This window comes from Polypterus senegalus, chromosome 12 (assembly GCF_016835505.1).
Source record: "Polypterus senegalus isolate Bchr_013 chromosome 12, ASM1683550v1, whole genome shotgun sequence".
Lineage (NCBI taxonomy): Eukaryota > Metazoa > Chordata > Cladistia > Polypteriformes > Polypteridae > Polypterus > Polypterus senegalus.
This window is the reverse complement of record NC_053165.1, coordinates 140541612-140685790: the sequence shown is the minus strand read 5'-3', so window position 1 is coordinate 140685790 and position 144179 is coordinate 140541612. Positions and strand designations below refer to the sequence as shown.

At 39.4% G+C, this 144179-nt stretch overlaps 1 protein-coding gene across 2 annotated transcripts; it reads right to left on the bottom strand.

Moving 5' to 3' along the window:
* Nucleotides 1-24632: 24632 nt before the first annotated feature.
* Nucleotides 24633-135610, bottom strand: hpn (hepsin). 2 transcript variants are annotated; one of them, XM_039773621.1, is made up of 13 exons: nt 135453-135610; nt 134018-134104; nt 79060-79161; nt 67090-67131; nt 64174-64321; nt 63941-64063; nt 53448-53488; nt 49548-49713; nt 48328-48515; nt 43741-43836; nt 41319-41461; nt 32436-32600; nt 24633-29760 (listed from the first exon to the last, which is right to left on the bottom strand). In XM_039773621.1, exons 2-13 carry the CDS (start codon nt 134031-134033, stop codon nt 29722-29724), a joined length of 1269 nt encoding a protein of 422 aa, XP_039629555.1. In that variant the 5' UTR covers nt 134034-134104; nt 135453-135610; the 3' UTR covers nt 24633-29721. The 2 variants fall into 2 exon arrangements, with proteins under 2 accessions (XP_039629555.1, XP_039629556.1); XM_039773622.1 differs by having other exon boundaries at nt 64174-64303.
* Between the last annotated feature and the right edge of the window lie 8569 nt (nt 135611-144179).

Genomic DNA, 144179 nt, shown 5'->3' with positions numbered 1-144179 from the left:
TGGAAATAAATCAATTTGGATTCTACAACATAAAAATAAATGGATTTATTCATCAAAAGAAAATTAAGTTAATAGTGACTTAAAAGCTTTATTGAAGAAACAAGAAAAAGAAGAGACATTATTTTTAAAGAAATCTGCTGATTCAAGCTTCCTAGGTCTATTAATGACTTTACTCACCATTAACAGTGAGTTGAGCCATCACTTCTTGCAAGCCAGTCCCTTTACAAAACACAGTGGTGCCATTATCCGTTAGCAGCAATACGGGGATCGTCCAGGTGGCCGTCAGCTTCCCTGTATTTTGAGAACACGTGCCCTCAAAGCGCACAGCTACAGTAGTAGAGGAACTGCCAGGGCAGGTGAAGGTCCCATTGATTTTCTGTGCTTGGTTGATGATTGTAAAGGTCAGGGTTGTGTTCTTCTGGTAAAAGGCAATTGCACAGGTGAAGGAAACTGAACTGCCACTGTCTTGTGTCGCATTCTGTGGGACCTGCAGGTAGCCGCTGTCTGCGACGAAACAAAACAAAACATCTCAGCTAACACACACGGTATAATCCGGACACAAAAGGTTAACTGCTTGTGTTCACTAAACTAACAAGATGTATTTTCAAGAGTAACATCCAAACAAGTGTCCACCTGCATTACTGTAAAAAATGATTATCAATTAATTAAGTATTGATTTACAAATGTTTCTAAAGACTGTAACATTCAGTTAGTGCCGTCGGAGCCCATTTGGAGCCCTACGCAGGGATTACGGACCTCAACCCTCATTGTTCAAATCGGGTTGTCAGTATTATTAGACTTGGACGATTTGGGATGCCCTCAGGTGTCCTTTCAACAGCACAAACTGCGCCCCTTTGTTCATATACCACGGACATTAAGGAGCGCTCGCGCGCGCGTGCGCACTTTTACTTTCATAAACGACGCCCGCTCATTATCAGCAGTGTTTAACGACTATGTGGGTGGAGTAGGAGGGTTCTTGCCCTCGGTGTCCTAAATTCGCACCCCTTACATAAATGTTGTCCCTCAGATGATGGAGCTGTACGTGGCCGCCTATGTCGCCTAAGGGATTGGCTACATCTGACATTCAGCCTCATTTTGAAAATAAAGCTTGATATTGTGTTTTTCATGTTGAGTGTGCAGATGTTATTGAAGGGGAAAATGTATATCACACCAGATGAAATCTAAAAGACGGTGCATACACAACGAGAAGAAGATCAGTTGATCTGGAAAAAACGAAACAATCCAATACACAAACAGTGTCATGATCAGAGTCAGCCGCATCATCTGAGGGGCACCATTTATGAAGGCTACGGAGTGCGCTCTCCGGGATCGTAGAAGTATGATAATAATGTCCGCGGTATGGTACACAAATTGCTTTGGACACCGAGGGGGAAAACACAGGTCGTCTAAGTCTAAAAATACTGACTGTCTACTATGGACAATGAAGGGCGACGTCCCTCCACCCCGCCTAGGGCTACAAATGAGGTTCGAGGGGCGCTGTCCATGATATATGAAACAGATGAGCTAAAAACAAAATGAATGGGTTGTGCTGGGCTTCAAAGAATATACCAACGCAAAGTTGAATTGCTTAGGATTCAGAGAACAGTAACAATATGAACGTTAGCCCTTACAAAAATAAACCGTATAATTACAGAAGTTAAGCTTCTTCAAAATGCCCAGCTAAGTGAAGTGAGCTGGAGTGTGGGTGGGGGAACCAACCTTGTCCACGTCTAGATCCTGCTCTGTGTCTGATGCTACCAGGATAGGCTTTGCCCCAAGTGGTCCTGGAGTGGATTAAGTAGGTTTAGGAATGCTGCAGTGCCTAGAATAAAGAATTCAACCCATTTGGAATTTTTCACATTTTATTTTTACACAACATTGAATCACAGTGGATGTAATTTGCCTTTTTTGAAATTGATCAACAGAATAACACCTCTTAATGTCAACGGAAAGCATATTTCTGTAATATAGTCTAAATTAATTAGAAATATAAAAAAACAAAATAATTGATCACATCAGTATTCAAACCCTTCAACTCTGTACAACCCCTTGGCAGCCATTGCAGCCTCGAGTCTGTGTGCACAGGGATGTCTGCCATTTTACCCCATTCTTCCTTACAATATTGAAAGCCTTTTTCAAGTCCAGCCACATATTCTCAACTGGACTGATCGCTGAACCTTGACTGCTTCACTCCAGGACATTCATATTGTTGTTTTTAAGCCATTCCTACGTAACTTTGACTTGATCCTTCGGTCGTTTTCATGCTGAAACACAGAACTTTCCCCAAGCAGGTTTCTTACAGCCTGCATCAGGGTTTCCTCTAATATTTCCTGTAATTTTGCTGCACTCATTTTACCCTCACAAACCTTCCAGACACTGCTGCAGAGAAGCATCCCCACAATATGATAATACCACCACCATGCTTCATGGCAGAGATGGTGCTTTTTGATAATGTGCATTGCTTGGCTTACACCAAACATGGTGGCCAAAAAGCTCAATTTTGGTTTCATCAGACAATAGAACCTACCTTCATTTGATCTTAGACTCTCCCATGTGCCTGCTGCCAAACTCTAGCTGATATGTTATGTGTAATTCTCCAACAGTTGATTTCTTTTTGCCACTCTCCCATAAAGCTGTGACAGTTGAAGAACCCAGGCACAATTGTTGTCTGCACAGTCACTCCAGATTGTAACTTCTGTATCTTGTAACTCCTTCAGAGTTATCATTGGTCACTTGGAGGCCTCCCTCACTTGTGTTTTTCTTGTATGATCACTCATTTTTTTGTGGACAGCCTGTTCTAGCACAGTTGTGCCCTACTCTTTCCACTTCTTAATAAGAAGTCAAGCAAAATGACGCCTTTTATTAGCTAACTAAATAGATTACAATATGGAAGCTTTCAAGGCAGCTAAGGCCCCTTTTTCAGGCAAGATGTAATCAGGAGCTGCCTTTAGAGTGTGCATATTGTATCTTTTTAGTTAGCCAATAAAAGGTGTCATTTTGCTTGACTTATCATATCATCTAACCCTACCCCTAAACCTAATTGCATCCATAACGGCTAACACGGTACAACACCCCACTACTACACTTGTTAATGACTAATTTAACTGGCTATTCAGTGACTTGGATATTTTCTTGTCTCAATCCCCTGCCTTGTACTTTTCAACCACCTTTTCATGGGACTAATTGGAGTGTTCTGATGTTTTCATTGTGTAGGTTAGGCCACCATACTGACAAACCAAAAATTAAATCCTCCTGATAAGGTGCATTTATACTAAAATCAATTGCAACCCAAACAGATGGTCTCCATTGAACTAAAGATATAATAATCTAGGCGTGTCATATTAAAGAGGATGAATACTTCATTATTTCATGTTTTATATTTGTAGTTAATTTAGAACATTTCTGTTTTCACTTTGAAATTAAAAAGTATTTTTTTCTTGATAATAACCAATAAATATAAATTAAATCCACTTTGATACAATGTTGTATAACAATTAAATGTGAAAACTTCCAAGGGTGTCAATACTTTTTATAAGCACTGTATGTTGTATTATTTAAAAAAATACAAGTCTATCTAGTCACATATTCACAACATGAATGATTCTGATTGCAAGATACTCTGGGAAAATAATTTGATTTTTATGTCATTATGGGGTCTGTTTCCATGCACCAGAATCAGATGGACTGATTATATGAAAGCACAGACCATAATCACAGGAAGTTGTAAAGGTCTCCGTCTGTGTGCACAGCGTTCAGCTTTGACAAAGCGGCCCTGAAGATACAACTCGGCTCTGTTTTATATTTTCAAGGTTGAATCCAAATCTGCTAACTCTCTGTGTAGAGTTTATATGTTGAGCCAGTATGCACAAGGGTTTATCTTGAGGAGGTTTTCCATTTCTCTCGTTTTCTAGTGCTGTAAAAGCTTCATTAATTTTATCACTTTAAATCAGCCTGATACGTGGGTGACGGGTGCATACATGAGTGCACCCTGCATTGGATTGCCATCCCATAAACTGTTTGTTCTTGCCAAGTGACCAGTGCTGCCAGACCAGGATCCTGCTATCAGTAATGGTTAGTGTAAAAAAAAACAAAGAAATTAATTTTTAGAGAAAACAAGAGGAGAACATTTTTAAAGATAATCTTACATCTCAAACACACATGTGTTAGGGTTAGTTGACTTTATATTCAATTATGAGTGCAGTGGACATGAATGTGTTGGACATGTAAAAAAAAAAATGTTTTCTTTTTTGAAGAGCTGAATGGATTGGGACCTGTTTGGATCTTATTTTTCCTTCTTTAACTTAAATGTGGTTCTGAAATGTTTGTGGAAGATTATACTGACACATACCGAATCTTATTTAATATACTGCCCAGTGGGAGATATAGTATTTGCAAACAGCATAGCATGGCATTCTCAAGCCCACTTCATCCCGTTCAGGTTTGCAGGGAGCCAGAGCTGATACTAGTGACAATGAGGAACAAGGTAGCAATGCAGTTGTGAATGTAGCATCAGTCCATCCAGCGCCTTCCCACACATTCACTTTCACAGAGGATTGATTTCCATCCATCCATTATCCAACCTGCTACATCAGGGGTGCCCAATGTGTCGATAGCGATCGACCAGTAGATCGCAAAGGTAGTGCAGGTAGATCATGTTGCATTCAAAAAAATTTTTTTTTAAACATTAGTCTATCATATATCCTCGCTATGGCATTTGCCACTTGATTGACATACAGGGCGGCCAGTCTGAGATCTCTTTTCTTCTAACACAATGGTCATCCCGCAAGCACGATCAAATGCGCGAGCTACTGCAAAACTCTGGCTGTCTAAGTGATCTAGGTAGCTTTCCTATTTATATCGACTAAAGAAGGGAAATAAAAAAAAATGTTTGGGAAGGGTATAGGCTGGATGTGGAATTGGAAGAGGATTTTTTTTCTCACAATGTCACAATCGAAGTGCGTTTGTCTGATCTGTCAATCTATCATTGCTATTCCAAAGAAGGAAAATGAAGTCTGGGGCTCATTGACAGTTTTGGAACTTACTCACAGAGGAAAAGTATCCAAACATGTGAAAATGTACTACTTCTTTGACTGTATTATTCGGCTCCACTTATCTATGCAAGTCAGCCTTTTCCCACATGAAGATTATTAAATCCAAATACTGTAGTGACCATAAATGTATTGAATTCTTATTGTGCCATAAGGGTTATTCAGTTATGCAAGGTACAAGAACATATATTTTATGTATAAAGTATACTCAGTATATATATATATATATATATATATATATATATATATATATATATATATATATATATATATATATATATATATATATATATATATATATATATATAATTTTTATATAGTAGATCATTTCGACCTGGTCATTTAAAAAGTAGCTCGCAAGCCAAAAAAAGTATGGGCACTCCTGCGCTACATCCTAACTACAGGGTCACGGGGGTCTGCTGGAGCCAATCCTAGCCAACACAGGGCACAAGGCAGGAAACAAACCCCAGGCAGGGTGCCAGTCCACCACAGGGTGTGCGCACATACATACACACAGCAAGCACACACTAGGAAGCGAACTTGGGTCTCCTAACTGCAAGGCAGCAGCGCTACCCACTGTGCCATCATGCCGCCATCAGGATCGATTTCAAATCGCCAATTAATAAAACCTGGAGGAAAGTCCATAATGCCAAGACTATGGTGGCCGGATGTCGCTATATGATTGGGATAACCACAATGTCAGGCTATGCATTCTGTTTTGGCTGACCAAACATTCTGCATTTTCTAAGACAGTCCCAATTTACAAGTTGCATTCTGGAATTAAACAAAATGCCCCATTTGGTACATTTTTAAGCAACTGTGACCCTCTCACTCTTCAGACTTTTATTTCAGTTTTACAAGGCGCTCAATATACCTCACCAGGTCTTCAGTTATATTTGCATCTAATGCACTCATGGGATTAATGAGTTGTCAGCTAAGCCAAGACTGAGGTATTATAGAGAATTGAACAGTATTATACTACAGTGGTGGAAATAATCATTTGATCCTCTGCTGAATTTGTTAGTTTGCTCACTTACAAAGAAATGAGCAGTCTCTTATTTTTATGGTAGTTTCATTTTAATAGAGACAGAATATCAACCAAAAATCCAGAAAGCACACATTACATAACATTATAAATTGGTTTTCATGTAATTGAGTGAAATAAGTATTTGATCCCCTACAACCCAGCCAGAATTCTGGCTCCCACTGATTGGCTGTGACACAATCAATCAATCAATCAATTACAGATACTCCTGATCTCAACTCGTTATGTGTATAAAGCACTCCTTTCCACAGAATCAGTTTCTTCCACCACCATAGAAAAGACCAAAGAGCTGTCCAAGGACATCAGGGACAAGACTGTAGACCTGCACACTGCTGGAATGGGTTACAAGACCATCAGCAAGAAGCTAGGTGAGAAGGTGACAACTGTTGGTGCGATTATTCAGAAATGGAAGAAATATAAAATGACCAGGTCCGTGATGATTCAGAGGTTCACTGACAAACTTAGGATGGGCCTTTATATGTGCCTTCTTGAGCAGGGGGACATTGTGGTGGCTGCAAGATTTCAATCCATTATGACATATAGTGTTCTTGGTGACAGTGGTCCCAACTGCCTTCAGATCATTAATAAGTTCCTCTTGTATAGTTTCGGGCTGATCCCTCACCTTTGTCATGATCATCTTCACCAAATGAGGCAAGATCTTGCATGTAGCTCCAGACCGAGGGTGATTGATTGTCATTTTATACTTCTTCCATTTCCGAATAATCTCACCAACAGTTGTCACCTTGCAAAGGCCGACCCCTTACCCAGCCGGCAGCTACATTACCAAGACCTGTGGCCTGGATGAATTACTGAGGCTAACCTACATATAACAAGCCGTACCTCTAACAAATAATATTTTCCCCTCAATCGACAGTTTAAACACAAGCACACAAAAGCAGATATGTAAAATAAGTGTATAAATACAGTATATAAATGAAACACATAACAAAAAATGCAAATTCCACATGTAGAATACATATATATATAGATATGTATATCCCACCAAAGCAGCAATGTGAAAACACCATATATACAATAACAAACCCTCCCTTGCCCCTGTAACATATAACAAACACAAAACACAAATAACAATAATGAATGAATACTGAAATGACAATGATCGTGAACTTGAGTCCAGGTATGTCCTGAATATGGATGACTGATCAACAAAGAATGGATATATTTAAATCTCCCAGAAAAATGGAACAATCTCACCGTGTTTCCTCGGCGTATGGTGGATAATGAAGTCCAACCCCGGGGTTTTTGGCGATGATTGAGCTGAAGTGAATCCAGCGGAATGAAAAACAAACTGGATACAAAGCGTGATGTGAAAAATAGCAGGAAATGGTGGTTCGTTGTTGTTAAATTAAATCTCCATCTTTCTCCTTCCTCCTGTCTTCTTCTTTCCCTCCTGATTGTTTACATAGTAAAGAGCCGGATGTAACTGAATGTGAACAGGTGCTTTCTATCCTGGGGCTGCGGTCTCTCTCCCTCATCCATCTCCTCTGTACTTAATGAGGACAACATTCACTGACGTACACATAACGAACAGTAAAAGGGACGATGGAAGTAACACGCCCTCAGCACACACATCGAATACATTATTACTATGTAGCCCCGCTACAACCTTCTCACCAAGCTTCTTGCTGCTGTTATGCATCTAAAATCTGGAATAGCCTGCCAATATGAATTTGCCAGGCTGATACGGTGAAGCACTTTAGAAAACTGCTAAAAACACATTACTTTAAAATGGCTTTCTCATAACTTCATTTTAATTTATTCCTGATGCTCTGCATAATTAATTAATTAATTATCATTACTATTCATGGTGGCTACAAAATCCGTACTAACCCCTACTCTCTCTTCTGTTCTTTTTCCAGTTTTCTGTGGTGGTGATCTGTGCCACCACCACCTAATCAAAGCACCATGATGTCCCTACATTGATGGATTAAAGGCCAGAAGTCCATGTGACCGTCATCATCAAGTCCTTCCATGAGAACCGTGAATACAATCAGGACTGATCATTTATGTTAGGTAGAATGCCCAGAGGGGGCTGAGCGGTCTCATGAACTGGAACCCCTGCAGATTTTTTTTTCTCCAGCCGTCTGGAGCTTAACTACACCCATAATCCACAAGCATCATGCCCAATTCCACCCGCTGGTAGGGACAGTTGTCAGGGTTACACCTGGTTACACAATGATTAAGATTAGAGTTGTGAAAGGGTTATTTGATTCAAATAATGACAACTGTCAAGTAATCCAATATAAATGTGCCATTGTCATCATTCATGCACAAATCACATTTTTTCTGTCTAGTGTGGAACTCATCAGGACCCAATCACGTGACGTCTATGAATTACGGGCAGAATAAAACATTTAACCCTGCCCAGGTTTAGGCACACCCCAAGCTGCTGTGAAGACCATCTCAACCTCTGCAGCTGTGTGATTCAGGAGCTCCGCTGAACTGTCAATTGGATTGTATGGTTATGTTGCTGAATTTACTCAACAATTGCCTCTATTTGAGTCAGATAATCCTCCTACAACCCTGAACTAAACCACAGAGTGAACGAGCGTATCAAGTAACACCACTGGCTTATAATGCAAACCTCCTTCTAAAAATGGAGAGGCCGAAAGTTAGGCTCTTCTTGAGAAGTTTGGGCCAAGGTCAGAAGAAATATGTGTATGTTATGGCTTTTTTCTTGAAAAATCACTTGTAATAAATTTTGCAGATAAAATGAACTTTGCATAATGAGGTTTTTTAAACACTACTTCTTTACAAAATTAGAAGGGACCAAAAAAAAAAAGAATTGAACCGGGGATATATACAGAAATATAATTGTTTATAGCAGTGCTTATTACATTTTTAGGCTGCAGAGTCCTATACAAAAAATATCTGATCTTCCAAAACCCTATGAAGATGTAAAAAAATTAAACTGCAATATATTTATCTGAAAACATTTTAATTAAGAAAATATTCATAAACATATTCATATACAGTATATATTTATGCAAAACATTTAATTGTAAACTGTATCACGTTTGTGCTTCCTTTGTATGACACAAGCCATTAATATTTGGTGAATGTTTTATTAAAGATAGCTTCAGTGGTCAGTAGGTCATGTTTGCCTATTTTTCTATCTTGTTTTGATTGTGGTGACAGTCGAAAATCTGCTTTCACATAAGCGTGTAGAAGCAACCTGGAGTAGGAACCTAAATGCTTGTTCAATTAAAAATCCATATGCTATGATTTTTTAAGTAAAATCTATCAGTTTATTTAGCCTTCAAAATGTTTAATATACTATACTGCAACATATGAGGTAAGATCAGCCAACATATCTTATTCATTCACAGATAGGCCATTCTTTATTTGTTCATTAAGATTAAAATGGATCCAGAACACTGCAGAACTCTACAGTGCATCTCCAACCTTAGCCTGGAACAGGGGAGAGTCCTGAGGCTTTGAAAAACATCTTGCATCACCCCAGTCCCAAAGGTATCACGTCCTGGTGAGCTGAATGACTTCAGGCCTGTCGCACTGACATCACATGTGATGAAGACCATGGAACGGCAACTGCTTCACCAACTGAGGCCACAGGTCCGCCACGCTCTCGACCCTCTGCAGTTTGCATACCAGGGAGAAGGTGGGAGCAGAGAATGCCATCATCTATATGCTACACCGATCCCTGTCACACTTGGACAGAGGCAGTGGTGCAGTAAAAATTATATTTCTGGAATTCTCTAGCGCCTTCAACACCATCCAACCTCTGCTCCTTAGGGAAAAGCTGACAGAGACGGGATGAGATTTATACCTGGTGGCATGGATCGTGGACTATCTTACAGACAAACCTCCGTATGTGCGTCTCGGGAACTGCAGGTCTGACATTGTGGTCAGGGAACTGTACTTTCTCTGGTCCTGTTCAGCCTATATACATCAGACTTCCAATACAACTCAGAGTCCTGCCACGTGCAAAAGTTTGCTGAAAACACTGTTATCATGGGCAGCATCAGGAGTGGGAAGGAGGAGGAGTATAGGAACCTAATCAAGGACTTTGTTAAATGGTGCGACTCAAATCACCTACAACTGAACACCAGCAAGACCAAGAAGCTCGCAGTGGATTTTAGAAGGCCCAGGCCCCTCATGGACCCCGTGATCATCAGAGGTGACTGTGTGCAGAGTGCAGACCTATAAATAACTGGGAGTGCAGCTGGATGATAAATTGGACTGCCAACACTGATGCTCTGTACAAGATAGGACAGAGCCGACTATACTTCAGAGAAGGCTGGTGTTCTTCAACATCTGCAATAAGATGCTGCAGATGTTCTATCAGACGGTTGTGGCGAGCGCCCTCTTCTACACGGTGGTGTGCTGGGGAGGCAGCATAAAGAAGAGGGACGCCTCACGCCTGGACAAACTGGTGAGGAAGGCAGGCTCTATTGTAGACACGGAGCTGAACAGTTTGACATCTGTGGCAGAGCGACGGGCGCTGAGCAGGTGCCTGTCAATCATGGAGAATCCACTGCATCCACTGAACAGGATCATCTCCAGACAGAGGAGCAGCTTCAGCGACAGACTGCTGTCCCCACACTATGCGACTCTTCAGTTCCACCCGGGGGGTAAACATTAACACTATACAAGATTATAGACTGTTACACCTGCCTCTCACTCTCCACCTTGCATTTTTTAACTTGCACTGCTTTTTTTTTAATTGCTCTTTAATTAATATTGTTTTTATCAGTATGCTGCTGCTGGAGTGTGTGAATTTTCCCTTGAGGATTAATAAAGTATCTATCTATCTATCTATCTATCTATCTATCTATCTATCTATCTATCTATCTATCTATCTATCTATCTATCTATCTATCTATCTATCTATCTATCTATCTAAACCTCCTAAGTTCTGACTTTTAGAAAAATAGACTTCAAATTCAACTAATGACATTTTTTAAATGATTGGTCACAATAAGCTTTAGTTGGTGAAAGCTGTAATTTTCATTTCTCTTTTCTGTCTCATTCCTTTGTCAGCTAAGTTTAGAAGTTATCAAAGCAGTTGTTCTCTATTCTTTGTATCCAAAGATTACTTTTCTTCTTTGGGCATTCTGTTTTATTACAACTGTCAACTATTGGTCTAGTGTTTCCTAAAGTAATAAGTTAAAACATTTCCAAAACATGAAATATATCTGCAAGGTAGAAAAATGTCATGCTCCAATCTGAATTAAGAATTTCAAAAATTCAGTTTTTGTTTGATAGGAATACGAGGTGTCACACACGTGCGCATGGGAGGCAGCTAAAGGGCTTGAGTGATGGCAGTTCTGAGACAGGCCGGGCTGTGGCAGAGTGCACTGACTCTTTTTCTCACTTCCCTGTAGACCATCCCTGGGAGACTCCACCTGGCTCTCGTGACATCACTTCCGGGACCGAACCAATGGAGACAGAACCAACAGACGCCGGCCCCCCTGATGTCACGTCCGGGCCTGATCCAATGAGTGACGAACACGTGCCCGATTCCCATGACCTCACTTCCTGTCTTCCCCTTTAAAAGCCTGCCCTTTTCCCCTTACCCTCAGTCTTGTCTTGGACTCATTTGTATGCACATCAGTGCTGTTGTTGGTGAAAGAAACGATTTTGCAGCCAGGATACCAAATATACGGGTGGCTGCCCCAAAACTTCTTCGAGTATGTCTCAGTTTTGTGACAGAGGGTAAATCAAAAAGTAAAGGCAATCTGAAAATTACGCAGTAACTGCAACAGATAGAAGCTGACCCAATTAAACATGTTCACTGAGGTTTATGAGTATTTTGAACACACATCACGCAGTGCTCTGCTATTAGTCTAGTTGACGCCGATGTCAAATGAATGCTCCATTGGAGAATTTCACCATTGTTGAACAATATGCTACAGTGAGATTTCTTTGGGCACCTGCTGCAACTCACCGAAAGTTGTTGGCTCAGTACAGGAAATGAAAACAGCAGGACTCAATGAAAAGTTTATGAATGGGAAGCAAGGTTTAAAGCGGGAAGAAAAAGTGTAAGTGAAAAGGTTCAATCTGATCGATAATTGTCATCATACACTCAAGCGGATATTAGCATGCCGAATGCCTTCATCAAATGAGACCACTGGATAACATTGTCTGCTGTTGATATTTGGGTGCGCACCTGAACAGCTTTCTGACCTGCACAAGATGTGTGAATTTTCATAACAGCTTTTATTCTGAGAATTGTAAATGTAAATAACCTCGGAAAAGTAAGTAAGGGCTTGAATTTTTATGGAATCTACTGATCTAGTTAGAATTTAGTGTACTTTTTAAAAGTGCCTCATGTCAGTTTCTTGATGCACCTTAATTGCCTACAAAACAAGAGTACAATAAAATAGAATGCATCTTACATTATGTGCCTCTCTGTATTTAGATTGCGTGCATTTTTTGGGCACTATGATAATATCACAATTCCATTTAGGGCTACCAATTAATATTTTAGCCATTTAAATTATTTTCATCAAATAACAGATTGTGAGGACTTGTATTTTGCTTGCAAATGTTTCACATAGCAGATATTGCAGTAGAGGATATTTTTGCATAATTATAATGAAACTTCTGCGGTGGGCTGGTGCCCTGTCCAGGGTTTGTTTCCTGCCTTGCGCTCTGTGTTGGCTGGGATTGGCTCCAGCAGACCCCTGTGACCCTGTAGTCAGGATATAGCGGGTTGGCTAATGGATGGATGGATGGATGGATAATGAAACTTGTTTCTTTGTTAAATGTTAACTATTGCTTAAAAGTGCATCTGTTGCTAATATGACGTGACTTATTTGAATTTCAATAAAAGGTTGAAATTTGCTTTGACCAAGTAATGGCAGTCTATCCCAGAAACAATTACCTATCAAAGCTAAATGTCCATTAAAGGTAGTAAGGTAATAAATCATGTCTCTAATGGTCCTAAATTGGATTAAGCAAATATGAGAAAGTGTCAATGCTGTTTTAACTCACTATTGAGCCAATTTATTTCCAATGTTAACATCATAGGGAACTGCACAAAAGCAGAAAATGATTCTATTCATGTTATTTAAAAAAATTACATTATTGTTTTTTTCCCCCAAGGCTGAGCAGCTTTGTGGTGCTCATCATAATTATTTATTTATTTGTCTGATAATCACAAATATCTTTAAAAATTTTTCAGGGACAAAAGACAGATATTTTGAGGTAAGCATTCTACTCACTGATCATGGCATCAGTGAATGGTGATATGCTTTAAGCTGATTAGCACATAAAAGTAATCTGTATACATATACAATAATGACCTTATATATCCATCCATCTATTATCCAACCCGCTATATCCTAACTACAGGGTCACGGGGGTCTGCAGGAGCCAATCCCAGCCAACACAGGGTGCAAGGCAGAAAACAAACCGCAGGCAGGGTGCCAGCCCACCGCAAGGCGCGCACACACACACACACACACACCAAGAACACATTAGGGACAATTTAGGATAGCCAATGCACCTAACCTGCATGTCATTGGACTGTAGGAGGAAACCGGAGTACCCGGAGGAAACCCACGCAGACACGGGGAGAACATGCAAACTCCACGCAGGGAGGACCTGGGAAGCAAACCCGGGTCTCCTAACTGCGAGGCTCACCCTATACATCTTTAAAGAAAATGAGAGAAACAAAATGTGTCCTTTTGTGCTTTATTATTGCTGTGTGAACTTTTTTTGGGTTTGCCTGTTCTGTCCATGTAAGATATTATGTACCCATCGTTTCATGTATAGTCAGAAAAAATTAACAATGAAATAATGACCCTTTTATTTTGTTCTCAGTAAGAATATACAGTATATATATAAAAAAATCCTATTTAGATATTATTATATACTAAAGACTTAAAATGTGTTTAACTACATTGTGACCTTTAAATATACAAAAATAAAAGTTTTTTAAAGATTATATCATTTATCGGTATGCTGATTGGTGCAAACTGATGTGAAACTTAACTGTATTGTGTAAGTGAACCTAATTTACTTAGGATCTTTGCTTTGCTGTATTTTCCCATCCTGTCATGGTGTACCGGCCTGTACACATGACAAGTTCCCGCAGCCTTGTTGTAATAAAGCACATCTGTCTTGGAGACATTTGTAACAGAGATCTTGACTACTCTTTATTTAAGGTAGCGATTTCCATGATACACATGGTAACAATAAAAATAACTTTACCAAAAACTAAAAGTAATAAACAGTAACAGTAATAAAAGTAAAGTTAGTATACCGAACACTGACATATACAGTTTAGCTGAGCATTGGCCCATGCATTTGTGACAGATATTTCCAATCTTAAAAGAAAGGAAGTTTTGAAGATATCTACAAGAGGACATGTTCATCATTACAGAAGAGCCAATGTCATTAAATAAATTAACTGTGTTAGAGAGGTTTAGATGACGTAAACCTATCACTGTGCTTTGCTGGATAGTGTAACATGGATTGCTTAGTAAGCCTACAGTTGTTGTGAGTCCAGTAAGAGTTAATCACATCTTAATATCCTGTACAGAATAAAATATCAATATTTACTTATAGATGATGGTGGAGATTTAGAAGGAATCTTGGGAATAGTGGAGTTTGGGACTTTAGCATGTGAGGCTCATTTTTGTCTTTCCCATAACTCTCCTTTGAGTAGGACGGTATGGCTATGATAGGGGCCTTGCTGGACTGGACTTGTGGCCTTGTTTTTTTAGGTTAAAAAGGCTCACATGTTTGGATTTTTACTGACATGAACATGTACAATGCACTTAATACAGCAGGGAGCACCTGCTATTTAAAACAAAGAATAAAAACGCATACTTGAACTTATGGCTGTTTACCAACAACTGAGTAAGCTGATTGTAAAAGAAGCAACTTTGAGGACTTTTGATTGCTTAGTAGGCCTAATATTTAGGACAAGGCCAAAGGTGGCCTGTTAGAATGGAGAAAGGAAACTGGCTGAATGTCTGTAAGGTCATGTGCGCTGCTTGACACTCTGTTGTCTTTAATGATGAAGTGTATGGCCTCAACTTATGCCTCTGAGTTCTTTATACCACATTCTTCCTGGTCAATTTCATGTTAATTGAGCTCACTATTCTGATTTGATTATCTCTCTATTATAAAAAAAAATCTTGGAAGGAGACAAGACATGATTTTCTTCACTTACACGTCCCACGAGACGAGTCTTTGTGCCAAGAGATTTAGCCACTCCCGGGGGCCGGAAATAAAAGAAAAAGAGTAGATGACAAAGTAGAACGTTGTAAAAAATTCAGAAATTGAGGCGCAATACACATGCAGAGCAGGTTAGAGATAATGAAAGTACAAAAATTCGAAAGTCTCAAAAAAAGGATAGGAAAGTTTGTGTTAGCACAAACAAACAGAAATTATTACTCGGTGAAATAACGGCAGAGCGAAAAGAGTTTGAATATATTTTCGGATTTAAACTTTAACTTTAAGTCGAAAACTTGTAGATCGTCTAATTCGTGATGCCATCAGGAAAAAAAAAGTAGTGTTTCTTCCCAATGAAGAGGCGTATCTGTGAGAATTAAAGATTCCAAAAACGTTGGTGCGGTACACATGTAGAGCAGGTTAGAGATAATAAAAGTACGAAAACTCTAACGTTTCAAAAAAAGGATAGTAAAGATCGCATTATAGCAAACAAACAGAAATTATTGCTCTGTGAAATAACAAAACAGCGAAAAGAGATTGAATAATTTTCGGATTTAAACTTTAACTCGGAGATTTGTCTAATTCGTGTTACCAGCGAGAATTAAAAGATTCCAAAAACGTTGGCACGGTATGAAGTCCTGTGAGATGGAGACTTTTAACATGAGATTCTTTCAAGTTATGCCCTACTTACAGCTATTTTCAAACAAGACCATGGTCATTTAACCTCAGTCGTGTGAATGTTTTTGTGAGACACAGTTCCTGTGCTCTTAGCTCTTAGTCGTGCGAATGCTTTTGGCAGACACATTTCCTGCACTCGCAGCACTTATAAATTTTATATGTTCTAGATGACACATCAATGACTAAACAAAGAAGAAAGAGCATGAGCAAACATTTGAAAAAGTCATTTTATTTATTAGAGAGAAAGAAACGATATTCACTCACAGGCAATTATACGTTGCGTTGTCATGATGTAAGCCCAAACACAGAATCAAAATTCAAAGTGTCTTGAAGAAAAGTTAATTCCAAATATTGTTTTTACTAAAGTTTTAAAGTAAAAGTGAAAATAATGCATATGTAACAATTCCCATGAAAAATTTAAATTGTATATCCGGCACAGCCCCCTAGTAATTTAACAAAATAATACATTTTCAAATCTTCCTCATTATTCCTTTTAGAAGTGAAGATCGTTAGTTGTGATTTGTTTAGATGCTTCATGTAAAGAACCATTTGCATGGCCATGGTTATAAGCTGTTTAAACTGTAAACTTGCCAGACTACCTGTAGGTGTCAAACAGAGGTCACTGTTAGTAACTGCAGTTGAGGTGCTGCTCAATACTTTTGAAATGTTATTTATTGGAAACAGAAATCGCTGTGCATTTTAATGTTCCCAAAACAATATTTGTACAATTATCTGACATGTCTGATAACCAGAATTATTGTCTGTCTCTAAGCTAACTGATTAGTGTGCTTCAGTTTCAGTTGATTTCCTATCCAGGTTTGCTGCTGTAACATCAGGAACCTGAGGCTAAATCCAGGCCTGGGCACTATCCATTATCCCTGTGCCTGTCTATATACAGTTTATATATCCATTTTTCTAGGTCATGTGAAGCATGGCATATTATTTAGGTGTAGGTTTAGAACAGGGGAAACTGCATGTCTTAAAAACAGGACATTTATCTTATTATTTAAATGTGGTCTGTGAGTTAAGGCACTGGTTGCAGGTGTAGCCTCCCGCATTGATCACTGTGTGTAATCCTGACCAAGTATCTTCCTTGGCTTCTGTAGTGAAAGTATATCTAGTACATGCTACTCTAGAAGGTCACTTAAATTATGACCATAAACAGAAACACATTTTTAACACTATTCTTTACACAAAGCACACATATCAACTTGGAAACAGTATGCCTTACCTGATGAATTAGAGCTCTGAAGAGTATGGAATAAGTATAGAAGAAAACAAAATCTCCAGAAAGGCATCCCACAACTTCCCAAATTCTCAAACCTCATGCAATGAACGTTCTGTGGTGTTATCACAGTCTTCAGATTCTCAGAATAGATGTGACTCAGGTAGAGGTCCACAACAGATGTATCTACAGCACCTTTGACTTTTGACAATATCTAGAAAATAGAACAAGATAAGCAGATATCGAGAAGAAAGTAGCTTCACAGTGGACGACCTCTATAGATTGAGTAACATTCAGAAGCAATGGTAAGGTTCTCTTTGCACCTGCTCTTTTTTGGATTTGTTTTTTTTTTTTTTTTGCAAATAGGTTTAAATGAGTTCAAACATTTCCCTTTCAAACCAGCACAGCACTGTTGACATTAAACTGAAACAAGAGCAGGGAGTTTGCAACACTAAAATGCTATGCACAGCTTGAACACCATGTTAAGAGAAAAGAGCAGAGTCTAGCCAAAGTGTGTCAAGAGCTATTCTGGGAGTATTTGGCAAGATGCAATTATACATTCACCCATTGCTAGCATTTAATTGTTGAACATATTCAAACATAATCGCAACTGAGAAGTTCAATGGCTACTGCAATGGACAATCACGCTGCCTCTACAAATTAAGTGCCAATGAATTTAGGACCTAAAGCAAGATTAAGGTAAAGATCATAAAGAATATGTGGATATGGAGCAACAAATTTATGGAATAAACTCAGCAATGAGGGATACGCTGATTGTGGTGAAGAGCTTGATGAACAGATGCTGTTAAAATTTGAACATGTGCAATCGGGGACTTGGACACTGAAACCATAGGGAGCAGTACAGTCTTTGAGAGGTAAAAATTCATAATTCAGCAAAGGATAAGTAAATTGGAAAAAATAGAAAAGAGAGTAGGTAGAATAATTCATTTTTGGAAAAAGTATATTTGTTAAAGATTGTGTGACCAATAAGGGGGATTGCAGCACCCCAGCCTCCAAACAGAACCACAGCAACACAGTCCCAGGTTCAAACACCAAGTTTATTAACCAAAGTACCTTATAAAAAGGCATCTCACACATAGTACAATCACAAATGTTCTTTTTCTCTCTTTCTTTTTATTTTTTTCTTCCAGGCGAGTGTTGTCAAGCTCCTCTCCTGATACTAATTCATCTGAATGAGGTGAACGGGCTGCTTTTATCTATGACTCGGGAGCATTTCCGTCCCAGCGTGATCTGAAGGTGTTCATGTAGTCATTCTTAACCAGGGATGCTGCCGTTTAGCATATTCGGGGAGCAGTGCAGTGTGCGATAAATCTATCAACAGTGTCTTAATATCACAGAGCAAAAAGATTCTTGATATGCAGGAGGCAAGTTAGATACATGTTACAGGCTGAAGATGTGCCTCTCAAATAGGTCTTCCAAAGTTAAAGCAAATTGTTTGCAAATTTGGTGTACTGAAGCATGCAAATGATGGACGCTAGCTTTCTCTGTTCTACATTAAGAGTATCATTTTTTGGGTTTTAGTGAGCAACACAATCATTCAGATATATCCTGAAAATCATTTTCCTGCATGCTGAAACTACATAGATAGAAAGTTTGGTGGATGGTCAGGGTCCCATGCCCGGCCGGGATGCCCCTTTACTATATATTCAGGGGGAGCAGCCCTGGATGCTGGATGGCTTCCCCCCTGGGTTGGAGTGGTGCCTCAGCCTCCCACAGGGCTCCATGGGGGATGGAGTTCTCCACAGCCCAATTGGGGGGCTGCAATAGCAGGAGCTGCTGGACCCTTCTGGGCATTAGTTTCGCCACACCTGGAAGTGCAGCCGGATGTCGGCAATCAAACACCGGGAGCACTTCCGGGTGCCCAATAAAAGGGGTCAGCAACCACCATTCAGCGGCCAGAGCTGGGTGGAGGAGGACAAGGTTGCCTGGGAGGAGTGGTGGTGAAAAGGAACAGTGCTTTGTGTTTGTTGGTGCTGTGTTTGGAGCTGTGTTGTGCCTGTGGGGATTATGGGAAAAATGTGCCCCACAGGTGAAGAGAAATAAAAAGTCTGTTTATTTTACACGTGCCTCCATGTTCAGTCTGTGTCGGGTCGGGTGGAATATAGTGCCTTTGTTACAATAGATAGACAGACAGACAGATAGATAGATAGATAGTGTGAACGCTGGCCCCGGCACAGACAGACGGACAACATTTTTGCACCCAACACACCGTTTATTTACAATTATTTACAATATCAAGTCCAAATCACGTGTACTCACAACCCCAGCGCCCTTGGCACTGAATCCCCCAAAGTCCAGGGCCCACAGTCACTTGTGCCTTTGTCCTGGCCGCCTCCTGTCCTCTCTCCAGTTCTGTCCGCTTCCTCCCGACATCCACTAAATGACTGGAGGGAGGCGGCCCCTTAAATAATGCCCCGGATGAGCCCCAGGTGTTTCCGGCCTCTTCTCCTTAGCCACGCCCCAGCGTGGCGGAAGTGTCGGCTGCTTTCCTGGCGGCTCTCCGGGCGCCACACAAAGTCTTCCCCCCGGCACTTCCTGGTGTGGCGGAAGTGCCGGGCTCCTGGGATAATTAGGCACCGGCGCCGCCTGGCGGTGGCCACGGGTCCCTACAGGGCTGGGCTTCCAAGCCCTGTACCCGAGGCCCCTGCCTAACCAGGACGGACGCCCCCACTCAGTCTGGAGGAGGTACACGCCCTCCTCCGGTCTTCCAAGGCGTCCAGGCTGGGCTCCATCCCCGGCCAAAGACCACACAGGGTAAACCGGCACCGGGGCGCCGCCTGGCGGTGGCCACGGGTCCCTACAGGGCTGGGCTTCCAAGCCCTGTACCCGTGATCCCCAATACAACCAGAACGGACGCCCCCTCGTGGTCTGGAGGAGGCACAAGCCCTCCTCTCCTCCTCCTGGGCATCCCGGCCGGGGACCACAATAGATAGATAGATAGATAGATAGAACTGATGAGTACTATATAATAGATAGATAGATTTTACTTTTGCAGAAGCTCTTTAAATAAATGTGGCACTTGGTACCACTGCCCACCTGGGGTTCTTTCATTGGATTGGCTGGCACAGCGCTGACTCAGCAGTGGAATGGCCTACAGGGGAAGGCAGCTTGATGGCCAAGGTCTCCAGAACTTTGAACAAATCCAAATTGTATTATGTGATATCATCTACTGTTGAATTCTGCTCTGTACTTGTAATATTTCTGTTGCACTATTATATTTCATTGAGCATTACTTGTGTTCTGTTCTGTGTGCTGTGTTGTATTTACTCCTTTTTTTGACACTCACTGCACACCCAACCTACCTGGAAAGGGGTCTCTCTTTGAACTGCCTTTCCCAAGGTTTCTTCCATTTTTGGGAGTTTTTCCTTGTCTTCTTAGAGAGTCAAAGCTGGGTTTCCCTCTAAAGGCAGGGCCTATTAAAGCACTTCTTGTGTGATTTTGGGCTATATAAAAATAAATTGTATTGTATTGTATTGTAAATAAATACATAAATAGATATATATAATCTGCGGTGGGTTGGCACCCTGCCCAGGATTGTTTCCTGCCTTGTGCCCTGTGTTGGCTGGGATTGGCTCCAGCAGACCCCCGTGACCCTATTCGGATTCAGCGGGTTAGAAAATGGATGGATGGATGGATATATATAATATATAAACACACACACTATGGTCACACTATGGTCATGAACACATACCAGAATGACTAATAAGGCAGAAAATTGAAAAAGAAAGAAAACTTCTGACTTGCCAGTCCCAGTTGCAGTGCGGCGCTTTACAGACATATTATAATGTTTTGTTTTACCTCTCCTTTCCATCAGTCTCCAGGCGGTCCAGAGTACATCCCATAACAGAGCCTGCCCATTTAATTTGCTTGTTGGTTTGGTAGGCCTCTCTTGAAATGATTTTAAAAGCCCAGCATACCACAGCATTGAAAACTGCACTGGCCATCACAGAGATGGGAAGGATGTTAAAACCCAAATTAAAGGAACACAGTCTCTTTAGGAAAAACAGCCTGCTCTTCCTCTTTTATATAGTTTCTCTGTGTTCTGAGGCCAGTTCAACCTTTTATTAATGTGGACCATCTCTACACCCACTCCTTGAATGGCGACCGGATATAAAGGCTCTTTGCTACAGTGAAAGTCAATAACCAGTTACTTGGTTTTGATGAGGTTAAGATGCAGACAATTCTCTTTGCACCAAGAAGCAAAGTTCTTCATCTGACTCCTACCCGGTCTCACCCCCTTATCGATGCACCCCATAAATGCAGAGTCATCTGAGAATTTCTTTAGAGTGGTATGACCTGATGTTATATTTATAGTCAAAAGTGTACAGAGTGACAGGAAAAGGAGACATGACTGTCCCTTGTGGTGCTCAAGTGTTGCTCACATTCATATCTGTAACATATTCTGCATTTTAGAAGGTTTGTCGGCTCTTCCTGCATGATTAAATTCTAGTGGCAGCATCAAATGTGCGGACAGTGTTACTTAAAATGAGAAAGAAAGGACCATTAAATGATGTGCGTTCATGGGTGAAATAAACTTTTATGAAGCAATGAAAAGTGCATGGGAATAAGAACCGGCCATACCAGCATTGCTCTATCAGGAACAGAAACTCTAATGGATTTCACCTTTGTGATAGTGTCACAGATGTATCAAATATGGGCTCCTCAAAAATAAATTCCAGCAAATCATGTGCCTATAGAAGCAAAGACTGAGTACAATGTGGGCAGCAAAAAAAAGTATATAAAACCCATCATGCCTTTTTACTGATGTGAGGTATGGCATCTGAAGACCCATATGAGTTCTTTTAGCAGCTTCAGTGGGTTAAGATACAGAAAAGCTCTGGGAAATCATCACCTGGCTTGATGAATCCAAGTTCCTTCTGATTCACAATGGAGGATCAGGATATGGTGAACACTTCATTGGCCCATGGATCCACTCAGCTTGACATCAATAATATAAACTGCTCAAAAAAATTAAAGGAACACTTTGAAAACACATCGGATCTCAATGGGAAAAAGAAATCCTCCTGGATATCTATGCTGATATAGACTGGGTAATGTGTTAGGAACGGAAGGATGCCACATCGTTTGATGGAAATGAAAATGATCAACCTACAGAGCCCTGAATTCAAAGACGCCCCAAAAATCAAAGTGAAAAAATTATGTGGCAGGCTAGTCCATTTTGCCAAAATTTAATTGCTGCAATTCAAAATTGTACGCAGCACTTTGTATGGCCCCTGTGTTCTTGTATACATGCCTGACAACATCGGTGCATGCTTCTAATGAGATGACAGATGGTGTTGTGGTGGATCTCCTCCCAGATCTGGACCAGGGCATCACTGAGCTCCTGGACAGTCTGAGGTGCAACCTGGTGGCATTGGATGGACCAAAACATAATGTCCCAGAGGTGTTCTATTGGATTTAGGTCAGGAAAGTGTGGTGGCCAGTCAATGGTATCAATTCCTTCATCCTCCAGGAACTGCCTGCATACTCTCACCACATGAGGCCAGGAATTGTCGTGCACCAGGAGCCACTGTACCAGCATAGGGTCTGACAATGGGTCCAAGGATTTCATCCTGATACCTAATGGCAGCCAAGGTGACTTTGTCAAGCCTATAGCGGTCTGTGTGACCCTCCATGGATATGCCTCCCCAGACAATCATTAACCCACCAGCAAACTGCTCATGCTGAATGATGTTACAGGCAGTATAATGTTCTCCATGGCTTCTCCAGACCCTTTCACTTCTGTCACGTGCTCAGGGTGAACCTGCTCTCATCTGTAAAAAGCACAGGGCACCAGTGGTGCATCTGCCAATTCTGGTATTCTATGGCGAATGCCAATTGAGCTGCATGCTGCTGGGCAGTGAGCTCAGGGCCCATTAGAGGACATGGGGCCCTTGGGTCACCCTCATGAAGTCTTTCTGGTTGTTTGGTCAGAGATATTCACACCAGTGGCCTGCTGGAGGACATTTTGTAGGGCTCTGGCAGTGCTCATCCTGTTCCTCCTTGCCCAAAGGAGCAGATACTGGTCCTGCTGATGGGTTATGAACCTTCTATGTCCCTCTCGAGCTCTCCTAGAGTAACTGCTTGTCTCCTAGAATCTCCTCCATGCCCTTGAGACTGTGCAGGGAGACATAGCAAACCTTCTGGCAATGACACGTATTGATGTGCCATCCTGGAGAAGTTGGACTACCTGTGCAACCTCTGTAGGGTCCAGGTATCGCCTCATGCTACCAGTAGTGACACAGACTGTAGCCAAATGCAAAACTAGTGAAGAAACAGTCAGAAAAGATGAGGAGGGAAAAATGTCAGTGGCCTCCACCTGTTAAACCATTCCTGTTTTGGGGGTCATCTCATTGTTGCCCCTCTAGTGCATCTGTTGTTAATTTCATTAACACCACAGCAGCTGAAACTGATTAACAACCCCCTCTGCTACTTAACTGACCAGATTAATATCCCATAAGTTTTATTGACTTTATGCTATACTCTGATTAAAAAGTGTTCCTTTAATTCTTTTGAGCAGTATAGAATAGTGCTGTAGGCGTAGTTTTGAGGGTTGTATTCACATGGTCCCTGGTTATGGGTAGAGTAATTTTTGAGTGGCCAAGGATATCTGAATATCATTACTACTTAAGGCACTATCCTTAATGGCAGGAGTACACCCCCTGAATCTCATAATCTCGATACAATTAGACAAATATGAGATGAGATGGAGCAAGTATGTGGAGTGGAGATGCATCACACCACAGGATAGGAAGCCAGCAACTCTGAGACACACCAATTTGTTATAAGAAATTAAGCACAAACTCTTTCTGTCTTTTTTCTTTGTTGTATTTGAGATCAGGGTGGCATGGCGGCACAGTGGGTAACACTGCTGCCTCGCAGTTAGGAGACCCAGGTTCGCTTCCCGGGTCCTCCCTACGTGGAGTTTGTATGTTCTCCCCATGTCTGGGTGGGTTTCCTCTGGGTACTCTCACAGTCCGAAGACATGCCAGTTAGGTGCATTGGCGATCCTAAATTGTCCCTAGTGTGTGCTTGGTGTGTGGGTATGTGTGTGCGTGCATCTGCAGAGGGCTGGCGCCCTGCCCGGGGTTTGTTTCCTGCCTTATGCCCTGTGTTGGCTAGGATTGGCTCCTGCAGACCCCTGCGACCCTGTAGTTATGATATAGCGGGTTGATGAATGGATGTATTTGAGATCTCCACATTTATACTTCTCTCGTATAACTTATTTTGGGTATCAAGCACACCATTTTTTATCATCTCAGTTTCCTTAATAGCCCTGTAGGTATGAGGAGTCATCGAAAGGGTGCTTTAATTTCCTATTTAACTTTCCAGATATAGTTTTGATGTGATTGCCTTTAAAACAGAGAGTGCAACCTACAAAATGCAGGAGGCTTTGGCACAGACGATTAGATGATACCCTGTAAATAATCACACATTGACACATCAAAATTAATAACGGAGATTTTATGAATTTCAAAATAATACAAAAAATAGCAATGAAAATGGTATTAACAATTAAAAATCATTACCTGCAATCAAAATGTTATATGGTTTAGACCAAAAAAATGCAATAAAATAAACAGCTGCATGAAATATCAAGCAAAAAGAATATTTACAGAAAAACAAAACAAACAAAAAACTCCGGGTCCACTGACCAGGTATCCAGTGTGCAAAATATGCTGTGTAATACAATTAAATTCCTTTTTAGAATTAAAAATAATTAAGAAAAGTCATTGCATTGTAGACTTCATTGCAGTTAATATTTGGTCATAATCAGTCAAAGGCTACACACATTCATAGGCCAGAAAAAGGCACTTTTGTATCAAACACATGGATAATAAGCCGAGCTCAATTTTAACGTAAAATAAAAAGACCAAGTTAAGAAAATAAAAGCACCCTAGGAGTAATTACTTAAGCTGAAACCTAAAAAGTATTTATTATTTTATTATTTACACTGAAACAGATTGAAGATCTTATATGAGATATAGCTTAATATCAACAAAAAGCTATTAAAACAACTACTGCTTCCATTTTTAAAATGTACTAAACAAACACTGTAGATGGACAAAAAAATGGCAAATGTTTATTTTTTGGCTTTCCTGCAGTAATGACCTCAGATTTCAGACTTGGCAACCACGACTGCAGAAATCCACCATAGTGTAAGTTACAAGTAAAACCAATCCAATTGTTTTCATCATTATCTAGCAAATATAGTCTCCTCTTGCTATGATTCAACAAACTGCTGATGAGATGGTTTAGTGTATGATAAGGCAGACTAGAAAACCTGCATAACATACGTGGTAATAATGTCCACCTTAATAAACAAACAAGTGTCTTTGTTATATGCCATTTGGTATGGTATTTGTAAATTCGTAAAGGCAGTGATAATGTTTGTAATGTGCCATTGGTTAGAATGAAAAATGCAATGTATTTTATTACTAAATGTATTACAAAATACATGCCATTTGATGGTGCACTGCAGTCATTAACAGAGAGTGACTGTTGAACAGACAGAAATCAGCTTATCGTCCAACTTCATAAAAGGATAAATGTCTGTGCGTCACTCTGGTTGCTCTGGCCATTTGGTATGGGACTCATAAAAGCAGTGCTGATGTAAGCCATTTCTTGGAATGAAAAATGCAATGCAGTTTATTACTACATGCATATCAAAATGCATTTCATTCCATTAATACATTATGTAATATATTCTAGGAAACATTAATGCTGAATACACTGAGGTCTACAATGATTATGCAGACTTGAACCCATCTTAGATGATATGCCACATGCTTTGGGATGCCCTTCACTTTATTATGTATATATATATATATATATATATATATATATAGTGGTGGACTGCCAGGGCCCTTACACATGGGAAGGACTGGGGGGGAGAGTTTATTCAGGTTATTATCTCCCCCGGAACACTACAGGGCAGCACCTTTGGCTTGTAGCAAGGCCATGGGTTTGGAGCAAGGAAGCTCAATACTGCTGGGGCCTGTGGCCCATGGTCATTTCCTGTGTCCTATTAGCAGCACTTCCGCCGCACCCGGAAGTGTTACCGGAAGAAGCTCATTGGACACCTGGAGTCCTTCTGGAGCCTGCCACCACTACTCGGGGAGCCAGAGTCGGACGAGGTGGATGAAGCTTGCTGGGAGAGGAATGGAGATGGAGAAACAGAGAAGAAAAGGACTGGGCTTTGGTGTTGTTTATTTGTGTTGTGATGCTGTGGGGAGCAAGAAAAGCGCTTCCACCATGAATAAACATGTGTTGTGTGGCAAACTCATGTCTCTGCCTGGCTTTGTCGGGGTATATAAAATAAAGAATTATGCAATTATACACTAAGAACCCATATACAACCATGAACCAGAACATGTACTTTATTTAATAATAATGTCATTAAACTTTTAATAGTTAATAATATTTGGTGGTAAACGTTTAGAAGGCTATTATTTATTGTGTTATTAAGATTATTATTTCATATCATTTATTATGTTTACTACAACACCTTTTTGGGCTGCTTCTGCATTTCCGTGGCTATTTTCTTTTTAACATGGGCCTGTTGCTCGGCTCATGAACAGCAGACTTTATCATACCAGGTGTATTAAAGATGGTGGCAAACATGCATCAGTATCCAAGATTCTGGATAAAATTCACAACTTTGTGAAGAATCGTGTGATTATTAAATGTAAGGTAAAGATTATTAGTCAGCGTTGAGATTTACTTTGGATTTTTTTTTCTAATAATAAATGTTGCTTAGTGTTTTGGCTGTTGCTCTTTTTGATCTTTTTTTTCCACCGCACTTTCACATAGTCCATTAAAAGTGCATTTCTGAGCTGACTATTTCTACCCTGATCATAAAAATATCTACTTCTGTAACTTGAGTCTTCAGCTGGCATTTAAATAAGCAAAATGCAAACGTGAGATTTGCATAAACTAGCAATGACCTGAAGTTGATAAGTTTCTCCTCATATTAATAGTTAATCGTATTTGTAATATTTAAATATTTAATGATGAGATGTATTTACTTATTCATTTTAAAATTCTACAATTTTAATTAAGAAAAATATCACATCCTCAAAAGCATACATGTAACATTAATTGGTGACTCTTAATTGGCACAATGTGATTGTGTGTGCCCTGCAATGGTCTGTCACCAAGACAAAGGCTGGTTTTTGCTGTGTGACCAGCTGGAATAAGCCTGAGGCCCAGGCAACCCTAAACTGGATCAGAATGTCATGTTATAAATATACTCAGATTTACGAGAAACATTAGGTTATGACTTTTTAAACTTAACCTGAAATATTAAAGCTACATTAAAGATGTTCTTCCTGATTAGTAGAGTACATCGCCATTACTAAAATAAATCATCATTAAATAGTGACAGTATATTTAATCATAATCATTAACGGCTAAGAGAAACTATTATGGAAAACCTTAAGCTGTTTTTCTTGCTAAACTGGTAACCATTTTAATAGATTTTCAGCAACATTCAAAGGGATGGAAAGGTGACAGACATTTGTGATGAGAGGCAAAAGGCAAAAAACCAACAAATGATGAGTGACGATTAGTACAAGACCAGAACATGGCCAGTATTAAACACTAACATAATGAGGGGGCAACGACAACGAAGAAATGTAGGGCAGATACAAGGAATCACAAAATATTGTAGTAAAGACCCCAGAAAAGACTGAACAAGTGAACATTGTGACAATGGCAGAGCTTTCTTAAATATTAAAGCAACAGTTACCTCCTCACAGTTACAGAAAATAAAAGACTTTCACCATAAAAAACAAAAAGATGTGTCAGGGAAATGAGAGTTTATGCTTCTTGTTTTAGAGGCCTGGACTACTTTTGTTTTGGGAAATGTTTGGTTTTGTGAAAAATTAAGTTGCTTTTACACTGGAGCACAGCTTGCTATATGATTGGCTGGTGACAGTGCTGAGGATTGGAATAAATGTATATATGTGCGCGGTCATGCATGAGCATCTGAGGATCACCCTCAGGTCTCCTCTAAGATATGTGATACCATCCCGGGTTGAGAGGGGGTGCTGTCGCTAATCATGGCCTCTCTTATTTCTTCCACAGCACAGAGAAGACACCCAGTGAGGGCATGTGACTCCACCCCTTCTGGCCTCCTGCCTATAAGTCACGAGATTGGCGGAAGGGGGTGGCACTCTGTGAACAGAGCATGGCACAGGACAGCCACTGCGTGATTGACCAGCTGTAAGGCAACAAAGCGACCTGAAGCCTGATTTTTGGCTAATTTCTTTTTATGTTTGTTTTCATTGTCTTAGAAGGAAACATGGATGACCAGGCTGACACCTTAACAATTCTCCTCACTCAATCATAATGCATAAATATTAAAAGAAGCTGGAAAAAGGGAACTGTATAAAACTGTGCCAACAAAAATATGAAACAGTAGAAAAACAATTACCATATATCATTTGTGTGAGTATGTAAATATTGACTGCTTATATTTAAAGTAATAAACATATAAGTGACTACTCTGGATAGGTTCTTGTCTTTACTGGAAAAACACATAGAATCTGGCCATTAGCTTAGTTCTGCTTTTTAGTTCTAGTTTCTTGTTGTTCCTTTCTGAGGTTAGGTGAAAAATGGCATAGAAAAAGACAAACTAGGATCACACAGAAGGTAGGTGTTTCCTCAATCTAGGATTTTTAATGTACACTGAGTTTGTTCCGATTCAAATACATGCTCGCTCACAATGGGAAAATTCAGAGTCGCCAATGAACCTTACACATAAATTTTTTTTCTGATGGAACTACCTGAAGAAAACCCCTTGCAGCCTCAGATTAATTTCTCTTTATAAATTAATTTGTATGTCAGGAAAAATAAAAATAATAAGAACAACTTGAAGTAAAACGGAAAAGGCTGAGTTGTGAACCTGAAAGCAGCACTTTTGGAAATATCTCCAAAGACTGGGTCAACAAAAAATAATTTTTTCATTAGGCTTATCTTAGATATTAGCTTAGAAAGTGAAGTCTCATATTCTAATAAGTGTCCATTTTCTCCTTTATGTACTGTACATCCCCAAAGTATATCAGGAGAAAATGTACTATAATACACACAACTGGGGGTTTAAAAAAGGATGGATGGATGTTCTACCATAAACCTAGGTTGTATTTTAAAACATTTGTGCTACATCCTTTTTGAATGCTCTCCTGCAGTGACGAAGAAGATATATTCTGCACATTCAGTATAATAGATATAAAAATAAATCAGACAATTTCAAAATGAAAATGTCTGTGAGCTAATTACATCATTTGAACCATTGCTGTTAGGGCTAATACCCTGTCATTATGTGGTCTTGTTCCTGCTCACAAAAGCAAGCAACAGTATTACCTGGCTCAAGAAACCAAAACAATACAGTAAAAGAGAAGATACAGGCATCCACCCAATTTCCCCTGAAATATACAGTCAAAGTCATAGAAAGTCCTTCATCTAAACTTGCATGAGATTCACATTTTCAGTTCAAAATATCCTTCAACAGGTGTCCACAGCTGCTTACACTGCTAGCCTGAGCTAAAAACTCCAGCCTTTTGAGAATATGTCTGTAAAGAGAAACAAATAAAGATTAAAAGAGAAATTCAAAGACTGGAAACAAAGAAATACATTGGCAGAGAATGAGGTATAGATGGATATTAAAACTGATGTTGATTGTTTAATTGATTAATATTTGTATTGTAATGAATGTTCAAGAAAATAAATTAATAAACCAATTGTTTACGATGAACTGGTGCACCATTTATGGTTGGCTTCTGCCTTGATGTCATTTCAGTACTGCCAGATGAGGCTCAATACCTCATGGCCTTGAATTGAGTTGTAGTATTTTATAGTGTAAAGCATTGGATTAGAACTCAATTTAATTTTAGTTTTTAATTTATAACTGGAATTCATGCTAAAAATGACTGAAATATCTATAAAATACAAATGTTTCCAGCACCTGTTTATGGACTTCCATTCCCCATAATTGTATCGATGACTTCCTTCTTTGCATTGGCTGCACTTTAACTCCTACCATTATAATTAATGGAGTTACTGTATCGACTTTTACTGTTTTTAGGTTATCCCAGTGTTACAGAGTAGACAATCATCACTTTGAAACTGCAGGTACTACAGTATATTAAAAGCAAGCTACACTCTGCTTTATTTATATCTGTGCTCAGACGCACTGTGATGGCCTGTGAATGAACACTCTGGACTCAGAGCAATAGATCCCTGTGAGGAGCAATGCTGTGAGTATTTTTGCCAACCATTCCTTATTTAATGGAATTGTTTCATGTGTGAAACTGACATTCTTCTATAACAGAATGCTAATTATTCAGTTTTTTTATATACCATTGTACTTATGAAGCACTTTTTAATAGTGTTTAGTGTAGGAAGATGCCATATAAAATAAAGTGTATGAGTGTGTGTTTCTGTAATAAAGATGCCCAAAGGCAAAGTTCTCAAACTCCAGTCCTGGAGGGCCGCAGTGTCTGCAGGTTTTCATTCTAACCTTTTTCTTTGGAATCTTTTTGAAGAGAATGAGAGAGATAGAAGGCTGGATGATGGGGAGACAGTGAATCAGGAAGAGCAATGGATTAGCAAGGAGGAAGTAAGGACAGCTATGAAAAGGATGAAGAATGGAAAGGCCATTGGTACAGATGACATACCTGTAGAAGCATGGAGGTGTTTAGGAGAGATGGTAGTGGAGTTTTTAACTAGATTGCTTAATGCAATCTTGGAAAGTGAGAGGATCCCTGAAGAGTGGAGAAGTAGTGTACTGGTACCAATTTTGAAGAATTAGGCAGATGTGTAGAACTGTTGTAACTACAAAGGGATAAAATTGATGAATCACAGCATGACGTTATGGGAAAGAGTAGTGGAGCTAGGTTAAGAAGGGAAATGATGATTAGCGAACAGCAGTATGGTTTCACATCAAATGTGATGTTCGCTATGAGGGTGTTGATGGAGAAGTATAGAGAAGGACAGAAAGGGTCAGATTGTGTCTTTGTTGACCTGGAGAAAGCATATGACAGGGTGCTTCGAGAGGAGTTGTGGTACTGTATGAGGAAGTTGGGAGTGGCAGAGAAGTACAGTATGTAAGAGTGGTATAGGATATCTATGAGGGATGTGTGACAGTGGTGAGGTCTGCAGTAGGAGTGACGGATGCACTCAAGGTAGAGGTGGGATTACATCAGAGATCAATTCTGAGCCCTTCCTTATTTGCAATAGACAGGAGTACCCGTGGACTATAATGTTTGAGGATAACATTGTGATCTGTAGCGAGAGTAGGGAGCAGGTCGAGGGGTCCCTTGAGAGGAGAGGAGATTGATGAAGGTCAGTAGGACAATACAGAATACATGTGTGTGTGAGGGAGGTCAGAGGAATAGGTGAGGATGCAGGAAGTAGACTTGGCAAAGATGGGTGAGTTTAAATACTTGGGATCAAAAGTACAGAGTAACGAGGAGTGTGGAAGAGAGATGAAGAAGAGAGTTCAGGCAGGAGGGAGGGGTGAGTGGAAAAGGGTGGTAAGGAGTGATTTGTGACAGACGGGTACCAACAAGAGTGAGAAGGAAGGTCTACAAGATGGTAGTGAGACCAGCTATGTTATAAGGGTTAAAGACGTTGGCACTTACCAAAAAAACAGGAGACAGAAATGGAGGTGGCAGAGTTAAAGATGTTAAGATTTGCATTTGGTGTGACAAGGATAAACAGGATTAGAAATGAGTACAACAGAGGGTCAGCTCAGGTTAGAAGGTTGGGAGACAAAGTCAGACAGGCGAGATTGAGTTGGTTTGGACATGTGCAGAGGAGAGATGCTGGGTATATTAGGAGAAGGAGGTTAAGGATAGAGCTGCCAGATAAGAGGGAAACAGAAAAGCCTAACAGAAGGTTTATGGATGTGGTGAGAGAGGACATAAATGTGGTATAAAGGTGGGTATAACAGAGCAAGATGTAGAGGACGGGAAGATTTGAAAAAAGATGATCCGCTGTGGTGACCCTTAACAGGAGCAGCTAAAAGAAGAAGAAGTATTTGTTTTGAATGTCAGCTGAGTTCTGGTACCACAAAAGGATGGACCATTTATTTGGTATATTACTCAAAAAAGGAGTTAAGTGCACATCTTTGTCTTATATGTAAATCACAGATAAAAGTGCCATAATAATAAAGCTCAGTATGCCAAGAAGGACTGAAATATGGAAAGCCCAGTGGGGGGAAGGAAGAGTGGCTTCTACTACTTACCCTCATTGCATTGTAGATCCATTCATGGAACTGGCTCACCTTGGTGTAGACCCCTGGTTTTTGTGGCAGAGCACAGCCTGTTCCCCAGCTCACCACACCACAAAGTCGCCAGCGACTAGTTTTAGAGATACTGTCTTCACATACAAAGGGACCACCACTGTCTCCCTAAAAACACAAAGGAAAACTGCAGATATTACCATCCATCTATTCATTCTTGCAGCATCCTTAGCATTATATGTACCCCCAGAAAAACAAACCAAAAAAAATGTTATGACGTGCAACCTAAACAAGTAAATAGCATAATGTCAACATAATCACAGTGGGAAACATACGTTTAGTGTCCACTGCTGTACTGATGAAGAGTTACTACATGTCCTTCGTGTGATCTGTTTTGGAAGAATCACCACTGTACAGCCCGACATTGCAATCAGGACAGTAGAAGCGTGTTTCTTTTTTCCTATAGTTATTTTTCTGTTGCTTGCGCTTACAAAGGTAGAATTGCCCATTGTGTTATTGTAGGCTTCTTCAGCACAAGGTTTGGTAACTTCCACATTTCCCATGACATGGACATTGACAGTTGCTGCACTGTGAACTGTTTAGGAGGCTAATGTCTTTCTTGTCCTTCCACTAGATCAAATTAATTTTGTCTTTTTGTCATGTAGATACTTCACCCGGCTGCAGCATTGCACAACTGAAATTACCAGGCATATCACGGTGGTGATAACTATTGCTTGATTTAACTAGTGGTTCAGTTTTAATTTGTTCTACAGCTTCACATTTAAACACCATTGTGTGTTTTGGTTGAAGGCTTTGCCCAATTCATACTGTAAATACTGTACAGTATCTATGAGTTAGCATAGATTAGCAAAACCCATGATTTTCATGTTTTTTGGTAGCATGTGCTATTTTATCCACAAGATGGCAGCAGAATACTGTCCCAAGCGTTATTCAGGCGTAATGCTGTACATTTCATCATAATGGCTATATGCTGAGGGAAATCCTGTCTTTACATAGAATTCTGACCCCAAGAATGCTCAAGGATAACATCAAGGTGGTTAATGGCTGTCTAAATTATCTTATTCCAAAGTATTTTTACAGAAGTCAGTTACATTGAAAATATTTTATTTCTGTTAGTTTTTTTCCTTTTATTAGGTGTTTAAGAAATATCTGGGATAAGTGTGGAAGAGAAAAATCAAGCATGCAATAAGTAAAGCAAATCAGTTCCTAGGTAGTTTTCATCTTTTATTGTTGTACAACATTGCATCACTGTGGATTTATCTTGTCTTTTTTACAATAAAAAACAAAAGAAAAATATTTAATGTTAAAGCGAAAACAGAACTCTGCACAGTGATCTGAATTAATTACAAAAATAAAATAATGTATTGCATAAATATTTTGGCAGATGTGGCAGCTTTGAATCTGTGTGCACAGGCTTCTATCGGCTCTGTCAGATTGCATGGGGATTGTCAGTGAATAACCTTTATCACGTCCAGGCACAAATTCTCAGGTGGATTGAGATCTGGGCTCTGACTCGGCCACTTCAGGATGTTAACATTGTTGTTTTGAAGCCATATGTGTTCAGACTTCTAATGTTTATGAGAATGTATGTAATTAATAATATCTGTCCTTCTTTAGCAAGACATGCAAGTTCAAGCTCCTTCCACAAACAAAAAACCACAAAAACAAAAAAAAAGCAAAAAATAAAGGATTCTGGTACCTGGTTTGCCTTAATGGACATTGCATCATTGTGATACCATTAACAATGTCATCATCTGACAAAATGCAACAATTTGGATTTAATTAAGTGAAATGAGAAGCTTGCACCCACCAGCTGCTCAGAAGACTCTGTTAGCTATCCATCCATCCATTTTCCAACCTGCTGAATCCGAACACAGGGTCACGGGGATCTGCTGGAGCCAATCCCAGGCAACAAAGGGCACAAAGGGTGCCAACCCACCGCAGGACACACACAAACTCACACTAGGGCCAATTTAGAATTGCCAATCCTCCTAACCTGCATGTCTTTGGACTGTGGGAGGAAATCCACGCAGACACGGGGAGATCATGCAAACTCCACGCAGGGAGGACCTGGGAAGCGAACCCAGGTCTCCTAACTGTGAGGCAGCAGCAATACCACTGCGCCACCATGCCACCCCCTCTGTTAGCTATGAACCACCTAAACTAAAACAGCAATACCTGAAGTTCACAAATGAATAACTTTGTGGTAAAAAAGGGACAAGCCACCACAATAAGGGGTACGAAGACTAAACACACACTGCACGACTCAAACTGCACACTGCACATCCGGCCATGTTGGCAGGTGTTTGCTGATCAGTGTGAGGCCAGCAAACAAGTGAAAAAAAAAACAATTTTCTATAAACTGTACATACCTGTTCCTTTTTAAAATGTAGCTTGGTCCACTTCAGTGGTTAATGAAAATCAAGAAGTAGCCTAAAGTCTTATGAACAAAGTGTTCCTAAAATTGATCTCCTCTTTTTTCAGATAGAACTGGACTTTTCAAACCTCTTCATTTACACATTCGACATATTCTTAAATAGGAAACGCTCATACCGAAATAAAAATGCATAATTAAAAAAAGAAACAAAAAAAAAAACACACAAAAAATCAGGGGGCCCTCATTTTAATGCAGTTTAATGATACACCTGTTCTTGCCATATGATCCTCATTTTTTTAATAATTTCGTCCATTAAGTTAGACATAATGAATTTTAAGTTTACTGGTCTGTAGTCACTTGGATAAGCTCAGTCACAGTTTTTCTACATAGTGGACAACTGCTAGTTTCCAATCTGTAGGAATTTTCCTAATGGGGAATAATACAAGTCAAAGTTTTGTATATGTACTCCTTAACCTGCTTAAGCACTCAAGGATAAGTGTTACCTAGTCCCAGCTGTTAGATTTCTTATGTAACCCCAGCAGTACATCTCTCTCTATAATTTCCAAATCACTAAATACGTCCCTGCAGTCACTGCAACTGTTGGGTGGTTAGGAACTTCTTCACGTGTGTAAATTTCACAAATATGGTAAAGCCTTAGAGCACAGGAGTGAAACTCCAAGCCTGGAGGGCTGCAGTTTTCATTCTAACCCTTTTCCTAATCAGTGACCAGTTTTCACTGCTAATTAACTTATTTTCCCTCCATTTTAATAGCCCTGTTTTTAAAGATTCAGTGCTCTGAATTGATTCTTTTCTTCGTTAAATGGTAGCAAAACAGAAATGAGATGTGAAACGAGCCAACAAAGGACCAGCTAAAGTGGGGCTTTAAACTCCAGTCAATTTCACTCCAATCATTTCCTTAGAGAGAAGCCAATTCTTGCTGTTAATTAAACCAATTACTTAATTCAGCCTGTTGCTGTTCTCATTCTGCTACAGCAGACATTTCCAAAACTGTTGATTTTCTGTTTTTTTCTGAGAACACCGTAGAGATGTTTTGGTGACCTCGGAGATCAACCTTACAGAGGCCCTCACCTTTCTTTATATTCAGGTATGTGACAGCTTGTTTTGTGTCTCATTATTGTTTGGTTCCTCGTTAAGGAAAAAGAAAGAACTAAGGCAGGAGTGGCGAACTCGAGGCCTGGGGCCTCATGCATAATGCCTTGCGTAAAATTCGCACTATAACATGATGTAAGAACAAAAGCAGAAATGTACTTACGCACAAAAAAATCCAGATGCATAAATCTGTGCGAACGCCAGCTTTCACGATCCTCCGCTACATAAATCCCAGTCAGCGTGAAAATTAACGCACTTGCATGCGCCTGCTGCCCCACCCCAACTCCTCCAATGGCAATGGCAAAAGCACAAGGGAAAATAGAAGAATTTCAGCCAATACCAAGTAGAGGCAAGAAAAAACGTACTATTTTTTTGGTTTAAACAGTGGTATAAACAAGAAAAGGAAGTTGATCGAGTGACATAACATGTCGGGGAAACTCGAAAGTTCAAGTTCACAAAGTCGCACAGTGCCCGAAATAAAAAAGAAGTTGTCAGATATCAAAGTCGCTGTGAAAAGGCGAGTTGTAGTTCACCGTCTGAGTGTCATATGAAAGCTTATTAGGGTACAGAGAAAAAATAAAAGCACACAGTGGGGGAAAAAAGCACGAAATGTTAATTGTAATCTCAAAATTTCCACTTTAATCACGTAGTTTATTTTGTCATTAAAGGAGAACATCATAAACTTCATCTTAAAATTGTTTAATTTACTAATTTCTCAAATTCCATTGTAACTAAAGTAGCACGTTAAATGCTTTGTTTTGTATTTGATCTTCTGTGTGCTCTATGTGTATGAATCACTACGTGCTTCTTAAACTGGCTTTCTCTTCCTCTGACAGGACACAGAATCCATTACATTCATAATATTACAGCTCTCTGAATAATTAAAAGACTTAGATGTATACGTGATATCATTTTCATGATGATAGGAGTTAAAGCGCGTTATTAAACATGGGAACACGGTGGGGCAGTGATTGTTCATGTCTCATGCAAGATGCTTGCTGCGCCGTGTGCTACCTTCGATTAAATAATTTATTGCAGCAGTACTGTCTCTTTCAAACGTACTAACCTCCAATTCCTGTCCTTACTTTTCTTTCTCCAAATACCCAATCGCCACACAATCAGCTCTGTAATAGACGATAAGCAATTTGTAAGCTTACAACGACGATTCTTCAAAACTTTTAAGGAACATTGAAATATCTTCATAGCACGTGTTTAATTATTCTATCCATCTATCCTTCCAGTGTTCCAGCAAGAATACAGCGCAAGGCAGGAACAATCTGTGATCGGAGCACCAGCGCCTCGCTATTGCTGTGGCACCGTGTCCTCACATGCTTAATTATTAACAATATAGATTTTTTAAATTAAGTTAAAGTTTTATCAGTGTAATGTAATAAACATATATTGCTGCATTTCATATTAAAAATTATATCATCATCATATGTAAATACGCACTTTATAAAGTGGAGCAGGTTGTGCAATATTATAACTGTATCGCAAGTTTACAGTGAGGTAATTGAACTTATAAGTACAAAGCATTCTACAAGGAGCACTTGATGGACTGATTGAGTGCATTTAGAGTTCTTGGGATGAAATTGTTTCTGAACCGTGAGGTCCGTACCATAAAGGCTCTGAAGCGTTTGCCGTATGAGAGCAGTTCAATAGACAGCATGGCTGAGACAGCGTGTGCTTGATGCTGTATACCGATAATTCTCTTTCTGACCAGCTGCTGGAGATCTGTGATTCCCAACTCAGATACAGTGATATAAATACTCTGAGTGGTGCAGTGAGAGTAATATGGAAAAAGATGATCTGTCGTGGCAGCCCCTAATGGGAGCAGCTGAAAGAAGAAGAAGAAGGTGCAGTGAGAGTAACAACACTAAAGCAGCTATTGTATTTAGAATAGTTTGGCCATTCTGTGGACCATTATATTGTTACAGGTTAATTACAATCAGATGCATTAAACTAATAAACAATATGCGGTTAATTTAAGTGTATTTATAAAGCCGTGTCAGGGATGTGGACCTATAAAAGAAAGGGTAACCACACAGGAACAGTAGCACTGCTTTGACGCTGGGTGCCGCTAGTCTGCAAAACCGAGCACAGAACTTGCGTATTCCAGGGTATGATCTACCGTGGAAATGTGTGTGGCTTTACGGCAAGTTTAGGTTTTAAGCATCGCGATTTCCATGTGTAAAAGTTCTTATGCAACATTTTTGTGGGTACGCACAGTTTATACATGAGGCCCCAGGAGTGCTGCAATGGCTACTGGTTTTCATTCTAACCCTTTTCCTAATCAGTGACCAGTTTTCACTGCTAAGTAACTTTTTCCCCATCACTCTAATAGCCCTATTGGAAGAGTTCAGCCCTCTGAATTGATTCCTTTCTTCATTAAATGACAGCCAAGCAGAAATGAGACGTGAAACGAGCTAACTGACCAGCTAAACTGGGGCTTCAAACTCCAACCAATTTCATTCCAATCACTTTCTTAATGAGAAGCCAATTCTTGCTGTTAATTAAACCCGTTATTTAATTCCATGACTTGTTGCTGCTCTCATTTCTGCCACAGCAGACTGTTGTTTTTCTGTTCTTTCTAAAAGCACCGTCAAAATGTTTTGGTGACCTGAGAGATCAACCTTACTGAGACCCTCACCTCTCTTTAATTGTAGATATCGTGTAATGGGCACAGGGGAGCTGGTCATGTGGTGGCTTGTTTTGTGTCTCATTATTGTTTGGCAGCTAATTAAAGTAAAAGATCTCAGTCAAGTTAATTAAAAGAAGTAATCAGCAGCAAAATCTAGTCACTAATTAAGACGATGGTGAGAATAAAAACCTGCAGCCACTGCGGCACTTGAGGCCTGGAGTTCGCCACCCCTGAACTAAGGGGTCTGAGTCAAGTTAATTAAAACAAAGGCAAAAGAAGTTAATTAGCAGCAAAAACTGGCCACTAATGAAGAAGATGGTTAGCGTGAAAACCTGCAGCCATTGCGGCCATCCAGGACTGGAGTTCGGCACCCCTACCTTAGAGCACAGGTGTCAAACTCCAGGCCTGGAGGGCCGCAGTGGGTGCAGGTTTTCTTTCTAACCCTTTTCCTAATCAGTGTCCCATTTTCACTGCTAATTAACTTCTTTTCCCTCTATTTTAATAGCCCTGTTTTTAAGGACTAAGTCTTCTGAATTGATTCTTTTCTTCATTAAATGACAGCCAAACAGAAATGAGAGATGAAACGAGCCAACAGATGACCAGCTAAACTGGGGCTTCAAACTCCAACCGGTTCTTTAATGAGAAGCTGATGCTTGCTGTTAATTAAACCCGTTATTCAATTCCATGGCTTGTTGCTGCTCTCTTTTTGCCACAGCAGACATTTCCAAAACTGTTTATATTCTGTTTTTTTCTAAGAACTCCTAAAATGTTTTGGTAACCTGAGGGATCAACCTTACGGAGACCTTCATCTTTATTTTCAGATTTTGTTTGATGGGTACAGGTGAGCTGGTCATGTCCTGCTTGTTTTGTGTCTCATTGCTGTCCGGCTGCTAATTAAGGAAAAAACAACTAAGGGTCAAGCTAATTAAAGCTAAGGCTAAAGAAGTTCATTAGCATCAAAAACTGGTTACTAATTAAGAAGATGGTTAGAATGAAAACCTGCAGCCATTGTGGCCCTCCAGGACTGGAGTTTGACACCCCTGCCTTAGAGCATTCACTATTTCACCATCTGTGTTGATTAGCGACATCTTCCCTTTCCTTACACACATCACTCCTTCCTTGGCCATTCTTTTTCTATGGAAATAATTTCTTTGGGTAATTTTTACAAATTTTCTCTCTAAATGACGTTAGGCTTTCCTTCTATTCTTTTTAACATGTTTCCCATACACACACACATTGTTTGTTTTGGATGTATTACACAGCTGTTTTCTTTACAATTTACTACCAAGTTCTCTTTCATTTTTTACTACAGTACTTCGAAATTTTACAGTGAATGTTTCTTCTGACGTACAGGAAATGTTAAAATTTAAGAAAACTGTATTTCAGTTTATGGTTTTAAGACTCTGCCGTGGGCTGGTGCCCTGCCCGGGGTTTTTTTTCCTGCTTTGCACCTTGTGTTGGCTGGGATTGGATTGGGACCCTGTAGTTAGGATATAGCGGGTTGAATAATGGATGGATGGATGGATGGATTTTAAGACTGACACACCTCCTCAAAATTAGCCTTACAGTAATAACATTCAATGTAACAGCTTTACTTTAAATAGCTGTCCTGCCAAAATGCGGTGTTAAATTAGTTCATAAGGACTCAGTCATTTCTACCCATTGAAATCCATCATGATTCGAAAAGAATAGCAAATGTAGAAAGGCGTTTAAACAAACTGTTTTAATAAACAATCACTATGCTAAGCTATTTGCAAGGCTATTCCAGTTCATTTTTGGTCTCCAATTACCACAACAAGCTGTCAAATTTTTTTTCACATAAACAAATTTTTGATTTTGCCCGTGTTTCCTGAAAAATATGTAGTCAATAATGTTATAGTCATCTTCATGTCTCCGATTTAGACAAATTTCTTGTATAGTAATGTCATAATTATGTGCAGCTACATACAGCTTCAACTGACTTATATAATTCTTGATACTACTTAGCAGTTAGGAAATTGATTTTTAATACTTTACTAATTTTATTTTTGCCTATTAACTGTGGACTACAAGTTTCAAACTTACCTGATATATTTTTATTATTACTATTGTCCATTCATAAACTTCCTGTTCCTCTCATTCCCTTGGTTACACAATCCTTGACTAACCTGCTTCTATGCATTGGTGCACCTCTGGTTCAAATAAAACCTGTCACATCAGGGTAGATCTGTCCTAGGAAACATCCCAATGTCCCATAAACCTATTACCCTGTATTCTATACCAAGATTTGTGACACACATTAAATCTTCTAACGCCTTCGGTTTTACCTGGATGGATGAATGGCACAGGCAAAACTTAGGAGAAGGCCGCCTTGTCAGTTCTGCTCTTCAGCTTAGCACCTAACTCTTTAAATATGGGTGGTGGAAATGACAACATGCCCTTAACTGTGTCATTTGTTCCAGTGTGAAAAATGACAACTACATCCACTCCATCACGGACAAGAAGCCTGTTGAGCCACCAACAGAATTCTTCTACCTGCCCACATGGAATGCAACACACCATAAGAGACTGTCTCAGGGAAAAAAAACTGAAAATCAATAACTCAATATGCCAGTCTTAACTTTCTTTATAATATCTTGAAAATTCAATATCCTTTTTCCAAAGCTACTTTCTTTTGTCATACATTATTCTACAATAATACTAAGTGAAAAAATGTCAACAGTCTTAGGGACGTTTGAAGTTTCTGTGATAAACGTACCTGGCAGGCATCAATGCCTCCTTCTGCATAACCAGCACAGAACATTGTGTTGGTGATTTGGTTCCAATAAAAATTCTCTCCATTACAAACATTGTTACTAATTACGGGCACATTGGCTTCCTGTAGGACATCTGATGGCTGACCTGAAGATAAACAAGAAAAGAAAGAGGAGTACATTAGGAGGCATTTTGGATCACCACCAGAGTGGATTCTTCCTCTAGAACAAGGATGTGAATAGAATGGAAGCAAACTTTCAGATACTGAAGATGAGAGGGGAAATGGACCGTACTTCAGTAAGTGAGAAAAATGTCAGAAAGCAATGCACAACATTCATAATTACAGGATTGTTGAGCCACACCAATGTCACAATGTTAAGATGAAAATTCTGGAAGTATAAATGTTTCAGCCATCAAGGTCTCCACTACAGCTTACAGCTGTTACACTGCCGAATATCACTTATATTTTTAATAATTCACCTTTTCAAAGGGTAGAAGAATCCTTTGAATAATAAAATTCTTGCTCATTTTTGCAACAACACTTAAAGCACTTTAAACCAATGTTAATTAGAGTTTTGGTCAGATATGCTGTGTTTAATGCATTATGGTTTGTTTGCAATCATTTTGAAGCTCTGTCACTACTGATTGTTTTGTATTTATTCTTTTTCAGTTAAATAAACACAGCAACATAGTTCCCAACCCTTCGAAAGATATTATTATAATCATTGTAACTTGCAGGAACTGTGGCAAAATCATTTTAAACAGACACTACAGGTTAATTTGACAGATTCACTTAGATTCGCACCTGTGTCCAGCTGACAATTTTTGATTTTTTATTTTATTGGTATTATTTGAAGAAAACAACATTCCATACAATCCTGTCAAACTTAACAAACCATAATTCACCCCCGCCAGACAGAACTAGAGGAGAGACAACAATAAGAGCAAATCTATAAAAAGAAAAAATAAATCAAAAACAAGAAAAGACAGAAAAATATGCTTGTCCCCCGATATAAATGATTTTATAAGATTTGATTAATTAGATCTTGCCATATTTTTGAAAGTTTTGAACAGATCCTCTAAGTGAGAATTCATTTTTTTCTATTTGAAATACAGTAGTAACAGAACACTAGTTACCCACTGTCTTCCAGTTGAACAAGATAAGTCTACATTATAGTAGTGTGGTATAAGCAATTGCAATCAATTTGTCCATCTCAACTTTAAGCCTATATTTAAAAAAAAAAATCATAAAATTAATTTTAATTTATTTAGGAAATGGTTTGTAATGAATAGTTTACAGCTGCTATTTAAATCTTAGCCTCTGGTGTAGTAGCACTAATAACCACTAGATGGCAGGATAAAACCCAACAGAAGTGTGCTGGCAGGATTTTGTTCGCATTGTGTGGCGCGTGTTTACAGTCCACCACTTTAATAAAGGAATTTACTAATCAAATAGACCACAATAGGTAGATTTTAGTCAGAAAAGGGCAAGCAAAAAACTTAACAAAGTTACACCAAAAGGAATAAAGGTTTAGGCAACATCTGAATAACTTTATGGTGAAGGACCTCGTGTCATATTAGGACTGTCTCCTATTATGATAATGTTTGGGCAGTAACTGTTATTTTAAAGTATAAGAGCAAAATAGACAATGTTTGAAAAACAAATTTCAAAAAGGTCAGGCACGTTTGAAAAGGATAGGTACAAGTCTAAAATATAGAAAAATCAAAAATCTATTTTTAAATTTATAACTCTGTGGAGTGAAATTTTATAAAGGCTCATTCAGGCTGTGGTGACATTACACTCACAGATAGGATGCAATTTGTGTCATAATGCACAGTTGATAAGTTTGCATTCTAAGCATAATTGATATGCACACTGCCTTTAAACACTGATTTAGTAGTTTGAAATTATTTATTCAAAATAAAGGCAAACTTTAAAGTGTTTAAAATGTATTATAGAATTTAAAGTGACCTGGAAACTTTGACAAGTACTGAGGCACAGTGTGGGATATGGTGGCTGTAGCTGGTTGTTTGTGCATGGGTACTTTGCACATGGCATCACTCTGGCCTCTTTCTAAAAGGGCAGACTTTTTATTCAAATCTTGTCTGAAATTTACTAAATAAATAATTTTCTTAATATATAAAAGAAAATTTCCTTTAAAATCGCAGGTACCTGATTTTAAGTTTAGTGCTGTTCATTGAATTACAAATGTTCAAGAGACCCTGAATTTGCCGAAGAAACAATAAATAAAGATCTCCCTCACTCACAAATAAACACTACTTAGGCAGACTGTTAAGATTTATAGACACATTTATCTGAGATCAACAACTCCACTATCTTGGAGTGTAAAAAATATAAAAATACAAAGTCACTGTATGAGAAATTTGAGGATATCTGACTTTCCATTCAATGAAGCCCTACATACCATAATATTTCGTGTTACCCCATCCTGTTACTGTGCAGATTTTTCCATCAGGAAGTTGTTGACTTAGTGCAGGAAGACACACTGGTTGAATATACTCTGAATGGAAAAAAAAGACAATGTTACTATAATGTCAGAAACATGAAAAATTCAAAATATATGCATATATGAGATACTGGTTAGTGTGGTCAACCATTAGATAGATAGATAGATATGAAAGACACTATATATGTGAATGGTTGAATGATGTATTCAATATTTACATGAACAATTCTACAATGTATGTGATATTATAAAAGATTATGTTTGTTCATTATTGTAACTTAGATTAGACCCTATTTTAAGACAATTGTATATATCTTCTTCTTCTATTCCCTTTTTTACATGGGATGGCTATTTTTAACTAGACTTTATAAGTGCTGTTATTTCCAAGGGGTTCACATACTTCTTCTTGCCACTGTAGTGCTGCCAGAATAAGCATTGGCTCCCTGAAACCTTAAACTGGATAAACTGGCCAGAAAAAGGATAGATGAATTGATGGGTTGGGATAACTGGTGACATTTTGTTTTCCAGTTGTGTTATACCTTAAAACTGAATCTTAGGTTACTTAATCTTAGGTTACTGTATTTAGTTTATTATAACAAAAATCCATGTATTCATTGTTCCCAATATTAGATGGAGTTTGGCTAGACACTTCCAATGTCACATTTGTCAACTCTTGCTATTCTCAGTCAGTCAGTCACAGGGGTCTGCTGGAGCCAATCCCAGCCAGCACTGGGTGCAAGGCAGGAACAAACTCCGGGCACGGCACACACACACACACACACACACATAAGGGACATTTTCGGATTGCCAATGCACCTATATATATATATATATATATATATATATATATATATATATATATATATATATATATATATATATATATATATATATATATATATATATATATATATTGTGGCAGTAGGGGGGTGCTAGTGCTCCCTTGAACCCTCAGGTACAACTCCAGACACCAGGTAAAAGTCCAAGACTCTTTATTGTTTTCTAACAATGTGCACAAAGCACCCTCCACACTACTCATTCAATCACTACAATACTACACTACAATAAACCAAATATTCTCTCCTCCTCGCCCAGACACTTGCTCCTCTACCTCCCAGCTCAGCTGTGTCTGGACTGAGGCATCGTCCTTTTATAGCCCCTGACCCGGAGGTGTTCCTGTCCCAGCAGTCCACAGTTCCTTATTCCTTCCGGGTCAGGGCAATCAGTCTTTTACTTCAACCCGAGCACGCCGCTCCTTCCCGTCACATGACCGTGACGTACTCCCGGTCATAAGGCACAAAAGAGCCCATAAGCCCTCTCACAGCGACTCCTGGTGGCCCCCAAAGTATCCAGCAGGGCTGTGTAAAAACATTACGTAGTCCATAAGGCCCTGCTGGAACTCGGGGCACGATCCTGCTGTCGGGAGAGCTCCTCCCAGCGGCCTGGGGGTGAGGGCTGGAGCATGAAGCCGGCAGTCCTCCACAATATATATATATATATATATATATATATATTTGTGAATTTCCCCTTGGGATTAATAAAGCATCTATCTATCTATCAATCTATCTATCTATATTTATTTGGTAAACCCTAGCTATCCACAGATTTTGTTCCCTACGTTTCGCTTATCTGCTATTATAAAAGTGTAACATGGTATAATCATGCCTATTCATAAATAAAGTCCTCACTGCGGGCTGAGGGATGGGGTGGGGATGGACATTAGGGGTTTTTATTCATGGTCATGCACAGCAGCCGAAAAACATTTCAAGAGGCCTATCTTGCAGCAGATGTCCAGGGCTGCTACATTGAATGGATTAACATGTGTTGTTTATGAGTAAGCTACTAAACCCCATTCTTGATTGGAACCAGGCTTACAATTATTCCCCATAAACAAGGAACTCCCAATAAATGTGGGTCACAAGGTCACTCTAATTAAAGTCCCTGCCCTTTGTACATTCTGACCGATGATGCTACTGATTAGATGGTTTAGTAAGGTCCTTAGATTGGCCCCACTGAAGCGGCCACTTGCAACCTTGGGCAAAGCACCCTGAAGACAACTGAACTTGACTGTATGGGAAGTAATAGATGTAACAAGGTTTTGGTAGGTCAACCTGTGGTAGGATTGAAATTGAGCCTCAAGGAGCCGGGCACCGTCTTCCTCTGTGCCAGTGTCCTGCCAGAACCTAACCCTATTTTTCGAATAGGATAAATGCTTTAGTATTTGGGTGTTCCATATTGTCTGTGTATATATAGATGCACACATTTATATGGAGGGTTTCCTTGATTATCATATTCACTTCCCTCTTGTGAATGACATTGAACATTAATATGGAATAACAGATGACCCAAATCTGAACAATTTTTTTAAATAAATCAAAAATATAAAAAATAAAAAAAACACTTGAAAATAGGAATCTCAAGTTCATAAAATGGTTGCACCCAAATACAAAATGAAGTGGCCTCAAAAACGGTGCAAAATAAAATTAAAAAAGCCAAAAAACTTAATTTCTGGAAAAAAAAACTAAGGCTATAATTAGAATATTTGTCTTTGAAACCCCTAATTGGATATTATTAAAATCCATCAAAATTATACCAAGAAGCAAAAATGAATACCAGAATAAGTTAATAGTTTTGGTACCAACAGAGGTCTTGCGAATTTAGCTATTCTGGATTTAGGCTTTTGTTTAGGTGATTTTGATTTGTAGCTATTGTATTGGACGATGATTATTTGATTATTTTGTTATCTTTTGGTACAAATCCCAGCCAAGTTTTTCCCACAACGTTTCTATCATTCTCTAGTTCTGTTAAACTTTGCTTTCAAGTTTGCATTTCTATTGCAGGCATAACATGAATTTCCAATAAAAACAATGTAATTACTTATCCCTTACTTTTAACAGCTCTTTGAATTGACTAATGTATCGCTAAATAATTCACAAGGATCAAGGGGTAAACTTCAAGTACCTTTCTTTATATGGTCTTGTGAAGATGAAAGGTCAAATCTGCCAGATTGAGTATAAAGCATGTATTTAATCTCAAAGGCAAAAGGAATATCATTTGTAGAAGATATGGAGACTCCAGAATTAGAGGACTGAGTAGAAGAATATATTACCCTCTACTGAATCCTGTGGATTTGGTTACCATCACTAAATTCTGGACTCAGTCATTGTATTTCTGGCCAGATTTATTTTTCCACTGAATTAGATCTCAAACTGCCAACATGGGCGAGATATGTGTTTCATTTTACAATGGACCATGCAGGTCCATGGGGATGTGTCTCTAAGGTCAGGAGTGCAATTTATCACTGAATTCAGGAAGATATAAGCCACCAACTAATGCTGTCGGAACTTTGTGTAAATGTAAGTAACTGAGTGGAGCACTTTGGCTGAGCTGATAGAGCATTGCATAAGTCATTATAAACATCAATCAACACTAAGTCTTTGTTCCTTTTTCAAACAGGAAATTGGTCCTTTGGCCATTTTGTGCTAATGATTCTGAAGAAATCCTGGTGCATGAAGATTGACCAGATAGCCTAAAGCCATGTCCACACAACTCCACTTTCATTTAAAAACAGTGTTTATGAATAACAGTAGAGTTTTGACGTCTCTGTCCACACTAAAATAACCAAAAACACAGATGTATATGCCTACACTGAGCATGCGGAAAAATCCTTGAAGGGATGATGAAACTGCCAGCCACAGGACTTATAAAAAACTACAGTGATTGTTCAAGTATGGTATGTGGGATTCAAACTGTACAAAATTTAATTTAGCTCATACATGCAGGTAAGCTATAAAATAAGCACCACGAAAAGCAACTCCTGTATATCCATTATGCTGAAATATGTTGGGTTTTTTTTACCTGGTAATGAGACATTGTAATGAGCAGGATTCACTCAGAGAAGGACCCATTAATAATCACAAACCAATCAGAGTGCAATTAGAGTCTGCATTTTCAAAACTCTGAGTCTGTGTTGTCAGAAGCATATGGCTCTGAGGAGGGTTTCAAATTCGTTTTTCTGGCATAGTGTGGACAAAAGGTAAAAACGGGTACTCATGTCTGAATTTTTAAATAAAAAAGTAGAAGTGTGGACAGGGTCTAAAACATCAAAACTGTGTCCCACTGATTTTTACTTTCCTGTCCACAATAGGTAACAGGGAAGATTTTAGCTTATGTCCAGGGAATTTACATTGGCATGACTTTTGTTACATTTAACCATTTAATTGTGTGTGTGTGTGTAAGTGGGAATGTGTGTTAAAGATATAGGTGTAATATTTCATTGTTTTCATAGTTATATATTTATGTAAGAAATACAAAAACACGATCAAGTCATGTGACTGGCTAAGTTCACACTGGAAGCTTTTCACATGCTGGAGAAACTTAATGCATTCATGGTTGGCAATTCATCTAACAAAATTGCAAACTACTAACCCAGAAAACTATTTAAACCACATTATGTACTGTATTTAATACTTTAGTGACATCAGACAACTTCCTATAAAAATGTTCTGCAGTGATACAGATGATGCAGATGTGTTATGAAGATACCTGAAAAGGTGAGTGGGGTGGCCAGGAAAATTACAGCAATATCATTGCTGTTGTCATCAATGTTTGAATCCACAAATGGCTGATATCCAGAATGGTAGATGACAGCCTGAATTGGAAGGTAATTACCAGGGGACGTTTGGGAGATGGAACCGGTAAAAACATGCCATCGGCTGAGAACTCGGTTTCTCCTGGGGAGGAACAAAACAGATAACACATACTTATAACATAACATAATGAAAACTTACAAAAAACATATTCTCAAAGATAATATTTTCAAATTCGCTCAGTTGAATTCAGGAGGGTAATCAGGAGGATAAAGCAAATGATAACAGCAATAGGAATAAGGCAATAGCCAGTCCTAAATGGGCTACCAGTTCAACCTTGGCCCCACTCAACAAACAACTATGCCAACACAGAACCAATGTGAAATTGACAATTCACAAAAACAAGAGCATCTTTGGGATATGGTAGGAAAAACTCTGCAAAAAAGGAAACAACCCCTGTAAAGGATTTAGGAGTTTATGTTGATATGACATTATCATCATCTAAGCAATGTGAATAAGCTATTAAAAAGGCAAATAAAATGCTAGGTTATATCTTGTAAACTGTTGAATACTGAGATGTTATATCCAGACTATATAATACACTAGTGAGACCACATCTGGAGTATTGTGTGCAGTTCTGGTCACCACGCTACATGAAAGACATAGCAGCACTTGAAGTTGTGCAGAGGAGAATGACCAAGAGCATCATGGGACATGAGGACATGTCCTACCGTGACAGATTCAGAGAATTAAACCTGTTTAGTCTCAAGCAGAGGAGACTGCATGGGAGCCTAATCCAGGTTTTCAAAATTCCCTAAGGCAATGATAAAGTAGACCCAGCAAAAGTCTTTCAAGTTAACAGTGAATTACATACTTGAGAGCATCACTGGAAATTAAGGGGAAGTGCAATTAGGACTGAAGCCAGCAAGAACTTCTTATTTGAACCAAAACACCTAAAGAAAAAAAAACCCACACAAATACTGGAAGTGTAAGCAAACTCCAAAGAAGGCAAGAGATTAGAATCCAAAACACTCGATCAGCAAATGTTAGCCACAGCACTACCATCACATACTTTAAGCAAAATCTTTTTTGAAAATTGGTAAAATAAACACTAAGCATTACCAAATTCATAATATAAAACAAAACAATCCAATTTGACTGAACTATATTACATACTCAGGAAAGCAATGGGCAGCAGTGATGATCCAGCGGTCAGAAATAATTGAGCCTCCACAGAGATGACTGCCATCATAACGTAGGCTGACCTGCCATGGCCACTTCCCTAGGCTGGCATCTTGGCCACCCACAATGCGATCCACAGGCAACTTTCGTCTCCCGCAGTCTAGAAGACAACAAGATCAAGTAGTAAAAAATAGACTGAAGTGAAGTGGTTTTTGATCTCATTGAAGAGAAATGTCCATTATCTAAATTAAAGGAATTCTCCATCAAAAAATTAGGTGTTTTTAATTTGTTACTTATCCCATGTATTTTGTAACGGTAACAGAGAAAAGTATTTAATCTCATGTTTTCATGGAGAATGGTGATAAAAAAGTTTCTGATAGAACTGGACACGATAGTGAATAACACTGGACAACAGCAAACAACATCAAAAAATCAATGAAAAAATCTGATGTTACTTGTATTCGATAATTCACACTTCATTCATTTGAATGCTTAAAATGGACAAAACCATGCATTTTTGGCTAAAATATCTTTAAATAAATAATTCAGGAAAAATAAGAGAAATTCACAAATAGAAAGCAACTCCACACGGGGTCAGGCTTTAAAACTGAAGATCTGCCTTTCCCCTTCATTCATTTGTCAAGAGTCCTGTCTTCAATTCAAAAGTGTTACCTGGTGTGAAGGGACTTCCTGTCGGTGGACAGCGTTAGTTTTCTGGATTTATTAATTTACTAATATTTTAACAAAAAATGCATGACTTTGCCCGTTGTCAGCATACGACGGAGCACCTTGACATGTAAATTATGTAGCACAACTAACATGAGATTTGTTTCATAGACATTTTTGGTATTGTTGGCTTTTATCCAGTGTTGGTTACTATTGGGTTCTGTTCAATCCAAGACTTTGTTAACACCATTCTTCACAAAAATATGAGATTAAATATTTTTGTTAGACACCACTGCAAACTACATGGAGTAAGATGTAATTTTAGGGTGGGATATTCCTTTAAGCTAAAATGGACAAAAGGAAAAAGTGGTAAACACTAAGATCAATGCTGCTGTATATTTGTAAATACAACAATTAGCTTTTGAAATGTCGTTCCATATGGCATAAGTCATACAGAATAAAAATTAATTGTTTTATTATATTTAAACCTGTTTTCAGTATATAAAATACCTTGAAAAAGTATTTAATCTCAGGACCAGCTCTCTAATTTTACTGAATAACAAATCCTACAGACAGTTTGGCTCTGTGAATTTTTTATTTCAAAGCATTGTAATTCTATTACTTTTTTAATGTTACACCATGTTTGAAAAAACTCTTTTTAATTTTCAAAAAGTAGATAATTACAATGGCATACTATTCGATCAAATAAATTATAACATACAAGACAGTTTTCTTCAAAATAAATTCAATGGAAATTAAGGAAAAATAAAAATACAGAAAAAAAACAAGATTCAATCCCCTCTCAAGAGAAAGAGACAAAGAAAAAAAAGGAAAAACCTCATCTAAACTTTAAAACATTCTTGCCGTGTATCAAAAAAGTGCTGGGATTTTTGTTTTGTAATATTTCTAATTTGAGATAATACAGAACATCTGTTGCTCACTGAGTTATAGAAGGTGGTTTGGGATTCTCACAGTTAAGCAAAACAGTTCTAAGTCCTAACAGTGTGATATAAAATATTAAAATCAGTTTATCTCATTTTAATCCTATCCAGGACTACAGCAAATTAAGAAAAGATCTTAATAATAAAAAAAAGCAATAAAATTAGAAAATTGGCCCAGGATCTGAATTTATTAGGCAATGCAATATATATATATACACACTGCTCACAAAAATTAAAGGAACACTTTAAAGAAACACATTAGATACATCAGATCTCAATATGAAGTTGGATATCTATACAAATAACGATGGGGCAATGTCTTAGGAACAAAAGGATGCCAAGTCTTTTAATGGAAATAAAAGTTTTCTGCCTACAGAGGGCTCAATTGTGTAGACACCCTAAAATCAGAGTGAAATGAAGATGTGGCAGGCTAGTCCATTTTTTCAAAAACTTAATTTCTGCTACTCAAAATGCTTTTCAGTATCTTGTGTGGCCCCACGAGCTTGTATGCATGCTTGACAACGTCGGGGCATGCTCCTAATGAGACGACGGATGGTGTCTTGTGGCATTTCCTCCCAGATCTGTATGAGGGCATCCCTGAGCTATTGTACAGTCTGAGGAGCAACCTGGCAGCGCCTAATGGACCGAAACATAATGTCCCACAGATGTTCTATTGGGTTTAAGTCAGGGGATCGTGAAGGCCATTCAATTGTTTCAATTCCTTCATCCTCCAGGTACTGCCTGCATACTCTTGCCACATGAGGCCGGGCATTGTCGTGCATTAGGAGGAAACCAGGACCTACTGCACCAGCGTAGGGTCTGACAATGGGTTCAAGGATTTCATCTCGATACCTTATGGCAGTCAGAGCACCATTTCCTACGCAGTAGATGTCTGTGCGTCCCTCCATGGATATGCCTCCCCAGACCATCACTGACCCACCACCAAACCTGTCATGTTGAACGACGTTGCAGGCAGCATATCGTTCTCCTTGTCTTTTCCAGACTCTTTCACGTCTATCACAGCTGCTCAGGGTGAACCTGCTCTCGTCTGTAAAAGTACAGGGCGCCAGTGGCGGACTTGCCAATTCTGGTGTTCTTGAGCAAATGCCAGTCGAGCTCCACGGTGCTGGGCAGTGAGCACAGGGCCCACTACAGGACAGGCCATCTTCATGAAGTCTGTTCCTGATTGTTTGGGTAGAGACATTCACACCAGTGGCCCTCTGGAGGTCATTCTGTAGGGCACGAGCAGTGCTCAGCCTGTTCCGCCTTGCACAAAGGAGCAGGTATTGGTCCTGCTGATGGGTTGAGGACCTTCTACGGCCCTGTCCAGCTCTCCGAGAATAACAGCCAGTCTCCTGAAATCTCCTCCATGTTCTGGAGATTGTGCTGGGAGACACATTAAACCTTCTTGCTGCAGCACGTGTGGATGTGCCATCCTGGAGAAGTTGGACAACCTGTGCAACTTCTGTAGGGTTAAGGAATCGCCTCATACTGCCAGTAGAGATGATTACTCAAGCCAAAACTAGCACGAGTGGAAAACCAGCCAAAAAAGATCAAGAGGGAGAAACTTGAAATGACCTCCACATGTAAAACCAGTCCTGTTTTGAGGGTTTTCTAATTGTTGCCACTTTAGTGCACCTGTCGTTAAGTCCATGAACACCAATACAGCTGAAAGTGATTAACAATGACCTCAGCTGCTTAACCAACCAGAAAATTATCAGACAGGTTTAATTGATTTCATGCCAGGCCCAATAAAAAGTGTTCCTTTAATTTTTGTGAGCAGTATATATATATATATATATATATATATATATATATATATATATATATATATATATATATATATATATATATATATATATATATATAATGTATAAACATTGATAAAGATTGTGCATATGCTCGGCCATTTCTTTTTATCAGATCATCTCTGGACTGTCACTAATTCATTCTGGATCTCACACACACCCTCACTTCTAAACTCACACATTCAACACATCATGAACACAATCAAAACAGCAGCATGCATTTAAACTGTTAGAGGAGGTTGAAATTCCTTGAGGAAGAACACACATCCTCTACGCAGAAGGCACCTCCGCCAGCAGCAGACCTGAAGCCATGCTTTGTGAACTGCAATCAGTGCCTCCTCTGCAGCGGTGCACTCTAAATACTTTAGGGTGGACTTTTCACTAAGCCATATGCTCTTAGAATTATAAATACTGACTGAACCATTTCATCAACTGATTCATTGAATGCTCGGTTTATTGAGAGATCCTGGATGGCTTACCTTGGCAGTTGACAGTTAGGATTTTGCCGCTTTCACAGTCACTAAAATCAGAAAAAAACAACACAAACAACAACAAAAAAAGCTAAGTCATTCTGATGCTGGCACAGCATAGACAGGAAAACTGTTCAATTCCAAAACATTCCAAAAAGTTTAAATCACATAGGTGAAAATTATCTTATATTTTTACACACCTATATTTTTAGAAACTGGTTTCACTATGCCTTCTCAAAAACAATTTAGTGAGCAAAGGAAAGCATTCATGGCTACAAATAAATAAATAATACTGACAAATATACAATACAATATAATAAAATAAATAGTGAAACTGTGTGATTGGGTGTCCTTTAAGGTAAATTGGGGAAAAAAATGAGAAAAATAAATAAAACTTTCTATTTTTATATTCATTTAAACGTATTAGTCAGAATCTTGAGGTTGCTAATCAGTTTATGTCCCCAATCTCACCTACACTTACAAACTGTGGTTGTTTCAGAGGACCAGAACATAGAGTCATTCCAGGTTGAGAAGTAATTGTTGATCTGGTTGGGGTATCACAAGAGGATGCCCCATTGGACCCTAATAGTGAGGTATGTCTTGTAGCTCCAGCTTCGCTCAGGCATATGTTTGGGAACTATCCAAAATGAAAGCCCTTCTGTGAAAAATCCTTTCACATGCTGTCTACAAAGTTAGTTCAGATGAGCTTTGACTATTCGGTCATAAATTGAACATTATTTCTCCCCTACACTGTTGGTATGTTGGCTAATTCTGCTCAATTAGAACAATCCTAATACACCCCCTATAATTCAATGGGAAAAATTATATATATATTATCTAAAACCAGAAAACAAAATCAATTTTTCATCCATGGATTTGTGCAGAGCTCTTAGAATTTGGTAAGATTACATTAATCCATCCATCCATCCATTATCCAACCCACTATATCCTAACTACAGGGTTATGGGGGTCTGCTGGAGCCAGTCCCAGCCAACAAAGGGTGCAAGGCAGGAACAAATCCCGGGCAGGGCACCAGCCCACCGCAGGGCAAGATTACATTAATGATTAATGCTATTCTAAAGTACATTTCTTGTGCTGCTGTCCGCTAAACTAATATGGCTTTAGTTAATAAGAGGTCACAGCATACTTGGACTCTTTTTTTTTATTAATGATCAGCTCTCTTTTGTGGGAAGAGCTGATGAGGAGATTTAATGTGACTAATAATCACGATTTTTAATTATTTCTCTGATACATGGCACTGATTAAATTATTTTTTAAAAATCTTGTAATTTTGTTTTACTGAAAATCACGTCTGATTGCAAGATTATAAAGCATCTGTAATTCACACATGTGCTATCATTGCTCAATAGAGGTGCATAGAAAGCAGAGAGGAGGTGTTGTCACTAACTGTCCTTTACTCTTCCACTTGCCACTCCAAGAAGAACCCCAGTGAAGGAGCGTGAGCCCACCTGCGGGGCCCAGAGAAGGCTGCATCCCTTCTGGTCAGGACAAAATAAAAGGAGGCTTGTCCAAAGGGGGGCACCTCATTCTTGACCTAAACTTCCTAGTGGATGGAGCTCCTGAGCTACCTGAAGCTTTAACCTGCATGTACTGTAGTAGCTGTAAAGGCTGGACTGACCTACAATTGGTTTTCTGTGCCTTCGTACTAATGTTTTTGTTTTGTTTAAATTAAATGGAGTTGCCTGGCTGAGTCCCCAATTGTTACTGTGGACTCCTTATGTCCTTGCAATAGATTTGGAACAAATACAATTTCCAACAAAAAAAAAAGAACCTGCCATGTGTTTATAGTATACACAAAACAAATTAAGGGACAATGGAAGAGAATCCTTTGCTCAAAGTGAAGAAGCACGTGCTGAACAATTTTTTTTTGATATGACAAATAATGCTTTCATTGTCTTACTACCATAATATGTGCGTTTAATGTGAAATCTAATGTTTAACTCTTTCAGGGTTGATGTTGACTTTTGTCAAAGGGAGGAGTTGATGATGGTAATTAACTGTAAACTGTGAGAAAACCAACTGTTATGTTTTAGTTGGACTCTCATTGTCTGAAGGAACGTTAGCGTCATTGGTTTGACCGCGATTTCTTGCGCTCGCATGAGTAGCAACACTGGGACTGACATCTGGTGAAAGATCAAAGCGAATGCGTAAAGCAAAATACTCCGCAGACGACATTCCGCCTATTACCTCTGAACTGGACTATGACTTTTCAGACTCTGATTTTGATACAAGTGATCGAAAACGAATGTGAGGTTCCAGCTTCAGCTAATTGATCCCCAGCTAATCGTAGTACTGACAATGTTCACCAGGTAGAACTGTCACTTAACAATGATAAGAGGTAGAAACCACATTGCAATGCACTGCGACCGTGATCGCTGCTGCTGCCCCAGCCACAGAAGACAGCCTGGCAGCAAACCTGCTGCGCATTTTTGCCAAACTGGCAGCCACAGCATGCAGCAACAGATGTTTTATATTGATTTCTGTGTGAAACCATTGCTTTTCAGAAACTGTTTTTTGGAAAAAATATTCAGCCCTCAAAGAGTTAAATGACAACACTTCCACAGTAACTTCAAATTTATTCGAACTCCAGATTTCTAGAAATGTGTGTTGTACAACATCCAGGAAGCAGTCAATATTAATACATCTTTGTATTATGGAATTATTGAAGATCACAGGCACCAGTGGCTCATTTTCTCCTGGATCAGGAGCCTGAAGTTTTTGTTTTCCTTTTCTCAGTTTATACCCGATGATAGGTGTTATTAAAGAAACAAGCAAATCATTTTATCACAGCATCACTTGTAGGGCAGACATGTCTAGAAAATGTGAGCATTATCAGTTTTTAATTCTTATTTCTATGTAAACATCTAGGGCAAATTGTGCAGTAAATCTTCTAAATCCTGGAGATGTACTTGATTTTTAAAGAGAGCAGAGAGGTTGGGAGCATGTGCTGATTACAGTGTGTTGCCATACCCACCATACAACGAACCCCCTGAATTGGGATCCAAGTGCAGCCGTGCAATGGGTGACATCTCAACACCACAATGAACAGTGTGAGGTTTTTTTTTACAGTGGTTGGAGTGTCAATCCTACCACCAACCTCCAAGTTTTCCCTGCAAACTGGATGCAGGTTAACGTCATACCCTGGACAAAGCAATTGCAGGTTAAGGGCCTTGCTCAAGGGTCAAACAGAGTAGAGTCACTTCTGGCGTTTATGGGATTCGAGCCAGCAACCTTCTGACTGCCGATGCAGATCCCTAGCCTCAGATCAACCATGTCATCAAAATTATAAAATGCATTATATAATGCCCCATTGTAAAATGTGCTATATAAATATCTTCTTCTTCTTCTTCTTCTTCTTCTTATTATTATTATTATTATTATTATTATTATTATCATTTAGGAATCTGAGCTCTGTTCTTATCACCAAACAGTAACAAACTCAGGATTGTGCAAAACAGCAGCAGTTTTTTCAAAACCCCTACCTTTTGATAATTTGTCATCTGTTGCAACACATCACTAGATACGGCACCTATTTGGTGATTTCCAGTAATTTTATTCCATTTTCTGCTGCCTATGCAAAGCAATTTAAATTAATTTCATTAGCACATTTAAACAATCTAAATGAGAATGCCCTGTTTTGGCTGGGATTGGCTCCAGCAGACCCCCGTGACCCTGTATTTGGATTCAGCGGGTTAGAAAATGGATGGATGGATGGATGGATAATGGATGGATTGATGGATGGAAATGAGAACAAGCCATTCAGCTCAACAAAGCTTGCCTGTTCAGTGCTACATGTATCAGGATAAAAAGAAAGATTAAAATCTTTTGAGGCTTACAAAATGGAGACTATGAAGGGATTTGCAAGTTGTATTTACAGCAATGAAATCTGTAGATGGAAGCCATTACATTACAAAAGGTTCTTCCACATGGGCTCAAGTAGGAGCTAGTGAAGAGACAATGTGACATACACAACAGGGAACTCAAAATACAAGCAGTGTGGTGCAATGGCTAAGGCTGACAGTTCGTTCTTCTTCTCTCATTTAACCTGCATGAGCTCCAATTGTAAAAAAAAATCATGTCAACAAATAGCACAGGAGTTGTACTAGATAAAAAACAGCCAAAAACACAATGATAATAAACACACAAAGTCAATTACCTAACAGTTTGACTACTTAGTAACCAACTAGGGACACTTTAGGAGAACAGATCTGATATAAACTCTTGGATAGTTGGCCTAAAAAAGCTTGGTTTGATGTCAATGAAATTCATTTTTAGGATCTGTGTTCTATATTGCAATGCTAAACAAATCCATAGAGACAAAGGTAAAAATGTATCATCATGGACACAGGGAAGTATGGTTAGTCCTGCTTCTTTACAGAGTCTCTGCCCTGGGATTTCTATCCTGAATGTAGTTGTTGTCAAAATGCTTTACAAAGGACTCCATAGGATTTCATCATTTTTTTTCCAAAGATGTGACTATTATGTTAACTGGAGAGTCTTCATTAGCACTGTATAAGGGCACGCATGAGTGGTACCAGAGCGGCACTTGGTGTCCTACTCAGAACTGATTTCTATGCTTGATGCTGCCAAAAGAGGCTTTGGTTTAATGTGACCGTGAATTGGACAAAGGGAGCCTGAGCATGCCATGTTATTTCATCATAAGTATATATTTAGGCCAGCATTTTGGGCTTAGATTCCTTCCATATTAAGTCATTTGCAGACTCTAAACTGGCCCAGTATGAACGGAGTTTGAACTGGGGATGTCAAAATATACAAGATGGTGCAGTAATTGTATGATCAACAAAAACTGAAACAGAAAACAAGAACAAGATCTAACTGCGTAGGCCCTGATGACCTGCCTACTTGGGTGATGGCTTAGTCACTTAATCACCTCAAAGTCCTACCACATGACTTTTTTCCTATTCTCTTTCTCTGTAACTGTTTCTCTTGACTATGGCCTTTTTTCCCAACAGGGAAACTAAATTGGTTTGTGTGTGTGGCAGTGTATGTTGGATCAGCTTTCGGACCTCAATACCAGTGTCAAATCGGTTTTGAAGCAAATAACAGATAATTCAAAAAAACATATTTTACTTTAGCCTCCCTGTTGCACCGCACAATTGCTTGCCTCCCTGTCTCCCTGTAATTGTAACATCGTCCTATGAACCACTTCCCACTCAATTGCCAAGAAGTTTTAATCAAATCAAAGCAGTTGGTATGGTACAGCCATCATGAAGTTCCAATCACACCAAAGCAAAAAGGTGGAGAGTTCTGAAGGTGTTGAAGCATTAATTTCATTTTGTGAAGTATACAAAATGTATGTTTTTCCAAAACTGCAATACTGTGAGTCGAGGAATTGGGATTGTTGGGTTATGGGGGATGGTTTTGAGAGGAATACTGACATTTACTGCTGGTATCGAAAATCCCAAAATGCTGGTACCATCTGTACTTTGTATTTGTTTTGTTTTGTTACTTTTTTTAGTACTGGTATACCACACCACGGTATTGTATATTATGAACCAAAATATGTAGTAATGTAGAGGTCTATCCTGATTTTATTAGAATTTTGGAGTGAAAATCAACCAAAATCACATTTCTATCTAAATAATGGAACAAATGATTATTGTGATAAAATACCTAGAGTAGCATTCTCAACTAGCAACTCATGCATCCTTCACAACTATGATTCCATATATCTAATCAGAGAGTCGTAATGCAACGCTGATTGACTTTAGATAGATAGATAGATAGATAGATAGATAGATAGATAGATAGATAGATAGATAGATAGATAGATAGTGTGGCAGTAGGGGGCGCTAGTGCTCCCTTGAACCCTCAGGTACAACTCCAGACACCAGGTAAAAGTCCAAGACTTTTTATTTTCTTTTAACACAGTGCACCAAGCACCTTCCACACTACTCATTAATTATAAACCAATATAGCACACTATTCACTCCTCCTCGCCCAGACACTTTGCTCTTCTCCCTCCCAGCACAGCTCAGCATCTGGACTGAAGCATCATCCCTTTATAGCCCCTGACCCGGAGGTGTTCCTGTCCAATTAAGCCCATAGTTCTTTATTACTTCCGGGTTAGTGTAAACAGTCCTTTTCTTCAACCCGGGAGCACGTCGTTCCTTCCTGTCACATGACCGTGACGTACTCCCGGGTTATAGGGCACACAAGAGCCCATGAGCCCCCCTCCCGGTGGTCCCCAAGGTATCCAGCAGGGCTGTGTAAAAACACTACATAGTCCATAAGGCCCTGCTGGAATTCGGGGCACGATAATGCTGTCGGGAGAGCTCCTCCTGGTGGCCTGGGGGTGAGGGCCGGAGCACGAAGCCGGCAGTCCTCCACAATAGATAGATAGATAGATAGATAGATAGATAGATAGATAGATAGATAGATAGATAGATAGATAGAGTCAGTTATTAATGAGACTGTTAAATTTTTGTGATGTCAGAAGTTGAAAAGCTAGAGAGGCTAGGATTTGATCCCTGTTCCATGGAGCTGTGGGACATAAGCACCTAAAATGACTGATTAGTATTGACTGTATTTATTGTATTATCTTACTGGAAAACTCTTATTTCCTGTATGAAAAATGAAGACATTTATTAATAAAACTCTCAGATATTTTCATTCCTGTCTCTATGAACACCTCTCTATTTCTAAAAAAAGTCATCTCTTATCATTTGTATAAGTACCTTTAGTAATGATGAATTATTTCTACTTTTCTCAAGTACATAGCATTTGAACAGACCATCTAATTTATTTTTGCTTGATTTCATGAGAGGGCGGCACAGTGGCGCAGTGGGTAGCGCTGCTGCCTCGCAGTTAGGAGACCCGGGTTCACTTCCCGGGTCCTCCCTGCGTGGAGTTTGCATGTTCTCCCTGTGTCTGCGTGGGTTTCCTCCGGGTACTCCAGTTTCCTCCCACAGTCCAAAGACATGCAGGTTAGGTGGATTGGTGATTGTAAATTGAGTGTGGGTGTGTGTGTCCTGCAGTGGGTTGGCGCCCTGCCTGGGATTGGTTCCTGCCTAGCGCCCTGTGATGGCTGGGATTGGCTCCAGCAGACCCCTGTGACCCTGTGTTCGGATTCAACGGGTTGGAAGATGGATGGATGATTTCATGAGCTTCTCAAGACTTTGCTTAAAAAATGGAAATATAGTGACAGACCACCAAAGCTTCACTTAATTCCTCTTTAAATGCCATTTTAAGAAGACACTTTTTTTAACTAGTAAAAATTTACTCTGTGCCACTAAAGAAAGGTTTTGTGGTGTGATTCGGTAAATGTGTGTGTGCACGTTTGAAATGCCCTCCTAAGTAAAGAGAGTTTGGTGAATGCATGTTATCTGTTTAGGAGTACAATGCAGAAGCAACAGATTAAAAGTAGTCTCTCTGCCTTTAAATGGCAACTCCTGTTGCAGATGATCATCAGGTCTGTTTTTGGATGTTCACTGTCTTTATCATCAGTTTTGTTACAAAATATCATGACAACTTTAGAATATCATAAAGTTCAAGGGGTTTGCTCTACTAGTCTCTGCCACTAATGGTACTTAAAGTCATCCAGCCATGTGTTTGCTGAGACCAAAGTACAGAGACAGGAACAGAGGCTCAGCCACAGACTGAACAAACAAAGTCCGAACTAGCAGCTGAATAAACTGCTGTTGACTATGTGTCATCCAAAGTGGCAGAAGTAAACAACACTGACTCAGAGAAAACATTGGACAGTGGAAGGCTGGCCAACTGCTAGGTCAAAGGTCAAGGTCAATGTAAGGTATGGCAGCTAGAACAAAACACTCTGTCCAGATGTCCTAAGATGTGTTCAAATACATTCAAATCTAATGTTTGGGTTAATAACACAAAACAATAGCCATCTGTGAGAAATTCTGTAATGCAGGATAGGTTACAGAAAGGGGGAAAGGTGCCTATAAGAGACACAATAACATCCACAGTGAATGGTAGAAAAAAATAATCCTTGCACCTAGAAACGAAATGGGAAAAGAAGGTCTGCTTTCGCAATTGTGGAAATCAATTGGATTGCTTGAGTGTTGTACTCACAGTTACCACTAGAGGTGTCCTCATGATTAAAGGAGATTAGTAGACAGGATCATTCTACTGTAGGTGACTTGTGGCACTTTCACTGCTATTACACTAAAAGACACTTTAATGAGCTGAATGAGTTAATTACAGCCAAACCTGCTGAAATTTGGTGGTCAGCCGGACACATTACAGATTATGATAGAAGTACGGACATGATAGCAGAGTTATTCTGCAAGTGATGGCTGAAGGGAGACTCTCATTCCTGTGTAGGATCTGTGATGCCCAGAGGAACAACAGTAAATAATGAACAGTGAAATGAGAGCCCACCACAGTGACTGTGTTAGCAGTATACACCGTATACAGAGACGTTCTGCCCCCAGGGTGTGAAAAGATCTTGATCCATGGAACAACTTGTGGAAACGGAATTCTATTCACACCTTCCTCTACAGTATCTCTTATTGAACACTTGCAACTGCCAACTCTGTGTAGACTAATTTCAGAGCTGAGAAAGTTCAAAATTTGAGGTTATCTTCAGCAATTACATTTCACTTTTTCTTGAGACTGAGATGTCTTTTGATTGCCAGAAAATGCCTTGAATCATGGGCAAATGGCTTGCAGAGCAGATGGTTTCCAATACTGTACTTGTGATTGCCAATTTGGCAGCTTTCGCTGACTGTTATACTTTAAGTAGTTGATTCTGAATCCAAATTTGATTTCAAGAGGATTTTGTTTTTGTGTCAGTTGTTACGTTGAGATGCTATCTTACTTACTGTAATAGTCTAAAAAATAGTCTATGATAACCTCCTGTCTGTATTTTACGTATACAAGGGAAAAACTGTCATTACCTGAAAGAATGAAAATTAGTCATTTTGTATAAATAGAGAAACCTACAGTTATCTATTTGTATGAAATCTGCTGTATAAATATGTTCAGATGACTGACGGACTTTTGAATAAATTAATAGATGGGTGGTGCAGTGGTTGTGCTGCTGCCTTACAGCAAGGAGACCCAGGTTTGCATCCTGGGTCCTCCCTACGTGGAGCTTGAATGTTCCTCCTGTGTCTGCATGAGCTTCCTTCCATCGTCCAAAGACATGCATGTGAAGTGAATCAGCAAATATGGAAGTGTGTATTCACCCTGTGATGGACTGCCACTCTTTTTGGATTTGTTCCTACCTTGCACCCCTATGTTAGCTAGGATAGACTTCTGCATCCCCCACAACCCTGGTTTGGATTAAGCAGGTTAGAATGTGGCAAAATTGTTAATAGGTAATATAATGGATATATTTTATTTTTTTAGAAATCTAGGGGACTCTGCCCCCTGTTCACTTTGCTCGCTAACCCCTGACTACGTGCTAGTCATTTCCTGGACCTGCCGCTTGTGATGAATCATGCTGTGCTTTTGGATAAATGCAAATATACAGTAAACTCTGTCTTTGATATCTCAGTCTTTCGAAACAATTATCACTGACAATTTGTCACATGTTGGTTTATTATATATGTGAGCGTGATCTTTCGGATACATATAAAAATTCAAGAAAACTTCTGTGTCCATGTTTGTCAGGTAAATTTCATGTAAAGTGCGATACTTTTGGACGTATAGATTTGTATCCATTATTGGTTGTATAATTTCTAATACATCCGATTGTTTAACTCTTTCTTTAACAATTTTGATTGCATCGCTTCTCTGTGATCATAAATATAAATCTGACCGAATTGTGGTTTCTTTGAAATGAAACTTGGTAATAGCTTTAATTGTTGTGGGACCACAGATTCTCATAGTATATGGTCCTGAATCGTGTAAATCTACGTTTTGAGCATTGAATAATGCAAAGACAAATAAATTATTGTAGATTTAGATATTTTGCCTGTAGTGTTTGTGGATTTACCTTTCACCAAATAACAAATCTTTTATTTCTCGTGGATACACCACTTCATTGGGAAGAAACACTACTTTTCCCTGATGGCACCATGAATTACACGATCTACAAGTCTCTGTCTTAAACTTTAAAGTTACAATATCTACATACTTCTGACATATCTCCTATGTCCATATATTCAATCTCCTTTTACTGTTCCGTTATTTCACTGAGTAATCATTTCCATTTGTTAGCACTAATGCGATCTTTACTATCAGTTTTAAGAGACTTTCGAATTTTAGTACTTTCATAATCTGTAACCTGCTCTGCATGTGTATCACACCAACATTTTTGAACCAGTTTATGACATTCTACTTTGTCTTCTACTCTTTGTCTTTTATTTCCATCCCCGCTTGGACCTGTTAGGTCTTCATTTCATCTCTTGGTACAAAGTCTCGGCTCGTGGTATGTGTAATTATCTCTCTGAAAATGTCTTGTCTTGTCTATCTGAATAAGTCTCGTCTTGTCCCAAGATTTTCTTATACAATAGAGAGACTAATCACTATCAAATACATCTTGAACTTACCAAGGAATCAAAACCTCTTGAATCTTTTTGCCAAACTGCAGTTCTTTCTCATCAACACAAAAGTATCCAGCTGACCCATTGGCACCAACTGTGCTGACGGTTCTTTCTGAATAAGACAGATACCTGAAATTTGGAAAAAAAAAAAAAACCTTGAAAAACCCAAAATTTGTAAACCAACGGGACACAAATTAGAAAAAATAAAGCAGAAAAAGACAAAGAGAGAATTTCAGTACCTGATAAAGCCCATTTCTTCACAGCTGATCTGAGCAACAACTTCATTGTAGCTGGAAGAACAGACTGACCTCCACTTGCCGCCTGTGCGGTCATAAACAGATAGCCGCAGGTCAGCTGAATTGATCTGCACTGAACAGGAGAGACAGGCTAGAATGAAGACGATTACTAAGGGTGAGGCTCATGGCTAAACTTGAAATAAGTCATCTTTTATGCTTTGTTAATTTGCTATATTTTTACTACAGCACTAGCAAATAATTATGAATAAACAAACACACAGTTTAGACTCAGACATACCTATTAAGACACCATTGGCTTAATCAAAAGCACAGCGGAAACAGCAAAAGGAATCGAATTAATATTGTGAAAAAAGAAGGTGAAGGTGCAATTCAAGGTCTTACTGGTTGCCAAAGAACTCAAGTAGGCAGCTCTGGGTGTCAAAGGAAAAATTCGGAAAAACATATCTAACAGATGTGAGGAGAGCCCCTACAGAATTCTTTCAGGGAGATATATTTGTCTGTGGACAATAGTATCCCTCTATGCCCATGTGCTGACAAAAGAAAAGTACATTTTTGGCACATGATATTAAAAACAGAAAATGACATGAAGCCATTGCCTCCTCACAGTAGAGCAGAGCTCCCCAAGAACGCCCTCGAACAGCGGTTCCCAAACTCGATCCTGGGGACCCTCTGTGGCTGCAGGTTTTTGTTCCATTGGACTCTTAGCTCAATTAAGTGAGTCATTATTTCCAAGTTTTCGTGTTTTGGAGTCAATGTAGAAATTACAAACAAAGTTTGGTAGATTTTTATTAAAATGTAATAAGCAGTTATATGGGCAATATGTAGGGTTTTTTTTTTAAAGTCGTTAACAGTATTTTCAACCTTATTTTCATTCTTTCCTAATTAGTGAGCCTGACATTGAAGTCTTTGCTGCTTTCATCATCCTGGGTGTCTGCTGTGCTGGTTGTTAATTGTCACTATTAGGGTTAAATGAAGGAAGAAAACTACACAGGAGAATAATAGGAAAATAACAAAAGAGAGTTAAGCATTTGTAGCTTTTTTAAAAAATGGAAATGTCTTATAAATGCAAAAAACATACTGTTGTGTTTTTCTGAATGCAGAATAACAGAAGAGTAAAAAAGTCCAGCTAATTAAAAGAGATCAGTTGTTATCGATTATTATCACCGATTGTGAATCTGGTTGGAACAAAAACCTGCAGCCACAGTGGATCCCAAGGACCGAGTTTGGGAACCACTGCTCTAGAATATCGCAATGCTGTTTTCAGCGTTTAGTTTTGTGAGGATCATTGAGGAGTTGTATTATTTCAATATGAACCCATTTCCCTGATACTCCAAAACTCTAGCCTTGACTACCTGAACCTGGACGTCACTCCAAGAAAGGGCCAGAAGTGATCCAGGAAGGAGTATACAGCCACGTTATGAAAAGGGACATACTGGGTGTGAAGTTGAGAGAAAAGATAATGAAGGCCACTCAACTGGAAGAATAGGGAGGAGAAGTCAGAGATAAAGAAAAGTGACAGAGAAAGAGGGGTATAGTAAGTACAAAGGAAAACTATTAGTACATTGAGGTCCCTGCTGCCTCGCAGTTAGGACATCCAGGTTCGCTTCCCGGGTCCTCCCTGCGTGGAGTTTGCATGTTCTCCCCGTGTCTGCGTGGGTTTCCTCCAGGTGCTCCGGTTTCCTCCCACAGTCCAAAGACATGCAGGTTAGGTGGATTGGCGATTCTAAATTGGCCCTAGTGTGTGCTTGGTGTGTGGGTGTGTTTGTGTGTGTCCTGCGGTGGGTTGGCACCCTGCCCAGGATTGGTTCCTGCCTTGTGCCCTGTGTTGGCTGGGATTGGCTCCAGCAGACCCCCGTGACCCTGTATTTGGATTCAGCGGGTTAGAAAATGGATGGATGGATGGATGGACATTGAGGTCCATTGGACAGACCACCCACCGCATGAGAGATTGTGACTCCTTTCACTTATTAGTTATTACTTGCCAGACTTTGTCCCTTTTGTATTTATTTACTTAATGAAAATATCCTTTTATAATACATTTGATGTTTCTGGTGTTTTCCTGGGTTTGGGGAACACATTATAACCACCAACTATCTTCTACTGGCTTAATGTTAGGCAGATGTCAGTCATTAAGCTGCAAATCTAAAATGTGATACTCACACCAGATGCAGTCTTTCAATGAGCAACAGTTTTAAAGAACATTATGACAGCAACTGGTGTGACAACAATCAAAACACATAGATGTACATATTGTAAATGGTCTGGGACAATAGGAGACATAAAACTAGCAAAGCTGACAATTCAGGAGACGAGTACATCTGGTATAAATATTTAAGGATTTTTTTCCATACTTGCCAGCTGTATTAACATATGTTTGGCAAAAAGGTACATTTTAATTACGTCCAGTACACCTACTTTATATTATAGAAAGAGGTCTTGACAGCATAACATAATATAATAATGCATTGCACAATGTAATGCTATTGCATAAGCCCCATTTTAACTGATAAAATGGACTTGGCTGGTTTTGGATCAAAGCCGGTTATGTACACACAGCACAGGTCATGCAGCATTTAATATGTGTAGACTGACAGTCCTTCCTCCCCAGCCTGTTAACAGAATTAAAGAAGCCAGGCACCAGCAGAATCAAGTTTATTTAATGGGTTCCACAGCAACGAAAAGGCACCAGGGAAGCCAGTCATAAAGGAAACATGTTAACCAGCTCTTAGGGGAAATCAGCTTTGTCTTTCATGCTAGTTTTGAGGTGCTGATTGGTCTGCTGTGATTTTCATAAGATCTTAAACATAGAGTCACAAATATGGAAGGAAACAAAACCCACAGCAATTTAAATCATAAGCTTTAGAATTAGGCAGAGGAAAGTCTTCATCTTTTACCTACCATCATATAATCCAAGATCTTCTGTCTTGACTAGGAAGGTGACTATCAAAAAATAAAAAAACAAAACAAGATTTTAAAATAAGGCAGTGGTTCTCAACCTGTGGGGCGGCCCCCTCAGGGGTGTGTGAAGTAACAAAAAGGGGTGCGAAGATGTGAAAAAAAGAAAACAAAAATCAAGAATATGAAAAAAACATCTGTTAAAACCAAAACAAATTATACTATATTAATTCTGATACTAGAACAATAAATATAGAGTTAGATAAATGTCGATAAAAGTTAAGTAGGTATAATAAAATATGCATCTACATTTCAAAAAAATGTTAGGGGGGGCGCGATCAAAACTGTTATGAAAACTCAGGCCGCAAATACTTAAAGGTTGAGAAACGCTGAAATAAGCAATAGCAATTTCATTTTTTTTCCTAAGGTATGTCCAAAATATTGGTGGCATAATGTAGTAGCAAAAATAAGGGATCGACTGCCAGTTTGTTCATTTTCTGTGAAGAGCTTACAATGTTCTCCATGTATCCACAAGGATTTTCTCTGAATGCTATGTAAAATGTACAAGTTAGTTAGACAAGAAAATTGAAATTAGTACAAAAACAAGTTGATTTGCTATGTTGTAGTGGTCTCCAAGATCCTTTTCTGAATATGGGCCTCACAGGAGTATACTGTCATCATCTGCTTTGTAGAACTCATGTGACGTAGCCTCACTGAATTAAACCAACATGCCGGAGGTGTAATTGAAACACTCTGCAGAAATGATTTTTCTCCAGGAACTGAAGGTGTTCTAAAAAAGCCAATGCTGAGTATATACACGATATGTTCATTTCCAAATTCAATGAAAATAATATTATTATTGTGAAAAGTTTGAATGAGTTTGTACTCTGGAGTGGTTCCTGCATTAAGCAACAACAATAGGACAGAGCCAGCCAGTGTGTTTACATGCACACACATAATCAGGTTAAGGTGAATAACCCGGTTAAGACAGTAACCTGATTTCTCAATAATCCTGGTTCACATTCACAAGTAGTCTTCTGGAGTTCTCCTCTGGCAAAATGCTCCAACATCATAAAGCTGTGCAAAGAAAGAGATCAACATCATCAATGGCTGCTGTCAATTGGATAATGAGTATGATGCCTGTAAATATTTTCTCGTGTTTTATAAATATATTAAGTCAAATATTTATATGGTTCTGTTATCAGACCATACACAGCAAACACTTTTTTGCTTAGCTGTGACACTGTGCACTCTGCCAAGAACTGACCCCGGCACCTGTGCTTCTTGTCTTACATCCAGTGCTGCTGGAGTAATAATAACACAAGTATTATTAACTTCAATAAGATATGTGTTAGGTTACTCGTTACTTTACTGACTATGTAACGCACCTTACTTTTATTACCCTATTGCTGTTGAGGTTGTGTTGCTGAGTTGAGCACTGCATGTTCTGTTTATCAACAGGGTTTATCAATACAGATTTAGTAATTTCTGAAATACTGAGACAGATTATTTCAGTCAGGAGAAGGAATAATGCGACCTCTCAAAAATTTGCCTATAGAAATTCATTTTGTGGATGTTTCTACCTGTGTTTATGAACCAAAATACTAAATCCTTAACAGTAACCCGGTTAAATGATTACATGGCCACATAATCAGATCATTCAAGGAGAAATCTACTTCAGGTAATCAGGTTTCTCAGGGGCCAATAACCGAGTTTCTCTAATCGTAATAAGGACTTGCATCATATTTGAGAAATCAGATTTCTATGAATAATCAGATTATTGAACTGTTGCAGTTCATTTGTAACTCAGTCCCATCAGCTTTGGGCATAAGGCAGGATCCAACCCTAGATAGGATGGCGGTCCATTGCAGGAAAAATGGCAGTTGTCAATTATCTTAAACTAGCCAACCCGCGGCGTAGCATACGCCGCATAATCAGGCCGCTTTTTAAATGATTTTTAAGCACAGAGGAAAAAATAAACATTTGAAAAATCCGTAATTTAATAAACCACCAAGAAAAGTAACATTGCAACAATGCGCTACTGAACCAACATACAATTGTCCGTGACTGAAAACCAGAGGAGCGCCGTCGCGCTTTCTCCTTCCAGCGCTCGTTCAGTACGCACTGCCCGCTTATGTGCCCGCCCCCAACTCCCTACCTGAGTCGCTTTCGTCTGTGTACAGTCCACACGCACCTGTGAGTCACGTTGACTGTTAATTTTCCAAACACCGCCTCAGTCGGTTTCCACGTTGATTTTTCATTGTTCTTTGCGGTTCTGGCTGCTTATTTTTTATATATAATCCACCAAGTCACCCGACCATGGGGGCTTTACAAAGGAAGGGGCGTAATCAGTGCGGCGTATGACCCGCACGCACTGGGAATTTCGCTTGTGGGGAACAATTGGAAGCCACGGTCTCCATCACGAATGGGGTTCAACGGCTTACCCACGCCGGGTAGACACACGTTGATCCATTCAGTGTAGCGCGTGCAGTACCGGACATACAAGTGCATCACAGACCTGTTAATGCTCAATCTCACGTGGCTGAAAGCCACTTGTCCCTTTTGGATGCCGACCGCTGTTGGGTCGTGTAACTATTTAGCAGGAGGGAGTCTCGTTCGTTTTCGGAAATAACCAGCCAAATCGCTCCACCAACTAAGAACTGCCATGCACCACCACCCACAGAATCGAGAAAGAGCTATCAATCTGTCAATCCTGTCCGTGTCCGGGCGGGTGAGGTTTCCTGTGTTGAGTCAAATGAAGCGAAAGGCTCCACACCTGGTGGTGCCCTTCCGTCAATTCCTTTAAAGTTTCAGCTTTGTAACCATACTCCCCTGAACCCAAAGACTTTGGTTACCGGTTGGCTCGCGGTCATGGGAATGATCGCTGTTGCAAGGCCTGCATTGGTGAAGCAGGTAAGATGGTAATGAAACAGACGCACAGGGCTTATTGGTTTTTAAAGACTGCTTCCTTCATTGGGGTTTAACCAATGCACGGAACAAACCAACACACAATCGTCCGTGCGGCGCTCAGGGTGGAACAGGAGGAGAGGAGAAGGACATCCACTCCGCTCCCTCCGTCATGCTAGTCTGCTGATTTCTCGTTCAGTATACACTGCCTGCTGATGTGCCCACCTCCAACTCATCACTCGAGTCGTTGTCGTCTTTGTACAGTCCAGATGCACCTGTGACTCACGTAGACTTTTCATTGCTCTGTGCGGTTTTGGCTGCCTTTCTATATATAATCCACCAAGACACCCGACCACGGTGGGAGGGGGGTGTGTACAAAGTGCAGGAATATCTAAGAAGAAGCATGTTTGTCACGGATGCGAATTGCTGTATGTAGCGTGTAAAACAGTTTGCTATAGTGCGTGCGGTCGTGCGTCGTAACCGAAAACTCAGTTTTTAAAGACTGCTCACTTCATTGTGTTTTAACCTCAGTTGTAAAGGAACGTTTTAAGGATCCCATGGGATACCCCTCGCAAACAGTTTTACACGCCATATGGCGATTCACCTCCGAGAAACATGCCTCTATTAACAACGTGGGTCGTAGCTGCATGTGACCTCTACGACAGACGAATATAAATGGCACCGGTTTTTCTGTGTCGTCGTGTCCGAGTTGGTGGGCGTGGCTCTGTGAGTTGTCGTCGTATCCAATGGTCTTGGAGTTGGTGGGCGTGGCTCCTTCCTGCGTGCGCCATAGGTGTCTCACTTGTCGGCGGCTTAGTGAATCCATGCCCCTTCCGGTGTGCTTTCCATGGTTGTCTTGCCTTAGTGAAATATATTTATAGATGGCAAATGTTTTTGATGCGGGAGGTAAGGACCTGCACAGAGAACAAGTACGCTTACTGCATTATAAAACTGAAAGCCAGGTCAATAATTACAGTTATTGCTTTCAAAATTATTTGCTTTAACCTAAACAAGTTTTTCTGTTAAAACAAATGTCTCTATATATATATAGTGATGGATGGCCGGCCGTTTACCCCGGCCAATACCCCCAAGCTGCCAGGTGGAGCCCTCCTTGCAGTATGGGGGTCCCCAGAAGACCAGCAGGGCTTCATGGACAATGTAGTTTTTATGCACAGCCCTGCTGGATGCCTTGGGGGCCACTAGGAGATGCTGCAGGGAGGAATAATGGATATTTTCCCTACGCCCCGGAAGCACACGTGGACAAGAGGAATGATGTGCTTCCGGGGTGAAGAAAAGAACTTGTACCTGACCCGGAAGTGATTGAGAGTCGCATGGACTGGGGATTAGGAACACTTCCGGGTCAGGAGATATAAAAGGACTGTGGGAGCTCCCAGACGGTGAGCTGACCTGGGTGGAAGGGTGGCAACGCGTCTGGGAGTGGAGGATTGTTTCTTAGTGATTATTGATTTATTATATGAGTATTGTGGAGGAAAGGGAGCTTTGTGCACTGTGGCATTTAATTACAGTCAACTTGTGGACTTTTTTCCTGGTGTCTGGAGTCACGGACAGGGGTTTAAGGGAGCGAGAGCGCCCCCTATCTACCACAATATATATTAAATCCAACGTCTTTCGGTATGTCTGTCCACTTTTCACAAGAGAACTACTTAAGGGATAGCCTATAGATGAAAATTATTTTCATAATTTGTTTGAACATTCCAGTTGATTTTGCGATTTTACTCATCATGCTAAGTATGATAGTTTGCTTGTACTGATTTATTTGTGCAAATCCGACAGAGTGGCCTCCTCGATCCCGCGCCAGCCTCCGTTCAAATCAGTCTACCTCTGGCCATGTTTTGGAGCATACCTTGTCTCCACTTACCTAGCGATACCTGTTTGTTTATTGATTTTTAAAGTTTGTCTTGTTTCACTGCTATGCAGGCAGAGCCACAGAGCACAGCTAGTAGTATATAAATGTGTATATTGAGTCGACAGTAACATTTATAGAATTTTTTTTTACATTTATAGGTGAGGGGAGCATGCAGACAGACAGACTCTTTCTGTTGTGTATGGTTCCTTCAACCCTTGGTTAGTCTCCATTTGTTCCATTATCTTTCAGAGCCTCCCTTAGTGCCTGTTAAAGTCAGTTTGGAAAAGGAAAGAACATTTGGCCCTATGATAAAGGGAATAGTAATGCCATAATTTAAATTTTAGTAGTCCTTGGCCATATAGAGCCATGAAAGAAGATCAATACATCCCATGAATTTTTTTTCTTTTTTAACATACTGTATGCGGACAGGGGCAGCACGGTGGTGCAGTGGTAGCGCTGCTGCCTCGCAGTAAGAAGACCTGGGTTTGCTTCCCTTTCACTTCGCTTCGCTCCCTGCGTGAAGTTTGCATGTTCTCCCCGTGTCTGCATGGGTTTCCTTCGGGTGCTCCGGTTTCCTCCCACAGTCCAAAGACATGCAGGTTAGGTGCATTGGCAATCCTAAATTGTCCCTAGTGTGTGCTTGGTGTGTGCGTGTGTGTGTGCCCTGTGGTGGGCTGGCGCCCTGCCCGGGGATTTGCTGCTGCCTTGCGCCCTATGTTGGCTGATATTGGCTCCAGCAGACTACTGTGACCCTGTGTTAGGATATAGCGGGTTAGATAATGACTGACTGACTGTATGTGGACATATCAATATTTGAATTTCATTTAAACAGTATCTTTAGATAAAGATGATGTAAATGAAAAAAAAAAATGACTGCAATAATCTTTTCAACAAAAAATGAATAGATTTTCTGTCTGTGGAAAAAGTAATTCCACCCTTGGCTCAAGTAGTTGGTGTTGCCCCCTTAAGTTTCTATTTCCTGAAATTGCCTACTAGTCTCTGACATTGATTAGGAGAACGTTTTTTCCATTCCTCCATGTAAAATTTCAGCTCTGTCATCTTAGAGGGGTGTCTTTTGTATATAACACATTTAAACCTCCACACAGAATCTCAATGGGGATTCAGATCAGGACTATGACTGAACCCTCCATTTTGTTCATTTCAGCCATTCTTTAGTGTATTTATTGGTATATTTATGGTCACTGTCATGTTCCAAGATTCACTTTTGGTTGTGATTCAATTTTCTGACATATGGTCTCAGATTATCCCAAGGCACCCTCTGGTACAATAAAGAATTCATAGCAGACTCTGTGATGGTGAGCAGCACAAGACAACAAGCAGCAAAATCCTAATTTCCCCACCACCAGACATTATAATTAGGATTAGGTTGTTTTGTTGCAATGCCATCTTTGGTTTTCTTTGAATACTGTATGTCTTAGAGTACTGTGGCGTGGAAACGCTGTCTCTGCATTGTCTGTCCACAACACATTTTTCCAGAAGTTCTGGGGCCTCATGTATAAATGGTGCGTATGCACAGAAATGTTGCGTAAGAACTTTTCCACGTTCAAATCGCGATGTATAAAACCTACACTTGGCGTAAAGCCACGCACTTTTCCACGGTACCTCATGCCTTGTCGTACGCAAGTTCTCCACTCGGTTTTGCAGACTGGCGGTACCCAGCGTCAAAGCAGTGCTACTGTTCCTGTGTGGTTACTCGTTATTTTATATTATAAATAAAATAATATTATTACTGTTATAAATACAGTACACTGAAACTAACCGCATATTGTTTATTAGTGTAATGCATCTGATTGTAATTAACTTGTAACAATATAATGGTCCAGGAAATAGCCATAGTATTCCAAATACCATAACTGCTTTAGCGTTGTTACTCTCACTGCACCTTCTTCTTCTTTCAGCTGCTCCCATTAGGAGTTGCCACAGCGGATCATCTATTTCCATATTACTCTCACTGCACCACTCAGAGTATTTATATCACTGTATCTGAGTGTGAATCACAGCATCAGCTGATCGGAAAGAGAATTATCGGTATACAGCATCAGGCACACACTACCTCAGCCACGGCAAAACATTTTAAAGCCTTTCCTGTACGGACCTCACGGTTCAGAAACAGTTTCATCCCAAGAACTATAAACACACTCAATCATTGCTCCTTGTAGAACTGTTTGTACTTGTAAGTACAATTACCTCACTGTAAAGTTGCACTACAGTTATAATATTGCACAACCTGAGCCACTTCATAAAGCGCGTATTTACATATGATGACAATATCATTTTTAAGATGAAATGCAGCAAATTATGTTTATTATATTATACAGGTAAAACTTTAACTTCATTTAAATAATCTATATTCTTCACTGGGACTGGCGTGAAGGATAGAATAATTAAACATGTACTACGAAGATAGTTCAATGTTCCTTAAACTTTTTAAAGAATCAGCGCTCTAAGCTTACAGATGGCTTAACTTCTATTACAGAGCTGATTGCGTGGCATTCAGTTACTTGGAGAAAGAAAAGCAAGAACTGCACGGGCGGCCACGCCAATATATATTGAATATAAAACAGAAAGAGAAAATAACGACACAGCTAAAAACGCAGTGGCAAATTTCGACAAAAGTTAAACGCTTGTGTCATGAGCACAAGGCGGCTATGCATTGTCCGCAATGGACGTGGCCATCCGCCATGCATAAGATACCATATTGACATGGGCGGGCAAAGGAGCCACCGATTCTTTTTCTGCCTAGAGCCGCCCGTGAGTACTGCTGCAATAAATAATTTCATCGATGGTCGTGCACAATCGCTGCGCTGTAAAACCCATGTTTAATAATGTGCTTTAACTCCTATCATCATGAAAATTATATCACGTATACATCTCAGTATTTTAGTTATTCAGAGAGCTGTAATATCATGAATGTAATGGATTCTGTGTCCAGTCAGAGGAAGAGAGCCGGTTTAAGAAGCAAGTAGTGATTCACACACATAGAGCACATAGAAGATCAAATACAAAACAAAGCATTTAACGTGCTAATTTAATTACGATGTGATTTGAGAAACTGGTTAAGTAAATGATTTTAAGATGACGTTTATGATGTTCTACTTTAATGACAAAATAAACTACGTGATTAAAGTGGAAATGTCGAGATTGAAGTTGACATTTCGTGCTTTTTTCCCCACTGTGTGCCTTTTTTTTCTCTGTACCCTAAAAAGCTTTCATATGACACTCAGACGGTAGGCTACGACTCGCCTTTTCACAGCGACTGATATCTGAGCTTTCCAGTTTCTCCAACACGCTATGTCACTCGATCAATTTCCTTTTGTTGATTATACCACAGCTTAATTAAACAAATAGTATATTTTTCCTTTGCCTCCACTTGGTATTCGCTGAAATTCTTATATTTTCCCCCGTGCTTTTCCCATTGTCTTTTCACAGAAGGCTGAGCTTAAGGGCGATTTATATTGATTTGCATATTCAAAGAGGCGTAATTCTGGGAGGAGACTACTTTTGACATCTTGTGTTATGGTTTTGTGCTGAACTTGCTGGTGAGGCCTGGCCTGAACAAGTTGGCAGTTACATAAAGCGCGTGCACGAGCGTTATTTTTCACGCTGATCGGGATTTATGTAGCGGAAGAACGTGGAAGTTGGTGTATGCACAGATTCCTGCATCTGGATTTTTCTGTGCGTAAGCACATTTCGGGTTTTGTGCTTACGCCATGTTATAGTGCGAGTTCTACACACGGCGTTATACATGAGGCCCCTGGTCTTTGCCAAGGTGTTTATGGGCAAACTCTGTTTTCTTTATGGACAGCAAACATTTCTCTTGGAACACCACCCATCCATCCATTATCCAACCCGCTATATCCTAACTACAGGGTCATGGGGGTCTGCTGGACTGTGGGAGGAAACAGGAGCACCCGGAGGAAACCTACGCAGACTCCTACAGGGAGTACATGCAAACTCCATGCACGGAGGACCTGGGAACTGAACCCAGGTCTCCTAACTGCGAGGCAGCAGTGCTACCACTGCGCCACCATGCTGCCTGAACACCTCCCATGTAAGTCTAATTTGTGTAGCTACTTTCTAAAGGTAAACTCATGCACGTTGATTTCCACACTATCTGAAGATTCCTTGATGAAATTCCAGGGTTCTTAAAGACTACTTTTGACATCTTGTGTTATGGTTTTGTGCTGAACTTGCTGGTGAGGCCTGGCCTGAACAAGTTGGCAGATTTTTGAAAGCACTTGTAGATGGTCTTCTGGAAAGTGTAATGGTTAATTTCCAATTGTTTACAGATCATTAAAAATCCCTTCCTAGACTCATAGGCATCTAGGACCTTCTTTCTGAGGAGCTAAGCATGCTCACTTCAACAACAAAGGGCACATCAAACTGAATATCTGAGATTTAAATAAGTTAAGTTTCTCCAAAATCATATCAAATGATGTTCTAATCATTTGCACCTGATTCTGACTTTAGATATTTGAGGTAGTGATAAATGTAGAGAGGGGTGGACTTAATTTTTTCACATGCAAATTAGCATTGATGTTTATTTAAATTATACAATGGACATGATGTTTGTTATATTATTTGGTATTTGGTACTTTGTCTATAGATACTGTTTAAATGAAGATCAAACCTTGATATATCCATGTATGTTGAAAAGAAAAAAATATTTCATGGGGTGTATTTAATTTTTCACATGACTGTAAGGTATTCCTTTAACATCAGTGGCATATTCTGTTTGAAATAAATTATATTTATAAGGGGTGGTAATGCACAGACAGACCTAAGTAAGCAAATTATACTGTTAATGTATGTACAGTAATACCTTAGTTAACAAATCCTCTGAGAATGAAGCACCTTTCTAATGCTAAAGCGCTCTCATTCTGAAATTTACCTACACAGAATTGCCTGTTACTGGCATAATGTGTGCTTTACAACATAAAGTTATTATACACAAGTGCTTAGTTCTTTTGTGTGTGCTGTAGTTTTTAGAAAACTACAAATAGAATTTTCCCAGAATGTCATTGTAGCTGCAGTCGTCTGGTTTCCAAAACTTCCGCGGCTTCTGCTTTTAATGGGGTTCAGGCAAAGAGTGTGACTCGTCGACCCGTATGTCAATAACTCCACATTTCAAGTGTCTTTGTTTTAAAAGTTTTACTAAAAATTCAATGAAAAAACATAAAAATGAAGCGAAAAATGGATCAGAGATGCTCAAGTCTTGTATATCTTGAGTCTCTTTGAGTTTCTCTTAAAAGTTCTTTATAAACTTGCAGATATGATACAGGAATGGTCAGAAAACTGAAAGCTGTAGTTACCCCAGTGAAAAGGCAAATCAAATAGTTATGTTTCTAGCTAGCTGCAGACTGACTAAACTCCTATTACTAGAGTACAGATAAAGCTGAGCAATAAGGAAGTTCCATTCCAAGTTAGCTTTAGGCGTTAAACAGGATCATCCAATACCTACAGTATGTAGTTACAATACGAGAAACTCACATTCAAAACAAATTAAGCGCTCACTCATATGATTTTACCATTAACTATAAACTTGTTGCACTCATGGAAACATAAAGCAATATATTTAGAAACTAAAATGAAGATTGTTAAAAAAGGGTAAACAGAAGAAACAAAACTCTTGGTGTTAGCAGCCAGCCATGAAAGGAGCCAGTGCCGAGAGTGGAAGGAAAGGTGTTGAGAGAGAACAGTGAACCTGAAAGCACTTTGGAGTTCTTTGCTGCTTAAATCCAATGGTCTGGGTGTATGGCCACTGGCGACTCTTCCTAAAGATTCTGACTTGGATTACCTGACACAGCTGTGAGGCAGATGGGGTTGCCTCTGAGCCCAAGTGAGGAGTAACATGGAGACAGCAATGTGAACGTCTAGCCAGTAAATGATGCTGATGAGAGCACAGAGCGCCACATGGAAGAAGAATTGTTTGGTTGTCAAGGATAAACAGTAGATGGTATGAGATAAAGCCTGTGACATACGGACAAATTTGCCTACAATTTGTGAAGTTTCTTGTAACAAACTACTGTATAATCCCAGAACAACTCTACTTCTTTAACAGAAGTGTTACTGTATTTGACTTTAATAGATCAAGTTTATATGTTGTGGACCACCAGGGCATGTACAGCCACCCTAACCTGACACAGACAGGCAAAGACACGAGTTGCCACATAACATACATTTTATTTTCAGTTCCCAGCACACAATGTTCACAGGGCAAAGCACCAAACAATCCCTTTTCCTTCTTCTTCCCTTCCTTCTTTTCCACCTCCACTCTTCTCCCAGCAAGCTTCGTCCACCTCCTCCCGACTATGGCTCCTCGAAGGGAGTGAAGCGGCCCCTTTTATAGGGCAACCAGAGGTTCCCCAGGTGTTCCCAAATCTTCTTTCGGCAGTACTTCCAGATGTGGCAGAAGTGCTGCAACCTAGGGCTCAGAAATTGTCCAGGCACTCCATGGAAGTGGCCATGGACCCCTGCAGGGTTAAGCTTCTAAGCTCCAAGAAGGTTGCCCTTTAATGTTCCAGGGGAGGTACTGTATTGCCCTGCATATGCCCTCTCCACTGGTCCTTCCATCACAGGCGTGTCCCAGCTCGGGGTCCACCACAATGTATGTGTGCAGCCATAATACACATTGTTCAGTAAAAACACAACCAATTACTGAACCTTTAGAGTTCATTTGTCACAAAACATAACACAACTGTGAATGGAAGACCAGTCTATTGCAGTGCACACTCATGCAAATGAACCAGTGGCTAACATAAAGGCATCAGTCAACCAAAGATGTGATGTGTGAAGCAACAGGAGTATCATAAGAGAAGCCGACTACACAGACACAGACAACATGCAAAATCGTCCATAAATATACTGAACCTGCATCTTTGCAACTGTGAGGCAGCACTACTAGCCACTATGTCACCATTCCATCCTTATTAAGGTAGCCATGTCACGTCATGTAATTTTCTAACCTGCTCAATCCAGACTGGTATGAAGGTAGCATTTATCTAAAAAGATGCACACTGGCAAAGCTGAATATAACTTTAAATATGCATGTGAAAAAAAAAAATGTGCATGGTGTGCTGTCTAAGCCAAAATCAAGGCATACAAATCATATCAAAGACAAGTTAAAAGAGAAATGTGCTCCAAATCTATTGATTAGTCAGCACACTCTCAGGACTTACCAATGGCCCAGGCAGCCACACCAATCCCGGACAGGAATACTAGAATTCCAAGGATGATAACTGAAATTTTGGTGGGAGTCAGGCAAGTTGATTGGGGTATGGCTGGAAGAGAAAAGAGACGCATGAGCTTTTATCATCATTGAGCTTTTATTTGTACAAAGCTATTATTTTCTTTATTCTGAACATGTAAAATAGAGCTATAATATTCTCATTTAAGCTGCTGTTACTTGATTTGTAGCATTTAATGGGTTTTTAACACTTTGTGATGCAAAGATCTGGGCAGAAATCCACTATTAGGATCAGTGTTCTTCTATTTAATAACAGAATGCAGTAAAATTATTTATTTATTGTTAACGTCCCTTCACCTAGTGCTCTTCCTCTCCCGTCTTAACATCTTCTTTTCAGTCCTTACTTCCTCAGAGTAGTAGCAACTTCCATCAAAGTATTTCATATTACTAACAATTGGTTACGTACATGACCAAGATCTGCCACTGTGTGTCATTCAAAAATTACCAAGAACAAAGTTCCAATCCCAAAAAGGAGAGTACAAATTACAAAGGTAAGTCAAAAAGTATCCTTAATCATTTCTTAACATTTTTATACTGTTAGCTGCAGTGGTAGTAGTGCATGCATTTGTCAGCTTTTGATGCAACACAGGTCCATGCTGGTCTGGTTCAATGTTGGGGTGTTGTTATCTAAGCCGCTTTCCATTTGCACCAAACAGGAGCAGCATGTTCTTTTCCCCTTTTTGTGAGCTGAAGGTGTGTCAGGAGCACAGATCCACAATCAACTTTTAGCACAGTAGAGAAGCAACATTTTGCCTCAGCAAATGGAATCATATTTAAAGAATTGGCAGACATACACGAAGAACAATAACGGTATGTATTGTACTGCACTATTCACATAATTCTATGTGTGCATTTTTGCATTTTATATGACTCATGTATGCTTAAAATTAAATTCTTATATTTGTTTTACGTTCTGAATTGACACTAAATAATTAATAACTTTTACGGTCTTGGCATTCAATATTTAAGCAATGCCTTAGTACTGCTCATGTGTCCACATTGCACGCTTGTGATGATATGACACACAGCACATAAATATGGCGGTGAGTCGCATATTTAGGTTATCCTCAGTGGATGCAAAAACCCTTTCTTTATTAGTGGTAGTAATTCTGCATTTCATTAACCTGAGAACTCGAATGTTTGAGCTGGGAACGGTGTCGAACCCAAGTTGACGAAGTTCCAGTAAATCAATATGGACGCATTCCAGGAAAACCTTTGTTGAGTTTGCTCCATTAGAATAAAAAGCAGTTGATAACAAGTTAATATACAGTATTTTGTGTACCCAAACATTGTAGAAACACGTCCACCATGGATACAGGTTGGACAGTACTGTTTGTACAACTGACTTAATGAGACACAAATAGACAGAACAATACTATAGCTTTTAATAAGGTTTGTGGTTCATTTGGGATTAACGCTAGACTTGACAGGCCAACTCCAACTTTCCGAGTTGGAAATCTGACTTAATGGGTTGTTCCTTTTAAAAACTCTAACTAGGAACTTGGAAATATCAACTTCCCACATCAAATTAAATACAAAACAAGCCAGGCACTAGTTTTGTGCTTTGATTTGCTAGTTTTGAACTCTTTGCTCTTCAACTCTCAATCTTTGTCTTGCCCCTTTGGTTTTGGTTGCTAAGGTGTGTTTTGCTTTGAGGTATTTTGACCCTTGCCTTCTATGTTTTGACTATGATTATTGTCTCTTTTAATCCTTTATCTGACAATAACTCTCAACATCTTGCAAGTTATAACAGTGCCCTTGACATGGAGCTGGCAAACAGGTGTCTGGCCATTCGACTAAGTGTCTTAATAACATAGGAGATTATGTTGGAAATAACATGACATTCAGGTAAACTCTTTAGCTTTCCTGCTTTCATTTACATAAATATACTAGCTGTCCCCGACGGTTCCTCCCACGTAGAAGTGAAACAGGACAGCGAGGAGGATCCTACCTGGATCCCTACTCCTGATGTCACGCTTCCTACGCCCCTCGGCTCGCAGCCTCTGTCTTGGATTAGCACGAATATGTCGCTCCTGCAAGCAAACTATGATTCTTATCAAGATGAGAGAAGTTGCAAAATCAACAGGAATGTTCAAGCAAATTCTAGAAAAAAAGCCCAATCTAAATCTGTTAAGTAGTTCTCTCGTTCACTAGCTAAGTGGATATAAGATACACCCCGAGGCTGGCATGTCAGTGAGGAGGGCCCTGCCCCCCTCCCCTTGGCCCGCTGTGTGTCTCTCGAATTTGTGCAAATAAATTGGTACCACAAGCGAACTATGATTCGCGATGAGAGAAGTTTGCAAAATCAATGGGAATGTTAAAGCAAATTCTAGAAAAAAAACGATCTAAATCCATTAAGTAGTTCTCTCATGAAAAGCAGACAGGCATACAGACAGACAGGTAGATGTTGGATTTTAAATATATAGAGATCGCACATACTTTTTTGACTTCATAAAGGAGAAGAGAAAAGACCCTATTGCTGCCCAAGGTGTGACTTTACAGGTTTGTACTTCAGTCTGTTGTTGTTCACCAGTAATTACCATAATAAAGCATCTCTTTTTCTTCAGCTTCTATCTCCTGTCTCTTCCTCTCTCTTCCTCTATCTCTCCATGTTTCTTGGCTTCCCATTGATCATTTATCCCTGCTCAGCTTCCGGCTCCACACTTAACTGGCCTCTAGAGTTGGTTCAGCTTAAACCTCATTTTAGAGTCACTTCCACCCAAACCAGGACAGAAGCTACAGCTCCACTTAGCAGATCCCAAACTCCTTTCATTTCTGCGCCTTAAAGCACCAATCTTCTCAGGCAGCATCTCAGCCACTTAGACTATGAGAGAGACATTCATTACCAAATGGAACAAAATGTCCTATAACACTCATCAGAGGCCTCATGTATAAATGGTGTGTATGCACAGAAATGTTGCGTAAGAACGTTTCCACGTTCAAATCGCGATGTATAAAACCTAAACTTGCCGTAAAGCCACGCACATTTCCACAGTACCTCATACCCTGTCGTACGCAAGTTCTCCGCTCGATTTTGCAGACTGCCGCCACACAGCGTCAAAGCAGTGCTACTGTTCCTGTGTGGTTATCCTTTCTTTTCCTGACGCGGCTTTATAAATACACTGAAATTAACTGCATATTGTTTATTAGTTAAATGCATCTGATTTTAATTAACTAGTAACAATATAATGGTCCACAGAATGGTCAAACTATTCCAAACACCATAGCTGCTTTAGCGTTGTTACTCTCATTGCACCTTATTTTACTTCTTTCAGCTGCTCCCTTTAGGGCTTGCCACAGCAGATCATCTTTTTCCATATTACTCTCACTGCACCACTCGGAGCAGCTGATTGGAAAGAGAATTATTGGTATACAGCATCAAGCACATGTTGCCTCAGCCATGCTTCCTATTTGAAGCGTTTCTCACATGGCAAACGCTTCAAACCTTTCCTGTATAGACGTCGCGGTTCAAAAAGAGTTTCATCCCAAGAGCTCTAAACACACTCAATCAAGTGCTCCTTGTAGAACTATCTGTACTTATAAGTACAATTACCTCACTGTAAACTTGCACTACAGTTATAATATTGCACAACTTGAGCCACTTTATAAAGCGCGTATTTACATATGATGATGATATCATTTTTAAGATGAAATGCAGCAAAATATGTTTATTATATTATACAGATGAAACTTTAACTTCATTTAAATAGTCTATATTGTTAATAATTAAAGGTTGTTCCTGCCTCGCACTGTATACTTCACTGGGACTGGCGTGAAGGATAGAATAATTACACATGTACTATGAAGATATTTCAATGTTCCTTAAACGTTTTGAAGAATCTGCGTTCTGAGCTTACAGATGGCTTAACGTCTATTACTGAGCTGATTGTGTCGCGATCGGTTACTTGGAGAAAGAAAAGCAAGGACAGGAATTGGAAGTTAGTACGTTTGAAAGAGACAGTACTGCAGGGGCAGCCATGCCAATATATATTGAATTTAAAACAGAAAGAGAAAATAACGACACAACTAAAAACGCAGCGGCAAATTTCGACAAAAGTTAAACGCTTGTGTCATGAGCACGAGGCGGCTATGCAGTGTTCGCAACGGACATGGCCATCCGCCATGCATAAGATGCCATGTTGACATTGGCGGACGAAGGGGCCACCGATTCTTTCTCTGCCCAGGGCAGCCACGAGCCTAGAGCCGCCCCTGAGTACTGCTGCAATAAATAATTTCATCGAAGGTCGTGCACAATCACTGCGCCGTGAAACCCATGTTTAATAACGTGCTTTAACTCCTATCGTCATGAAAATGATATCACGTATACATCTCAGTATTTTAGTTATTCAGAGAGCTGTAATATCACGAATGTAATGAATTCTGTGTCCTGTTGAAGGAAGAGAGCCGGTTTAAGAAGCAAGTAGTGATTCACACACATAGAGCACATAGAAGATCAAATACAAAACATCCATCCATCCATCCATTTTCTAACCCGCTGAATCCAAATACAGGGTCACGGGGGTCTGCTGGACCCAGCCAACACAGGGCACAAGGCAGGAACCAATCCTGGGCAGGGTGCCAACCCACCGCAGGACACACACAAACACACCCACACACCAAGCACACACTAGGGCCAATTTAGAATCTCCAATCCACCTAACCTGCATGTCTTTGGATTGTGGGAGGAAACCGGAGAGCCCGGAGGAAACCCACGCAGACACGGGGAGAACATGCAAACTCCACGCAGGGAGGACCCGGGAAGCGAACCCGGGTCTCCTAACAGCGAGGCAGCAGTGCTACCACTGCGCCACTGTGCCGCCCAAATACAAAACAAAGTATTTAAAGTGCTACTTTAATTATGATGTGATATGAGAAACTGGTTAATTAAATGATTTTTAGATGAAGTTTATGATGTTCTATTTTAATGACAAAATAAACTACATGATTAAAGTGGAAATTTCGAGATTGAAGTTAACATTTCGTGCTTTTTCCCCACCGTGTGCCTTTTTTTTTCTCTATACCCTAATAAGCTTTCATATGACACTCAGATGGTGGGCTATGACTCGCCTTTTTATGGCGACTTTGATATCTGACAACTTCTTTTTTATTTCTGTCACTGTGCGACTTTGTGAACTTCAGCTTTCAAGTTTCTCCAACACGCTATGTCACTCGATCAACTTCCTTTTGTTGATTATACCAAGGTTTATTTGAACAAATAGTATGTTTTTCCTTTGCCTCCACTTGGTATTCGCTGAAATTATTATATTTTCCCCTGTGCTTTTCCTATTGTCTTTTCACAGAAGGCTGAGCTTAAGGGCAATTTATATTGATTTGCATATTCAAAGAGGCGTAATTCTGGGAGGAGTTGAGGCAGGACTGCAGGCGCGTGCATGAGTGTTACTTTTCACGCTGACCGGGATTTGTGTAGCGGAAGAACGTGGAAGTTGGCGAACGTACAGATTCCTGCATCTGGATTTTTCTGTGCGTAAGCACATTTCGGCTTTTTTGCTTACGCCATGTTATAGTGCGAGTTCTACGCACGGCGTTACGCATGAGGCCCTGGTGTCCTCATCTTGAACTGTCTTTATTTCACAGCAAATGGTTAGGTGTCCCTGGAAACTGCTGCATTACCTGACTTCCAGCATCCTGTTGTAGTATGATGCCTTCACTGAAGTCACATTATGTTTTTTTATTGATGCCTATCAAGTTGTCTTTCCGCCGCAGACATCACATACTGTATACTGTATATAAGCCATATCACCTCTCTCCTGATACAAGTAGCATGACTTGTGTGTATATCAAAGCCTTGCAGGTGCTTCATTCTTTCTTGTGCCATTCTTTGCTGCCAGTAATTCCCCAGAGCACCAGGACACTGATGTCATATATCTGGCCTTAAAACAGATTGAATTGAAGTGGAAACTGCAGGATTTCCTTCACTGAGCCCTCTGATGCTTGGCAAAATGTTAGTTAGTGAACATGCCCAACCTTTCTAAGACCTAAACAGTATGATGCATCTTCAGACAGACAACAAAAGAAGTTCTAGCTATGTCTGTCATCTCAAATTCTCTCTCTTTGTTCTTGCAAAGGGCAGTTTAGGCATTGCATTTCCTTCAGCAGGGGCTTGTTACATTTGGGACTGCTACATTCAGAAGGGGGCTCTTTCAAGAGACTATGTAATAAAACATTGATATATATTTTTAAAAAGTTTTGAAAGGATGACTGGCAAATAACTTTTTAGTTTGGGCAAAAAATTCTAAGCTTACGAACAAAGGATTTTACACTAGAAGGACATCAAGAAGTAAGCCAAATAAAATATCCCTATATCAAACTTGAGGTGGTGATATCATTAAAACATTACTGTCTTATACTTTGGAGTTAAGGGATAAAAATGGCCATTTCTATATAAATATGTATTCTTTGTACAGTATATCAATGCATATTTCTTTAATGAAAGCAAAATCAGGTTTGCAGCTGTCTCAGGACAACATAATGAATTAAAGATGGGGTTTCAGCACACAACCTTTTGGTCTCCAGTTCTTTTACCACAAGGTTACACTATCCAAGGCTAACATTAACTTGGCTCTGCCAAAATCCAAACTGAGAAAAAAATCTACCACAGATAAGTCAGAAACAGGCTTTCATACAAGATGAGCTGTTGTGAGAAGGAGACAATTTCCGGTTTATTTCAGTGCCTAACTAATCCCACAGCTCTCCTCAGAGACAAGAAAGTTATTGTGCTACTAATGTTTGGTGGTGTCAGCAGGGGAAATCAGAGAGCAGAGATGACATGTGAAAAAAATAAATGCTACGAAATGGAAGTAGCTCTTCAGCAAGAAATGTGGTTAAAGAAACTGCTACTAAAACCTGCAAAAAAATAAACTCTACTAATTTAGTGATAATAAAACACTCCTTCTTTTAATGCCACTACTCACATCGCTACTTCCTAATTTATCTCACAGGCACAATGGCCATAAACGCTAAAGTCATATTTTATGTAGAGAAGTACAGAGGTGCCAGACTAAGACTAGACTAGACTGTTAGTTAATTTTCATCCAAAATGCAAGATTGGCCTATCAGTTCATAATTCGCTGAATTTTTGAGTTTATTCACCATTGTATGTCAAATGCATTTTTTAACAATAAACTAAGATGGTGCCAACTGCCTGGCAGGACTATGGTATCTCATTGAAGAAATACTGTACTAGTCATCTCATCCTTCAGAGTTCTTGTTATTGATAACAGGTTTGAAGCTTTTGGTGAGCTCTGTTGTAACCATGGGATTCCTTCAACACACCTATTTTTTCTGTTTATAACTTAGGATTTATTTAAAAAAAATGTGTCTAACTTCCTGTAATCCACTAGCAATGCTCAGATATGGCAATAGTTTAACTAGTAAGGGAAAAGAATACCGACAGCATTTCCAGACTTTATCAAATACTGTCAATGGTCATACCGCTAGACTACCCTTGGCAAGGCTGGGAAAGAGATCACTCCATGAATATCTCAAACAAGGTAGTTAAATTTGATAATTCACAAAATGTATTCCTCCTCAATCTGGGAAAAATACACTAATTCGGTTGAGAATTGTACACCGGATAAACTTCAGCAAATTAAAACTAAAATCTAAAATATTTTCCGAAACTTTACCCTAATTGTGAATGGTACCAGGTAGCTCTGGCCTCGCTCAGGCATATGTTTTGGGACTCTCCAAAATTATAGCCCTTTTGAGAAATATTGTTTCTTATATATTAGTTAATATAAGGTGTACGATTATTGAAAATCCTCTTGCAGCCATTTTTGGAGTTTAGACTATTTGCTGATAAACCAGCCATTATTTCCTACACTACACTGTTAGTTCATTGATTACCGTTATTCAACTGGAAGAATCATATCACACATTCTATTGCTCAAAAAGTATATATTTTATATTATCTAAAACTAGAAAAAAAATTTAACTCTTCTTTCCATGGAACTGTGCAGATCTTCTTTAGAATTTATCAAAGTTTCATTAATGTTATTCTAAAATAAGTTTGCTGAGGTCCGGCCTGGGTTTCTGCTAAACTCCTATGGGTTTAATTAATAAGAAATCGTATAACACAGTGAGCCTTTCTTTTATTACTAATTAGCTTTCTGTTTTGAGTGAGGGTGGAAGTTTTAGTGTTGCTTATGATTACTAATTTTAATTGTTTCTGTGATACATGCTTTTTTAAAACCTTTATTTTACTGAAACGTATGTTTGATCATGAACTTATAAAGCAACTGTTGCAATGTAAAGAACAAAAGGAAAAAGATACATGTTTTTCAACACAAATTATCAAAAATATAAGCATCTTATAAAATTGTTAAAAAACAAAGAAATATGGCAATTTTCTTGCCTTCTCTGTCACTCTGTCTCTTACTCTCGTTCATGTGTGCTCACCACCCTATAATCTCACTCTTCCTCTCATCAATGCACTCACTTCACTTGGTTTCTTCCTCTTTCAGTTGACGATGTGCTGTTTCTCATATTTATTCTTAGATATGCTTTCTCCCCAGCTGCACTCTCAAATAATTCACCTTTCTAGTTGCAAGTCTCTAAGGTCTCATCACTATGACCTGTTTCTCCTACCAGTAACCCTTGTCATCTGTAGATTCACATGTACCTCAGGCTGGAACTGACTGTTTTTAATGTCTTCCACCCAGAATGTCTGCCAAGCATCAGAATCACTGCATTAGTAGTCGATTTTGACTTTTTCATTTCCTTTGGCAATGTTAATCATTTTTATTTCTTGTTGATTTGATTTTTTTTTTTATACCGCTCTCCCAGTTTTTAATGAGTGTCACCATTATATGGGTACAGTTGTCCTTTATAAAAAGGTGATGAACAGAGTGAAAAATAAAAATTTTAAGACCAGTTATAGTAACAAGTCAATTTCTGAAACTGGTTTTCTGTTGTAAAGGCCAGCCCTGACACAGACAGGTATAGGACATAGGTTCAAAGCACACAAGAGATTTTATTTTTATTTTTCCTTGTGGGAAACACCTTCCACATCCTCACAAGTCAAACACAGTTCCCAAAACACAAGCACGTCTCTACACAGTACTCTTCTTCTCTTTCTCCTTTTCTTTTCTCTTCCAGGCAAGCTTTGTCTCCCTCCTCCCGACTCTGGCTCCCGGAGTAATGACTGCTGGCTCCTTTTATAACACCCCCGGAAGTGCCGGGTTTTCGTCCTGGTCGAGGAACAGTGGACCAGCTCTACACCCTTATCAGGGTCCTGGAGGGTGCATGGGAGTTTGCCCAACCAGTCTACATGTGTTTTGTGGAAAAGACATTCGACCGTGTCCCTCGCGGAATCCTGTGGGGGATGCTCCGGGAGTATGGGGTACAGGACCCCCTGATAAGGGCAGTTCGGTCCCTGTACAACCGGTGTGAGAGCTTGCTTCGCATTGCTTGCAATAAGTCAAAACCGTTTCCAATGAGAGTTGGACTCCACCAGGGCTGCCCTCTGTCACCAATTCTGTTCATAACTTTTATGAACAAAATTTCTAGGCGCAACCAGGGGATTGAGGGGGTCCGGTTTGGTGGACTCAGGATTGGGTCACTGCTTTTTGCAGATGATGTTGTCCTGTTTGCTTCATTAGTCCATGATCATCAGGTCTCTCTGCATCGGTTTGCAGCTGAGTATGAAGTGGCTAGGATGGGAATCAGCACCTCCAAATATGAGACCATGGTCCTTAGCCGAAAAAGGGTGGAGTGCCCTCTTAGGGTTGGGAGTGAGATCCTGCCCCAAGAGGAAGGGTATCATGTATCTCAGGGACTTATTCATGAGTGAGGCAAGGATGGAGCGTGAGATCGACAGGCGGATTGGTGCAGCGTCCGCAGTAATGCAGGCTCTACATCGGTCTATCGTGGTGAAAAAGAAGCTGAGCCGTAAGGCAAGACTCTCAATTTACCAGTCGATCTACGTTCCTACCCTCATCTATGGTAATGAGCTATGGGTAGTGATCGAAAGAATAAGAATGCAAATACAAGTTGCTGAAATGAGTTTCCTCCACAAGGTGTCTAGGCTTTCCCTTAAAGATAGGGTGAGAAGCTCAGTCATCCTGGAGGGGCTTGGAGTAGAGCAGCTGCTCCTCCGCATCATAAGGAGTCAGATGATGTGGCTCAGGCATCTGATCAGGATGCCTCCTGGATGCCTCCCTGGCGAGGTGTTCTGGGCACGTCCAACCGGGAGGACACGCTGGAGGGACTATGTCTCCCGGGTGAACACCTCAGGATTCCCCCTGAAGAGCTAGAAGAAGTGGCAAGGGAGAAGCAAGTCTGGGCATCTCAGCTCAAGCTGCTGCCCCCGCGACCTGATCTTGGATAAGCAGAAGAGGATGGATGGATGGATGGATGGAAAACGCAGTACCATTTAAAGAAACTTCACAGATCAACTATTATTACAATATAAAATTACAAAGAAAGGTGAATACAGATTAAGGTAACAACTCACTGGCAGTGCTTACACAGTTTGCAGTACAAATTGGGTCACATGCATACATTATTATCATGGTGAATAATGGGACAGTTGAAACTTGCTAGTGATAGAATTGCCCTTAAAAGGCCAGTGAGATCAAGTCTCTTCAGCCTGGATCTGTATGTCAAGAGCAGGCATTTGCTTAAGTCAACACAAAGTGTGCATGATTTTGAGTGTGAGTATAAGTACATGTATTCCAGAAAATGGCTAAAAACTGAAAAATGAGTAAAAAAACTGGTTTATACAAAACCTGGCATACTCACATTTTTACACAATTTACCCTTTCCAAATCTTAATCTTCTTGTAAATATGTGTTCATGAATGCACCTTAAACCCCAACCATATATGAACCATGCTAATCAACCTAAAGCATATGCTAGCATAAAGCTGCAGACCTGCATTGGCTGGCGGGGCAGTCATCTACATGACATATCCAGAAGTGCAAGGCAGAAGTTCTTGTCTCTTGATCAGAGGCACTCAATGAACCTTTAGTTTGGTTGCATAAGGACAGGTGTCAGCAACAAGAACAAATATGCTGAATGGCAATGTGTTACTGCTGCTGTAAATGCTGTGAGCCCCAGCCTCACCGTGTCTGAAATAAAAGAAAAAAAGGGTCCAATCTCCAATCTCTTGTGACAATATCGATTGCCAATCACCGGCAGAGTGTGCGTGTAATGGGAGGAGGAAAAACACATCTATACTGTCTGATTTCGATCTGCGAATCGCATGTGTAATTGGAGACGCCTTTTTATGTGGCATTTTGTCAGAGCAGTCCTGACGACTGTCAGTCTCATCTTGGCATCACAGATGACTTGCATGCTAAAAGAATGACGCTGCTTACGGTTAACAAAAGCAGCTTCATTCTCGCTAGGTGCCCTTATTGCTGTATTAATGCATTAAAGTGAAAAAGCATTTTTATGCTGATAACAACATGTTATGTTATATGTATATGCAACCACACCATACAAACACTGGATATAGTACTTTGTTGATAGGTTAATGCAGGGGTGGGAAAACTTTTTGGCTCGGGGGCAACATTGACTTTTAAAATTTGACAGATGGGCCAGGCCAGCACTAGATGCATACATATCAAACATAAATATAAAAAAGGCATTACAGTGTTAATATTTACATTCACTTTTAGTGGTGACAGTGTTGTTGATCACCTTTTTTGCCAGTGCATCAAAGTCTGGTGTTAGTTTTGTTGTGGCAATTCTCAGAACAGATCTGAGGTGTTCATTGCTCAGCTGGGATCTGTGAGGTTCTTTTTTGGTGTTCATCACACTAAAAGTCTGTTCACACACATATGTAGAGCCAAACAACACCAGCATCCTCTGTGCCATCTTCTGGATGCTTGGAAATTTGTCTGCACTTAATGAAGCATTAAACTCATCCAGTTTAAGAGAGTTGAACTTCTCCTTTCAGACGGTGTCACATTGGAGATCAATAAGTTCCAACTGCAACTCCTATGGCGCCGTTTCAGGCTCCTGTGTGAAGGGACATGACACCAGCTGAAGTGACTTGTAAATTTTTCCAAAATCAGAGAAGAGAACCGATGGCAGAATTCTCCATATAGGTCGTCCAGTGATTTCCTGTATTTTTTTCACAAGTCAAGGGGCCCCTTTTAGCGTAGCCAGTGTGGTGAAATGAGCGAATGAGTTGTTTGACATTTGCTTTGAGAATAAAGCTAACTTGGTTTTGAAGGCTGTGACGTTTGTGTACATTTCATGCACAAACTGGTCTTTCCCTTGTAGCTTCACATTCAGATCATTCATGTGTGCCAGTATGTCCACAACAAAAGCTAAATCACAAAGCCAATCTGCGTCACTCGGCTCAGGAAAATCGTCAGCTTTCTCAAGTAGCTCCAAAAATGAGATAATCTCCTGTTTGAGCTCACACACTCGTCAACATACTTTCCCCAAACTTAACCTAGCGGACATTGGAGCTGTAAAGCAAGTCCTGGTGATCAGCGTCAATTTCTTCAAGAAACTTAATAAACTGACGATGCTAAAGTCCGCTCGCTCGAATAAAGTTAATGAGTTTTACAACTGGCTTCACTACATAGTCAAGCTGCAATAAGGATTTACAAAGTGCTTCCTGGTGGATTAGGCAGTGTAAGAAAATTACCTCTTGCTCAGGGTTGTCCTCCTTCACCCTCTCCTGGATTCTTTTGAGCAACCCAACGTTTTTTCCAGTCAGATTTGGCGATACATCTGTGGTAACGTTGGCGAGCGTACTCCAAGGTAGCTTGTGCCTATTGATAACCCCCAACACGCTGTCATACAAGTCCTCTCCCCGCATTTTCCCCTTTAGGTATTCCATGGGCAAAAACTCCTCCGTTATCTCAAAATTGTCATTAATCCCTCTGATAAAAATTAAAAGCTGAGCGGTGTCCTTTATGTCATTACTTTCGTCCAGTGCCAAGGAATATAATGTAAATGAGTCTTTGTCAATTAGCTCAACACGGCGAGTCACTGTCCTGCGTGATAAGCTAATTTTTTCAAATTTGTTCTTACTCTTAGGACACAAGATATCTGCTGTCTCTACCATGCACTCTTTGAGAAACTCCCTTTCGGAGAAAGGCATGCTGATCTTTGCTAATTTGAATGCCAGTACATAACTTGCCTTCATGCTTGATTCTTGGATGGCAGTTTGTCGGATAAAGGTGTTTTGCTGAGCCTGCAAACTAGCTGCCAACCACCGAGCGGTAGCCGTCCATTCTTGCGTTGACTGGTTGTTCGCATAATTAGCATGCTTGGTGGAAAAGTGACGGCTGATGAAGTATTCCTTTAAAACTGCAACAGTTTCTTGGCAAATAAGATATACAGCCTTTGACCGAACTTCAGTAAAAAAGTAATTAGGTGTCCATTCCTTATTAAATACTCAGCACTCACTGTCGACTTTTCTTTTCTTTGGCCCACTCATTGTTGCAGATGGATTCAGAGCAGTAGCAGAACAATAACAGAGAGTAACCCGGGCTCCGCAAAATCAAGTCAATGTATCACTGCGCCTAATGCGCCACCTGGTGGAAGGCCAGGCATTACAGGACAAGGTCAAATAACTGCAGTCATGATTATGATATGATTTGATTTGGGCAATTTTTTACCAATCTTCGGCGGGCCGGATTAAAAAGACCAACGAGCCGGATGTGGCCCGCGGGCCGTAGTTTGCCCTCCCCTGGGTTAATGGCTTCCAGCAAAGCAGGCATGACAGAGTGAAGCTTAGCTGAGATATTCCTGATCTGTCGGCCACTTCCCTGAGAAGCAAAAACAGGTAGTCTAAAAAAAAATTTCTATAGTGCAAATATGCAGCATTGTTCCTCTTAAAAGGGAACTAAAATACAATCTGTGCTTCATATTCATCAAATTCCCCTGCTTGATCAAGGGTGTCATAATTTCCAATTTTTCTCCGAAATGTTGCATACGAATTGGTCACAAGTTCCTCTATTAAATTTTTATTTTTAATAAATTGTGCCGTTTGCATGGAAAGTTGTGTATGTACATTCCGAGCCAGTTTTTGCATGTGTGCCAGCTTTATAAATGATACCCCTGGTCTTTTCCTTGTCCAGTTTTTATCCTTGTGGCCTGCCTTTTTTAACCCTTGACCACGCTCCACCTTGTATGTCTAAATGTAAAACTAATAGTGCCAATTTTTTTATCAGTGTTAATTATAATTGTTATATATTATTTTGTGTTTTAAAATTTTACTGCCTGTATTCCACTTCAAACACCTCATGGAAGAGCAACCATACACCTCTTACACTGTGTTTGACTTTATTAGTCCTTCCATGAGAACCCTAAATACAAAGAGGACTGTTTCATTTATGTTAGGTAGAACGCCCAGAGGGTGCTGGGCAGTCTCTTGGTCTGGAATCCCTGCAGATTTTATTTTTTTTCTCCAGCCATCTGGAGTTTTTTTTTTTGTTTTTTCTGTCCATCCTGGCCATCAGACCTTACTTATTCTATGTTAATTAATGTTGACATATTTTTATTTTTTATTGTGTCTTCTATTTTTCTGTTCTTCATTTTGTAAAGCACTTTGAGCTACATTTTTTTGTATGAAAATGTGCTATATAAATAAATGTTGTTGTTGTTGTTTATTAAGGACAGGGAGCATGTCCACAAATATACTGTACGTCACATTCTGTTCTCCTCTTCTCTTAATACCACTATGTGTTATGAATATGCTGGAGTTGTGAGTAAGAAATGCACAAAGGAGCTGCAAATTGAATCTCCAAGCAATAATTATTGATGAATGGTTAAATATTCAAAGCAAATTTGATACAGTAGACCACCTAATTTATGTCTTATTTATTTATTTATCTAAGACATCTTTGTTATTCCATTTTGGAGTTGAAAAACACCAGAAATATGATAAACATGTAGAAAAATAAACTGGTTAGCAAGCAAAAGGAATTACTATACTGAGGCTAAGGATCTGCACTGGTATCCCGAAGGTTGCTGGTTCAAAACCCCATCACTGCCAAAAGAGATCCTTCTCTGCTGGGCCCTTAAGAAAGGCCCTTAACCTGCAATTGCTCCAGGGGTGCTGTACAATGGCTGACCCTGCACCCTGACCCAAAGGGGTATGTGAAAACGTACAAATTCCTAATACAAGAAATTTTATGAATTTTTCCATTTCATGTCCATAGGGAAAGTATTAAATATTATATTCTTGAGTGTTTTATATAGGGCTTATCACAGTCACCACCGCTGTGCCTCCACCCATGGACCAGCTTCCCAATCAATTGGAGCCAGGCCCTATATGAACCCTCCTTGGACCCATGGAAACCAGCAGAGTTACTCCTGTCACTGCTTCTAAGATTCCGTTTTCACCAAGATGAAGGCTGAGATATTCAGCTGACTGCTCCGTCCACTGCTTTTCAGGACACTTGTTTTACGCGATGCCCTGTGATAGCCACTGATTTTGCCCAATACTACTGGGTGTTCCTTTGTCTTAACAGAGGTTTGTAATGCACCTAACTGGACCTCACACCATAGTGTATAAATATACAATAATACCATTTCTGGCATGCCATTTTAAATCCACCAGCTTAAAATATTATAAAATCTACATTGTAATAACTTCTTCAGTTTTTTCTATCCATCGGATGTATGCCACCACATTCTTATCATTCAGTATTTCTGTTCATAAAAGGTCAATGCACTGTGTATAGCCATTGAATCACGGTTGCATTTACAATGTCTCACTGGACTGTTTTAGAAATTAATTCTCATTATTCACAATCTATTCAGTCTCTAGATGCTTTTCAGATAGTTACCCTTAATAAAGAATCCAACTTCTATGGAATGATCAAGTTACTCATAAACTTTAATGCATGATCTAAGTCTGCTAAGATCAATACACCTCTTACTGAATGTAAGGCTGATGTAAAAAGTTTGCTTGTTTGACAGCCCATTTTCCTTCTTTCTTCACAGATAAATAGACTGACCTGATAATTCCCAGTTATCATATTAGGCTTTGACCTAGGACAGGGGTCCTCAATCACGGTCCTGGAGAGCCGCAGTGGCTGCAGGTTTTTGCTCCAACCCAGTTGCTTAATAAAAAGCACTTATTGCTAAAGTAACACTTCTGCTTCACTTTAGTGATTTTGAGCCCTTATTGCTTAATTTTGTCTTAAACAGCTATTTTAATTGCTCCTTATTATCAATAACATGCAAATGACAAGATAGAGCAGCATTTCTCCATTTAGCTTATTTACATTTACACCTGTGTGTATTTATCTGCACTATTGGGTTTAATTAAATACTTGGAAGAAAAATGAAGAGAAAAAAGTGAAGGACTGAGAATTACTCGTCCATTTTAGCCTTTAAATCATTTGCATGATAGAAAGGGAAAGAAAATCTAGGATATGAGAATGACCTGACTAGCAGAGTTAATTTAATTTCATAGCTTGTTAGTGCTTTATTGGCAAGAATTGCTTTCTAATTAAGCAACCAGGTCAGAACAAAAACCTGCAGCCACTGCGGCTCTCCAGGACTGGGATTGAGGACCCCTGACCTAGGATATTGTCAGAGAAATTAAATGCTTAGCTGTTGGAGAAATTATATGTATAACTGCAGCATTAGTCATAATGGTCCGTGACCCTGACAATTTACAGATACAGTTGTGAGGTTCTCTACAAATGTGAAACAATGAATGTATGATTTAATTATTTATTGTTAGTAAATAGTAGTTACTGTATTTATAAATGTGTAAGTGCTCTGAACCTGAACACAGTGCAGAGTTTGATTAAAAAAATGAATTCAATTGAACTGAGCTCAGGTAAAAGCAATTTCTACAAAATAAACCCAACCTTCCATGAACGGTTGCTGAGTTTCTCATCTTCTCATGATCTGAGTACTATATTATAGTTTTTATAGTAATACTTCAAATTATTGTGCTTATTCTTCTCTGCAACTTGAGATATTGCTTGTCCAAATGATCTATATGCATATGGATTAAGCATCTCTGATGCTTCGCATTCAAGTCCAACTAACTTGTATGGACCCATCCTGATATTCATCTGCTTGTGGTGATTTGACTAACACCTAAAGTCTGAAAGCAAGTATAAGTGCAGTTGTCTGCTTGTTTTACTCCTTTTGCCATTCCTGAATATTTTAGTTTTCCCCATCTACTGTAGATTGCAGTTTCCAATATAAGGTGTGTGTATAATTTCAAATTGTTGTAGACTCACTCATCCTTACCCTCTTTGGTTAACTTTGTTCTATATACTGAAATAATAAAGTGGATATTCTTATTCGCTGTCTGCCAGATTTAACAGCTGGCTCAACATATGTATTCACTTTCTGTTTCTGACACTTTTTCCATTTGTGGTAAATACATTTTCAGGTTATTTCCATGTCATGCAAGTATATTGCATGTAAAGACCTCATCATGGTGTCCACTGCTAGACAAGCTCCCATGTTAAAACACAGGAAGACACATACGCCAGAGTGATACCACTGACAAAATAATGAAATAATTAAGTGATATAATGAATTGTCTGGACATCTTCTTATTGTGGAAAGATATGCTAACCCGGCCAATGGCTTAATTTCCTTTTGATGTTTCCTCTGGCTAGACATGCGCAACAAAATGACCCAGGAACAAACAAAAACAGCCCATCAGTAAGGCAAGTTACAGGAGCAGGAGCCACTAAATATGACTAATAAATTCTGTGTAGTTATGAAGTTAGAGTGCAGAATGACTTGCAATTGCAAATCATGTGTCGAGTGACTTACTTAAATTAAGGCAAATGCTAATGTTAGTAGAACCAAAGTACTATTTGACAAAATTCTACCTCACTGTCACAGTAATTTCAGTACTGATGTGTTTGCTTAATGGTTAATGGTTACTCTGACTTTGAAAGCAAGACTGTGTTTTTTACTTGAATCGCATATCTGCAGATTTTAGACACTCTTATTATTTAGCATCCACCTTATATGTAGACAAGTATCTTATAAGTCCTTCTCATACTATGACCACAGATCAGAAAAGCAATGCAGATTTAGAAGTTCTCGTTAGTTTACAGCCCTTCTGCTTGTTCATCATAAAATACAGTGCCTATAAAAATGTTCACATTGTATTGCTATAAAACATTAAGTCTGCGGTGGGCTGGCACCCTGCCCGGGGTTTGTTTCCTGCCGTGCACCCTGTGTTGGCTGGGATTGGCTCCAGCAGACCCCCGTGACCCTGTAGTTGGGATAGTTGGATAATGGATGGATGGATGAAAACATTAAGTCAACAGAATTAATTTGGCTTTGTCGAAGTAAAAACAGATTTCTGAAAAGTAATCTGAATTAATTAAAAATGTAAAACACATCATGCTTGAAAAAGGGGCCTGAGTTGCCTCGAAGGCTTGCATATTGAAATCTTTTTTAGTTAGCCAATAAAAGGTGTCATTTTGCTTGACTTCTTACTACATTCATAATGGCTAACACGGTACAACACCCTAGTGCTACAAATATAAAACACAAAATAATTGATAAGTATTCACAGTGCTTGAACTGTGGCAGTACACACGCAAACTCTGTACCGACAATTCCCCATTCCTGCCTTATGAGTGCCGGTACTGGACACTGAGTAGGCAACAAGAAATAGTCTGGGTGCTTTACCAGTTACAGCTTTATGGGAGAGTGTCGAAGAGAAAGCGACTGTTAATAAAACCCCAAGACATCTTGGCTAGTGTTTGTCATAAGGCATATAGGAGACCATGACGGTTCTATGCTCTGACGAAACCACAATGAAGTTTTTTGGCAATCAGACCAAATTCTTATGTTTGACATTAGTCGGACAATGCACATTATTAAAAAGACATCATTCCCACTATATAGTATGGTCCTGGCAGTCTCATGATGTGGGGATGCTTCTCTGTAGCAGGCTCTAGTAGGCCTGTGGGAGTAGAAGGTAAAACGAAGGCAGCAAAATACAGAGATAACCTGGAGAAAAACCTGCAAGATGCTTGCGCCTTGGGAAATGATTTGTCTTCCAGCAAGACAGTGTCTCCAAACATAAAGCCAAAGCTACACAGGAAAGACTTCAAAACAGCATTAATGTCCTGTTTTGGTTGAATCAGAGTACAGATCTCAGAATTTGTGGAGAATCTGAAAAAAGGTTGTTCACTCATGACCTCCACGTTGCCTGACAGAGCTTGAGAAGTTTTGCAAAGATGAAAGGGGAAAATGGCAGAGTCCAGAAGTGCCAAGCTGATAGAGTGACTGTTCACACATGACTGACAAAGGGGCATCTACTAAATACAGACGTGAATAGGGGGAATACTTATGCAAACAGTTTTTTTTCTGTTTTATATTACTACTTAATTTAGACCACTTTGCAGAGATCTATTTTCACACTGACATTAAAGAGGCTTTTCCTTCTGATCAGCATCCAACAATCCAAATTAGATCTACTGTGACTCAATGCTGTGTAAAAATAACAAGGGGGTGAATACATTTAATAGGCACTGAACAAAAAATAGACTCTTCACCTTCACATCTTCAAAAGTGTTTGGAGTTTGTTACAAGTTGTAAGGTGTAGATTTACTGATTTGTTCCACTTAATAAAAGGATTAGTGCCTGTGTGCATATCTGTGTGTACATTTGTTTGCTATGACTCTGTTATTCCAAAAGATGGTCTACCACAAACATTAACACTGATTTTACAAATCCCATTCTAAATGGCATATAACAGTGGCATACTCATGCAATGCATTTGTGGTTCCAGCTGATGGTGCATCAGAAGCATTTGTAGTAGTGCATTTTATTACTACAGATAATGTTTGCGAACCATCATCTGTGGTAATGACAAATGCAATGCATTTTATAACTATAAATGTTTGTGATGTGTCATCTGTTGGAATGACAAATACAGAGCATTTTCATACTACATACATTACAGAATATCTCCCAATAGATGGTGCACTGCAAACATTAACACTGAGGTCTACATTGATTACTTAGATTTCAACTGATCTTAGACAAGTTACACAGGTAGTACACGAATAAATCTTACACACAATTTATATTAGTAACAATTTTGTATGTGTGACAGATCAGCTCACTTACTAAAAAAAAATTCTGAAGTTTGAATTTGTGCTTTTATTTAATGATTTGCCTTCTAATATAAAAGACTCCCCTTCAGTCTCAGGTTTTAAATCTAGCCTGAAGATCACTACTCTACTCTAGTATACCCTGCCTAGAGCTGCTGATTAGCTGTGCATGCATCATCTCTGTTTGTTAATCATTTGTACAGAAATTTAAGCATCACAATATTTTTAAATTGTTACTAACCCTCCTCTATTCTGTTTCTCTTCTCGGTATGTGACGTGACACTTTTGTACTGCCAGGCTGCTCTCCTGAACATAGAAACATTATTTAAGATAAAGAAGCATTGGAATCATTGGATGGAAAGATTCTTTCATCAGATTGAACAGCCAACACAGACTCCACCATAAAAAACCCAGAAGTGTTAGGCTGCCAGTTGGCCGTCGTCTCCAAGGCTGTGATTTTAGTTTTGACTTTCACATTTACTATTTTAATCTCCACTTGGACAGAGGCAGTGGTGCTCTAAGAATTACGTTTTTGGACTTCTCAAGCGCCTTCAACACCATGCAATCTCTGCTCCTTAGAGACAAGCTGACTGAGATGGGAGTAGATTCACATCTGATGGCATTGATTGTGGATTATTTTACAGACAGACCTCAATATGTGCGTCTTGGGAACTGCAGGTCTGACATTGTGTTCAGCAACACAGGAGCGCTGCAGGGGACTGTACTTTCTCCGGTCCTGTTCAGCCAACATACATCAGACTTCCAATATGACTCAGAGTCCTGCCACATACAAAGGTTCGCTGATGACACGGCTATTGTGGGCTCCATCAGGAGTGGGCAGGAGGAGGAGTACAGGAAGCTAATCAAGGACTTTGTTAAATGGTGCGACTCAAACCACTTACACCTTAACACCAGCAAGACCAAGGAGCTGGTGGTGGATTTTAGGAGGCCTTGGCCCCTCATGGACCCTGTGATCATCAGAGGTGACTGTGTGCAGAGGGTGCAGACCTTTAAATACCTGGGAGTGCAGCTGGATGACAAATTGGACTGGACTGCCAATACTGATGCTCTGTGTAAGAAAGGTCAGAGCCGACTATACTTCCTTAGAAGGTTGGCGTCTTTCAACATCTGCAATAAGATGCTGCAGATGTTCTACCAGACGGTTGTGGCGAGTGCTCTCTTCTACGCAGTGGTGTGCTGGGGAGGCATTGTAAAGATGAAAGACGCCTCACGCCTGGACAAACTTGTTAAGAAGGCAGGCTCTATTGTAGGAGTAAAGTTGGACAGTTTAACATCTGTGGCAGAGCAACGGGCACTAAGCAAACTCCTGTCAATCATGAAGAATCCAGTGCATCCACTGAACAGTGTCATCTCCAGGCAGAGGAGTAGCTTTAGTGACAGACTTTTGTCACTGTCCTGCTCCACTGACAGACTGAGGAGATTGTTCCTCCCCCACACTATGCGACTCTTCAGTTTCACCCGGGGAAGTAAATGCTAACATTACTCAAAGTTATTGTCTGCTTTTACATGTATTTTTATTACTATTTAATTTAATATTATTTTTTGTATCAGAATACTGCTGCTGGATTATGTGAATTTCCTTTCCCCTTGGGATTAATAAAGTATCTATCTATCTATCTATCTATCTATCTATCTATCTATCTATCTATCTATCTATCTATCTATCTATCTATCTATCTATCTAGTTTATCATTTAATTAATGGACTGATGTTGCTGCTTTTGATTTATGTTTAATCAGTTCTATCTTGTTCTGTGTGTTTTAACAAATCTGCATTCATATGTGTACCAGTTCTGTATTTAGTAATTAGTATAACCTATACTTGTATTTTAACTGAGAATTGTTCACAGCACTCTGCACCTCCACTGTTTGAAGAGCACTATACAATATAATTTATATTATATTGTGATGCTGGTGTTAGTGTATGTACTATAAGAGCTCTATATGGCCATTTGCCTGACCCTTATTTTCACTTTCCTTCTTTGTCTCTCTTTCTCAGGAGATACCTGGGTCTCTTGTGCTTTATGTTACCTAATAATGTATTAATACAATAAATGCTTCAGCCTAGCTCAAGAAAAAAGGAAAGTACATTTCCTTAATCACCTGATGTTTTTTTTTTGAGAAAATGTAATTGTCATATTGCATGACCAGCTTCTTGAGTACATTAATTCTTGTAAGCTAATTATTAATTAAAAAAAGTAAGCCAGTACTCATGTAACAGAACACTGGCCCTAAATTAGAAACTAAATTGCTTAATTCAAAAACTTTAGGCAATGTACAATACATTGTACATGACAATGTACTTCTTAACGACTTAAAATTATTCATAATGCTTAGAGAGGGGTAATTTACAATGCCTGACTGCCTGAGACATTTTGAGAAAAAGAGAGAGATTTGGAAATATTAACCGAAATGTGTCATAAGTACAAAAGTACAGCTCACCGAGCAAAAGCATGCCCCACTGAATCAACACACACCTCCAGAAAAATGAAACAAACTGCTGATCATTTGAAAGGAAGACAACACCTTACAAAGCATTTAATAAGGTTGTAAGTGATTTAAAAAAAAGCTAAAATTCTTTATGTTCAAAGGCTCAGTTGGAAATAACAAATGGAACCAGTTTTCATTTTCATTTACTTATTTTCATTGACTTAATGTGTGGGCAGCACAATGGTGCAATGGTCATGCTGTTATCTTGTATCAAAGAGATTGGGGTTCAGGTCCTTACACGAGGTTTGCATGTTTTCCCTGTGTCTGTGTGGGGTTTCCAGTCCAAAAACAAGCTGGTTAGGTGAATTTCCATTGCTGAATTGTCCCCAGTGTGCGTCTGTGTGTGTGTGTGTGTGTTCACCCTGTGATGGACTGGCGCCGTGCCTAAGGATTGTTCCTGCCTTACGCCCGATGCTTGCTGGGCCAGGCCGGAGCTTCCATGTGACTCTGCTTGGGATAAGTTGGTTTGAAGATCAATTGACCGATGGACTTAATGTGCTCTACATGAAAGCAAATGACTTCAGTTAAATAGTGGCACTAATTACTTGATGGGGTAGTTTAATATCTTAATTTCACAGAAAATCTCAAATCAAAAAACAATTTTCAATACGAGGCAGCTAAAAATAGTTAACAAGTTAGAATATGTAGGCATGGCCTAAAATTCAGGTGTAATCAGGGACTTAGCTGTTTTGAAACTTGCAGCATTTTTTCATTTATGTTTATTTTCTTTATTCAATAGACCAATGTCACATATTTTATTGAATAATTTTGTAAGAATGAGTCATATTCAGAAATAATAGCAAGGATAAAATAATTACACGTATTAGTAAAGTATCTAATATATAAAGCAGAATCGATGTATGTTTGTTTATCTGCGATACAAATCTGCACCGGGCATTCGATTGCCACCAAGCTGGGCATGGGGCTGCTTTGTGACCAGGAGAAGGTCATGGGGTATGTTTGGTTGGGAAAAATGTTTGAGGTGAAGTGCAGGGCACCTTTTCACTGACAATTCCACACACATCCCTGTACTACCAACAGGAGACGGGCTACTGATGCAAGACCGGATAAATCATCTCAAGAAAGGGAAACCAACAGGAGAAGGGCTGCTGATGCAAGACCGGATGAAACATCTGAAGAAAGGGAAGGGAGGCTGTAGTCGATGTATGTTTGTTTGTCCGCCATACAAATCTGCACCGGGTGTCCGATCGCCACCAAACTGGGCATGGGGCTCCTTTGTGACCAGGAGGAGGTCATGGGGTATGTTTGGTTGGGAAAAATGTCTGATGCAAGAGCGGATGAAACATCTCAAGAAAGGGAAACCAGGCTGTCTGCCAACAGGCAAAGGGCTGCTGATGCAACACATGGACAAATGCAGCACGATTTAAAAAATATGGCTTTCACATATAACCGACAGGTTGCATATCATGAACATCCTGTCCCTGTTATTGGCCGAATGGATCATATCTGTGTTCATTGTAGAACTCTAAAATGGAAAGGAGAGTCACCGGGATTGTGTTGCTCAAATAGGAAGGTGAAACTGTCATCTCTAATCCACCAGAAGCTCTACACTCTTTGGTGTCAGGATCAACTCCAATTTCAAAGCATTTCTTGAACAACATCAGGAAATACAATTCCTGTTTTCAAATGACTTCTTTTTATGCAACTAAACAAACATACGAGAGGATGGGTTCATGCCCACATTCAAAGTGCAAGGTCAAGTTTACCATACAATAGGATCATTACTTCCATTAACTGATGGGACAATTGAGTTCCTTCAGATCTACTTCATGGGAGATATTTCCACAACAGCGCATCATAGACACAGCAGAATACCGAACGTGAGACTGGACATTGTGATGGATTTAGAACGATTCCTTCATGAGAACAACGCATATGTCACCCTTTTCAAGACTGCACTTCAACGTATGTCAACAGATGATTATAAAGTTGTCATAAGAGCTGACAAAATGCCACAGGGAGAGCATCACCGACGATTCAATGCTCCAACACTTGATGAGGTTGCCATTGTAATGGTAGGCAATGACTTTGGGAAGCAGGACATTATCATTGAGAAAAGGAACAGAAGTCTTCAGCGTGTGGCAGACACACACAGGTCGTATGATGCCCTTCAGTATCCACTAATCTTTTGGCAAGGCGAAGATGGGTATTACTTTGGAATTCCACAAACAGATCCATCTACGGGCAACTCTGTTGCTGGCAAGAAACTCAGTGCAATGGACTTTTATGCTTACCGACTAATGAGTAGAGTTTCTGAAGAGAATCACATCTTGAAATGCCGGCAACTTTTCCATCAATACATATTATTGAAGCAACTATCATAACAGGTTGTGCAAGATGTGAAAATGTTTTCATACCAAGAATACCGCTGATTCCGAATGATTTACCCTTTGATTTCAAATGGCTACAATTTCCTGTTCGTTTGGCTTTTGCTATGTCAATTAATAAGGCTCAAGGGCAATCACTGCAAGTTGCAGGCATCAATTTGGAAAATCCATGCTTTTCACACGGACAACTCTACGTAGCATGTTCTAGAGTGGGCAATCCTCAGAATTTGTTCATTTTCGCACCACAAGGGAAAAAAAAAATATAGTGTATCCAAAGGCTCTGGAATAACCACTTGTATTACCTATTACAATAAAATGTGAATCAGAAAAATGTTTGTTCTATTTCTATGTTGTGTTTCTTTCATTTGGGAAATTCATTATACATTCCCGGACAACGCCGGGTACTCCTGCTAGTATTTCATTGTCCAAAGACAGGTGAATTGGCAACATTAAATTGAGCCTAGTGTGTGTTTGTTGTGTGTCGCCTTGGAATAGACTGGTACCGTGTCCAGGGCTTGTTCCTCTCTTGTGCCCTGTGCTAGCTGGAATAAGCTCCAGCGCCTATGTGACCATGGTCTGGATTAAGGGGGTTAGAAAATTACATGACACGACAGACCACTCTTAAGGTTAATTTGAAAGAGTAAATTAATCAGTAATTAAGGTAGATTGGAACATATTAAAATGATCTTGAAAATTTGCAAATGGTTATTAAATGGGAGATTTTACTTATCAAAAATACTTTGCATTTACAGTGTGTTTTATTCTGTGCATATCTGTTTGTGCAATGTATTTACACACTAAGTATAATAAAACACATTAATTAATGAATTATCAAAACCTAATCAATAAAACCAGATGAATTAGTTTCTTTATATTAGCAGCCCAGAGATGTTCTGTAAATTGGTATTATAGTCCCAGCATAACCATCCATCAGGTCAGGTCAGGTCAGGCTGTGGAGCATGCACTGGTACAGAATGCTGCCGCACCCACCACGCGACGAAACAGCTCGGGATCCTGTTTGGCAAACCCCCAGGCAGACACGCGGTCCAGTCCCACCTTCCAAAAATGACCCTCTCTCTGCCGCAGCCAGGTGTTACATGGGCATCCCCTTGGCCTGGTCAAGCCACTCAGGTCCTCGATAATGGGGATCCTGAAAGCCAGATCACCCTCAGGGAAAGTACCACATGGCCATAGTGCTGTACCTTACGCTCCCTCACAATGCAAGTAATGTACCTCATTCAGGACTCCATGAGCAACCACTCATTTAACACAAAGTCAAACCAGCGGTACCCAAGGATTTGTTAAAGAGACACAGCATTGAAGGAGTCCAGTCTTTGTCTCAGGTCGCTGAATAGCATCCATGTCTCGCAGCCATATAGTAAGACATAAAGTACCAGGACTCTAAAGACTTGGACCTTCGTGCTTTTGCATAGAAATTGGGAGCACCACACACCCCTTTCCAGCGACCTCATGATCCCCCCATGCTCTCCAAATCCATCTAATGACTTCATGCCCATACACCATCCTAAGGCATTTGCAAGCTTACCTCAATGAATCAACATTTATATCTATACATTTTCTGAAGCAACCTTTTTCATTACAGGTTCACATGGAACTGAAGTCTGATTTTGGCATAAAGCAGGGCCCTACACTGAACAGGAAACATTTGGATTTTAATGGGTTAGTTCTGTTTAAATGTTTAATACTATTTACCAAACATAATGGGGGAAAGAATTAGAGCAACTGCAAGAAAAAAACAAAACCTCACTTACACAAGAAGGGAAGATGCCAACTCTGTACAAACAGGTAACTGGCATTGAAATTAAATGGGACACACAGAGAACATGACCTGGAGAGGAACTGAACCCAGGTCACTGGAAGTTTGAGGCAGTAGCATTATCTTCTGCACCATCATGTCATCCTTTGTTTGCCATATACTGTATATGATATTCACCTTTATATACTGCCTTTTTATCTTGAGGTCATTATAGTCCTGTGTGTTTTGTAGACAGACAGACAGACAGATAGATAGATAGATAGATAGATAGATAGATAGATAGATAGATAGATAGATAGATAGATAGATAGATAGATAGATAGATAGATAGATAGATAGATAGGTGACTTACTATTTTAATCAACGGTGGAAGAACAACATGTTGGTATCTCTAAGTCTTTAATCATGACGTTACTAACCCCAAACGAATAAAAACTGTAAAGCACCCAAATGCCGAATGAATGGGCTCATCCAAAAGTTGCCTTTTGCTTATTCTGTAACATTTCACAAAGCCCTCCACGCTTAACTATCACTCTGTGTATCCACAAAGGCATGTACAATAAAAAGTAACAGGATCCTGACCATTATATGCTTTGGTATCTTATCACATATGCGTCTATGGGAAAACTAAACCACTAGCAGTACAGTAGTTAAAAAATTCCCTTTGAGAAGACTGACATCTGCTAGCCACGAGTGAAAAAGATGTTATCTTCCTGCATGCTGCACATTGTCAGTATAATCTGTAGGATTTCACTTATAATAAGAATTGCCAAACTGAGATAAAGTATTACCTACCGTATCTATTTATTTACCTACACAATGGGGTGTCTTATTAATCTACAATATCTATCTTTTATATATTGTCTTTCAGTCCTGCATGAAAGTTTATGAACTCCTCAAAGCAGTTATTAAATGAGGTATTATTATGGTATGTGCACCTGAACCTTTTAATCAACATCCTAAACAAAAAATTTCCACTTCAAAAAGGAGACTTGATCTCTTTTACGGATAAACTTTTGATGGTGGCTGGCTGTGTTGGTCCTTAGCCAAACGTTACTCCTCATGTTGTTCTCAATTAATTACATTTTGAGCTCATCTGTCGAGCTACAAGTGAAACTCCTTATGGTTTTAGTGCACTTGATGAAAAAGAGCATCCTTATCAACTCCAGTATTGAGAACTGCCCTGGGATATTTATTTATTGCCCACTTTATGGTAACTCAGAGCTGTAAAGACTATGAAATACCCACATTCTTGCAACAGGTGAATATTAACGAAACAGACAGTTACAGTGGTTTAATAAATTATTGAGAACCATTTACTGTCTGCACACTTTGTTGTGTTGTACATTTAATTTTAAATGTATACATTTGCCAGTTTTGGTCTTTAAATTGAAACAAATTATACAGAGGTTATGAAAAGGACACACAGTTCCCATAACAGGTCATTTCTGATTGGAGTTTGTACTGTATGTACATATGTGTCATGTATGCACACCTAAGGATCATCTGCCTAGCTCTGCTAAGACAAGCCGTACCACTCTTGGATGATCAGGGGCACTGGCGCTAGCTTTATCATCTTTTCTACCCACAATTCCAAGGAGAACACATAGTCCCACCCACGACATTCAGAGTGGACTCCGCCCCTTCCAGTCAGATACCCTAAAACAGGGTGAGTTTTGGAATATGGGGTCTAATGATGCCGACCCAGCGAACAGGAAGGACAGAGCTCCAGTGTGACAACGATTTTTCCTCCGGATAAGTGAGGCTTTTGTTTTTGGGCTGTTTTAGCCAATATTTAGATTTGCACCCTAACGTGCCCAATTCTCCTTCCAGGCAAATGGTGGTCTGTCTACCCTGTCAACCACGTTATCAGTGTTCAGTTCAGCCTCCTTTCACTGTCCATTGAGCTGCAGGCTGAAAACGTCAGTTAATTACAATAATATTGCTTAATCAATTCAGTCTTATGTATGCTTACCTAAATGCTTTTCCAGAGAAGTGGCTTTTTTTGTCTTCTATTAATTAACTTAAAGTAGCTAGAGAAGGCTTTGCTGTGTGAGCTGTTTGCCCGTTCAGCGATTTGCATTGGGCATCTGAGCAGCTGTCAGACAAGCAAAAGGGGAAAATGTACAAAACACACAAGTTCAAGCAACTGTTCTCTAGGTAAAATTGAAACAGTGAACTGATTCCTAATTGAAGAAGTTGCACACAAGGTTTCTCTGTTTTAAGATGTGCAAGTTCGCAAATTTGCCAGTGCTTTTCAAAGGGAATTACTAAAACTTTGTACAGCACTATCTGTTTGAGATACCTGTATGCAAGCTTTCGAGGCGACTCCTGAGTTGCCTTGAAAGCTTGCATATTGTAATCTTTTTAGTTAGCCAATAAAAGGTGTCATTTTGCTTGACTTTTCACTACATTCATAATGGCTAACATTGTACAACACCCTAGTAGTACAGATATCTGTATAAAAATTGAACTGTCTCGATAGACTTCTCTTAAGAATGCGTGCACCACATCTCAGCAAAAATGGTCCATGGGGGACTGAGCAGTTTCATGTAGATAGACAAATGGACAGACGGAGAGACATGAGCTTTCACAATAGGTGCTTCATGCATCATATGCAAGCACACCTAGCAACTGCTACTCTAATTGACGCTTAGCACAATGACTATTTGCTATCATTAGAATCCAAAATGATAAGTCACATGATCAGTAAAGGTTCTGTTAAAGCACACAAATCATGATATAAAGTCACCATAAAGATAAATCTCATCATCTGCCTAGAAACAAAATACACAAAGATACACAATATATATTATGGAATAATGACACATAGGTTAGTTTAAAGACATGAATGCATGTCTAACACATGCATCTGTGGGATTTGGAAGTAAATCAGAGTGCCCAGACAAAATCTTTTATGGGCTGGCATGGAACACTCAGGTCTGTGCCAATGTATGCTGGGCTTGGACCTGAACTGCAGTCTCTGGCAATGAAAGAATAATGATAAATATATTTAAAGTATTATTTTGACATAAACTGATACCCAATTGTTTCCTCCCACAATCCAAAGACATGCGGGTTAAGTGGATTGGCAATTCTAAATTGGCCCTAGTGTGTGCTTGGTGTGTGGGTGTGTTTGTGTGTGTCCTGCGGTGGGTTGGCACCCTGCCCAGGATTGGTTCCTGCCTTGTGCCCTGTGTTGGCTGGGATTGGCTCCAGCAGACCCCCGTGACCCTGTATTCGGATTCAGTGGGTTAGAAAATGGATGGATGGATGGATGATACCCAATTGAGTAATGGTTTTTGTCTTTCTGCAATGTAATACTGCTGAGATGGCCCCCTGCTGTCTACAGTCCAATACTGGATTAGGCAGGGTCAAAATATGGATGGCTTTCTACAGCAGTAATTTAGAAACATCCTGTAAGAAGAAATAAGCTGATATAGGTGAAAATGTAAGTAAAAACACAGATGGGAAGTTTTGTCTTCATTGTTGACTGGCATATCTTAAGTGTCTTAGTGTAGCAGTTGTCACAATGTAATCATGTACAGTGACAATAGCATTTTTTGTGCTTGTAATTTTTTGGAATAATGAGGTCATTGTTTAAATTAATATTAGAGGTATTGTTGCAACAAGATGCTGAGTAATAGCATATTGTGTTCTGAATCTGGACATTACAAGGAGAATAGTTCAAATGCTGGAAGACAAAGAGACTCTTTGTTGTTTTCCTTGGCGACACGACCCAAGGTGAGTAGTAAAGTATAAAGAGTGAAAAGCCACTGGAGGTACAACTGAGGACTGGGTTTCATTTAATTCAAAAAAGACATAAATAGTTACCAGATAGGCTGTTAAGCACAATTTTAATGAGGTATGACTTCCTGTTCTGATTTATTGCTAATATAATCTTATTTCAAAATGGAATATTAATTGTACAGTCATGTGTTCATATTTAGAAGAAAGCTATTTGCTTTATACTGTATCTGCAATTTTTTTAGATATTCACATCACTGATATTAATTTGCATACCTAAAACAATTGCTACAAGTGCTTTATCCATGACAGATCTTACAGTTTCTCTTCATGCAAAGAACCAAATACGGATGAAATAAGTAGTCTGGTGCAGTGAAGAACAGCCTGGTGTTATTTTGGAGAAATTAGGTAATTATGATTGGTGAGCTGGTTGTGCTAAATGGCCTTCTCTCATCCTAATTGTTCTAATGTTTTTATGTCGGGATTGGGTTGCCTTCCTTTGGGCCCTTTATACCCAAGAGTTCTGAGTAGAAAGCAGATTCCAACTCTGGATGCCATGTCAGTCCTTCAAATGGCATACTCTTACTTGGTAACAGCAGGACGATTGAACATAATCAGCTTAGTTCAAAAACTGGGCCAGATAAAATGTCTGTGTGAAACTTGCATGTCTGTATGTTTTTTTTTTTTTGTTCAAAATCTCAAAGGTGGCTTGCTAAGTTAATTGACTGCTTTAAATTCAAACTGTATGTGTGAGTGTGTCCTGGACCCAGAAAATGGAAATGACTGTGGAGTCGGTAGATAGATCCTTCGACTCCAACTCCGACTCATTAGTTTCCGGTAATTCTGACCCCGACTCCGACTCCTTTGTATTTAATATGCTACTGTATTTTCCATGTTGATTGAAGGAAGGCGACATACACATAATTTAACCACAGAACTACTGGCTAGGAAGCTGACTCTCTACCGTATTGGCCAGTTTAAACAAAAGACAAGCACCCTGAACACACATCAAGCCATAGCACCCACCTCCACCTACATCATTACTCTTGTTTACACTCAACTTAACTTGTTAAATACGTTATATCTGAAATAAAATGAAAACACTTTTTGTAATGCACCATAATCCAGATTACAATATGTGAATGTCAGGTTATATAATAGCTCAGCTGAACTTCACACTAGTAGTAACACAACTATGCACTCGGCTTTATTCTTACATCAGAGAAGCACTTAAATATGACTGTTGTTTGTGAAATGGGACATTTGAACTTGCTGTATTTTTTTTCATTACAATTTAAATTTATTAGGAGTCGAAGTTGGTACATTTTTGCCAACTCCAACCCCGACTACGGGTACACAAAATTGTCTCCGACTCCACAGCCCTGGATGGTATTAGTCTAATACACGACTCTGGGACGTTATTCTTCTATAGAGCTGCAGGGCGCCAGACTCTGTCTATGTTGTATCAGTTGCAAAACAGAAACCACACAGCTACACTCTGTCATTCATACTGGGCCAATTCAAAATCATTTCGTGATGTTGACAGCACAGGAGTAACTATTGTGAAAAGCGCTGTCACGTTTTTATTTCATTATTTCATTGCTTTTTCAAATGTCATTGATATATTATATGGGAAATAAGAATTAGGAGAAGTTACCAGGAATTCAAGCTAAAAAGACACAATGTATTTTAAGATATTATTTAATTAATTTTAGAAAAATCAACATCAGCGAAATAAGCTGAGATTCAGAGTTTGAAACGTTGAAAACGAGTCACATTATAAACCATATCGTGAATTTCAAACATGCCATTGAAAACAAGCACCTTTCTGATTAATATGACATTTTTTCATAATAAAATGATTTCCTGAAAGTCAGTATATAATTACCAGAAGCCTTTCCTCATCTTGATTCCAAGATGTCAGTCAGGACAGTTTGCCAGCAGATGAGAGACCTTGAACACAGGGCTCTTTTGTTTTGGGACTAGTTGATCCACTTGAATTTCTTTTTCTTCCCAATAAAATACAGAAACCCCCTTTGAGGCATTTGAGGGGAGGGAGTGGAGGTCAGATAGTTATGCAGGTCACTGACTTGATAGCCAGTTTCAGGTTACATTTCACATATGTGGCAAGTTGGATGTGAACGAACAGTATGCCATAATTGTGGAAAAGCTGAGATGAATAGTTCTAAAAGCAAAGTTTTAAATTCAAACAAACGGCATCATATTTAAAATCTTCAGAATCAACTTCCAAAACGTTTGAGCAAGCTTATGCTGAAATAGTTATTTAGGTATTGTCCTAAGAGTCTAGTTTTCTTGATGCATGTTCAAGCAGTATGCAGGTAAATTAAAGATAAAATTTTTCAAACTGTTACTGAACCTGTTTCACTGTCATCTTGGGTCTGAAGTTTAAAAAAGAAATCTTATTAAATTAGTATTTTTATACCATGCAGATTTCAGACCATAAGAAAAGTTCTGATGAGAAAAAGGCAATTCAACCCAGTCATTAAATCCTACTCACATAACTTTTAATGAAATGCCCTAAAAGTATCAAAATATGAAAATATAGTCCTGAAGGATGTAAAAATACAAATTAATTTGTTTGTGGTTTTCCATTTAATTCATGCAAATGCAGACAGAAGAGGACAATGCTTTCCTTGGGCACCTCATTTACAAGCGTCAGAATATTCCTTGTTGTTTGTTGATTATTCCACTTCATATTTATGGCAAGTGAACACAGCATTGAATTATATAATGCAGACACACACAACTTTAACATGGGAATTCAATCTCTGCATCGGCTTTGCAGTATAAACTATTTACTAATGGAGGCACTCATGAGGTCCTATGCTTCTCGCTCACTCAGGTCTGCTAATGAAGCGCGTCTGGTGATACCATCTCTGCATACGTCAGATCTCAGTCCAGACTCTTTTCATGTGTAGCTCTGATCTGGTGTAACGGGTTGCACCCCTCCTTCTGATCTGCTGACTCGTTCAATGTGATTAAAAAGCATTTCAAAATTCTCTTATTCTGTGAATAGTTGACTAAATGGCAATGGCTTTAATAAGCTCCTATAACACTGGAAAGACAAACTAATTTTGTTATGTTTCATTTAAAGCTTTTCACTTGTAATGATCAATTTTGTAACCTTGTTCTGAAGCTGTTCCTAAACAGCCCCCCCCCAGATGTATTTTACTTGATTATGTTAACCTCTTTTGCAAATCACTTTGGATTAAATCATCTTCTGAGTGAACAGATGTAATTGTGGACAGATCCATCCTGTTCTTGAACCCACCTGTTTCATGACACGGTTATCATTAACCAGAATCTATCTAAACAGCAAGCCAGTTCCTCATCGAGCACAATCAAATTTATACCCATACACCCACACAAAGATTAAGGATACCATCTCACTCTCAATGCCTCTCTCTCTGGGCCCTGGCCTCTCTTCCTCCCACAACTCCCATTTCACTATCTGTCCACATTTCTCACAATTCTGGACTCAGGGAGTTTCTGGCTGTGGAGTAACTTCTGGTCAAACTGGAGGTCAGGGGTGGCCTTCCATCATGTGATCAGAGACATCAGTCTAGAACCCTCTTTATTAACTCTTGATTTGTAACCCTGAGCTTTGAGTTGCCTTTATGGAGATTGAATTTCACCTATAGCATGTTAGTCATTGGGTCATACGCACCCGCCCAGTACTTGATTATTTGCCCCATATTTTCCTCTGAAGCATTGCATACTTCCATTTAATCCTATTAGTATTGGTATCATTGCATAGTGCCCTTCAGGTGCAACATAGATCACATACAGGGATATATCATTCCTCAGAGACTACTGTCTCTCCACACTGGTATCTTCAAAACACCTCCTGATGCCAGTGTTCCTGTCTCTCACGTCTAGAGACTTTCTCTGGATCATAACCCTGCTGCTGGCATTTTTTCCTGGAAACCTCCAGCCATTCATAGTTTCTTCCTCTGGGAATTTTATGAGGAAAAAGAGGTTCTATTGCCCATAAAGCAGAATCACTGGAGATCTAGTCACAGGTTACCCTACACAAAGGAGCCTAAAGAGAGAGACAGAGAAAGAACTATGAAGAGGAGCTTGCGATCGAACATGTTTCTCTGGATAAGCTTCATATTAAAAGTAGCTTCCCACAAGAATCGCATGATGTGTGAAGCACTTCTTTAGATGTAATTCCTGCTTTCAACAGTTACATAATTAACAGGGGCACCAGAAATTTCCAAATCCTTTGTCAGTCTCCAAGATATATTGCTACAACTGTACACAGTATATATAACCAGAATATCTCACATTGATCCCAGACCGTTTTATGTTGCACAGTGCCGTCACTGAGGATGGATTACACACACATGAAACCATGAAACCTAAACTGAAATATTAATATTGTCACATGTATTATGTAAATCCTTGGGAATTGTGTTAGGCTGTGGTTCAGTGAAGCCCCTTGACAGTTCTTCAAATTTAACTGTATGATGTTGTCCTAGCAAGGAAAAATAATAAAAATCGGGAGAGACCTCCCCTCAACTTTCTCATATACTCAGACATAGGGATGAGTCATTCATTTGAGTAAACCAAAAAAATGTCCATATTATTATTTACCTTATTATTTTTAAGGGTTTTATGTTGGCATAATATTTTAAAATGTAAATGAAGCACCTTTTGAATGCTGTCAATTTGTTGTGCTTATGCAGAGTTGTAGGACCTACTACAGTAAATCCCTGGTGTTTATGCAAACACGGTATTTTTTTACGGCATGGTGCAATATGTTTCATTGCTGGTGTGCACACATTTTAATACTGAAAAATGAAATTATCTACAAAACTGTATGCTTTCTGGGAAAATGTAATGAGATAAAAAATGTCCAAAAAGATTTGCTTTACCATAATACCTATATCAAAAATTTCCCATGATAAGTATGATCAGTTTGTGCGTCTTGGGAACTGCAGGTCTGACATTGTGGTCAGCAACACAGGAGCGCCACAGGGGACTGTACTTTCTCTGGTCCTGTTCAGCTTATATACATCGGACTTCCAATACAACTCAGAGTCCTGACACGTGCGAAAGTTCGCTGACGACACTGCTATCATGGTCTGCATCAGGAGTGGGCAGGAGGAGGAGTATAGGAAACTAATCAAGGACTTTGTTAAATGGTGCGACTCAAACCACCTACACCTGAACACCAGCAAAACCAAGGAGCAGGTGATGGATTTTAGGAGACCCAGGCTCCTCCTGGACCCCGTGACCATCAGAGGAGACTGTGTGCAGAGGGTGCAGACCTATAAATACCTGGGAGTGCAGCTGGATGATAAATTGGACTGGACTGCCAATACTGATGCTCTGTGCAACAGAGGACAGAGCCGACTATACTTGCTTAGAAGGCTGACGTCCTTCAACATCTGCAATAAGATGCTGCAGATGTTCTATTAGATGGTTGTGGCGAGTGCCCTCTTCTACGTGGTTGTGTGCTGGGGAGGCAGCATAAAGAAGAGGGACGCCTCACACCTGGACAAACTGGTGAGGAAGGCAGGCTCTATTGTAGGCACGGAGCTGAACAGTTTGACATCCGTGGCAGAGCGACGGGTGCTGAGCAGGCTTCTATCAATCATGGAGAATCCACTGCATCCGCTGAACAGGATCATCTCTAGACAGAGGAGCAGCTTCAGCGACAGACTGCTGTCACCGTCCTGCTCCACTGACAGACTGAGGAGACCCCACACTATGCGACTCTTCAATTCCACCCCAGGGTAGAGGTAAACGTTAAAAGTTAACATTATACAAAGTTATTATCTGTATTACCTGCATTTTATCACACTTTAATTTAATTTTGCTTTTAATCGTTTTTTTTATCAGTATGCTGCTGCTGGAGTATGTGAATTTACTCTTGGGATTAATAAAGTATCTATCTATCTATCTATCTATCTATCTATCTATCTATCTATCTATCTATCTATCTATCTATCTATCTATCTATCTATCTATCTATCTATCTAATTTTATTTTGGTGAACAATTCACATAAATTATCACTTTCAGTAAGCAGAAGTGGGTCAAAAGAGACAAAAATGGTTAGAATATGTTGCTTTACCATAATATGATGTGAAATTGTCAAATTTGTAATATTTTTGGAGAAATGTTTCAGGTAAAGTACCACTTCCGGTTAGCAGAAATAGCTCAAAAGTTCATATAAATCTACGTTTTGTATCTAATACTTGTATATAACTAAAAGCGTACTCAAGTTATCATGTTCACATACACACATACACACAGACATAATTTCAAAAATGGACTCAGGGAGGTCTAAAACGTTGAGATTCATCAAAATCTCGAAATCGAATTTTTGGACGATTACAATACTTTCTCTATACTTTGTATAAGAGAAAGTAAAAAGAGGGTGGCACAGTGGCGCAGTGGGGTAGCGCGGCTGCCTCGCAGTTAGGAGACCCGGGTTCGCTTCCTGGGTCCTCCCTGCGTGGAGTTTGCATGTTCTCCCCATGTCTGCGTGGGTTTCCTCCCACAGTCCAAAGACATGCCGGTTAGGTGCATTGGCGATTCTAAATCATCCTGTGTGTGTGCACCCTGAGGTTTGTTTCCTGCCTTGTGCCCTATGTTGGCTGGGATTGGCTCCAGCAGACCCCCGTGATGCTGTAGTTGGGATATAGCAGGTTGGATAATGGATGGATGGAAAGTAAAAAGATAGTCAGGAGGTACTGATATAACTTAGTGTCTCTTTTCTGTACTTCTAACCATCCATCCATTTATACATTATCCAAACGATCTTGTTTGATCTGATGATTTTCTGTTCTCAGTGCCCCATCACTCTCTCTTTTGTTATTCAACGGTGCTACAGCTTCCTTTGATAATGCACTGAGGTTATTGACCCTTATCCATAAATGCCATTTTTATAACATTTCCATGAATGGGAGGTTTTGCAGACCCTAATCTTGCAGACCATGTTAAACAGGTTAAATCTGCATATAAAGCAATACAATGACTTCAGAAATTTTTATTACCTCTGAAATGAAGTAAATGTGATGTAAATTTTCAATGGTTTACATGTTACCTTTGTAATAGTAATGCATGTTTAGTGTTCACCAAATCATATAAAATACAGTCATATTAGCACTAAACCAAGACGTTAGTTACACGTCTGATTCGCATCCAGAACAGTCACTCAGAATCTGCCTTAACTTCAACTTGTTTACAGGCCAGACACACAAGGGAACGCTCTGAATGTTCCAGGCAAACCGGAAGTTTGCACGGGGAGCAATCGGCCTTTATCTTTCTCTCCCTTGATCTTGATTCTTAGCTACATTTGCTGCATCTCCACGGGGCTTTTCCTCTTCATTTGAGTTGTATCGAAATCCGACAACTTCATTATTTCAGTCAGGGCTTCACTTGCATTGAATTTCTTTGCTGATCGTTGACTCATTGTTCATAAGCACATCAACTGGACTTGCTCCTCAACAAACTATACACCAGCAATGTCTCAGGCGGGAATAAGAAATTAGTAAATCTAAACCAAAGAAAACAAAAAATATAAATAAAAAATTCAAATATAAAATGAAGCAAAAACGCTCATACAAAAATAGTAACGTTTACATGAATTGAGGGGGTCTCGGAGACCCCCAACTACTTTGTGCTACTGTAGCACTTATTTGCACTAAGCTATTGAGAAACGGATTTCGGCACATTTTTCAAGACAACACAAAATGAAAAGTCAGAAAATTTCATGGCCGTCGTATTACTTAAAAGGGAAAGAATTTGAAAATCTGCGACTGGGGGTCTTGTATTAAGGTTAATATTACACTGTAAACTCCACACAATACAATCTATGCAGCCATGCATGTTCAGTTACGTTCAGGTTCACATGGGCAGCATGAGGTGATGGCAGCAACCAACCCTGGACAGAGAACCAGTTATTCTCAAAGCATACTCACACCTAACACACCATTTATTTATATGGGTCATGTTTAGAGAATGTCTTTAGCTTTATATATTCTGAGAAGAATCATAACAATGAAAGGAGCGAATCTATCAGTAAATTAAATTTGCCTCTTTAAGAGTTAGGTTCGTAATGCTGTAAGACAACTAAGTTTGTTAAATCATTGTAAAGAGAAGAGTAGAGGAACTAACATGAGAGAGTACTTCATTTTAATCATTCTTTGTCAAATAGAAATCTATCAGTTTACATATACAAATTTAATAAAGGCAATTTGCTTAGTGACACACACATCAATTATAAGAGAATCAAATAAGACTGGAGCTCAATTTTGACTGTATGGATATCAATACATTTTTTCTTTTATAATACCATAATTAAGTTCCTATATTTTCATTTTATTGCTGCAAGGTTTAAGTATTAGTTAATGTCTGACTGATTTTTAATGCACATTTATAAACAAATCAACTGGAAACCTCTGGCTGAAATCATTCAGGCATTGGTCATAGAAGGACTCAATGAGCCATGTTTTACGACCTATGAGTCATTGTTCATTCTAAAGTTTAAAGCAAGGTGTTTAGTTCTTAAATAAGCGAATGGGCCTACTTCATTAATCCATCCATTGATTCTTTGCGGTATGGTTCAGTGGTAGATTGCACATATCTTAATAGCATGGACACAAGACAGGAATTAGCATGAATTCGCACTGGATGGTACACCTGCTCTTTGTCAGGCACACTAACATATACATTAAAATGATCCATTCATTCAGTAGTAATACATTTCAATTTCTTTTTGTTTAATAGTTTGTTGAGTATTGGCTTAGAGCTCTTGCACACAATGGTAAATTAGTAAATCATTCACATACATAAACAAATATCTTAAACATTCAATAAGACTGCAATTTCAATGACTAAAAATAACAAACCATGGTAATATAAAGTCCATTGATATCTTAATCATGATAAGTCCAGTTGACAATGAAGAAGAGAAAAATAAAAGGTTCAATCAAAAGCATTACTGGAAAAAATAAATGCCTGGGGAGTCCATGGTTGATTATAACAAACAAAGTAATAGTCAAAGCCAGACACAATTCAGATGACCTGGGCCAATCTGCTGCCATTGGAATGCCACAGTATAGTGTGTACGGTACTGTACATGCCAGACAGAATACTAAGAAGCAGAATGAATCATTTGATTATTGAATCCTACAGTTCAGTCTCTTTTTATTGGCAATATCAGTAGTATATCAAGTCAACTGAATCCAGCATAGTGGCACAGTGGCCCTTGTCTGTCTTGACAGCATCAGGTATGAAGCCAAACTGAAAAGGTAAGCCAAAGCTTCAAACTAATCAACACTAGATAGAGTTCAGCTTGTCAATTTGAATTAAGTCTAAGGGCTCATTTATACTTTACGCTCAGAACACGTACGCACACGCATCATGGCTGCCATGCGTTCCCAACGTTCATCTGACGCGTCCTCTGAGCAGGTCCTCAGAAATTAACGCGACGCGTGCGCGAGTTGCAGTACCAGCAAAAAGTTGGGGGGCACAGTGTGATAAAAGTAGGAACGTGACATCAGAGTCTCTATCTACATGTGACAGAAAGCTGCTTTGAGGATCCTACGGGATCGGTGTGCATGCTTCAATGTTTGATAAATGGTTCGATGTGGTGAAGTAAAATGCCGACATACAGATGCATTTATGGTGCTTTTATATTCAAGCGTCTCATATTCCCGATTGTAATGGCATGATACATTTTAAAAGTCTCACATACTGTCTTTTGTGCCATCATTTTTTTTCTAGGGCTTCCTCCTGACCTCACAGCACTAGCAAACAGCAATAGATCACCACACAGAACACATTAAATGTATGATATTCCAACTCTCTGCACATTTAGACTCCTTAGATTTATACTTGATATCACTTTGATGATGAAATGCATTAAAGTATGTATGTTACATTTTACAGATAAATCGTTACTTTCTTTTAAATAATGAATACTGTTAATAATTACACACATGGAAGTGACACGGTGGCTGAGCAGTAGCACTGCTGTCATGCAAGGAGTCACGTTGCTGGTATTCCCTGCCTGGAGTTTGCATGTTTTCCTGCTGGGTTTCCACAGTATGCCACGGTTTGCTTTCAAAGATATAAAGATTTGGTGGCACTAAAATTACGCTAGTGTATGTGTGTGCTTGTATTCAACTTGCAATGAGCTGATGCCCCATCTAGGCATTGTTTCTGCCTCGTGTCCAATGTTTGCTGGAATGGACACATCCCTGGATTGATGGATTTAATCATTAAACATTGTCACAACCGGATGGAGGTGGTACCCAGCCGGGACGCCTGAGAAGACAGGAGGAGGGCTGGTTCTTCCTCCAGACCTTGAGGGGGCGACCGCCCTGGAGGCCTCGGGTAAAGAGCTGGGAAGCTCGACCCTGTAGGGACCCGGGGTTACCGCCAGGGGGACCCCAATAACAGGAAGACCCTAGACCTCAGCACCCGGAAGTGCTGGGGGGAAGAGAAAACAGGGACACCTGGAGTGCTTCCGGGTAGACAGCCGGCACTTCCGCCACACTGGGGCATGTCACTGGGAGATTGCCGGGAACACACCTGGAGCTCATCCGGGTGCTTATTTAAAGGGGCCGCCTCCCTGCAGAGGGGACAAAAGTCGGGTGGAAGATTGGACAAGGTCTGGAGAAGGCAGGAGGCAGCCTAAAGAAGACAAGAAGAGAGAGAAAAGGCATTGGATTGGCCTGGACGGAGGGGTATTGGGGATTAGTGAGCACAGAACTGTCAAAAGAAATGAAAAATAAACATGTGTTTGGTGACATGAGTGTGTCAGCCTGTCTGTGTCTGGGACGATGTTCACAACAACCTTTTCAGAGATATTGCAGTAAGGTGCCACCGGAATTTAATGGTTGTTCCAGGCAATTCACAACACAGAGAAGCCGAACCTGTTCTCATTGTCATAATATCTCGCACTGCCACTTGGTGGATTCTTCCAGATTTACGTAAAGTACGTGTACAAGTAGAAACAGTAAAACACTTGCATAGCAGGAGCATCCGCTGGAGCATGCGTCGCTTTGCATGAAGTATAAACCCGGCCTTATTGAATTGACAAGAAACCATCTCAGACAAAAGAAGACAACATGATAACAAGCAAAGTTCACAAAGAGAGCATTCCAAACTGGAACTTAAGAACGGCAGGTCTGCAACACTGCTTACTGTATGATCTATGAAATGTTTAAACTATTCCACAAATATCCGGACAAAGGGAAAGAAAGTGAGTTTGGTGTTAGGGAACTCTCTTAACACATTCCTTTTACTGACATGACCACTTCTTGTTGTCTCTATCACCGTAACACCCTTTCTGTGCTTAACTGATATTGAAGGAATCCTGCATTATTTAATTCAACAAAATCATGTCAATGTTTATTTTATAAGGTGGCAGCGGTTTTCCACACACCTGGCCAAGGAAAGCCCCTAAGATTTATTTTTAATGAGCTGAGCTCCTCAGTTTGGTTCTTAGCTTTCAGTGTAAATGCCACTTAGTGGATGACAGCAGATTGCCAGACAGAGAGAGACAGAAAGTTGTTAAACTGAGCTACTGACTCAAAGTAAAGCTCATTAGGCCTGTTATCTCTCCTGCTATATGATGGCACTCAGAACTGCAGTGGTTGTTTTTTTTTGCTTCCTAGCTTTAGTCCTGGGTTTCAAAGCCAGATTTTGCAACATTCTTCTCATGTCTGCACATTTTGTTTTCCATTATGTGATCCAGTTTCCCTCCTTCATGCTACAAACTTGTGATTCAAATGACCTGCTTTGAATTAGTGTGGTTGTGCCCTTACAAGGAGTCAGTTCCTGCTTTGCACTAGAATCTTCTGGTTCATGACCAACAATTGAACAGATAAATGTGATCTAATAAAACATGGCGGTTTCATTTTGTACCGGCAAATTTACAGCTGTGTATCCCTTAATTTTAAAGGCATACTCCATTCAAAGATAACTTTTTTTTATATGTTACTAATGCTATGTAGTTTGAAGTGATGGCCAAGGAAAGTTTGTAATTCCAAGTTTTCATTCAGAACGGATGTATAGTTTCTGGTATATTAGAATAGGGATCTGTGGTGACCAATATCAAATCGTAAATGAGTAAAATCTTATCCACTCCTATGTCCACAATGTCCAAATTCATGTATTTGTACTAATTATTGCTAAATAAGCTGCTTCCAGAAAGACTCTTGTGAAACAAATGGAATGCTCTCCGTCATGAATAAACATTTACAATGAAGTCCCACCTCTGTGTCTCATTCACTGGTCAGAAGTTTAACCCAGTAACAACTTACTTATCAGCTAGTATTCCACTTCACAAGAGATCAACAAAAACTGTGCACTGAGAAACAAAAGACTAAAAGTCAAAGAAAATTGAACGACAACATTATAAGGAATAGAATACAAGGAGTAGATTTATAAATATCCGAGATGCTTCAGCAATCACAAAGTCAATTTCACTTGTGCAGTTTCACAGACTAACAATAAATAATTCCAGGTTATTCGAGTTGTGGCTCGCCGCTATAAATATAAATGTAATAACGGGAAGCAGGTTTGCAATTCAAATGCTTGCTTGCATCGGGACACATTCCATTTCCATTCACAGAAGCTTTTTCCGGAGGTGGTCTTTTAATAATATTTTAGTAAAAAAAAAATGTGTTAGGAACGATATGAGAATACAACAGGACCACATGACATTTGGATTTTGTAAAACAAGTAACGTAGACTTTTCATGGATGTTTTTCATATTCTTTAATTTTGTCAAGTGTTGGTTACGGTAGACACGTATTATATTAGAAACTTTTTTATCTCCATTATGCTTGAAAACGTGAGATTAAAAACTGTCTTGATAATTTGATAGATAGATAGATAGATAGATAGATAGATAGATAGATAGATAGATAGATAGATAGATAGATAGATAGATAGATAGATAGATAGATCTGTTTCAATGAGCCATGGCACTAGTAAACTGCAGGTTCATGGCAAAACACATAATTGTACAGCACAGAAATTGCTCTTTTTGTCATAGTCAAAGTCAAATTTATTTATAAAAGCACATTTAAAAACAACAGAAGTTGTACCAAAATGCTGCCCAAAGGAACATATAAGACTACCATAAAGCAAACAATAATGTCAAACAGTTTGCTAATGACTGATTTCCATCCTCTCTCTCCCGACGATGTTACCCACAGTGAAATGCGGAAAAGAAAAGGTGGGTTTTACCTGAGTCTTAAAAACCTCAGTAGAAGGAGGAGATCTGATGTGGAGTGGGAGAACGTTCAAAACCCTAGGAGTAACAACTGAAGAACCCCTGTCACACCTAGACTTTTTGTGTTTATTTATTGTTTAATTCAAGATAACTGCGAACCAGTCTTTATTATAGAATAGACACACTAAAAAGAGATGGAAATAAAAACATTGGAGCGCAAAATACTTTCGTTCTAATTTGTTTTGCAGATGTTAGGCAGACATCCATCCATCCATCCATCCATCCATTATCCAACCCGCTATATCCTAACCGGGTAGGGCGCCAGACCACCACAGGTTAGGCAGACGTACCAACCTTAATGTTCCAGTGCTGTTTTTTCCACTGTTTACCATGGTACATGCCATTTTTCAAACACCTAACACTATCAACAGTTCTTAATGCAACTCCAGCATAAGAATCTGTTAACTGGTGACACTTATTAGATTTTGCAGGTATAGAGAAGCAGACATAAAAATAACACTAAGAGCCATGCAGTGTCCCAGTCTGCTACTAAATCTGCTCCCCTGTTAAGCCCAAACCTCGTACAGGGAATGAAAGTCATTGTCCAGGATGAAATTCTTTGTCCAGGTAATATTTATTCTACCACAAACCACATGGAATGAGTTACATATTAAAAAAATATTATTTTTGAGTGGAGTATTTCGTTTAGAAGTGGACAGCACTCATTTCAATACTAACACATAATTCCTTAAACAAAAAGAGCTAACCAAATTGACAGTCCTTGAACAGTAAAGCCGGGCTTTTAACAGTTAGTTTCAAGGCAAGGACAGATGGATGGATGGATGGATGGATGGATGGATGGATGGATGGATATACAATCATAATAAATCAGCTTGTTAATTCTGTAACACTACTGACATTGTAGCATAACAGCTTCAGCACTGGACTTCAAACATCAAAGATGCTAGTTCAGTCTCTTCCTTTAACTCAGCAGGGGACATTTAGTGTGTCACTTCACCTGTTGGTGTCCCTACTTTGAAAATACACATGCACAAAACTGTTATGCATGCTGACTTGTAAGACATCCTGGGCAATGTCATCTACTATTGTCAGTGTCATCTATTTATACCAAGCCCCCTTACACCTGAGCGGGTCGTGGATTGCTGAAACCTATCGCAGCAAGCATAGGGTGCAAGGCAGGAACATATTCTGGACAGGATGCCAGCCCATCAGACATACATACACATGACACACTATGGTCAATGTAGCATCGCCAATTCACCTAACCTGCATGTTTTTCTGGATGAAACCTTCATAGACACTTGGAGAACATGCAAAGTTAACGTAATATACACATACTCATTTTATTGTATACTGACAGTTGAAGTATACAGTAACAAAATATATATAGTTTATTTGGGTTAATATGTGGGTTTAATTACAATAAACATATTAAGAAAATTGCACTGAAGGTCATAAAGCACACACTGCATCATTATGATTTTATTCATCCATCCATCCATCCATTATCCAACCTGCTATATCCTAGCTACAGGGTCACGGGGGTCTGCTGGACCCAATCCCAGCCAACACAGGGCGCAAGGCAGGAAACAAACCCCGGGCAGGGTGCCAGCCCATTGCAGATTTTTATTCAATCTAAAAATCCTTTTGGAAATGTACACAAACAAATTTTATAATTTATTTTACTGTATAATCAGTAAAATTTGACTTATTTTTTAAGGAAACAAACCCCGGGCAGGGCACCCGCCCACCGCAGGGCGCACAGACACACACACCAAGCGCACACTAGGGACAATTTAGAATCGCCAATGCACCTAACCTGCATGTCTTTGGACTATGGGAGGGAACCGGTGTACCCGGAGGAAACCCAAGCAGGCAACATGCAAACTCCATGCAGGGAGGACCCGGGAAGCGAGCCCGGGTCCCCTAACTGTGAGGCAGCAGCGCTACCCACTGCGCCACCCTTCTTTAAACAAATTAATACAAAAAAGAAACAAAGTGTTCATAAAGCATTCAACTCAGTTGATTGAGCTGCCCTGTGGGACATAATGAGACTCCACGGGATCCACCCAAAGTTGCTGGATATCATGGCTGTCCTGTACACTGGTACTGTGAGTGCTGTGCAGGATGGAGGCAGAATCTTTGTGTTTTTCCCAGTTAATTCTGGAGGATTCGTCAGGGGTGAGTTTTTGCTCCTACTCTGTTCAATGCTTGTATGGACTGGGTATTCGGCAAGGTTGCATGCAGATGATGCTGTGATGTTCGCAGAGTCAATGGAGGCTCTGATCGAGGCTCATGAGAGACTGAGAGAGGAGTCTGAGTGTCTGGGGTTGTGAGTGTCCTGATAAAAACCAAGATCCAGGCCTTTAATGACCTCTTAGGCAGAGCCATCAGCGGTGTGTCTGTCTGAGGAGGGAGTGTCGACCTTATCGAGAGGTTTACTTACCTCGGCAGTGATGTTCATGTCTCTGGTGACTCTTCCTATGAAGTCAGTAGATGGATTGGGAGAGCATGGGGGGTCATGAGGTCGCTGGAAAGGCGTGTATGGCTCTCCCGATATCTATGCACAAGGACGAAGGTCCAGGTCTTTAGAGTCCTGGTGCTTTCTGTTTTGCTATAGGGTTGCGAGACATGGACACTATCCAGTGACCTGAGATGAAGACTGGACTCCTTTGGCACTGTGGTTGCTCATGGAGTCTCGAATGATGCACATTACCTGCATTGTAAGGGAGTGTCAGTTACGGCACTACGGTGATCCAGTTCACAGGAGGACCCATTGTTGAGGACCCACATGGCTGGACCAGGCCAAGGGGATGCCCACGTAACACCTGGCTGTGGCAGATAGTCATTTCTGCAAGGTGGGGCTGGGAGGTTGCCAACTGGGATACCGAGGTGTTAGGTTGTGTGGCGGGTGCGGCAGTGCGCTGTACCTGTGCATGCTCCCCAACCTGACCAGATCTGACTTTAGTTGGAATGCTCTATCCAAAAGATATTTTTTTTTATACTTTACTTACCAAATATGGTTTGTGATGATGGCAATGATGGAAAAACTTTAGTATCATGTTTTCATACAGAAAAGAGATAAAGCTCTGATATGTAAGGTGTTGGAGAACAACACTGACTGCAGCAAACAGTATTAAAAATATCCATAAAAACAACTGATGTTTCTTGTGTCGCGTAACCTACATGTCAAATCATCAAGAAATATGCTGAAAATGTCTCAAATTATTGCTAGTTTTACTAAAATAATGTTAAATATACCACTATTGGAAAATCACTCAAACACCTTTGAGCATCAAAAATTCAAAACAGTAAATGAATCTAAACCTGGCATCTGAACTGGCCCAGCAAGTCATAAGTAAACTTTAAAAATGCCAAATACTAATGTTAATTTTCACTTTAAAGTTTATAATGGTGACATGCCCCACACTTATGCCTTCCATCTACTCAGAAGGTGGTGCACTCAGAAATAGCAAATATGTTTTATTTAGTGTCATCAAGTGCACTTAACACAGATCACTTTAACATAACGTATGAAATACAGTATTTTATATATAGAAGGATATAATATACAAATATAGAACAAAAGATACATGCAGCATAAACTTTTATTTTGAAACAATAATAATAATCCTAAAATGTACAATTGAATGACGGCCTGAAAGGATTTATTCTTCTTCATGGTCTTTCAGGCATACAAAGAAAAGGGAAATACCTTTTTATAGTTGTTTCATCTTTATTTTACTTTATCATATTTTCATCTAGGGTGGCGCAGTGGTAGCGCTTCTGCCTCGCAGTTAGGAGACCTGGGTTCACTTCCCGGGTCCTCCCTGTGTGGAGTTTGCATGTTCTCCCCATGTCTGCGTGGGTTTCCTCCAGGCGCTCTAGTTTCCTCCCACAGTCCAAAGACGTGCTGGTTAGGTGGATTGGCGATTCTAAATTGGCCCTATGTGTGTGTGTCCTGCGGTGGGTTGGCACCCTGCCCAGGATTGGTTCCTGTGTTGGCTGGGATTGGTTCTAGCAGACCCCCGTGACCCTGTGTTCAGATTCAGCGGGTTGGAAAATGGATGGATGGATATTTTCATCTAGGGTATTACTACAGATTATAATGCATGTCCGAAAATACATGGAAGGCTATCTGAAACTTGAAGTTAAGCAAGAACTTAAGGTTATGTCATCCTGTACACATTTAAAAGCACTCGTGATTAATCATTAATTTAGCTCTGCTCTCTGAAATTACAATATATGCTGGTGTAAGCAGGTCAGATAACAACAATGGAGTTCCTTTAAGTAGAGGAGCTTGCTTAAGAGAAAGTTTCTGAATTATTTTGTGTTTGGAAATGTGTTCTTTTTATGACACTGTAAGTGACAGCAATCGTAACAGTTTTTGGATTTTTATTTATGGTGTTATTACAATTATAAGCCACTCTTAGCATTTTTGTACATGCCCGCAATAAACGGGATTGTGATTATACAACAAAGCACCTCCTAGCCTATGCTGAATACATTTTTTAATCTGCACTGGAAATCTGTTAAACAACATCAGAAACAAGATGGAATGCCAAATGTTAAGCACAGATTCTATATTCATATCAAATGATTTATGCTCATCTGCCATTTTCAAACAATAGTTTCACAATGGGCACCAAATCCAAGTATACTAATATGCAGAATTACAACACTTATAACAATGCCTGTTAGTGATAGAGTAAAACTTACTGTATAGCCTGGAAACTCTACATTGACTCTGCACAAATGAATTTGAATACATGCATCACTACTTACTCTCTGGTGCCATTTAACATAAGCGCTCAGTTAAATGGCATCTTAAATTACCCTTCTGTTTTTATTTCTGTTTGCTTTCATATAACTGTGTGTGCCAAGGTTAGTGATCTCCTTGTATTTTCTGGAGTGATGTTGATGAGTTCCAGGTTCACATCATGTGCCCAGTTCATTGTCTCTTTGGAGTTTAGATATTCTTATTTTATGTAATAATATAGTAAATTCTCAAATTTGCTCAGTCTAATACAATATTGTAGGAGTTGAAGCCAATCCTTGCAGCATGTGTTACAATGCAGGAATTAACTCTTAATGTCTGCCAATCCATAACAGAGTCCAAATACTCTAAAATCCACCCTTTTACTGATCCAGCTTGACTCAATATTGACCCAGAACCTGTACCATCACCATTTTATGTATGGCAGAAACAACCCTTAGTTAGTTGCCAGCCTACAAAAAGAGTGCATTTATTCACATGCATAGCAATGGTTGGTGAATTTAGCGCTACAAAATAACCTTGCTTGGGAAAATTTAGACATTGGGAGAAAACTGGAGAAACCAAAGAAAAACTGGGAGTGCCTACAAATAGGCTGGAATTTGGTCTACTGCAGCTATGAGCTCCATATTATATTATTTTATATCCCGGTCTAAGCATTGTTCATGCCTTGTGCCATGTGCTTGTTGGGATAGGTCCCAGCTCCCCTGTAACCAGGTTTAGAAAATGGATGGATGGGTGGATATTAGATTAGATTAGATTAGATTAGATTAGATTAGATTAGATTAGATTAGATTAGATTAGATTAGATTAGATTAAGGGCGGCATGGTAGCGCAGTGGGTAGCGCTGCTGTCTCGCAGTTAGGAGACTGGGGTTCACTTCCCGGGTCCTCCCTGCGTGGAGTTTGCATGTTCTCCCCGTGTCTGCGTGGGTTTGCTCCGGTTTCCTCCCACAGTCCAAAGACATGCAGGTTAGGTGCATTGGCGATTCTAAATTGTCCCTAGTATGTGCTTGGTGTGTGTGTGCGTGCCATGTGGTGGACTTGTGCCCTGTGTTGGCTGGGATTGGCTCCAGCAGACCCCCGTGACCCTGTAGTTAGGATATAGTGGGTTTGATAATGGATGGATAGATTAGATTACATTAGATTATATCATTTTCCAATTCATGGTTGCATGCAGCCAGAAGAAACACTGTGCAGACACAGCGAGAATGTATGATAATGACAGGTCATGGGATTCAGGACACTGAATCCATGTGATGGAAGCACTGCTGCCCGATGTTTCATTCTATTCTGTTGCTCCGGTTCCCTAAAGTGGGTTAAAATGGATTGACAATGAATATATCTCTCAATCATATAAAATAATCCTGAGACGAGATGAGATTAACCCTACGATGAGATGAGACTTTTTGAAAGAGTTTTTTTCCCACGAGACGGAGACTTTTGCCATGAGATTTTTTCAAGTCACGCCCTACTCACAACCATTTTCAAACAAGACCATGGCCATCTCACGTCTCAGTCGTGTGAATGCTTTTGTCTGACACCCTTCCTGCGCTATACCTAGCAGGTCCAATCGGGGTCAGAAATAAAAGACAAAGAGTAAAAGACAAAGTTGAACGTCGGAAAGAGCTTGAAAAACATTGAATACACAGATGCGATACACATGCACAGCAGGTTAGAGATTATGAAAGTAGTGGAATTCGAAAAGCTCAAAAAAAATATTGGCATGACACATGTAGAGCAAGTTATAGATTATGTAGATTATGTAGATTGTCAAAAAACTGATAGTAAAGATCGCATTAGTGCTAACAAACAGAAATTATTACTTGGTGAAATAACAGAACAACAAAAGGGGATTGAATTTATGGACATAGGAGATATGTCAGAAGTATGTAGATATTGTTCGTCTTTAAACTTTAAATTGGACACTTGAAGATCATGAAATTCATGTTGCCATCAGGGAAAAGTACTGTTTCTTCCCAATGAAGTATCTGCGAGAATTTAAAGATTTGTTGTCTGGTGAAAGTGAAATCCAAAAACACTACAGGCAAAATATCCAAATCTACAATAATCTGTTCGTGTACACATCATTCAATGCTCAAAACGTAGATTTACACAATTCTGGACCATAGGCTATGAGAATTTGTGGCCCCACAACAATTAAAGCTACGACAAGTTTAATTTCGAAAAAAAAACACAATTCAGTCAGGTGTATATTTATGATCACAGAGAAGTGATGCAAAATAGAATCGAAAGCGTTAATGATCGGACATATTAGAAAGAAAAAAGCCAATAAAGGATACAAACCCATACATCCAAAAGTATCGCACTTTACATGAAATTTATCTACAAAACACGGACAAGGAAGTTTTCTTGAATTTCTATATGCATCCGAAAGATCGAGGTCACATTTATAATAAACCAACGTGCGACGAGTTGTTAGCGATAATAGTTTCGAAAGACACAGACATCAAAGACATACTTGATATTCATGTTTATCCAAAAACAAACCAACCCAGGGGTTGGCGAATGAAGCAAGCAGGGGGCGGAGCCCCTTAATAGATAATATACTATAGATGGGGTGCAGAAAATGTACAGATGGATATACTATATTATTGTCTACTTACTGTCGAGAGCTATATAACAATAAATTAAATTATCATTACATACGTGAGTGAAACTAAATACACTGTCCTTTAAGGGCAAACAACTTTTAAGAATGAATGATGACAATGTGACATGATTAAACATACTCATCTGTCTGTGAAAAGATATTCAAGCAATGAAAGGGTCTGCCTTACTAACCAATGTTTAGTGTGATATAAATTAATGTACAGCTAGGTCCATAAGTATTTGGACATTGATGCAATTTATGTAAATTTCTCTCTGTATACCACCACAATAGATTTGAAATTAAGCAATCAAGATGTGAAAGAAGTATAAACTTTCTGCTTTAATTTAAGAGTTTTAACAAAGGTATTGCATTAAGCTTTCAGAAATGACAGTCATTTTCCGAGTCCCTTATTTAAAGAAGCACAAAAGAAATTGGACAAAGTAATATAATATAAAATAATATGTATTGTTTTAATACTTGGATGAAAACCCTTTGCAGTCAATGACTGCCTGAAGCGTGGAACCCATGGGCATCACCAAATGCCATAATTCCTCCCTTGAGATACTTTGCCAGGCCTTTATTGCTGCCGCCGTCAGTTACTGCTTGTTTGTTGGTTTTTTGCCTTCAGTTTTGTCTTCGGTAACTGAAAATCATGCTCTTTTGGGTTGAGATCAGGTGATTGACTTGGCCATTGAGAATGTCTTTACCTTGAGAAACACCTGGGTTGATTTTGCAGTAATTTTGGGTCATTAGCCATTTGCACTGTAAAGCTTCTTCCAATCAGTTTTGGAGCATTTGGCTGAATTTGAGCAGAGAGACCCATACACTTTAGAATTCATCCTGGTACTTCTGTCAGCAGTCACATCATTAATAAACACCAGTGACTCAGTTCCACTGGCAGCTATACGTGCCCATGCCATAACACAGCCTCCACTATGTTTAATAGACAATGTGGTATGCCTTGGATCATGAGTTGTCCCTTCCTTTCTCACACATTTCTTTTGTTATTATTCTGGTACTAGCTGATCTTCGTTTCATTTATCCAAAGAACTTTATTGCAGATCTGGGCAGGCTTTTAAAGATGTTTTCTGGCAAAGTCTAATCTGTCTTCCCTGTTCTTCAGTGTTACCAGTGGTTTCCATCTAAGGGTAAGCCCTCTGTATTTACATTCATGAAGGCATCTCCTGATGGTAGACTTTGACAGTGAAATGCCTACCTCCTCAAGAGTGCTCATGAACTGACTAGGTGTTGTGAAGAGGATTTTCTTCACTAAGGAAATACTTCTGCAAATCATCCATTTTAGTTGTCTTCTGTGGTCTCCCAGGCCTTTTGGTGTTGCTAAGCTCAACAGTCATTCCTTCTTTTTAAAGAATGTAACAAATTGTTGATGTGGGTGCACCTAAAGTTGTAGCTATCTTCCTGATAGGTTATTTTGTTTTTTCAGCCTAATGATGGCCTCCTTCACTTGCATTGACACGTCTTTGGACCTCATGTTGAGTTCTAGTGAACAGCTACTGAATTTTGGAATCAACTCCCAACCGTTTATCTACTTAATTTGTCATGGAATAACTGACCATGAAACTGCTTGTCAGTCACATGTCCAATTACTTTTACACTTCTAGATGGCTGTAATTTCTAAAGCTTAATGAAATGTCTTTGTTAAAGCCTATAAATTAAAGCTGAAAATCTATACTTCCATCACATTTTGATTGGTTAATTTCAGATCCATTGTGGTGATAAACAGAGGGAAAATGACAAAAATTGTACCAATGCTCAAAACTTATCGAACTAACTGTACATCTAATACCGTTATAAAGGGTTTTTCTATTTTTATTATTTTTAATTGTTTTCCAAATAGCTTTAATATTAAGAAAAATATAAAAAAAATCACAATATTAATTTTAGTATTAATCTCAATCACAATGTTTTTATCAGGATTCATGTTTTTTTTCCTTTAACTGCACACTTAGTGTACTCCAAAACATAATCAACACATACAATTAATGTTTCACACACATTTCACAACATTAAAGACTTCACATTGCAAATACACCAAGTACTTAAGTAGGCAGCACGCTGACAGAACTCGGCCTAGTCCAGGGGTGTCATACTAGTCCTGGAGGGCCGCAGTGGCTGCAGGTTTTCATTCTAACCATCTTCTTAATTAGTGACCAGTTTTTGATGCTAATTAACTTCTTTAGCGTTAGCTTTAATTAGCTTGACTCAGCCCCTTAGTTGTTTTTTCCTTAATTAGCAGCCGGACAGCAATGAGACACAAAACAAGCAGGACATGACCAGCTCACCTGTACCCATCAAACAAAATCTGAAAATAAAGATGAAGGTCTCCGTAAGGTTGATCCCTCAGGTTACCAAAACATTTTAGGAGTTCTTAGAAAAAAACAGAATATCGACAGTTTTGGAAATGTCTGCTGTGGCAAAAAGAGAGCAGCAACAAGCCATGGAATTGAATAACGGGTTTAATTAACAGCAAGCATCAGCTTCTCATTAAAGAACCGGTTGGAGTTTGAAGCCCCAGTTTAGCTGGTCATCTGTTGGCTCGTTTCATCTCTCATTTCTGTTTGGCTGTCATTTAATGAAGAAAAGAATCAATTCAGAAGACTTAGTCCTTAAAAACAGGGCTACTAAAATAGAGGGAAAAGAAGTTAATTAGCAGTGAAAATGGGACACTGATTAGGAAAAGGGTTAGAAAGAAAACCTGCACCCACTGCGGCCCTCCAGGCCTGGAGTTTGACACCTGTGGCCTAGTCACTTAATGAAAAGAATACAAATTCTCATTGTAGTTCTTAAGGTTTTTGCAATTTCCCTTTGACACCCTAAATAGTTGGTGTTTGGCTAAGCAGGCATTGAAAATTGCCTCTCAGTGCAGTGCAGAGTGTGGCTAATGACCGACTGGTATCCATCACATTTAGGGTTGGCTCCTGCCTTGCAATCAGTGTCACCAGGTTAGGCTATGGATCAGTGATCACTTGTAACGGAGACTGCAGATTGAGAAAAGGCCATGAACTATTTTCAAAGCACTCTAAAAGCTTCTATAATGAAAATGTAGTTTGTACCCCTCTTGACCAAGATGGGGAAGGGAGATACAATCTGCAGCAACAACCTGGAATGCACCTCTGCTGTAATTTCTTCTGAAGCCACCGCACCACTGCTGCCTGATAAGATAATGCTTTCCTCTCTCCCTCTCCCTTTTTTTAAAATCATTAATTTGGCATGCAATTAACCATGAAGGTATTCCACTGTTGTAAAGTTCACCCTTTTCATACCTTGTACAGCCTTTAACACATTTAATCTTAAAAACCTGTTTAGTTATAATGTAAGAAAGTAAAACTCCCATCTCAAGGCTCATGAGGTTACAATGTGAAAGAGGCTTATGGCAGCTGACCTGAGCAAGACAAGGTAACCACTGTCTTATAAGCAATCACCCACTTCTCGGGCACCATTCTTTTGACACAAATATCTGACTGTGCGCACACAGAAAAGTCAGTTTTGAAAAAAGTAACGTCAAACAGAACTCAACTTTCCTTTTATTCAGAATATTTGTCATCATACAAGACACTATGGAAATGGCCTTCCTTGCTTCCTTCCATTTGTCATTTAATGACCAGCTTCGGAAAATCACATAAATGCATTAATTTTCATTAACTTGCACCATTTTAAAAGCATACATCACAGTGTCCTAATTACGGTCTACACTTGCCCAGTCACTTAAATACATTTTACTTTCCATTTCCAACTTTTGTCAAAATTTAACCACAATAGGCTGATCAGATGATGCACAAAAAAAAAAAATCTTCATCCACTCACCTTGCTTCTCTGGCATGTCTCAAAAGTTAATAATCCACCAAAAAGACTGGACTTGGTATCCTTGGTTTGTGTTTTTTTCTCCTTTTCCTGTTTAAAATGAAGTTAATTTCATGAAAAGTTGCACGTAAATGAATATTCAGAAATTTAGAAGATTTTTTTTTTTCATTTTTTTAAATAGTAAATGAGATAATTATGTTTAAAAAATCAGGAAAGGTATATATTTCAGGGATGAAGAATTCAAACAATACAACTATGGAAAGTTTAATATAAAGAAATAATCGGGGTGGAGATTGATTTGTTTCTAACTTTTTTTTGTAAAACTTGATTTATTTGTATGGAATATTATTTGATTTTACTAAAATCAATAAAATAAAAAAATAAAGAAGTAACATAGAGTTTGTGATTCTATTACAAAGCAGTATCATATGCATACGAATTTAGCATTACCAAACGATTTATTGTTGTGTAAGGTGACCCTTATATTACTATACTTTAAATTAACATTTTAATGTATGTCGTAACCTTTATGGCCACTATCTATCTATCTATCTATCTATCTATCTATCTATCTATCTATCTATCTATCTATCTATCTATCATATAACTTATTTCACAATTATCTGTGTATGTTTTACACAAAAAACAAGTTATTCAACTCTCCATCTTTACACGTGTGGTACTGCAAGTATTGAAAATCATCCTAAGTGACATTTTCATTTTGCTTCACGACAAATTCAATCTTAAAAATAAAGGCGATTGCGCGATTCTTCAAATCGATGCCATATATGAATCATTTTTGGCTTCCAATAAAAGCATCCATATGAAGGGTCAAGAAAAACCTTTTGTTTAGATCCGTAACAGGCTCCATAAATAACCACGAATAGGTGATAACAGATTTGTGAAATGTGTATTGCTTCCTGATTTTAAAAGGACTCATACAATAATAAAAGCTAAATTCGTATTTTCTTGAACTGATTTATCCTGCTGGTAGCCAACTGTACTCTAAATATTTTTCTGTAGGAACTTTTTCAAGGCCCGATGAACTAATTTCATATGCAAAGAACCCTTCCCAGAACGAGATGGCTCTTTGTCAAACAATGGATCTACGTTAAATCACAGAGCCCAGTAAAGTGCCACTTTAGTACAATGAATTTAAGAGCGTTTTCTGGCAAGATTTACAGCATTTAAGTATTTTTTTTTCCTTTAGCGCACACTGCGCGCTATTTGGTTCCTACACGTTTGCCACAATTATGAACATAAGGATATATAGGAATAAACGTAAATATGACAATAATTAGACACATTCAGTTGATGTATGCATTTTTTATAAATCATGTTTCTTCTCCTCGTGATCTCCACATTCTTTCTGAAATCTGTCAAATAGCAATTACAGAGGCAAACACCTGTAGCGCAGCGCAATAACACCTGTCTTTACCTTATTTTAGTGTTTCCAGAGACGAATCAACATCAAAAATACTCTGAAATGTTATAATATCCAGTTGGAGTATTAAAGGAAGTTCGCGTCCGACCTGCAGAAAGAGACACACAGGTACTTCGAAACCATTAAACGAGTTGATGTGTATTTGAGCTCTAGTCTCGGCGCGCAGCAAGAGAAAGAATGTCTAGGTAACCGAGGGGATGTGGCACGGGGGGGCGGAGGGGAACTGCGCGAAACTCAGTCTATCAAAAATCCGGTATTAACGTGCTTTTCTCCCCCTTTTGCTCACCATTGATTTTACAAAGATATTATTAAAACTTCAAAAGAGCGGCAGAGTTACAGGTTCGGAGAAAAACAGAATCTATTCTGAGAAATCGGCTACAGTCCCCCCTACCCAACTCATGACATTAGATATCCTCACGAAAGCAAAGTAGATACCTACTTCACTGTGTGCAGATTAGCGTCGCGAGACATCTATAGGTGCAATTTAGTAAAGCGCTAAAACAATTACTGTACTATACTTTATAGAATCGCTCTGAGAGGTGAAAATGAGGGAATGCGATACGCTGAGTTCAACGTGATGAGCGCCTTTACTCGAATTACACGGTGGCATTTTAGCTGACTGCATTATTCAAACACTTTATGTCGAAACGTGCCCTCCGACTGACGAGGGTCCCATGCAGGGCTTGTTCTTTATTAAAGGGATAGGCTACAGAGCCCACGACCCTGCATTGGAACAAGCAGGTTCATAAAAATATACATATGTAGATTTTATGTATGTATGTAGGTATGTATATATGTATCACATATCACATTTTCCTTGCTGTAACTTACCTGTCTAAGCTGTTGTAATTTGATTTTCAAAAATACAGTGTATTTTTGCCAGTGATCAATATCAAACATTATATAGTCGATTGTTTAATAACCTAATGCAGACGTTTTCTATAATTGTTTAAACAATGGACCCATTCAAAATACAGTTGCACTTAGAGTACTGTTCTGATAAATGCGACGTAACTTTAAACTTCTAGCTTGACAAAGGCTAATTGATACATTGTAAAGCCTTTATATAGAGTCGCAGATGACGGCAGTTAATTATTGATGCAATAACTGAGAAGTGAAATTGTCTGCAAATATCCGTTATCAAATTTTATTACAGATTTTTAGTCCACAAAATGAGAATATGTGTCTTTGTTTGTCTGGTTGCAGTGTCCATGACGTTATGGCTGGAGTTGTGACAACCCAATGGCGAGTCTCCCCAACCCCATTACATTCTTTGTGTTGTTATCTTACAATCTATGGAGCAAGATGCATGAACAGTGACAGCATACTTGAAAGAGCACATACTTTGTACACATAGCAATACATGTGAACTGAACTTATTACACTGCATTTTATTATTACCTAGCAAAATACCCGCGCTTCGCAGCGGAGAAGTAGTGTGTTAAAGAAGTAATGAAAAAGAAAAGGAAACATTTTGAAAATAACGTAACATGATCGTCAATGTAAATGTTTTGTCACTGTTATGAGTGTTGCTGTCATCAAGGATTTGAATATCATTATTTCTTTCAATCAGGTTCGTATTTGGAGGACGTGCTGTATTCAAGTTACATTCCGTGTTTGTCAACCGTTGTAAAGATAACAGGTTTCATTCATCGTAGTGATCACTACCCAAATCGCTACTCATTAATCTAAGATGTTTAACAGGCATTCCCAGTATTAAGTTGTGGATTTGCCTGTGAATATTTAGCGGCAGCGTCTCTATGAACTTGTAAATTTGCCTGCGAGTATTTAGCGACAGCGTGTCTATTAACTTGTGGATTTTTCTGCGAGTATTTGGTGGCAGCGTCACAAAGTTGTTTCCGTCTAGCTGCATCACAAAATGTACCATGATATCTGACACGCCTCCATTTTACTGTTTTCTCACAGCTTGGATTGCTGCTGATGGACAGCCTTATATGGGCAGGCAGTCAATTACGTGGGAGGCGTGGTGTTGGGGGAAGCAACTCCGCCTCACACGGCGACCGAACTGCAGGCTATGGACGTATATATGTATGTAAGTAGGATTCAGTTATGACCATTACCCGTGGAATTTCGAAATGAAACCTGCTTAACTTTTGTAAGTAAGCTGTAAGGAATGAGCCTGCAAAATTTCAGCCTTCTACTTACACGGGAAGTTGGAGAATTAGTGACGAGTCAGTGAGTCAGTCAGTGAGGGCTTTGCCTTTTATTAGTATAGATAAAAGCCTTACCTCTTTGAAAGAGCCAAGAGACCTAAACATCGCTGTTTCCGTGGTGTGTTCAACACATGCATGATCAAAAAAAACATGCATGATGAGCTGCTTTTGCTGAAGATATGGTAAAAAAAGTACTGAGCACAATATTTTGGTTTGAGTAAATTCACTGACTCTGATGCCAATCAATCTATAAATACTTGGGTAGAACATGCAGATTCCATGTAGAACCCTGTGTTCTAAGGCAAGAATGACAGCCTACTCTGCCTATATTAAAACATCTGTACTAAAATTAATAAACTTTGACCAGATTAAGCTCAGGTGAATTGGTGTTGCTAAACTGGCCTTATAGTATGTGTGTGTGTTCATCCTGCAATGGATTGGCACCCTGTGCAAGGATTGTTCCTGTTTTGCATTCATCTGATGATTGCGGCACCAGCTATTCCGTGGCCCTGCCCTGGAAAAGCAGGATGGATGCCTATAACATCTGTTCAGTTCTCGTTACTTTTTTAACTTTACATGCTTCCATTGAAAACTACCATTAAAAAGCATACCACTAATTTTCATTTCAATGCAGATGCAGCCATACCTTTCTTTTAGGCTAAATGACATTTCACTAATGCTGTCCTTAATTAGCGGTGTATAAAAGAGTTGATGGATGAGAACTGCTTGTCATTAAATACAGAAAAAACAGAAATGTTAACTATTGGAGGGATTGATGCTGACTGCAACGACAATCCTTCACTTTTTAATTCATTTGTAATCACAATTAGTTGTGCTAAATTAACGTGTGACTTGGCGTTATATCTGCACATCGTTTAAAAGACATGTTATTAAACTATCCAAAACATGTTTTTCCATCGTACAAATGTTCAGAAATTAAAAGTTTTTCTAAATTTGTAAGATACTGAGAAATCAGTTCATGCATTTATTATTAGTGGGATTGACTACTTCAATGTGTTATTCACTGAGTGTTCAAATCTTTCTTAGTGCAACTTTCAGTTAATTCAAAATACTGCTTCAAGAATCATTACAAGAACTAGAAAGTGCAAACACATAATTCTTGTTATCCTGTAATTATGCTGCCTCCCAGTGAAGCTTAGGGCTGATTTGAAAATTCCCCTTTTAACATACAAAGCCTTAAATGTCCAAGGCCCTACTTACTTAACCAAGCTTATCATTACTTACAACCAGAATGTACATTATGATCTCAAGATGGTGGCCTACTTAGGATTACTAAAATAACAGCAGGAGGTTGAGCTTTTAGTTACAGGACCTTGAAGCTGTGGAATGACACCTGGTCATGTAAGTAATGCGCTTTCAATCTCAGCTTTCAAAGCCAGGCTGAAGACTTACTACTTTAGTCTAGCATACCCTGACTAGAGTTGCTGATTAGCAGGGAATACTGCGTCTTTGTTATTACTGTTCTATTCTATTCTGTTTCTCTTCTTGGTATCTTGAAGTGGAACTTGGTGCCAAGCTGTTCTCTTGTCCAAGGTAAAGTCATCTCAGGTAAAGAAGCGTTAGTATCATTGGACGAAAATAATTTCTCTCTTACAATTTTCCTCTCCTCCATTGTTAACTTGCTAGTTCAACTAGTTCATTCATTAATTAATGGGCAGACATTGCTGGTTTTAGATAGATAGATAGATAGATAGATAGATAGATAGATAGATAGATAGATAGATAGATAGATAGATAGATAGATAGATAGATAGAGTGGTGTGAAAAACTATTTGCCCCCTTCCTGATTTCTTATTCTTTTGCAAGTTTGTCACACAAAATGTTTCTGATCATCAAACACATTTAACCATTAGTCAAATATAACACAAGTAAACACAAAATGCAGTTTTTAAATGATGGTTTTTATTATTTTGGGAGAAAAAAAATCCAAACCTACATGGCCCTGTGTGAAAGAGTAATTGCCCCCTTGTTTAAAAATAACCTAACTGTGGTGTATCACACCTGAGTTCAATTTCCGTAGCCACCCCCAGGCCTGATTACTGCCACACCTGTTTTAATCAAGAAATCACTTAAATAGGAGCTGCCTGACACAGAGAAGTAGACCAAAAGCACCTCAAAAGCTAGACATCATGCCAAGATCCAAAGAAATTCAGGAACAAATGAGAACAGAAGTAATTGAGATCTATCAGTCTGGTAAAGGTTATAAAGCCATTTCTAAAGCTTTGGGACTCCAGCGAACCACAGTGAGAGCCATTATCCACAAATGGCAAAAACACGGAACAGTGGTGAACCTTCCCAGGAGTGGCCGGCCTACCAAAATTACCCCAAGAGCGCAGAGACGACTCATCCGAGAGGTCACAAAAGACCCCAGGACAACGTCTAAAGAACTGCAGGCCTGACTTGCCTCAATTAAGGTCAGTGTTCACGACTCCACCATAAGAAAGAGACTGGGCAAAAACGGCCTGCATGGCAGATTTCCAAGATGCAAACCACTGTTAAGCAAAAAGAACATTAGGGCTCGTCTCAATTTTGCTAAGAAACATCTCAATGATTGCCAAGGCTTTTGGGAAAATACCTTGTGGACTGATGAGACAAAAGTTGAACTTTTTGGAAGGCAAATGTCCTGTTACATCTGGCGTAAAAGGAACACAGCATTTCAGAAAAAGAACATCATACCAACAGTAAAATATGGTGGTGGTAGTGTGATGGTCTGGGGTTGTTTTGCTGCTTCAGGACCTGGAAGGCTTGCTGTGATAGATGGAACCATGAATTCTACTGTCTACCAAAAAATTCTGAAGGAGAATGTCCGGCCATCTGTTCGTCAACTCAAGCTGAAGCGATCTTGGGTGCTGCAACAGGACAATGACCCAAGACACACCAGCAAATCCACCTCTGAATGGCTGAAGAAAAACAAAATGAAGACTTTGGAGTGGCCTAGTCAAAGTCCTGACCTGAATCCAATTGAGATGCTATGGCATGACCTTAAAAAGGTGGTTCATGCTAGAAAACCCTCAAATAAAGCTGAATTACAACAATTCTGCAAAGATGAGTGGGCCAAAATTCCTCCAGAGCGCTGTAAAAGACTCATTGCAAGTTATCGCAAACGCTTGATTGCAGTTATTGCTGCTAAGGGTGGCCCAACCAGTTATTAGGTTCAGGGGGCAATTACTTTTTCACACAGGGTCATGTAGGTTTGGATTTTTTTTTCTCCCTAAATAATAAAAACCATTATTTAAAACCTGCAATTTGTGTTTACTTGTGTTATATTTGACTAATAGTTAAATGTGTTTGATGATCAGAAACATTTTGTGTGACAAACATTCAAAACAATAAGAAATCAGGAAGGTGGCAAATAGTTTTTCACACCACTCTAGATAGATACTTTATTAATCCCAAGAGTAAATTCACATACTCCAGCAGCAGCATACTGATAAAAAAAAACTATTAAAAGCAATATTAAATTAAAGTGTGATAAAATGCAGGTAAAACAGATAATAACTTTGTATAATGTTAACTTTTAACGTTTACCCCCCCCACCCGGGTGGAATTGAAGAGTCGCATAGTGTGGGGTCTCCTCAGTCTTTCAGTGGAGCAGGATGGTGACAGCAGTCTGTCGCTGAAGCTGCTCCTCTGTCTGGAGATGATCCTGTTCAGTGGATGCAGTGGATTCTCCATGATTGACAGGAGCCTGCTTAGCGCCTGTCTCTCTGCCACGGATGTCAAACTGTCCAGCTCCGTGCCTACAATAGAGCCTGCCTTCCTCACTAGTTTGTCCAGGTGTGAGGCATCCTTCTTCTTTATGCTGCCTCCCCAGCACACAACCACGTAGAAGAGGGCACTTCATTCAAGGCTGGAGTCGGGTGAGGAGAAGGACAGAGCTTGAAGGAGAGGAGTGGAGGCTGTCTAAAGAGAGAAGCAGAGTGTGAGAGGCCTGGACTTTGGTGGAGTTTGGGGTTTGTGGTGCACTTTAATTGTAAATAATAGTTGTGAATAAACGTGTGGTGGTGTTTTAAAACATGTCTACCTGTCTGTGTCCGGGACTCGTTCCACAATGTATTAATTATGCATTTAGTAATTAGTATAATCTTTACTTGCATTTTACCTGAGAATTTTTTCATAGCACTGTCCGCCCACACTCAGTGAAGAGCACTATAGAAAAATAAGTTGTAAATTGTACTTGATTACATGCTGCAGCAGTGCTTGAAGTGGAAACAAATAATTGGTGCTATTCCCTTTCTGTGGACTGCTCAGTCTTCCATGATGATATTTCAAATTTTATGCAATTTCTTAATTGAGTGGGTGTAGTGGTCCTCCTCGGGGTTCTGAGCATGCTGTAAGATGTATAGTATATCTTATCAAGGACTAGACCGGTAGGTTGGTTTGTGTTTGCTGTCAGAGCGTGAGTTACTGCAACCATTTACAGCAGGTAGTCCTCTGCCGAAACAGAAAAATGCCACCTCTTCAAGCCCTGGGTATGTGCCCACTCACAATTCTTTCTCACTGAAGCACACATATGCTTTAACAATCCAGCATCTGCACATAGTATATCTGCAAAGCAAAGGAAAAAAAAGCTCCTGTGTAGTGAGAGAATATCAGCGATTGTGTGACTTTTTCAGTTATTATTATCTAGGTGCCTACTGAACTAAGACAGCAATCCACATCAGAGTATCAACATTCAATGTCAGTAATGTCGCATCCAATCCTCGCAGGTCCCGAAGGGTGCTGCACTGCTACAAAATAAGAGGAACAGGGTAGTAAAATGCATAGCCTGTCTCCTTTTAAAATGGCACAACATTGGTTTGCTTTTTGCTTTTTTCCTTCTTTAAATGATGTTGCTATTCTGTTTTACAATATGTGTGTAACCTCAAAACACGGATCAATACTATATAATAGTTTTAGCTTGAAAAATGAACATATTTGGTAAATTGGCTTGGTAAGTAGACTTTGCCAGAAGGTACATGGAAGAAATCACCCAGAAGAAGGTTTAATGGCCTGTTCAGACCAAAATGTAGCTATTTTTTCCATCAGACTGAATGCCATGTTTGTCATAAGCGAAACTCTGCACTTTGTCAAAAACACACCATCCCCACCGAAAAGCATGGTGGTGGCAGCATCATGTTGTGGGAATGCTTCTCTGCAGCAGGCCCTTTAAGGCTTCTTAAGGTAGAGGATCAACTAAAGGCAATAAAATACAAGGAAATCCTGGAGTAAACTTTGATGCAGTGTGCCAGAAACCAGTGCCTTGGGAGAAGATTTGTGTTCCATCAAGTCAAAGACCACTAGCATAAAGGTAAAGCTACACAAGAATGGATTAAAAACAACAATGTCAATGTCCCAGAGTGGCAGAGTCCAGAACACCATCCAATTGAGAATTACCAGATGGACATGAAAAAAGCTGATAACTCATGATCTCCATGCAACTTGATACAACTTAAGCAGTTTTGCAAAAATGAATGAGGAAAGGTGCAGCGTCCAGATGTACAAAGCTGATTGGAGACCTGGGAACATGGAATTAAGGCTATCATGGCTTTCTAATGTGCAGCTACAAAATACTGACACGAATATCAACTATCTTTATATATAACTAGCTGTAATACCCAGCGTTGCTCGGGAGGAAAAATAAAGCGTTTTTTTTTTTCTTATTGTTTGAGAAAAATATAATTAGAAAAACCCACAACTTTAAAAATTGAAGTAAATTAACAAACAATGAAGCTTCACTAATGTGCTTGTCTTGCAGTCTTGTATGTATGTTATCATCCAGTTGACATTCAGAACTGGCCAACTCTACTTAATTTCAAAAGCAACAGTTGCGCATTGGTGCTCATACATAAAGAATGCTTGCAATCACCTCCAGTTCGCCCTCTGGTGGTCAGTCCAAGTGTCAACTGGATGATAACATACATACAAGACTGCAAGATCAAGAGATGGGGGTGGGTTAGGGCTGATTTCACCCTACTTTATTTTTAGTCGACCAATGAAGAACATGTGTGCCATGTTTAATGAAAATCGCTCCAGCCATTCGGAAGTGATGCTGCAACATACATACATATACACATTGACTTTTCTTTATAAATAATATGCTACCGTGGGTGTTTGTTTGTCTGTACAGGATTTTAAATCACTTGTACAGTATATATATATAACACGCTACTGTTGCTGTTCGTTTTTCTGTCTAGGATTTTAAATCACCTGTAGCTCTCAAACCGTTTGACCTATTGACCTGAAATTTGGTACACATATACTACATGATGTCTATTATTCGCCTTTGTGGTGATAATTGATCTCCAAGGTTATACCTTTTAATTTTTAATTTATTTTATTGTAGAATCAAAACTCGGTCACAGGCCGTGCGGCGCATGTATACAGACGCCGTTCTCATCCCTACCACCTTCGCCATCACTTCCTCTACCTCTTCATATCTTAAATCACTCTTGAGGCACATTGAAGACTTAAGTGCCAGCGGTAGTGAAAAATTTAAGAAAACGTAATTGCAACACAAACACTGACTTAATCAATTTTAACATGA

Coding starts and splice junctions, on each gene's coding strand:
- hpn (XM_039773621.1), bottom strand. Junction 43,837..48,327: donor CACCCCACTCACCTTTTCAG/GTATCTTCATAA, acceptor TTTTCCATTCAG/AGTATATTCAACCAGTGTGT. Junction 29,761..32,435: donor GGATCTACAATGCAATGAGG/GTAAGTAGTAGA, acceptor TTCTCTTTACAG/ACATATTCTCAAAAGGCTGG.